The sequence below is a fragment of the Sturnira hondurensis genome, unplaced genomic scaffold (genome assembly GCF_014824575.4).
Source record: "Sturnira hondurensis isolate 20B ecotype Veracruz unplaced genomic scaffold, ASM1482457v3 Scaffold0004257, whole genome shotgun sequence".
Taxonomy (NCBI): Eukaryota; Metazoa; Chordata; class Mammalia; order Chiroptera; family Phyllostomidae; genus Sturnira; species Sturnira hondurensis.
The window spans coordinates 24843-164300 of NW_028076888.1; the positions used below are offsets into that span (position 1 = coordinate 24843).

Consider the following 139458-nt stretch of genomic DNA (forward strand, 5'->3'; position numbering starts at 1 on the left):
ATCTGTGAGCCAGAAATACTAAGTGTAATAAATATATGAGTTAACACACAGGTGGGAATCTCCTTGTGATACTTTGTATTTGCCTTTTTATTTTATTTTTTCTCTTCCAGCTGCAGCTGATGGAGAGGGAAGGAAGGAAGCATGAACACTTAATCTTTTATTATTTCCTGAAACCCCTCCCAGAGAATCTGGGCAGATTAATTTTGTACTTTGGGTAAAAATAAAATTGGTATCCCAAGAGCCACTATAAAATGCTTGGTATCCAAACTTCTCCTTAGGGCTTTGGTTTGGTATCTTGAAAGAATGTAATATATACTGTATTATGGAAAGTTTTTACCTTGCATTTCATTTTTCACATTCTTATGTTTAAGATTCTTAAAACACTAAAGGAAAATCCCTGTTATCATTGAACCCATGGTTTCCTCCAAGCTGGCCTTGACTGAACTTATTTCTAATATGAAATAGGTCTTTTCACCCCAGCAGGTGTGGCTCAGCTGGCTGGGCTTCGTCCTGCAAACCCACAAAGTTGCCAGTCCCTTTGCGGGATCCATTCCCAAGCAGGCTTGTGTGTTCCGGGTTTGGTCCAACCGATGGATGTTTCTGCCCCTCTGTTTCTCCCTCCCTTTCCCTCTCTAAAATTAAAAAAAAGAAATACGTTACATTTTTTCCTTACTAAAAGTGCAGATTGGTCACCAGGTATCAATTTAGTCATAGCGTTACACCGGTAACAAAGGCTCTTCCAAAACTTAGGAAATTTCATGGCTTCAGGATTTTCAAACCGTCTCCACGGTTCTTGGGAAGATTTATTTAGGCGGACAGTCGTCCGCAGGGCCTCACGCTTGACGTCCTCCCCGAAGCCCAAGAATGTTCTCAATGCACGGAGACCTTCCCTTGAGTCAAACGCTTTTCTCTCTTAGATCTGGTACCCACATCGGGTTTTTTTCTCGATAAAATCTAGACATTGTGCCTTGTGAATAAAAGGTTACATTCGTTCTTGGCTAGTAGAAAAACGGGGGAAAGGGAGCCTAACGTGGCAATCTGGAAAGAACGATGCAGTACGGGCTGGTGGCAATTACTAACAAGGGTGATCAAAACATAAACGGACGTGGGCGCGAAGAAAGGACCAGTGATTACAATAGTAGCGGGAGGCGCTGTGGGCAGGAGAAAGCTCCGTACTGGGAAGGAGGCCGTAGCATTACTGTTACGGGGAGCCCCCGGCGGGGAGGCGGGGAAGGCACCAGCGGGTGAGGGAGCCTCGGCCTCCTCTTCGCCTCGGCCGCTAGGGGCGGAGCCGTCACCGTCTCCAGGCAGAGTCCACTCCGCAGCCCTGGTTTTTGCCACCTGAAACAAAGCGGCGGACTCACCTTTCGCGGGGATCCCGAAGCCTCGGAGCGCCCACCTTCCCGAACAACGCCCAGCGCGCAGGCGCGGAGGGCCAGGCGCCCCGCCCTCACCCGCTGCGCCGCGGCCCGCGCAGGCGCAGCGCCCCAGCCCGGTCCCCGGCCGCGCCGCGCTCCCCCCGCGGGAGCCGAGCGGGGCCTTCCCCCGCCGCCCCGCGTATTTTGGTCCGCGACCGCGGCGCGTAGTCTGACGCGGACGATTACGTCACTTCCGCCCCCTCCCGGGAGGTGGTGCTGGGCCGGTGGCAATCCCCGGGAGGGAGCCGCAGGAGTACGACGGAAGATGGCGACGAGCGGCGGCGAAGAGGCGGCGGCAGCAGCGCCCGCGCCCGGGGACCCGGCAACGGGGTTGGACACGACCCCGGGCTGGGAGGTGGCTGTGCGACCCCTGCTGTCCGCGTCCTATTCCGCCTTCGAGATGAAAGAGTTGCCGCAGCTGGTGGCCTCAGTCATCGAGAGGTACCGGGCGGCGGCCCCGGCGGGGCGGGCGTAGGGGCGGGGGGAGGGGAGGTCGTGCGGGGCGGTCTGGACCCGCTTCCCGGGCCGCCTCCTGCCGCTCGGGGACCCCCGGCCCGGCCGCGGCTTCGGGGCTCCCGGGCGCCGGCAGACGAGGGCTTGTCTGGGGTTCTTAATGTCAGCCCATGTAAATCATCCGTGCCTCAGTTTCTCTCCCGAGCAAAACTTTTGAGGTCCCCCTCCAGGAGGGCGTGGTCGGACCTGTTTGCGAGCGACTTCGCGATGCACCGCGCTCTTAGGGCACTGTCCCCGGGGCTCCCCCCTGTGTTAAGGTCAAAGCGCTGATGAGTTTGCATTTCTCGCAGGCACTCGTGCCCCTAGCCTGGGCCGGCGCGGAGCCCGGGCTTTAAATGGGAGACCTACCACATAATTTAATAACGGTCTTCCCGTGGGGCTGTAATCACTGGGGCACGTGCTGTTTCTGTGACTGCGGCCACTAGTGACCACTGAGGACTCTCTCTTCGGGTTGCACCGACTGTATATTTCCACCGGGACGGCCTTGGATTAAAAACATTTAGGTGTGTTAGTCCAAAAGGTCATTTCCCCCCCACAAAAGGCGCTTTATTTCTCTCTGCATAACATATCTTCGGACTCTTTGACAGATGGGACTGTTTATTGGCTCGCTGTTACATGGTTCTTTTTGTACAGAGATTCTCAGGTTGTGAGAGTTGTGTTAATGAGGCGGGGCTTGCCTCTTCCTGATTTAGGTTCTCAGAACAGTCTTTCATTAGTTTCATGGTAAGTATGTCTTTAAAGCTGGTCTCACTTTCATTTTTTCGGGCCAACCCGTCAGCAACTCCCTGCAGTCGCTAACTGGGTCATTTAACCTTCATGCCAACAAGAGTATGTCTCATTGTTATCCAGAAGGTGAGAAATTGCTATTTGTTACTAAAGGAAGGCCCATGGTTTGACATATTGTTTATTATAGTGCTTACTGTTAGGTTTGTGTTGCTTTGGATGCAGTTTTTAGAAATACTGTAGTGAAATAATGGTTGGGTTTGGTAATAGTTTGGTCACAGTTAACTTTACAGCTGGATTGTTCTGTCTAAGTGTTAAGCCAAGAATGTTCCCAAGATGTAAACAAATATCAAAGGTATTGCTCTTAAATGATGTAGCCACTTATTAGCTGTTTTAAACATTTGGATTGGTGGTGTTTTTCCCGAGTTACAGTCGCCATGCTGTTTAGAGTGGACAGTGCTCCACGCTTTAGAACGTCTGCTTCTATGTCTTTGTGGACATGAGCCGAGCAGGTTGTGAGTCGTTTGAGGACACCCTCCTGTACATCTGGGATTCTGGGCCCGAGCCGTTCAAAACTGTGATAGTTGAGCGACTCCCTCCAATCTGTAGAAGGAGCCAAAACCAAACACATTAAAGTAGGTTTGAATTTTGCCACATAAGTAATAGTGGCGCCTCTCCCACACCCTCCGTTAGGTAGGGTAATCAGCTGCCTGTGTGTACGGCCTCGAAAGACCTTCAGGGTTTAGAGAAAATGTCCAAAGTTATGGCTGTCTAGCAGCCAACTTTTATTGGAAGGCAAGATCTTTGAAGTCTCTGTCCTGGTTTTTGGGGCTCAGTTACCTTTGCAAGCCTGTTACGTATCCTTGTCAGGGTCTGTGAGAAGAATATGATCTTAAGAAAAATTTCCAAAAGAAACATCTGGCTTAAAAGTTCTTTGCCGTTGAAACAACTAAACGTATTAAATGTGCTGTTTGGTGTAGAGCGGAGGCTGGCACACGTTTTCTGTAAGGGGCCAGACGAGTACGTGTTTCCGAGCCATGTAGGCTGTGTCTGCGCGAGGCAGCTCGGCCGTCGTGTTGGGAAAGCAGCCTCGCAGGACAGATACGTGGTAGACAGGTGGGCGTGCCTGGGCTCCAGGACCCTACTGTGGACACCTCAGGATTTCATAGGATATTTACGTTAAAAAGATTCCGCTTTTCATTTTTGCAACCATTAAAAATACAAAATCCATTTACAAAATTTTATTGAATTTATTGGCATGACATTGATTAAGTTATATGGGTTTCAAGTGTACACTTCTCTAATATGTCATCTGTATTGTGTGTTCACCACCCCAGGTCAAGTCTCCTTCCATCACCATTGATTCCCCTTCACCCTCTTCTCCTTCCCCACCCCCTTGCACACTGGTGATCCCTAGACTGTTGTTTGTTCTGAGGGTTTGGTTTTCTTTTTGCCTCATCCCTTCACCTTTTCCACCCATCCTCCCAGCCCCCTCCCCCTCTGACAGCTGTCAGTCTGTTCTCAGTATCTGTGTGTCTGTTTCTGCTTTGTTTGTTAGTTTATTTTGTTCACTAGATTCCACAAAGCCATTCCTCAATGTGGACGGCACCAACAGGTGGTTGGCTGGATTTAACTTGCAGGCCATAGCTTGACAGCTCCTGATTTGTAACACAAAAATTAGTACTGTGCTATCAGTACTGTGTTTCTCAAGTTTTTTTTTTTTTTGCTTTTCAAAATATAAAGGGAATTGAGGGTGTCAGGATTATGGAAGTATTTCTTAAATGTGCAGCTGTGGTCACTGAGCACAGGGCCAGGTGAGAGCCAGCACTGTGCCTGCGCCCAGGCTGCCACTTTCCTTCCGTGGTTGCTGCTGCCATCTGCTGTGGTTCCTGCGCTTCTTTCTGTTGTTGTGTCTGCTGTGCTTTTCTTTCTTGCTTCCGGGGGTCTTCTGTTTCTCTGCAGCGATCTACTGCTCTCTGCTTCCCTTTTTGATGTCCTACTTCTGTCCCAGCTCTTATTTTTCTCTCTGGCAGCCATTGGAATTAACCCATTGAATTCCTTCTTTTTTTTTTTTTACTCTGGGGGTCAATAACAAATGTCTTAAGAGACTGCTTAGTACTCTACCATTGTGCTTTTTGTCCCTGTTCTTTCATACTTTCATAGTTGGAATTGACCTTTCGGTTAGAAGAAATGGTTGATTTAAAAAAAATTCCTCAGTTCAGACCCTGTTCAGCTTGGCTTGGTAATCAACTGTGAAACGAAGGAGGAGTAGATTGGCATGGGTAAATTGGGAAGGTTCTCTCAAAAGTGTCACTCGGTTTTTAAAAGAAAAAGATTCCTGAGTTTACTTACAGGGGAGTTTATTTCTACTGCCTGTTGCCGGTATGTTTTTAGGAGTAAGGATCGAAAGTCTTTTGAGCACCATTGCTTTTCCAGACCAGAGATGGAGCTGGAACTGGCTTAATGGAGCACACACTTTATGTGGAGTTGGTTAGTGTAATTGCTGAAGGTAGCCTGATGTGTTAACGAACTATCAAACCCAGAGTTCCTTTCTTAACTCCGTGCAAAATAGTGGCGAGTGCGACTGTCGGGGGACAATTTGATTGGCTCTCGGTAGATTACAAAAAGATTTCTCTTTCCCCTGAGCCAGTCAGTCCTTCCTAGGCTGTCCTGGCCTCCTTAGTGACAAGCCTGAGTCCCTGCCTCCCCAGTTATTAGGTAAAATTTAGGCCAGAGGGACCTACTTGGGAAGGCAGAAGCTGTTACAACAGCTTCATCAGATAACACTCAAAAAACCTTGGAAGGGAGAAAGGGATGCACTGGTGCCGTGATTTTTGGATTTCTATGCTGTAGGACGTAAGTTTGTGATTGCTCTGCAGGGGAGACAACCCACCACCAGGTGATGGAGTGTCATCGTGCGGTTGGTTCTGGGCATGGGCGCTGTTGCCCCGTCTCAGTGTCACATCCACCAGGGGCGGTGTCTTAGCTCAGAGTGAGACGTGAGGTGAATCCTTCCTCTTTTATTTTGCTCTTTTGGATTTCTGCCTCTTCCTAAACAAACTATGTGTTTCCAGACCCTTCCAGTTCTTTTTTACACACTTGTAGATTGGATCCCTCTGATCTGGCTGCCGGGCTGCTGCTCCCTGGGGTCCTCGGCGTCCCCTTCGCTCTGTACGGAGTGGGAACGCCTGTCTTCCCACAGTGTTTCAGACTCGGGTGCTGCTGTTGCCAAGTTAGAAAAGGCAGGTGTTAGCCCTGGCTGGTGTACCTCAGTGGATTGAGCTCGGGCCTGTGAACCAGAGGATCACTGTTTGATTCCCAGTCAGGGCACATGCCGCAGGCCAGGTCTCCAGTAGGGGACACATGAGAGGCAACTGCACATTGATGTTTCTCTCCCACACTTTCTCCTTCCCTTCCCCTCTCTCTAAAATAAATAAAATAAAATATTTAAAAAAAGAAAAAAAAAGAAAAGGCAGGTGTTTGAAGGAGAACACCCAACACTCGGAGGAGAGAGATATTTTTGAAGTATTTTAAATTTTTCTTTCTCTGTGTTATATTTGCCTTCAATTTCTTTATTCTTTTCCTTCCAACCTCACTTCTTGCTCTTTGTTCCTTGTTTCGAGTCTTTGCATCCTCTGGTGCCTTCATCAGAGTCTCAGTGCATGAGGGTGGGGCCAGGAAGTGTGGCAGCGCATCTTTAGTAGGTGACTCATAGGCACTTGTGTCTTCAAAAGCAAGTGATGAGACCTTGTCCTTGGCCACATGTCCTCTCCCTCCTTCCAGGGCTTATGAAGTTAATTTCCTTGGGTTTATCCTTAGTTTGCCCTTAGCAAATTGTACGTGGAGCTCGAGACTTCTCCGTGCCTCCCGCCCCACCCTAGTGTCCATTGCCCCAGTGCATCCTGGTTCTTTATTGGAGTAAGGCGGTTGTGCTGTGGCTGTTGTTTCCGGGTAGGGTGTCCGGTTCGTTAAATCAGAGTGGGGCAGCATCGGACCAAGCAGTTAAGTGGGTTTGTTACTTTTGTTGGAGCTGCGTCACTGTTTGGGAATGAAAGCAACAGAGTAAGTTCATCCTTCGGGTGGCAGTTTTTCTCTTAGTTTTGGTAAAGCCTATTCAGCAGAAAAACACGGAGGTAAGCGGCTCTGAAGTTTTGCAATAAAGCAAAGAAGGTATGCAGCTCGGTAAAATACATTTAACTGTGGGGAGGAAAAACTTTAGAACAATGAGTAAGAAAGTATAAGGATGGAAGTGAAGGAGCAACTAAGTAAGTGTCCTCGCCAGGGGGTTTAATGGGAGTTTTTTGCTGAATATGGTATGATCCTTGTCAGTGTGATGGTCACTAGAAACTTCGAGTGGTACTTGGTTTAAAGTTTCTTGTTTCCTCCTTTTTATTCATCTGACAAATAGGGAGAAATGACCATTTAGTGGGCAGAAAGATCCCTGTACATCCGAAGTGCTCCATAAATATATGTTCTTAGTTGGTCCAAGATAAGGAACTGACCTTTGATAAATCCTCATTTATTCAGGGTAAATCCCCAAATAACAAAGCGTTTGCGATGCCAGCCTTTTAAGTGCTGTCTAGGGTGATTCATCAGTCGTGTTGGCACCTGCTCAGTGTTCAGCTTGTCTTTTTGGCTCCTGTGTTGATTTGGCAGGTGGACGCGTCCTCACTGTTTCCCTCTCCCTTTCTGGCTGATACTTCTGATTAGAGAATCAGCTCGTTGAGGAAACTATGTGGCCACACTGCTGGCCTTTTCCATTTAACGGGATACATTTTAGTCTTTTTGTTGCCTTCTTGTTTCACAGACTGCAGATTAGCATCTGACTGGGTAGAGAGAGTGATGAAAATGTATCCAGCTTTTAGACCTAGTTGAGCTCCAGGCTTTCACAGAAGAGGGAATTTTTCCGATTGGGATGTGGTTAAAAATCACTGAATTTGTTGTGATCTAGCTGTATCCCACCAGGAAGGTGGGGTGGGGTGGAAGAGAACTCTGGTACCTAGTGAATTTTGGATTTTGTCACCAGTTAGAGGATTTCTTCCCTGGAGAAACTGTTTTTAAGTTATTACATTATGGGCTAGCCTTGTTTGGTCTTCACAAGGGGTCACAGTAACCCGTATTCCTACCAACAGTATTTTAAGTGCTCTTGTCTACCCTTTCTGGCCAGCACATGGTATTGCTAGGTTTTAGTCTTCGCCGATCAGTAATATAGGACCAAATGGTGTCCCGTTCATGATTTCCTCCAGCCTTTGCCATTCACTAAGCCAGATACTTTGGACAAGTTACTCAATTTTAATTCTCTAAGCTCCACCTTCTCAGTCTTCAGTATAGGGATGATAACAGTGCCTTCCAAGCAGAGTTGCTGCAAGGATTGAGTGAGATGCTGCCTATAAATGAGGGGTAAGGTCTCTGGCATACGGTAAGCCCTGAATAAATCTTGGCCGAATTGCTCTCTTCGCAGTGAGTCCGAAATCCTCCAGCACGAGAAGCAGTATGAGCCGTTCTACTCGTCCTTCGTCGCACTTTCCACGCACTACATCACCACGGTTTGCGGCCTCAGTGAGTGTTCCACTCTCGTCGCTCTCTTTCGAGGGCATGTGAGTGGGGGGTTGTGTGTCTCCCTGGGGGGGGCGTCCGAACAAGCTGGTAATGCAGTCTGTGCTTCCCCGCTTCTGACTGTTCGTCCCAGAGTGGGGACAGTGGGGACAGTGGTCAGTGTGGTAAGGCTCCGGGAGCTTTCCACCTGGGCCAGCCAGGAGGGATTTAAAAACGACTTCGTTTGGACACCTGCTTCATAACCCACTCGGTTACCCTTCTTTACCTTCTTAATCAGCAGTGTCTTACTGATTTCATAACTGTGATTGCTAGTGTGCTCATTTCTGGGGTGGGTGGGGGGATAGGTGGATAGCAGCCTGGGTTAAGCAGCCACAAACCAAGGGTCTATTTTTTACTTGGTGTTGGTGAGTGAACTCTCTTTTTGTGTTCTCTGGTATGTGAAAATATTTCACTTTCAATTCCCCATCTTTAAACTTTTTCTAATCAAAGAGTCACCAAGCCCCTATTTTCCATTATCTGGATTTTTGCGTTTTCACATTTTTTAAAATCCTAACTCATATAGTTCTGAAAAACTGTAATGATTTGTTTAGTTAGTTTCTAAGCAACTGAACTGAAAGGAAGCTACAGGATTGCTGAGCAATTTTGTGTCCAGTGCTGTTTATTATAGGCACTGGGCACTGGTGAAAGAATCACTTTTAGCTTGAAGAAACTTTGTGTAGGAAGCTGCTTGCAAAAGGCATTAGAATCTATGGGGAAAAGAAGTCATACATGCTAGTGGTTAAGGGCGTGAACTCTGGAGCCAGACATCCTGAATCTGACTCTGGCCATGCCATGTGGGCAAACCATTTAGCCTCCTGTGGCTGTCGATGTTTTTAAAAAGGAGGAAGAGCAGATAACAAAAATACCAACATCATAGGGTTGGTTTAAGGATTGAGTTAATGTATTTGAAGTTCTTGGTACTTAGGGTGATGCATATCTCATTAGAATTATCTTAGTTTGTAGCAAATATAAGATAAGTTGATTTGTAGGCATTTAATGAGTATCAATGACCAGAAGCCTTGGGTTGTTGGTTCTGAATAATTCTTATCATAGAAATATTGGAACTGTTGGATATATGGAGTAGGTATCCAGAGCATCGGTCCATGTCTTGTCTGATATGCTAACGGTGAGGGTTAAGTGCGTTTACAGATGTTTGAGGTGAAGTACAACTTGTTGCTTTCTCAGTCCCGCGGAACCAGCTTCAGTCGGTGGCAGCAGCCTGTAAAGTCCTGATTGAGTTTTCGCTCCTGCGTCTGGAGAATCCCGATGAGGCTTGTGCTGTGTCCCAGGTGAGAGGGGCGGCCCGTTTCTGAGTCTCCTTTTGAGGTAGGATTGTGGAGTGATGGAGAAGGGCTGTCGCAGGGCAGGGGCTGGTGGACTTGTTCTGTCATAGGCCAGATAGGAAACACTTGGCTGACCATCCAGTCCCTGCCGCAGCTAGTCTCTGCCTCTCGGCTCTGCCTTTGTACTGTGCAAGCAGCCACAGACGGCACGTGAATGAACGAGCATAGCTGTGGTTTGGTAAATGTCATTCACAAAAACAGGCAGTGGGCTGAGCGGGGCTGCGGTGTTCCGGTCTCTGGTATAGAGAGGGCTGCAGAGGCTGTTACAGGGGTTCCAGTTACGTGCCCACAGGGCCAGGCGTGTGACACTGAGTAAAGCGTGCTCGCTGAGATGGGTGCATGCCCTGCTCTGAAGGCCAGGCACTCTTTGGCTCCAGCTCACTCCTGTGCAGCAGTCAGCTCAAAGGCTCATTACTGTAACCCGCGATGATTGAGAGATAAGAAGTCCAGATTTGTATGTTAAGCTTCCCGTGTTTGAAAAAGTTAGCATTAACTTCAAATTAAAAACCAGCAGCGTGTGAGAAGAGGAAGACAAATGTGCAGACCAGTGTGGTCAGGGGCCCATCAGCTTCTGATTCCTGCTTCAGTGTTTTCTCCTAAGACTGCAGTCCTGGGTAGGAATCTGCATTTGGCCTGGTGCCAGTTAGAAGTCTCCAAAGAGTCAAATCTTCTAAAAGATGTATTTGAATTTTTTTTTTTTTTTTCCAGAAACACTTGATCCTCCTCATCAAGGGCCTGTGCACTGGCTGTAGCCGACTAGACAGAACCGAAATTATCACGTTTACAGCGATGATGAAATCAGCCAAATTGCCACAAACAGTGAAGACGCTCTCAGATGGTGGGCGCTCCTTTGCCACTTCCCTGGCCCACTTTTCCTGCTTTGCTTTCTGGCGGTGCTCTCCTCATCCCCCTGTTTGCTTTCATGTTTCATAGTGGAAGATCAGAAAGAGCTGGCCTCCCCGGTGAGCCCAGAGCTGCGGCAGAAGGAGGTCCAGATGAATTTTCTGAACCAGCTGACGTCAGTTTTCAACCCTAGAACTATAGCGTCACCATCCATAGGCCCTCAGACTCCGGTGAGTTACTTCAGCCAACGTCCTTGTTAAGGAGCTGAGTCTAGAAAATATAACAAATGTACTTTATATTTGTGATTTAAAATGATGTACATGCCTGGGGTAGGAAAAAAATTGAAGAATACAGACCAAAAAAAAAAAGTAAAACTCACTTTGGCTCCTCCTGTCTAATTATTACTATTTTGGTGACTGTTTTGTAACATTTCTCAATGTAAATAAACATACAAAGAGCATGCTTGCTGTAACATGCATCACCCTCTAGTAGCTGTGGGATATATCCATATTTGAAGCTATGTGCTTCTCCCCTCCTTGGGGAAAATTATCGCGTGCTTTCCAGCGTCAGAGAGGAGTCTGTCCCCATCACCTGGGGGTTCTGAAGAGGGTCCATGGAGCTGCTGCCTGGTGCGGACAGTCGGTTCGGTTCCGGGCCCCAGGGCGGCGTCAGCAGGCGAGGGTGTCTTGATAGGCCTTTCGTATGCTTTGTTTTTCTTCAGGTGGAAGGAGAAAGCGATGAGCAGTCATCCACAGACCAAACCTCTGCTGTCAAAACCAAGAATGTGTTCATAGCTCAGAATGTGGCTAGTCTTCAAGAGCTTGGTAAGATGCCTAATTGTTGGCAGAAAGATGGTTCCTCTGCTTTCAAAAATTCCTTAAGTGGAAAAGAATCAGACACAGGCTCATTTGTAAGGTCAAGCTTTTTCATTAATTCAGGTGGCTCAGAGAAGCTACTGCGTGTATGTTTGAACCTGCCATATTTCCTACGCTACATCAATCGGTTTCAGGACGCTGTGTTGGCCAATTCCTTCTTCATCATGCCCGCGACAGTGGCAGATGCCACTGCTGTTCGTAATGGGTAAGGTGCTCCAGGGGACTTGCACTTTCCATTCCAACGCTGTCCTCAAAGAGATGAGCTGGCTATTTCTGTGTTGTGCCTACTTTCAGATTATGGAAGCAAGTGATTCACAGAGACCCTTATGTCGTCTTCTCTCTTCCAGTTTTCATTCACTGGTGATTGATGTGACCATGGCATTGGATACCCTCTCTCTACCCGTGCTGGAACCTCTCAATCCTTCTCGTCTGCAGGACGTGACAGTCCTCAGCCTGAGTTGTCTCTATGCAGGTGAGAAGTTGCGATGTCTGATCTCACTCTCTCAGTTGGCACAGGTGTACTTTCCAGAGACCGTCAGGTTCTTCTGGGGCGTCTGCCTTTGCTTACTCCCTCCCCCCAGGACCCTCTAATATTGTTTCCAGGTGGAAAGAGGTCCAGATAGGGTAATCCTGTAAGTTGCCTATTGTTCAGCAGCTGGCGTTGTGTTGTGAGCATATGTAACTCCATGGTGTGTGCAGATAGTGTCTGCTGTGTGAAAAGCAGAATGCAAGTACTGTTGGGGTATCGAGGTGAATGGTATGTGGTCGCTGCCCTCAAGGAGCCTGCGCCTGAGCAGATGGACCACGTAGTGTAGACCCATCTGTCTGAGTAGATGGGCCCGTCTGCTGTGGAACAGGAGATGCCAAAGGCAGCACGACGAGTATAGCGCCCTGGGGCACACAAAGAAGGGAGCGATGGAGCGATGGAGCCTTGCTGTGGGGCGGCGTGAGGAGGGCTTTGTAGAACATGTGGTGTCTGTTTATACCGAGACACACGACACATGTTCTTCATGCCTCCACAGGATCCCCTTTCTCTCTGTTGAACATGCTTCCGTGGCAGTGGGGCCTGACAGCTGATGTTTACTCTTTTTTTTTTTTTTTTAAATTTTAAATTATTTATTTATTTATCTTTCAAGGGGAAGGAGAGAGGGAGAGAAACATCAATGTATGGTTGCTTCTCATGCATCCCCTGCTGGGAACTGGCCCCTGCCGGGAATTGGCCTGCAACCCAGGCATGTGCCCTGACCGGGAATCGAACCGCGATCGTCTGGTTTGCAGGCCCAAGCTCAAGCCACTGAGCTACACCAGCCAGGGTGTCACTATGACTTTTTAACCCCTGGTTTTAAGTAATCCTAGTTCGGGATGTCTTGGAAGGTATAACAATTTCTGCTGTTTACTTGGTTCTGTAAGTGAGGATTGAACAGCCTCGGAAACCTGACCTTGGGTGCACCAAGAAATTGCTGAAGTTAATCATCTTCCTACATTCTTTGAACAGCTCATTCTGAATATCTCTGTTCAAATAGGAATCTAAAGATAAAGGCACTCTCCACCAGGGAAGTCAGTATTCCCAAGGAACTGAGTTCTCTGATGTGTCGTGCAGGGCAGGAGGAATTTGGCGTGGCTAACTCTAGGCCAAGGCAAAAGCAGGGCCACAGGTATTCTAGGGTTTGGGGAACATACTGGGATATATGTGTATTAGTGAGTGTTACAACCGCAAAGAAAGTAGGCCGGGTCACCGAAGGCCTAGAAATGCACTGAGTCGCTGGGACCACACCCTGTAGACGGCAGAGATGGCGAAGATGCCAAAGGGCGGCGTGATCTGAGCTGTGCTTTAGGAAGAACGTCTTCGCAGTCACATGCAGGGTGTTGGGTGTGGGGAGGTGCCGGCAGCACAGACTCTCTAACACGGAAGGACGCACGCATGGCCTGAGCTGGAGCAGCAGCGGTGAGAGTGGAGAGCTCAGGGCACGTGTGGCCACATGCTCTCTCCACACCCAGCATTTCCGGCGTTTGCTTCTTAGTCCTCTGCCTTTTTTCTTGGCATTTTAAAATTGGGGATTCAAGGCCCTGGCTGGTGTATGCTCAGTGGATTGAGCTTGGGCCTGCGAACCAGACGATCGCGGTTCGATTCCCAGTCAGGGCACATGCTTGGGTTGCAGGCCAGTTTCCGGCAGGAGCCAGTTCCCTGCAGGGGATGCACGAGAAGCAACCATACATTGATGTTTCCTTCCTCTCTCCTTCCCTTCCTCTCTAAAGATAAATAAATAAAATATTTAAAAAAAAATTGGGGATTCAATCATTTCAATTTTCTGGGAATTTTTCTTTTTTTAAGTAACATCTTTATTCTTTAAGGTTTTATTCATTTATTTTTAGAGAGAGGGGAAGGGAGGGAGAAAGAGAAGAAGAGAAACATCGATAGGTCGCCTCCTATATGCGCCCCAACCAGAGACTGACCCGCAGCCCAGGCGTGTGCCCTGACTGACCGGGAATGGAACTGGTGACCTCTTGTTTTGTGGGATGACGCCCAACTGACTGAGCCCCATCAGTCAGGGCATCAGTTTTCAGAGACTTTCTTAAATATCACATGGATCTCAGTGTATTCAGTCAGTAAGGATTAAAGATTCTTTAAAAATTCTTAGTTGGGTTTAAGATTCCCAGATTTGATTTGTTGTTGAAATTTAATCACTTGGGGTCATATTTAAATGTGATGTTTTCAAGAAAAACTAAATATGGGATTTTCCCCATAATCTTAAGAAGTTCTTTTAAAAAGTGTTTAAAAATTAATGGATTTTACTTTTAAAGCAGTTTTAGGTTTAAAAAAAAATTGAGCAGATTTTACAGAGTTCCCATACAGTTCCTTTCCCCACACACAGTGTCCATTGTTAACACAGTGCATTAATATGAGGCACTTGTTATAATGGAAGTAATATTGATATGTCATTATTATTTTTTTCTGTTTATTTTTAATCACTACTTTTTTATAACTCCTTTATTTTATTTTATTGATTATGCCATTACAGTTGTTCTAATTCCCCCCTTCATTCCCCTCCACCCTGCACACCCCCCCCCACTATTTTCCCCCCTTTAGTATATGTCCATGTGTCTCAAGTTCTTTAGATTCTATATTTCCCCTACTATTCTTGCCTTCTCCCTATTTTCTACCTCCTGTCTATGCTACTTATTTTTTGTACCTTCTCCCCCCTTCTCCTCCCCCTATTCCCATGTTGCTAACCCTCCATGTGATCTTCATTTCTATGGTTCCGCTCCTGTTCTTAGTTTGCTTTTGTTTTAGGTGTGGTTGTCAATAACTGTGAGTTTGCTGTTCTTTCACTGTTCATATTTTTTATCTTCTTTTTCTTACATCTAAGTTCCTTTAACATTTCATATAATAAGGGCTTGGTGATGATGAACTCCTTGAATTTGATCTTATCTGAGAAGCACTTTATCTGCCCTTCCATTCTAAATGAAAGCTTTGCTGGATAGAGCAATCTTGGCTGTAGGTCTTTGGATTTCATGACTTGGAATACTTCTTTCCAGCCCCTTCTTGCCTGTAAGGTCTCTTTTGAGAAATCCGCTGACAGTCTGATGGGTACTCCTTTATAGGTGACTGTCCCCTTATCTCTTGCTGCTTCTAGGATTCTCTCCTTTATTTTAATCTTGGCTAATGTAATTATGATGTGCCTTGGTGTGTTCCTTCTTTGGTCCACTTTCTTTGGGACTCTCTGAGCTTCCTGGACTTCCTGGAAATCTATTTCCTTTGCCAGACTGGGAAGTTCTCCTTCATTATGTCTTCAAATAAGTTTTCCACTTGTTGCTCTTCCCCTTCTGGTACCCCTATAATCTGGATGTTGGAACGTTTAAAGATGTCCTGGAGGTTCCTAAGCCTCTCCTCATTTTTTTGAATTCTTGTTTCTTCTTTTCTGTTTGGCCATTTTTTTCTTCCTTTTGGTTCACTCACTTGATTTGAGTCCCAATTTTCTTCCCATCACTATTGGTTTCCTGTGCATTTCCCTTCATTTCAGTTAGTTTAGCTTTCATTTATTTGTTCCTCTAATTTGTGACTAAAATCGACCAGTTTTGTGAGCATCCTGATCACCAGTGTTTTGAACTGTGCATCTGAAAGGCTGGCTATTTCTTGGTCGCTTAGAATTATAGGCTCTGGGGATTTGAGTTCTTCTTGAGCCATGTTTTGGTCTCTTCACACCTGTTACTTATGAGGAGCGGGGCCCTAGGTGTTCTAGGGCGGGGCAACTCCTTCACTGGGTTGTGATGCTGTGCATGGGGGCAGGGTCAGAGAGGGGCAATGGCGGTCCTCTCTGCTGCTTCCCGCTGCTGTGGCCTGCGTGGTCTGTCTCACTGCTTGCTTCTTTGCTGGTTTATCTGTGCACGAATGTGTGACTGCAGTCAGCCTTCTTGCGCCCTCACTGGGTCCGCCTGTTGCTACCCCACACCTGGGATCTGGCCATGGCTGCCTGCGCACCTGGGTCAGGAGAGCTTTCCTGTGCGACCCTGCTCTGCTGCTGGCTCCGCCCCTCTTACCAGTCTGGTGGAATGGTTTGTTGTTCCGGGACTTCCGTATAGTTCAATTTTCTGTGTTTTGGCTGCATTTTTGTTACTGAAACTTTGTTGACTTTAAACTTGGTTGTGAGAGGATGCACAGTGTTTCCACCTATGCCTCCATCTTGGCCTGATATGTCATTATTAACTGAAGTTTAGATTAGGGTTCCCTCTTTATGTAGTAGTTATGTGTATTTTGACAGGTGCATAATGTTATGTATTCATTTTCATTGTCTCTTACAGAATAGTTTCACTGCCCTAAAACCCCTTCATGCTCCTCCTAGTAATGCCTCTCCCCTCTCCCATCCCCAGTCTCTAGTAACCACTGATGTTCCTGCTGTCTCCGTAGTTACCTTTTCCAAAACGCCCTGCAGTTAGAATCAACTGTATAGTATGTAGTCTTTTGAGACTGGCTTTTTCCCCCCTTAGAATATGCATTTGTTTCCTCTGTGTTTTTATAGCTCATCTCTTTTTATTGCTTTTTATTTGTATATGAACCACAGTTTGTTATCCTTTCAACTTTTGAAGGATATTTTGATTGCTTCTGTTTCTTGGCAGTTATGGGTATAGCTATAGTAAGTATTTGTGGGCAGGTTTTTACGTGGACAGAAGTTCTCAGCTCATTTAGGTAAACACCTAGGAGTGTGATTGCTGGATCATATGGTAGGACTATGTTTAGTGTTGTCCATATGGAATTTACTTTTGGCAACAATAAAATCACTGAATAGATTGTGATCAAGTTGTGTTTTTGTTTCAGTTTTGGTGGGTTCTCGGAACCATACCAGGATTAGAATTTGTGTGTCTTTTTTTCAGGCGTGAGTGTGGCAACCTGTATGGCCATCCTTCACGTGGGCAGCGCTCAGCAAGCGCGGACAGGGTCCACGAGCTCCAAAGAAGACGACTATGAGAGTGATGCAGCTACGATCGTCCAGAAATGCGTAAGCCAAGCCTCCGGGCCTGCGGGTGCCCTGGTGGTTCAAACGAGGGAACGTGGGCAGTCATGCTTTCCTCTGTGACAGAGGAAAGGACATGGAGTGCTCTCCACACCCCTCCCCCCGGTAGTGGGTCTCAGAGGTAGGCATTTGGTTTGTGTATCTGGCAGGTTGCACTGCAGAAAGCATGCAGTGTTGTGGTGGCAGTGACCTTGTGAAAGATGAGCCACTCAGTCAGCATGTATATTTGAGGGCTTCCTACGTGTCAGTATACATAGAGTAGAGACGTACGGTAGTTTCAGATGGTGATATCAGATAGCGATAAGTGTGCAGGATGAATAACCGTGATAGAAAGCAATCTGGGTGTGTCACCTTGGGTTGGGTGGAGGGAACACCTCTGGGGTGCCATGTGAGCTGAGCTAGAAGAGGGAGCCAGTGCCACGTGAAGAGGAGGGGAAGTGTGACAACTGTGTCACTGGTCTTGAAGCTAAATTAATTTAGGTAGGATTTAGCTTTTATAATATGTCTGCTTGCTCAGATTTCTCTGTATGTTTGATATTGGACAGCTTGAAATCTATGATATGATTGGACAAGCAATCTGCAGTTCCCGCCGGGCTGGTGGAGAGGTAAGAGGCACGTCTCTGCTACGTGCAAGTCTTGTGGCCTCTAAGATGTGTTCTTCGCTTGTAACCTGTAAGAGGTGTATGTTCATATTTTCCCATGTGCCTTTTTTCAAAGACGGTTGACATTCAACATTATATTAATTTTAGGTCTCTTACACCTTTTCCAACAGCGCTATCAGAACTTCCAGTTGCTGGGTGCCTGGTGCTTGTTAAACAGCCTGTTCCTCATATTGAACCTCAGTCCTACTGCCTTGGCTGATAAGGGGAAAGAGAAAGACCCACTGGCCGCACTCCGAGTCAGAGACATCCTTTCTCGTACAAAAGAGGGTGTGGGCTCTCCTAAACTGGGGCCTGGCAAAGGGTACGTGTGTCTCTGCTCACTGCTCTTGCTTTGTTCTCTTTCCACCATTTTCTGTCCATGGGGACCAGCCTCCCTCCTCGTCTCCGCATCAGTAGGAAAACGTCCCTCCACGCCCAGTTGAATTTCACGGCCCGATGATGATCACGGGCTGCTGTCTCCACATCAGAGCTGTGTGACTTTGGATGAATCACTCATTTTTTTCAGTCTTGTTCCTCATATGTAAGAAAGAGAAAATTCCTGTGTAATACATATTTTAGGATTTATATGAGGTTCACATCAGGAAGCAAAAGCTTTTGTATAATGGGCTCAGTTGATTTGGAGGTGATTGCTCCTCTTGCGTGTTTACCTGTAAAGAAAGGGTTCTGGGTCCTGGCTGGTAGAGCTCAGTGGATTGAGCGTGGGCCTGTGAGACGAAGGGTTACCAGTTCGATTCCCAGTCAAGGCACATGCCTGGGTTGTGGGCCAGGTCCCCAGTGGGGGGTGCGTAAGGCACAACCACACTTTGATGTTTCTTTCCCTCTCTTTCTCCTTCCCCTCTGTCTAAAAATAAATAAATAAAATCTGATTTAAAAATTAGAGGGTCAGATCTGTCAGATCCTCCTGGCTTCCTGAAACATTTGCTGCTGTTTTGATGAAATCTGGGCCTCAGACGCCACCGCTAGGGAGTAGGTAGAGGTGTGACTTGTGTGCTGCTCGGAGTGTGTTCTCCAGGGCAGGCGTTTCTGGGTTTTACCTTTTCACTCCGTCCCAGCCGCGCGGTAGGCCCTTGCTCAGGAGCTGGGGATCTGGCACAATCAAAGCAGTGTCCTTGCCTTTGTGAGGTTTGTTTTCCAACTGGAGCAGTATGTCTGCGTGCTCAGATTTCTCTATGTTTTTTATTGGACAGCTTGAAATCTATGACATGATTGGAGCAAATATACTAAGTTCACAATAGATTACATGTGAGTGTTCTAAAGAAAAATAAGCCAGAGCAAGGGGCTGTTATTTTAGAGTGGTCAGGAGAGGCCTCTGAAGACCAGATGTGGAGAACACGTGTGAAGTGACAGAGTGAGCTAAGCAAATATTTGGGATAGAATGTGCAGGTTTTGAGGTAGAAGTGTAACTAGGCATTTTTGAGGCTCAACTGGTTCAGTATGGCTAGGATGGGGAAATTGAGGGGGGAGAGTGGTAGAAAATTAGGTCAGAGAGTTAGCCAGGGGCCAGATCACTTAGAGCCAAGTGTAATCCGTAGGGGTGCCAGGGTGTCAGCATCGGGTGGTGTGAGCCGATTGATGAGTGATTCGGGAATGCAGCTTCTGTGTGGAGAAGAGACTGCAGGGTCAGTAGGAAAAGGGGGGCAGAACAGTTAGGAAGCTAACGCATCACTCCAGACGAGAGAGGAAGGGGCTCGGGATAGGGTGGTGGTGGTGAGGGCAGAGAGGAGGTCAGCTCAGGGTATGTTTTGAAGGTATAGTGGATGGGATTTACTGATGGCTGGGATGTTGAGTGAAAAATATGACATCAGCATTTCTGGTGTGAGAAAACCTGGGTTGTGTAATTTCTGAGCTAGGGAACACTAGCTCAGGAGTAGATAGGGAGGCAGCGAGGGGCAGAACCAGAGTTTATTCTTGGCCATGCTGAGTTCGAGATGAATGTCAGACCTTGATGTGAGGTGTTGAGTAGGCAGTAGGGTATGTGAGTCTAGAATTCAAGGAAGAAGTCAATTCTGGATCTCATTCAACAAGTTATTCACTGGGTGTCTTCTCTGCCCCAGGCTCTGTGTTGGTCTGGAATGCTTTGATGAACAAAACAGTAGACATCCCCAAGAGACAAAGTTGATAGATATCTGCATGAATATCACCTTGTGTCAAATTGTATCTAGAGTGCATTGTAATAGTGCCATTTGACCTTGGTCAGAAAAATCAGGGCAGGCTTCCCTGAGAAAGCGTTCTGAACTGGGCATTGGGACGGTTGGCAGTACACTCATGCGTAACGTTTTGGACGACAGCAGACTGCACGTGCAGTGGTGGTGCGTAGACTGTATACCTAGGTGTGCTGTGGTGCACGTCGTCTACGTTTGTGCCAGTGCGCTCGGTGATGCCCACACAATGACGAAACTGCGTTTCTCAGAAGGCGTCCCTTCGTTAAATAGTGCATGACAGCCAACTTCAGGCAGAGGGAGCCGTGGCTCGTGATATTGGGAGTTTATCCTTGGTCTTGGCCTTGTGAAGAGAAATGGGAGAATTCCAAAAAGTTCTTCTATTCTTAGCAGTAGCAGTTACATATTAAAAAATGGTCATTGTTTCTTGAGATTTAAAATGAGTACATGTACAAATTTATAAGCTACAAACCATGAGAAAGGGAAAAAAAGGTCACCTAAATTAGTAAACATTCTGTCAGACATTTTTCTGTGCACATATATAAAATATATTTACAAAAATAGGATCACTTATAAAATATTGTTAATACCTTTTCAATGAACAAACTATGTAAGTTTTAAATGGCTGACTGTATTTCACTATATAAATATTGTGATAGTGAAATATACCATAGTTAACTAATTACCTTCTTAAACACTTATTTAGGTTGTTCCAAGTTTATTATTTTGATAAACTGTGTTTTTTAAATCTTCTAAAACACAAATCTTTTTTTTAATATATATTTTTAAAGATTTTATTTATTTATTTTTAGAGGGGAAAGGAGGGAGAGAGAGAGAAATATCAGTGTATGGTTGCCTCTGGTGTGTCCCCTGCCGGGAACCGGCCTGCACCCCAGGCATGTGCCCTGACTGGGAATCAAACCGCGATCGTGTGGTTCGCAGGCCCGCACTCAATACACTGAGCTACACCAGCCGGGGCTAAAACACAAATCTTTGTGAACTCATTTAACTATCCCCTTGGGGTAAAATCCTAGAAGTATAATTGTTAGGACAGAAGGTGCACTTATTTAAAAATTTGAGCCCTGGCTGGTGTGGCTCCGTGGATTAAGTGCCAGCCTGCAAACCAAAGGGTCACCAGTTCAATTCCTAGTCAGGGCGCATGCCTGGGTTGTGGGCCAGCTCCCCAGTAGAGGGTGCACGAGAGGCAACCGTGCATTGATGTTTCCCTCTGACTTCCTTTCCCCTCTTTCTAAAAATAAATAAATGAAATCTTTGAAAAAATAAATGAAAAGTTGAAATGTGTACCACGCTGCTCTAGTTTGCCTTCCTGCCGCTGTGTGCACACGTGCCCCCTTTCCCCAGGTTCTCTTCGATGGTGGATATCATTAGTGTTCATGTTTGCTGACATTGGAAGTGAAAGACATCATTGTATTGCTCTAATTTGTGTATATCTTTGGTTACTGGTGTGATTGTGGTCCTCTTCACGTAGTTATTGCTCATCTTCATTTCTTTTGTAAACTGCCTATGTCCTTTGCCCCGCTTTTCTCTTTAGTGTTTGTCCTTTTTTCGTACTGATTTACATGAGCTCATTGTATGTTAGATACACCAAGTCTTTGTCATGTGATCACTTGGACAGAAAGAAAAAGTTTTATAGAAGTTGGTCATTTTTAACGTTTCCTTCTCAAAAGAATGACTTTTAAGAAGTTCAGATACCATTTGAATGTCAGGGTCTTCACATGACCCATTGCTTCACAGTTCCCATTTAAAATGGACTTTAAAGTTTCCATGGATTTTGAAGTTTCTAAAGTCTTGAAGTTCTTAACTTAAAGCCAGTGGATCCTTAGGCAGCCTGTGGTTGGGTTTCAGGGAAATTGTGTGCTTCTGAGATTAAAAGCAGATTCCGTGGGTTTTTTTTCCCCTGGGAGCAGTTCCACAGATTCTGAATGGGGTCTGGGGCCCCCAAAATGGCAAGATGCTCTTTGTTTAAGGTGGTACTTCATTGTGAGTTATCTAAAGGCTTGTTCCTTCCTTGTCTTTGTGTAGGCATCAGGGCTTCGGGGTGCTCTCAGTCATACTGGCAAACCACGCTGTCAAGCTGTTAACATCCCTCTTCCAAGACCTGCAGGTGGAGGCCCTGCACAAGGTGAGGGGCTGCGTTCGGGGGTCGGCAGAGTGCCGGCTGGCCCGCTCTGGGTAAGCTGGCTTCAGCAGTCAGATCAGTTGGTTGTTTCCTGGTGACTCACAACGTTGATTCTCTTTTGATGTTTGCCTTCAGGGTTGGGAGACGGATGGTCCCCCTGCGGCCCTGAGCATTATGGCCCAGAGCACCTCCACACAGAGGGTTCAGCGGCTGGTCGACTCTGTCCCGCTGACGAACTTGTTGCTGACATTGCTCTCAACTTCCTACAGGAAGGTGGGTGGGGTCATGCCATGGGTAATTGGGAATCTCTTGTATAAGAGAAACTTCCCAAAACGAGTAAGACTGGCTGAAAGCTGTGACCTTTATAATGCCAGATGGGTGGTGATCATTTTACAGATGACAGGGATTCTTAACCGATTCCAGATGATTCTTAAATGATTTGGCTCTGCTGTTGGTCATTAGCAGCGTGATACATACTGCCTATGTAGGTGATTTGTGAGGATTGGCTGGAGTGAAATCACACAGGACACCACGGAGATACTCCCTTTTCAATTCTTGTCTGCATCTCTGGTCCTGGAGTGCTTTTGTAGGAGAAGGCCATGCGAGTCCTGAAGGGAGCTAGTAGGAGAGCTACTGCTTCTTGGATGTAGAAAAATAGAATGAGATGGAGAGAGCGTTTTGGGTGGGGGGCGGGGTGAGGTAGGAGGGTCCCTGTGCGGTTGTCGCCGGCCCCACCGCCCTCACTGCCCGCCCAGGCCTGCGTCCTGCAGCGGCAGAGGAAGGGCTCCGTGAGCAGCGACGCCAGCGCCTCCACCGACTCCAACACCTACTACGAGGATGATTTCAGCAGCACGGAGGAGGACAGCAGCCAAGGTAGAGCCCCTCCTTTCTGTCCCCCAGCAGGTGGGCCGCGGGGTGCGGCAGGGAGCGCCCGAGGTTCCCCTGGTTCCCGTTTGTCCTTTTCTCTTGGCTGCCTAGCCTGGATCTTGACTTTGTGTGTGCTCAAGGTGACCTATTATTTAAGAGTAAGCCACGCTGTTGAAGGCTGAATAAAAGAAACTACTGTCAGCAGAGTCCAGGTTGCTTTTCATTTCTTGTCCTCCAAAATCAAATACAGCTCAGTTCGTATTTCTTTTTCTAAAGATTTTATTTATATTTACTTTTATTAGAGAGAAGGAGAAAGAGAGGGAGATAAACATCAATGTGTGGTTGCCTCTCGTGCGTCCCTTACTGGGGACCTGGCCCACAACCCAGGCATGTGCCCTGACTGGGAATCAAACCGGCGACCCGTTGCTTTGCAGTCCGGTGCACAATCCCCTGAGCCACACCAGCAGGGCTCTTTTTGTGTTAACCCGTTTTGTGAACTCGGCTCTGAGCTTTCCCACTGAAACTGACAGGGTGTGCAAGGCGTCAGGTCTGGCTGTTGTGCATGTGTGGCCTGGGGAAGCTGAGGGAGAGGAGCTCCACACTGTTGTCGTGAACAACGGGGCGGGTCTGCCATTCCCTCCTGCCTTAGTTTGGCGAGAAACCGAAAAAGATAAACATCTCAGGTTCTTTATAATCAGGTTTTTGGGACCAATGTACAGTATTGTAAAAGGTACGATTCTTATGTTGGGGTTTACAATTGATAGGCAAGTAAAAAATTTGCTCTTGAAAATATTTGGTTTGTTGCCAGTAAAATAAAGTGAGACTTTCTCTTCCTTTGTTGAACTCCTTTAAAAAAAAATCAGTTTGTAACAAAAAAATATCAAGTTTTTTTGAGGTCTAATTTACATAAAATGCTCCCATTTTATGTATACATTTCAGTATTTTAAATTTTTCAGTTACGGTACAATATTACATTAATTTCAAGTGTAAGAGTATAGATGCACTTTGACAAATTTATGCAGTTGTGTAACTGCCACCATAATCAAGATGTCCTTGTGTTCCTTTGACTTTTTTAAAGCGAATGTACTAACATTTTTTAAAAACGCGCTATGTCTGTTACTCTTCTCTTTCCCTGTTCAGATGATGACAGTGAGCCCATTTTGGGGCAGTGGTTTGAAGAGACCATCTCCCCCAGTAAAGAGAAAGTGGCCCCTCCGCCTCCTCCCCCGCCCCCTCCACTGGAGAGCTCCCCTAGAGTTAAAAGCCCCAGCAAGCAGGCCCCTGGAGAAAAGGGCAACATTTTGGCCAGCCGCAAAGATCCTGAGTTGGTAAGAGGGGATTTCTGAGGCTTAGGGGGAGGAGAAATGGGGAGATAGCGTGGGAAAAGCAGATCATATGAACTAAAACATTTTCTAGGATGGATAACTAACATTTAAAGGTATTTTTACTTAGGACTTCAATGTGTTGGTTATGCTTGATTAAGGAATATGTACTCTTGGTGTTTCTCTGATTGAGGGTTAGTAGTAACATAGCCTTTGGAGTTAGAGGTGAGTTTCGGTCCCGCTTCTCTTACGTTCTGGCTTTGTGACGGTGGGCAAGAATCTGAACTCCACCGCAGTTATGTCCCTTACTGGATAGAGGGTTGTACCTGCCTCGAAGTGTTGTGAGGAGTTGAAGAGCCCTTTGCATGGGTTTGGTACATGCTAAGTTCTCGCTCACGATTTTTCTGACTGGCGTTTATTGATGACACGCGCTGTGGAAGCCCCCGTTCTGAAGCCATGTCAGCAAATAGGTCAGATGCAGTCCTTGCTATCATACAGCTTAGCCTGGTCAAGGGTCTGGACATTCAACATTGATACAACAATTCAGTTTAATTTTAATAAAGACATAAAGAGCCCGGAATTCTATCATGATAATACAGGCTTCAGAATTGAATGTATCAACAATGTCCAAGAGCTGGACAAATACAGTAGAGGAGAAAGATGTGAGTCAGTCTGTGTGGAACTCCCCCGTCGCCGTGAAGTATTTTGTGAACTCCCGTACTAAACCGGCATACCGTTTTGTGTAACTGGTAGAAGTACAAGGGAAGGGCTATCATAATCAAACTTAGTCCTGCAGTAGGTGACTTAAAGTCTGGTTTTTAAGTTCATTGTATTTACTGCATGAGGCCTATGGGACTGTTTCACCTCCTGTTTGCATTTGGGATTTGTGAGGGCTCTGGACTTCTGGACCGGGTATCAGCGTTGTTTGTGTGTTTGTTTAGTTCTTAGGTCTGGCTTCCAACATTCTGAACTTCATCACCTCTTCCATGCTGAACTCTCGGAACAATTTTATCCGAAACTACCTGAGTGTATCTCTCTCAGAACACCATATGGCTACCCTGGCCAGCATCATTAAGGAGGTGGACAAAGATGGACTCAAGGGTCAGTCAACAGGGTGTTTTTTCTCGTGGAGCTGGGCTGTAAGCAGGGTGGTGCGATGCACTCAGTAGCTGCTGGAATGATTGGTTTTCCTGTGTCTCCCAGGTTCATCAGATGAAGAGTTCGCTGCTGCGCTCTATCATTTCAACCACTCTCTGGTCACTTCCGACCTTCAGTCACCTAACCTGCAGGTTCGTATGTGCAATGTCCAGGGAGGCCGAGAGCTCTCTCCGTCAGCTCTCAGCAGGCTGCAGTTGTTCTTGTTGCTAAGCAACACCATTTGTCATGGGATCCCCACAGTGGAGAGAGGGTTGAGAGAATATTCTAGTATGACTTCTGCCTTAATTAAGGTCATTTAAGAGAAGGAAAATGTCACTCGGTGAATTTAAAGAAATGGAAAAACGGATAAACAAGTGGGCAGTTTTTAAAGAGATACGTATTTGTATATATCTAGATGTGTGTGTGTGTGTGTGTGTGTGTATCTTTAGTATATCCAGGGTATGTATATATGGATGTGTGTGTGTGTGTATAAATGCCCAACAAACATAGGAAGTGTTTGTCATTTGAAATCTAAGAAATGCAGATTAGAAGGCGTGTTTTAAAGGAATCAAATTACAGGAGATAGGTGCTGTCATATGCATCCCTGCTTGCAAACCCGCCACAAAAAGGAAGTCCAGGGTCTTGTTTGTGGGCTTGTAAATCTTGCGATTTTCTCTCCCCACTGAAGTAGCTGATGCTTTGAATTCTAAATCTGAAATTTCTCATTTCATTATTTTACATTTATTTATTTTTTGTGTTTATAGTTCTTAAATTTTAAAAATTATTTTGTTGTTTCTAGTTTTTTGTTTGTTTGTTTTAAAGATTTTATTTATTTATCTTTAGAGGGAAAGGGAAGGAGAGAGGGAGAGAAATATCAATGTATGGTTGCCTCTCATGTGTCCCCTGCTGGGAACTGGCCTGCAACCCAGGCATGTGCCCTGACTGGGAATCGAACCTCGATCATGTGGTTCGCAGGCCCATGCTCAATCCACTGAGCTACACCAGCCAGGGCTTGTTTCTAGTTTTTATAGCAAATGACACCATGCTCTACGCAGCCCTTTCAGGCCTTTTCCACTCAGGCCTTTTCTTTTCTTTTTTTTTTTTTTTTAAAGATTTTATTTATTTAGAGGGGAAAGGAAGGGGAGACAGAGAGAAATATCAATGTATAGTTGCCTCTCGTGAGTCCCCTGCTGGGAACTGGCCCGCAACCCAGGCATGTGCCCTGACCGGGAATCGAACCGCGATCGTGCTCAATCCACTGAGCTACACCAGCCAGGGCTCACTCAGGCCTTTTCTCAATATTGTTGAGACTATGTTGCTAAGATCCATCCATATTTTTGCATATTTTTGTAGTTCTTGTTTGGACTGCTACGTGATATCCCCTGTCTTCATGACTGTCCCAGTTTCTTCATTCCCCATTGCTCCACCCACAGGCCTTTGGGTTGTGTCGGGTCGAATCGAAGTTCCAGGTGTTGCTGCGATCTTTCTTGCAGATCTCCCCGTTCTCTTCGGACTGTGACCAGGGGTAGAGTTGACAGGCTGTGGAGTCTGTGACCTTAGGCAGATAATGCCTAGTGGCTCTTTGTGAGCAGCTGCGCCAAGTTTTACTCCCACCAGCACTGGGTCAGAGCCCCCAGGTTCACTGCCAGCGTTGGCCAGTGTCGGGTTTTCCTGGTAACTTTCTTATGTTCCAAGTCGGGGCTTCTTGATCTTTAACGTACATAAGCATCTCTGGGGAATTTGTTAAAAATGCTGATTTTTAGTTACTGTGACACTCCCCTCCCCCAGAAGAATTTGGTAATCTCCAGTAATTTGCTTTACTGTTTTGAACATTTTTTTTGTTACTCTTAAGATTCTTTCGGTGGATTCTCAGAATCAAGATACAATCGAAAGGCTTGCACTTGCCCTCAAAGGGACAAATTCCAGGGCCCTCTTCCAGGAGGTTAAAATTGATTCTCCTAACTCCAACCTATTCAAGAAATTCTTAAAATTTTTCTTTTGTTGAAAAAATAAAAGCTATTTACACTTACCTACTGTTACATGAAGACATTTGGGTGGGGCAAGAAGGGGAACATAAATTGAGAAGAAAAGTTGCTCGCGTGTGTGAGGTGAGAAGGAAATGCTTCAGTTACCATAGGGCCGGCTGGCCTGCCGGTCACCAGCTCCTTGCCCAGATCTGAGTTTATTTAGGGAAGTTTCAAAGTTCAAAGACTAGATCTTTTCCTGCTTAAACTTGTTCAATTGGGAAGAAAAGTTTCTTTCTGGAAAATATTTAAGATTCCTTGAATTGTGTTGTCCTCTTAGCATCGTAAAGATAATTACAGACCTTGTGTGGACATGCAACCTGGTTGCCCGTAGCTACTGACTTCACGCAGAGGGAATCCTCACACCCCCCTTTTCGTTCTATCTCCAAACATGGGACTTTGGGATTCTTCCTCCAAATTCTTCCTGCGCCTTCCCCCGGCTGCGATGGGGGAAGGCGCAGGACAGTGGTGTAATCTAGCCGTCTGCTGCTGGATGCCCTGCTGTGGACACTGTTTTGGGGGGGATGCACAGAGCCGGTTACCCAGGTTCATGACTGATGTTGCAAGATGCACACAGTGCGCCCTCAGGGAGGGGAGTGAAATGTGCCTCAGTCTGTGTGATCGGACAGAGGTCAGCTGTCTGGGAAATAAAGAACCGCGGTTCTGAGTGAGATTAGTAGACCTGTTCCCTACTTAGAGAAGACATTGAAATCTACTTCTTGACAACTTGGAACATATTGGGAAGAAGACATTTTGCTGAGAGGCTGTGGGAGAGCACGTACTTGGTTGGCGTGGCGCTCTGGTTTCTCACGTGTGTCTAGTAAAGCATCTGCTAAGGTGATTTGTGTCTCTGAAGCCCAACGAGAAGGCAGGCTTTGTCTGGTTTTCCATTGGTGTTCTGCTGCATTGGCCTTCGGTGATTGATTAGCTCGGTCTCTAGCCCTGCTTTTCAGAGAGGAGGTTGGGGGTGGGGCCGGAAGTTCCAGTCCTCTAGTCACATGGTCTTTTGGCAGCCAACCCCCATCCTGAAGCTGTCTGGGACTCGCCTATCTAGGGCCTCACCTCATTAGCATAAACTCAGGTATTGCTGAAAGGAGCTTATTATGATTAACAGAAGAAGCTTCTTTCTTCACTACCACTAAGGAAATTACCAGAATTTTAGGCCCTCTGCACTAAGAATGGCATTAAGACCAAATGCATCTTTTATATGTCTCCATATCAACACGGGGGGGGGGGGGCAGGACAGGATGACTATTTAAAGATGAAGTGCTGGGCTGAGGTGGGTGGCGGTGACCACAGCTGCACAGTGCACTTGGACTCATCAGTGCCTCAGAACTGTGTGCGTAGAAACAGTTAAAATGGCAGTTTTAAAAGATTTTATTTATTCATTTATTTTAGAGGGGAAGAAGGGAGGAAGAAAGAGAGGGAGAGAAATATCAATATGTGGTGGCCTCTTGTGCACCCCCTACTGGTGGATGTGGCCTGCAACCCAGGCATATGCCCTGACAGAATCGAACTGGCCATTTAGTTTGCAGGCCAGCACTCAATCCACTGAGCCACACCAGCCAGGGTTAAAATGGTAAATTTTATGTTGTTATTTTATCACAAAAGAATTACCTTGCACTTTTAGTACTAGTTTGTTGCTAGGACTACTAATTGTTAGCCTCTGTATTTATTATTTTCTTACTATTGGTATATTTTTTATTATATTTACTGTTACTGATAGAATTTTGATAATTTAATAATATTTAGTGGTGGTCTAGGTTCATTTATTCAATAAGTATTCATTGAGTATTTTCTGTGTGGACACTGAAGGAATAGCTGGCTTGAATTACTGTGGGGTCAGGAGAGAAAGGAGGTTTGGTGTGGGTAGTGGACCTGATGGAGAGATCATGGGAAATTATTTGCATGGGATGAAGGACATAGGGAGGAGGAACTCAAGGTATTGCTGGGGTTTGCATCTCAGATGGGAGCTGGCAGGATGCTGTGGGCTTTACTAGGAACAGGGAGTCAGGAAGGAGGGTTGGCTTGGGGGTAGCAGGAGTGGGACGCAGTGCTCAGTTTGCACACTGCTAGGTGTAGGTCAGCTCAGAGGTTGTATTTACTCGTGGATTACTCACTTATTCCACATTTACTCAGAATAGTCCTTTGGGTTTTACGTGAGGCACTATTTGCCATTTTCTCTCTGTTATTAAACACAAATGAGTTGATATCAGCTTACTGACACAACTTTCTTTCAGTCGCTATGGGAGGTCAGTCTTGAAGCCATTGTGTAGCCTGGGAAATTGCATAGTTGAGTGTGAGGCTCTCTAACGAAGGAGCCGACTGAAGGCCATCAGCAGAGGTGTTTTCTGTGCGACTGTATTGCTTCCTCTGTCAGTGTGTTGCCTTTCATTCAAATGAGAAAACAATTGGTGTGTACAGGAGTTGTACATTGTAGGTTATCAATGTTTTCAGTTTAAATAGTCACCATTACAATTAGAAAAAATAATCTTAAATATGGTGATATCTTGAGGTGCCAGTGAGATGAAAACATCTAGCAAGTAGTTGGAAATGTGAGTCTGAAATTGAGTTAAAAAATCAAGGTTGCTAATAGCTTCGGGACTTACTGAGACAGTTGTTGGAGGGTTGAGAAACAGATGGAGTGGAAAGATAGGGAGTGAAGGCTGAGGCTGAGGCCTCAGGAATGCCCGCATGGAAGAGGGGCGGATAAAGGGTGCTTGGAAGGCATGGTCAGGCCAGGGCTGGCTCGGTTTTACTTCTTAGAAAGTCGGTTTCTCTTACTTAGAGATAAGAGGGGTTGAAGTGGTAAGGAAAAAAAACAGGTTCCTGAGGAATGGTAGCTCACTTCTCACAGCTCTGAGACCTGAAAACTGACGCAAAGTAAAAGCGTCACTGAAAACATGTCGTATAAAGAACATTGTAAGGAACACATGTACATTAACTATAATCCTTTCACCAAACCTGTGGTTTTATTTTTATCTGTTTTCTTCTAGTCCCTATCCATATAGTTTGTATCATTTTATAGTTATAATCAGAACATTGATACATTTTTTTGTGGTCTGCTTTTTCTTTTTTTTTTTTAAAGATTTTATTTATTTATTTATCTTTAGAGGGGAAGGAGAGAGGGAGAGAAACATCAATGTATGGTTGCCTTTTGTACGTCCCCTGCTGGGAGTTGGCCTGCAGGGAACTGGACCACAACCCAGGCATGTGCCCTGACTGGGAATCGAACCGCGATTGTCTTGTTGTCTGCTTTTTCAAATTTTATATATGTATTATGTTTTTTACATTTACCTTCATCTTTATAATGGCCACCATTATGGCTGCATGTCACTTGTACATTTAGATTTTTTTTCTAATTATTTTTTATTACAGTAGTGCTACAGTATTTATTTTTTACATAGCCAAGGCATATTTATTTTTTGAAAGGTTTCCTTGAGTCAGAGACAGAAAAGTCATTTACGGCTGTGTTGAGCATAGCAATTAAGAGTGTAGGTTTTAGAGGTAAACCTGGCTTTGTTACTTGGTAATCTTGTGGCTTTAGTCATGGTCTTAAACCGCTCGGAGCCATTTCCCTCATTGGTAGAGGGCAGCCTGCGCCCACCCCGCATTACTGCTCCGAGCGTCTGCGCGACTGTGTGCGCACAGCACTTAGCCTGCCGTGACTGTCCACACGTGCAAACCACTCGTGACGTGAGTAATTATTCCCAGGGAATGAGGTCCTCTAGGATATTTTATAAGAATATAATTTAACTGGCAGACAGAAATTTATCCTGTGTCCTGAGGTGCCCACAGTTTGTGTTTTCTGAAGCCAAGTGAGAGAGCAGGCTTTTGTCTGGCTTTCCGCTGGCGTCCTGCGCAGCTGGCACGTGTCGGAGAACACAGGTTGCAGCCCAGACCCCTGGGCTGAGAGCAGGGCCCGCCCGAAGGGCAGGCCGCAGCCGGGGCAGACGGCCGGCCGCCTCTGTACGCCTCGGCAGCGTGCGGGCCAGATTGCTCTGCCGGTCCTGCAGTGTGAGTTGTCAGACCTGCCTGTGCTGAGTGTCGTTTGTAGTGTGTACCTGATGATGGAGAAGACGTTCACTGTCGCGGGTCACGTGTTTTTGGAAAGCAGACTTCTCACGTTCTGCCCGTTTAGCACATTGCCCTGCTTCTGCTGTCTCAGTGCATTTCTTCTGTTTCAGGACTTCCCTTGTGATGCTGATTAGTGACAGTTGTTTATTTATTTATGAAATAAACCTGATCTCCTTTATGTAAATACCCCTGCCAGCATTAAAAGGTGACACTAGAGAGCATCACTAAGCCTTTGGCCTCATTCGCTCTCTTTTCCCTAACGGTCTCGTGTGTGTCTTCCACGTCAGAACACACTGCTGCAGCAGCTGGGCGTCGCTCCCTTCTCCGAAGGCCCGTGGCCCTTGTACATCCACCCGCAAAGCCTCTCTGTGCTTTCACGCCTCCTGCTCATCTGGCAACACAAAGCTTGTGCCCAAGGGGACCCTGATGTCCCCGAATGTCTGAAAGTTTGGGACAGGTAAGAAACTGCCAAGAGAAGCCTCGTGGAGAAGGTTCCTTCCTTTCTTGTGTGTTTGACTCTGTGTAGTTAATCTGTGGCTCTGAAGTGGTGCTCTGATGACTGTATTTAAAGTGATGAGGGTGGGGAGGTGAGTTTCTGGTGGCGGGGGCAGGGGGAAATGTGCTGTTTGAAAGACAGAAGCACGTGGTGTGGAGGCATCAGCACAGGAGGGAGTTGGTTGCAGTTATGAGACAGAACCTGAGTCGTGAACGTAACCAATTTTATCCTGACCTCGTTTTTCGGGGGGGAGGGAACAGAGAAGCCAACGCTGTCTTTGGTTATATTGCTTTGAACATGAAACCGCTTAGAGTGACTTGCAGTCCTTTTTGGACAACTTTTAAAGATTTTTTTTTACTTGGGGGAAGCTCAGGTTAATCATCTAAATCCTCTTTAGACGAAGACCTGTATTTGCCATTTTTGTTTACATGGTTCGAGTCTTCAAAGCAATTCGATTTTCTCTTTTCCATTCTACGATCAAATGACTCTAATGCTGGATTTGAGAAATTATAAACTCTCTCATATGCAAAAGACCCTTCCTTTTTCCTGGTGGAATCTTGCAAAAAGGCCAGGAGGTGGAGGGCGGGGGTGTGTTGAGGGAGCCCTCATAAAAGCACAAACCTCCTTTCTAACAGCCAAAGGCAGTGAGAGCAGTTGGCCACATTTACTTCTTGATTTTTAATTATTTATTTTGCATAAAGCTCTTCCGACAAGTTCTCTGAATAGCAGAGAATTAAGTTATAACGTATTTGACTATTATCATGCACTGATTTAACCTGTACTATAAACTCTCAAAACAAAAATTGAACTCTAGAATCAAAGTATTGGGAACAATAATATTTGTTCCTACCCGACCAGGTTTGTTAATTTAGAAAAGGGCACCATTTGGGGGAGCTTGCCATTCTGCCCATCGTCAGGCATGGCTGGTGGGTGTTCACACTCCTGTGTCTGCCCTGGCAGTGCTGAGGCGTGGGCGAACCTGGCTTTTCTGTAGCCCAAATTTAGTTTTCCTCTTTTGTTTACGTGTAGCTCTTTGTCTTCCTCAGTTGGCTGTCTTAATTCCTGCGTTCAACACTGGACATTGTAACACCTGGGGGGATGTTCTGACTTTTCCTCATCAGACACTCTCTCCTTTTCTCCGGGGCAGGTTTTTGTTGACCATGAAGCAGAATGCCCTGCAGGGCGTGGTGCCCGGTGAGACCGAGGACTTGAACGTGGAGCACCTGCAGCTGCTGCTCCTCGTTTTCCACAACCTCACCGAGCAGGGCCGGCAGACCATCCTGACGCTGGTCGTGCAGATCATCCAGGAGCTGAGCACCAGCATGGACGTGCAGATGCGCTCCGTGCCACTCGTCCTGGCTCGCCTCCTGTTGATCTTGGATTACCTGCTTCACCAGTACTCCAGAGCCCCCATGTATCTGTTCGAGCAGGTTGGACGGGCGTACTCTTCTTGCTTTACTGGCTGTTGTGGGGAGTGTTTTCGTGCTAGGTTTCTGAGTAGCCTTAGGGATGCCACTCGGCCTGTGTCTGTGCGCTCACTTTGTTTAGCCAGAAGCCATAAATGCAGATTACTTGATTTGATGAGTTTGTTAAAACCCAGGTGTTGTCCTTTGGGGACGTCCTTTGGTGTTGTCCTTTGGGGACGTCCTTGTGTTGCCCAGCACAGTGCCCTGAGCATCGGCCCTCTGTGAGCCTCTGTTAGTGGTTGAGAGATGGTGAGAGCGGAGTTGATGGATTAGTGAATTGCTTTGTAGAGATCCAAAATGAGGGTGGGAGGGCCAGTTGAGGATTATTCTACTCAGCATTCCTTAAAATGTTTCACCGAGTACTATTCCCTTTATACTCCAGCAAAAAAGATACTTTCCAGAAGTCACAGGAAAAATCCAAGATTTTCTTCTATTTTGAGAGTTCCCCGAACTTTGATGTTTTAGTCTACGTTGCGCCTGGCCTGAGAAGCAGCCCGGTGACTGTGTAGCTCTCTCACTCTGAGCATCTCTTTTCAAAGGTACAGCACAACCTGCTCAGTCCTCCTTTCGGGTGGGCAAGCGGATCCCACGATAGCAGCCGCCGCCGGACGACCAGCCCCCTCTATCACGGTTTCAAAGAAGTGGAGGAGAACTGGTCCAAGCATTTTTCTTCAGGTCAGGAAGGCTGCCAACAAGAAACTGACTCGTGGGTTCTCCTGGGCAGGGCGGGATTTGGAACTTGGAAACTCCTTGAGCATCACTGGTCATTGGTTTAGTCTACTCCCTGTGGGTGGCGAATACCTACGGACCCAAAACCTTTTCAGAAATAAATGCTCATATATCCAACATTTATTTCAAAAGAAAAAACATTGAGATACAAGAATTAGGAAACCTTCTGTCTGGCAGGATGTGGCTCTAACTCGCAGGGTAAATTTCTTTTCGGGGGGCACTCAGAAAGTAACGGGAGCCGTGACTTTCTCTCTAGTGTTTCTTGTTGTCCGTTCTTTTGATGAGGTGCCTCTGTGTCCACTTTTAGTATGGGTTTGCTGCTGTCCAGGACTGCTGGGTGTTAGTGTATTTTGTGGAAACTTGCACCCAGCGTCCGTATGAAGTTGCCATCATTGGGACCTCTCACTAGTCCCTTTGATACGAGGAGGACAGTGTTTAAGTTTTGGGCAGTCAGTCTAATGGTAGAATTGTGTTGGTTGACTTGATCCTAGAGCGTGTTAACTCCTAGGGTAACGGTTCTCAGCTGCGGGTGGTTGTGGCCCCCACCCCCAGAGGGGACGTTGGGCAGTGTCTGTGGACATATTTAGTTGTCTCAACTGGGAGGACGCTCCCGGGACTCAGTGGGTAGAAGGCAGGAGGGTGCCAGGCGCCCTGCAGTCCACAGGGCGGCCTCCCACGGCCAAGTTACTGAGCCCAGCATGTCAGTGGTGCCAAGGAAACCCTGTTCCAAAGTGTTTCCATGGTTTTTACACTTTACAGTTATTAGAGTTGAGAATAAAATAACTCTTTTAATCGGTGCATTGTTTTTCAGACACTGTGCCACAGCCCAGATTCTACTGCGTCCTGTCCCCAGAAGCCTCAGAGGACGATCTGAACCGACTGGATTCTGCGGTACCAGGAATTTTAAAACCCCATTTTACATGCGGGTCAGGTGGTTTCCACCCAGATCAGTCAGGGGAAAGGGAATGCCTTTTTGTAATGAGGGGATTTGGTCTGTGTTACAGTTTGAGCTTATTCTAAAAGGAACCTGTTATTTTGAGGTGTATTTGATGGGCTCCCCTTTTGCTGTAGGGGGTGCCCTTCCTGGTGGTTCCCACCTCTGACACATTATTCGAGAAGACTCAGCATTTTCACATGCCTTATTTTAATGGACAGAGTTGTTTTATCCTAAAGCCTGCACTTGCGTGCTGACAATGGCCCAGAAACTGACCGAGGGCCCTGAGTGGGAGTCTTGCTGCAGCGAGAAATTACTCATCAGAATTTAAGTGAACTAGTTTGTCCGTCATGAAGTTAAGTGACAGTGGATACAGAGTAGGAGAAACATGTTTTCAAAAATAAGAAAAAGTGATTGTCTTTCTCTCTTGCAATTAGGCGTGTGACGTTCTCTTCTCCAAGCTTGTCAAGTATGACGATCTTTATACTGCCCTGACATCCCTGCTCGCAGCGGGGTCCCAGCTGGATACAGTCAGGAGGAAGGAGAACAAGAGCGTGACAGCTTTGGTGAGACCGGGGCGGCCTGGGCTAGTGGCGAAGTTTGGCATTTGTTGGCTAACTGGGTAGCAGCAGTCCCACCAGAAATTTCCTTCTAGGACCTACTCAGTTTACTGCAGATCTGTTTGCAAAATTGACTGATACTTCAGTATTTTTGTGTAGTTAAAGTGGTCATGTTCATCTTAGAGAGAGTTTTATCTTTTTTGGTTAGCATTGGAGAAAATGTGACTTTGAGAGTTAATGGCCACCTAAGTACTCCATCTTCTGTGAGTGCCTGATGGGTGGTGCCGTGAGCCTCATACTTGAGCTTTTTCTGTGTTTGCAGGGATGTGTCTCTGCCTCTAGACGCCACAAAAGCAGTTCAGGCCACAGAAGGGGCCCGCCAAGGGGGGCCCATTGGAGAATGTCCTGCCTTCTTCTGGTGTTCGTTTAATTATGTGGGGAGTCAGAGTTGTCTCAGAGGAGCTTTTTTGGCCTGTGAAGTGTTCAGGCCACGGAGCGAATTGTACGTGTGTTTTCACACACAATTCTGCTTTATCCTCAGCTGTGTTCTCTAGAAAGACCCGAGAGCAGCCTCTAGAGCCACATCTCAGTTGGAAAGCGATACTCCACGCTGTGATACTCCTTCTGCTTCTTCCAGGAGGCCTGTGCCCTTCAATATTACTTCCTGATACTATGGAGGATCCTGGGAGTTTTGCCACCATCAAAGACTTACATGAACCAGCTGGCCGTGAACTCGCCCGAGATGAGTGAATGTGACATCCTGCACACTCTGCGGTGGTCTTCTCGCCTCCGGATCAGCTCCTATGTCAACTGGATAAAGGTACCACGGTGTAACGCAGCACTCGCTGCTCGGGGGCATTCGAGGCCAGTGTACTCTGTGCTGCTGGGAATTTTAAATGTAGGAGTAATGAACACTTCACACTCTGTCTATATTGATCTCTTGGCCACTTGTTTCTTGCTGTCCGGATAGGATCACCTTATCAAACAGGGAATGAAGGCTGAACATGCTGGCTCTCTCCTGGAGCTGGCTTCCACCAAGTGCAGCTCAGTGAAGTATGACGTTGAAATTGTGGAGGAATACTTTGCCCGACAGGTGTGTTAGTTCTGGATCCGTGGTATGGAGTTTGGCTCGTGTCACAGCCTTCTGCCGCGTCTAATCAACATTCTGGTGTTTTTAAAGATCTCATCATTCTGTAGCATCGACTGCAGCACCATCCTGCAGCTCCACGAAATCCCTAGTCTGCAGTCCATCTACACCCTCGACGCCGCCATCTCGAAGGTCCAGGTCTCTCTGGATGAGCACTTTTCTAAGATGGCTGCTGAGACGGAGCCGCATAAGTCGTCCGAGATCACCAAGAACCTGCTTCCAGCCGCTCTGCAGCTCATTGACACCTACGCGTCGTTCACCAGGTGTGGCGGGCCGCCTGCCCGGAGAGGGGAGGGGGTTTGCTTTCTTTAGGGGCCTGTAAATTCCTAAAAATGAATTTTGTAGTTCTAAGTACTATTCACTCTTCAAATCCCCACCGATTTGGAGTTTTGTTTTATTTATTTATTTATTTTTATTAGCTTAGGTTGTTTCTTTTTCTCTTTTCCTTCTCTGTAATCAAGAGGAGTCTGATGAGGGAATTTTCAAATAGTTCATTGAGCGCCAAGAGAGTTTAATTTTTATAAATCTTTGAATACTTTCTAGCATTTTACTTGTAAGATACAAAGAAAGGATGGAATTTTTCCAAACACTGTCGTTTCTGTTATTCGCCAAGATGAAGCTCTTTAACACTCTTTAAATTTTATGGTATTTAGCTAGAGTAAAAAAAATTCCTGATGAGTTAGAGTATACTGAAATCCAGCTCTTTCTGTAATAAACATGGCACGTCATATGCCATGTAGAGTCCTTTGTTCTTCATGATGTCTGAATATTTTAGAATTCATTTTCCATATATAAAAGTGGGAGTTTATTTATGAATCAAAAATTCTGGCCTTTTTCCTGTCGGCAAAACGGACAGAACTGGGCCTGACTCCCCTCACGCTGGTCGGGAGTGGCCACCCTGGGAGCTGTGCGTAGGGGCCCTTTCAGCTCAGTCACCATTCGGCTCCTGCTCCGTGGGGCTTCCACGCTGCCAGGGTCTTGGATCCTTGTAAAACTTACCTGGTGTCTTCTAGTGTGGATGGTTGCCTTACGCTAGAGAGAGGACTTGCTTGAGGCAGAGTTTGTGAACAGATGAAGGTGAATAATAAAGGGAGGGCTTGCTGCGGGCCAGGTGGGGTTCGCAGGTGCAGGGGTACGGCCCTGCCCCAGGAGCTTGTCGTGTCTGTTCTGCCCCGTGGGGCCAGTGCTTTCCGAATGGAGCTGTTGACACGTGTTCCTGGGCAAGTAGGTGTGGGGAGTGCTGGGTAAATAAGAGTGAATAGTTTTAAAAACATACATGTATATGAATAATACTTCTCAGGGCCTTTGTACACATTGTCAGTCTTCCAAGGCCAGGGGGAGAGGTATTGATACAGTTTCCGCTGTTTCCCACACATTGATGCTGGAGTTGGGCTTTGGGAGCAGGTCAGGACACGGGGTGTTCTTTGGGGAACAGTTACCCGTTGAAATTCTTGTGAGACCAGAAAGGCAGGAACTGTCACCTAGATCTAATAGGTTAGGAAAGTGAGGTACAGTTTTCTCAGTTTGTACAGGGTTAGTTTCTGTTGGCTGTCATGGGGGTCCTTTGGCTCTCACACTTTGTCCTTTTTTCCCCCCAGAGCCTATTTGCTCCAGAATTTCAATGAAGAGGGGTCCACGGAAAAACCTTCCCAGGAGAAATTGCAGGGCTTCGCTGCCGTTCTGGCGATTGGCTCTAGTAGGTGCAAAGCGAACACGCTGGGTAAGTGAATGTGCTTCTGCATTTTACTGTTAATGCCAGTACGACCCGCGCTACCACTTCTCTGCCTGTTGACCTGTCTGCTGGCATTTACCATTTACTGGACACTTTCTGGGCATCGAACATTGTTGACAGGTTTATGTATTTAGATCTTGACAATAACCTTACAGGGTAAGTATTGGTGTTACCCCTTTTTACTCATTAGGAAACTGAGGCTTAGAGAAGTTATTTGCCCCTAATTCGATATCTTTTTAAAAAAATATATTTTTTATTTATTTTGAGAGAGGGGAAGGGAGAGAACCATCGATGTGCAAGGGAGACATCGATCCATTGCCTCTCACAGGCCTCCAGCCAGGGTCCTGGGCCACAACCCAGGCTTGTGGCAATCACGCTGACTGGGAGTCAAATCAGCGGCCCTTCGGTTTGCAGGCCGGCGCGCAATCCACGGAGCCACACTATCCAGGGCTCTAGTACTGCATCTCGCAAGTGGTAGAGCTGGGGTCTAAGTCAAGATCAGTTGGTTCTAAAACATTAGGCTCTTTTGTTGTGAGCACAAATCTTTGTTCTTTTTTTTTATTTATAGAGATTAGCAAGATTGGCAGGCTAACTCTTCGTGCTTGGGGAAAACCTTCTCTCAGACAGGAGTGATCTGGTAGAAATTTAGGATGGAGAATTAAAATAACTGGAGTTAGGTGGAACGGTTACCCTTTAAAATTTCTAGCCATTTGCATTTTCCTGAGTTTCAAGCTCTAAATAATCTTTTGATACTCAAATATTTTCACTTTTAGAAATTAAATTTCACTGCTTTCTTGAATGCTCTTCTTAATGATCCCTGCCCTTAAGATTTATCTTAAGAAGAAAAAGGATCAAAGCAATGCTTCCTCATGGATGGTGTAACTGAGGTTTAATCGTGATTTTAGCCTCACTTGTATTGACTCGCCCTCACTTTGAATCTTGTTTTCATTTGTCTGCTTTACTTGCCAGATTAGAAAGTGAATGTGGTGGGAAATGAATACCTTATAATTAGGTTGCTGGCTGTGGAGCAGTTAGCTAATTCTTGGACATAGTACTGCTATTGAAATATCCATTCACACCATCTTAGTAATTATTTTGACGGCCTGGGCTGTGGCGCTTCTTTAACTGCATTTGAGCTTGACTTTTAAAATGCTGTGACCTGTTCTTTCTCTTTGGGTGATGATCCCTGGTCGTTTTGTTGCCGCTAGGTCCAACACTGGTTCCGAATTTACCGTCATCGGTGCAGGGTGTGTGCGAGTCCTGGAACAACGTCAACACCAACGAGTTCCCCAACATCGGGTCCTGGGTGAGTGTCTGTCTTTCCCAGGAGTCGGGCTGCGGAGCGCAGCCCTCCTGTGTTCTGCTGCAATTCCTGTGTTCTGCTGGGATTCCTTGGGCTGAAAGGAGCTGCTGAGAGATACTTGCACACTGCAGTGTTATGTGCTGTGGCTGAGTCAGCAATCAAAGCGTTGAACTACCCTGCTGGTACCCATACGATCTTTTTGCGAAGAAGTGTGTGTTACTGTGTTGCAGGATAGCTGCTCAGCCTCAGTTTCATCTGTTAAATACTGGGACATGTAGATTAGGTCTGTTAAGTGTAAGGTGCCTGGCATGTTATCTGGCACATGAATTCTCAGTAAATGCTAACTCTATTTCCTTTCCTTTCTGGGTTGTGTCAAGAACATGTTCCTCTTGTTGTAATTTTATGGAGCAGCTTTTAGGTTTTCTATGCTTTTAGAAGACTTAATCTTCTGTCAGTGTATTTGAACTTTGTACGTGCTCTGTTGTGATTTCCTCTGTTAACAGATTATTCTGATATTACAGTTCTTTGCAGAAGCCAACTATTATAATTTTGTTATATCTTCTTTATAATTGTCACCTCAGCTTACATCACCTGGAGCTATAGTACAAGGATAATTAAGATATTTGTAGTGGAGATCCAGCTGCATTGCAAATCCAGATCCTTCTCAATCAATAAAGACAATAGATTCCATGTTGAATATACAGTTGACCCTTGAATAATACATGTTTGAAATGTGTGGGTCTGCTTACAGGTGGACTTTTCACTTGGCCCATGCGGTTTGTCCAGCGGTATTCAAATGTCAGTTGTGGGGTTGGGGGCTTGTATTTGTGGAGCGCTGACTGCAGTTACCAACAGATTTCGACTGCATAGGAAGTCATGCCCCTGACCTCCAAGTTGATCAAGGGTCAACTACAGTATATTCTAATTCTTTTTTTAAAGATTTTATTTATTTATTTTTAGAGGGAGGGAAAGAGAAGGAGAGAGGGAGAGAAACACCAATGTGTGGCTGCCTCTCACATGCACCCTCTACTGGGGACTGTGCTTGCAACCCAGGCATGTGCCCTGACTGGGAATCGAACTGGCGACCCTTCAGTTCCTAGGTCTGTGCTCAGTCCACTGAGCTACACCAGCCAGGGCTATCTTCTAAATCTTTAGGAAGTGATATTGGTTACCTTAACTTTGTACTAACTCCATTTTGACTTTAACTTTTGAAATTTTAAGTTCACTTTGTACCACATGAAATGTGTTAGCTGCTTCCTACACCCACCGCATTCCTTCCCAGGGTGAGCAGCGGCGTGTACCATAGAAAGCCGTTGTCTTTACCCCTTAGTAGAGCCTTCATTTCTCTGGGCTTGGCGTCTTTTCTTCCCACCTGAGAATTTTATCCTGGGCAAGTAGATGGCCTGTGCATTCATGTCTTTTTTTGTCTCCATTCAGCGAAATGCCTTTGCCAATGACACCATCCCTTCGGAGAGTTACATCAGTGCCGTGCAGGCCGCTCACCTGGGCACTCTGTGTGGCCAAAGCCTGCCCCTGGCTGCCTCCCTGAAGCACACCCTCCTCTCACTGGTCAGACTGACCGGAGACCTCATTGTGTGAGTGCCGACTGCGTAGCCTGGGTGCGCCCCGCACCTGTGTTCTGTCAATGCTCAAGGAGGTCCTGGGCTTTTTTCTTACCTAAGTGCGTAACAGTGCTCTCGTGCAGGCCGCAGCAGCAGAGAGCCGATTGCTGTAGATGAGAGTGTGAGCATGCGCCTAGGAGGATGTCTAACTTAGTTCTGAGACCCACCAGAGCACTGCCTCCCCCTTTTCTGTAGTATTTTTCATCCAGGCCTGTTGGCCTTAGGTCATACTGCGGTTTGGAGGGGCTCGGGTTTAAATTTTAAAGTGACAGTGATGTATTTGAAGTCACGTCCCCAGAAGCATTGTGGGAGTTAGACCTTGCCACTTGGGGATTAGGGCAGGCCACGGAGGGACTTTTTGTCTTCCTGTAGATAGATCATGGGCAGAGTCCTGTATCACATTGCCTTAAAGGTGGTCCACGTTCCTGGGAGTTCTAGAAAAGTTGTCTGGGACGATTATACTAGCTTAGGTTTTAGTAAACTTTCTTTTCTGAATATTATAAAACATATCTTATTGTTTTAATAAATGAATTTTTCTTATGGAAATGAGTTGTACTTGTTATAGACATAGCAATGAAAAAGAATATGAAATTGTGTGATTGCACCTATGTGTAAAGCAACTACCGAGGGAAAAAGACCGGAATAAAACTCCTTCCCTAATAATGATCGAATTGTCCTATTTCCTTTCCGCCCCACTCCCCCCTGCCCACCGCGCAGCCTTTTGGAGGAGCGCATTCACTGACGTGGTTCTGTTTTCTGTGTTGAAGCTGGTCCGATGAGATGAACCCACCTCAGGTCATTCGGACCCTGCTCCCCCTTCTGCTGGAGTCGAGCACTGAGAGCGTGGCCGAGATCAGCAGCAACTCCCTGGAGCGCATCCTGGGCCCGGCAGAGTCCGATGAGTTCCTGGCTCGTGTGTACGAGAAGCTGATCACCGGCTGTTACAACATCCTGGCCAATCACGCGGATCCCAATAGGTGAGCCTGCCCGAGAGAGCAGGTGCCCGTGACCTGGTGCGGTCCGCGAGACGTCCTGACACTGGCTTCTTCACATCACCCGTCACTAGCTTCTTGGTGCACCCGTGTGCGTTTTGTGTTCTTATGGGTGTACAGGAAAGGTGGTTTGGAATCTTCTGTGGTTAATTCTTAGGAATAAAAACTAAGAAAAGGGAAGGCTTACATGTTCAGGTGTGGAACCTTGACGTATTTCAACAGATGCTTCTCATGCCCTCTGCTAAATGTGACAATGTGTACAAAGAGACTAGTGACGTTTCTGATATTTTTGTGATCATGCCACTGAGAGGGGTGGTTGGTGGGGTGGGGTGGTCTCAGCGTCCTTCGGCCTTGAGAGCTTGCCTGGGCCGTGCTGGTGCGGGCGAGCCCTGGGGACCAGTTGAGTGGGTTGCAGCTTCACCCCGCTGAGCACTGTATAAATATGGCGTGTGTGTATTGGGGTTTCTCTACTCTATGTTGGTGGGGAGACCAGGTTTTTTTTTAATGTATTGGGGTGACATTGGTTAATAAGACTGTATAGGTTTCAACAGTACATCTCTTTTTCTTTTTTTTTTTATTTATCTTAGAGGGGAAGGGAAGGAGAGAGAGAGAGAAATATCAATGTATGGTTGCCTCTCATGAGTCCCCTGCTGGGAACTGGCCTGCAACCCAGGCATGCGCCCTGACCGGGAATCGAAACGCGATCGTGTGGTTCGCAGGCCCGTGCTCAATCCACTGAGCTACACCAGCCAGGGCGAGACCAGGGTTTTTTGTTTATTTTTTCATTATGGGCCTTTTTTCCCCTTCCTTCTCTCCTCCTTCCATAACAGCGATGACCCCCTAGCCATTGACTGCACCAATTATGTCAGATTTTAGGGCTTATTTTTGTTTTATTACAGTTTAACTTATCAAATATTTAGCATTCGTGTACCAGACTTTGTGCTAACTTTTGACAAGGCAAAATTGTATATTACCTTCAAGGTTCAGGTATAAACCAATTTTAGGATTTTAAAACTCAGTGTCAGGAGGGCAGTGAAATGGGCCTTCTATTGGGTAGTTAAGTTTTCCTTTCGACCCTCAGCGGACTGGACGAATCCATCTTGGAGGAGTGTCTCCAGTATCTGGAGAAGCAGCTGGAAAGCAGCCAGGCTCGTAAAGCCATGGAGGAGTTTTTCTCTGACAGGTGAGCCTTGTTTCTCGTTCGGGGAGCCGTGCTTGAATGTCTTCTGAAAGCAGGTGCCGTGTGTGCTGGCTTAGGCATGCTTTCTCGAGGGACACTGCAGGGCAGCCTAAGTACACGCACAGTGTTTCGGGAGGGCTCGGGTGGGCAGAGGACGCCGCGAGGGCACTGATGAGGAGCTGGTGTCCTGAACACCTGTGGTGGTGACGCCCTGATGACCAGCCCCTCAGAGGACACAAGATTGTGGGGAAACGGAAACAGTGGCGTAATGCGGCTCTTCCCCCTTTTTCCCCTTCTGCCTCCCAGTGGAGAACTCGTGCAGATCATGATGGCAACAGCCAATGAGAACCTCTCTGCTAAGTTCTGTAACCGGGTTTTGAAATTCTTCACCAAACTCTTCCAGCTCAGTGAGTGACAGCTTTTCGTAATCTCCTTACGGGAACTTTGATGTCTGGCTAATACTGTGCATATCTGTGGCCCGAGTGTGGCTACCTCGGGAAAATGCTAACAAGTGAGGAGAATCCCTCAGAGAAAGTGTGGAAGGAAGTTGAAAACTTGCCTGGAGCCTTTCCCCTTTCCCTGCTCACAGTTCGCACCTTCCTTCTTTCCTCCTGCCCCCTTTCACTGACCTTGGCCTCTTGGTCTGTCCCCAGCCGAGAAGAGCCCTAACCCGAGCCTCCTGCATCTCTGTGGCTCTCTGGCACAGCTGGCCTGCGTGGAGCCTGTGCGTCTCCAAGCCTGGCTCACCCGCATGACCACGGCGCCCCCCAAAGATTCTGATCAGCTGGATATAATTCAGGAGAACCGGCAGCTGCTGCAGTTACTGACCACTTACATCGTCCGGGAAAACAGGTAGAGCGACTGCGTTTGTGTCATGTGGCCCTAATGACTCCAGAAACATGTTGAGAATTTTGAACCTCTTTCCTTCAGGCATCAGTCGATGGTATTTTCGGTGACTTCATAGCTCTTCCACTAGAGTCAGGGGTCTAGCAGGGCTCTTTGATCTCTCCTATGGAAAACTTTTGTGGTGACTCGACCTGTCTGTTGTAACTTAGTTGCGAGTTTTGTGCCCTAGTGGTCCAAGTCCAAAGTATGTGTACTCACGTATTCAGTGTTTAATTTGAAACTTTCTTTAATTACGCTTACAAATTTAGAGGTACGTGGAGTCAGAGTCATGTTGATTACTCACCAATTTGCTTTTTCTTTTTACCAGCCAAGTTGGGGAAGGTGTGTGTGCTGTGCTTCTGGGTACCCTAATCCCCATGGCAACAGAGATGCTGGCCAATGGTGATGGAACTGGTTTTCCCGAACTCATGGTTGTGATGGCCACTCTGGCCAGTGCAGGTCAAGGTGCTGGCCATCTTCAGCTTCATAATGCTGCCGTGGACTGGCTAAGTAGATGGTAAGATGATGAAATTGCAAGAACCCATTTGTAGGTTACAACATTGCCCTTGGAGAGTAGGGGGGTGAGTAAGTGCAGGTTGTTTTCTTTGTTGCTCAGAGTGAGTGTAAAAGAAATTTGAATCTCTACCTTTTTATCAGGGATCGAGGAGTAGCCAGTAACTCTGATCACTTTGTAATTAATCTTCTGTGTTTTCTTAGTAGAGTTTCCTGTTCATTATTCCTAGGAGAAGCCTTGGGGAACTGTCTTAAGTGTCACTGCTAAGGCCGTAGCGCCCCAGTCCTCTGATTGGTGTTCTAAGAATGCCTTTGCATCATAGCATCCACAAATTGATGCAAGGTCCGTGAAGATGCTCTCTTTCTTTGATTCATCTGATTTTATGTCCCTCCCTTCTTTTTTCCTTCGGGTTAGCAAGAAATACCTGTCACAGAAGAATGTGGTTGAGAAACTGAATGCCAACGTAATGCATGGAAAGGTAAGAAAGGGAGAAGCGGCCCCAGTCGGGGAGTGGTGATCCCGTGTTTGTGGTCAGGTGAAGTCCCTCCTTTCTGCTGGCCTCTGTCCCTGGCCAGTCTACAGAGGATAAAGCTGTAATCTCAGAGACCTGGAGATGTGCACTTGCTAACTATGCCCTTTGGTGCCTTCTGGGTGGCAAGAAGTGGGTGGAAGGAAATATTCTGGTAAACATCCACCAGAATCCTTCTTAAAACATAGTGAACTCCGGCTACGTTGAGATGCTGATGTGCCCTGGAAAACTGTCCCCTGCCCCTGCATCGGATCCGTGCGTCCTGAGCAGGCATTACGTGGGGTTGCAGGTTACCTCCCCAACTGCAGTCTCGGTTCCAGAACTGGGGCCCTCGCCCGAGGGCTCAGGTCACTGTGTCGAGAAGGAGGGTTCGATCTGACAGGAGCCCCACGTCCCGGCATCTCCCCCCCCCCCCTTCATGAACGTGACTGAGGTGGCCAAGGACAGATAACTGGCCCTCGAGACCCACCACCACACCATTCGTTTCTCCCTCCTTCAGCTCTGAACTGTCGTGGTGCAGAGCGAGGAACTGAGCGATCTGAGGCTCTGGTGCCAGACTGGGGGGGTCAGGCAGGCATGGACTCCCTGCAGGGGGGTGTGGAACCCTGTCGCTTGGTCTCTGAAGCTGTTTCTCTACCCTTGCACTGCTTGAGAACCCAGAAATTTAAATGTGTTTCACTGATGGTTAAAAAAATGCCAGTGGTAGAAAAAATGCTGACTACAGCCTATTCAGACTTAATCTAGTCTTTTTTTGAATTATTTTTCTTCCTTTTTTCCCCTTTTCTAATTTCAGTTTTACTTTGTTTTGCAAGATTTTATAAAGATTTATGTGTGTGTTTAAGAATAAAGGAATACCTAGTAATTCAGTACAATTTGTTGGTCAGCTCCATGTGGTCATAGTGCTAAGAGTCGGGGAAATGGGTAACTAAAACTTGTCGTCTTTTTGTGTTTCGCTTTTATACCATTCCTCTGCAATTGAACTTCACTGGGAAAAACTTGAGAAAAGATAGGTTACGTGATAACCTGCGGAGAAGCAGGGTGTTCACGGCATGGTGCTGTTCTCTTGCAGCACGTGGTGGTCCTGGAGTGCACGTGCCACATTATGTCCTACTTGGCCGACGTCACCAATGCACTGAGCCAGAGTAATGGCCAAGGCCCAAGTCACCTCTCGGTGGATGGGGAAGAGCGGGCCATCGAGGTGGACTCTGACTGGGTGGAGGAGTTGGCAGTGGAAGAGGAAGACTCCCAGGCGGAGGATTCAGTGAGTACCGCGTAACCCCAGGGGACCGCAGGGTGACCCCTGACCAGCACTTGCAGAGCCCATGCTAACGAGCTCTTGGGTCTCCCCCACAGGCCTTGTGAGCTTCAGAACTCACAGTCCTTATTGCCATCTCCCACATTAATGTGATTAATGCCAAGTGTGTCTCCAGGCCTGTGGAGCAGGCTATAGGGAGCTAGCCTCTTGGGTGAAAGGCCTGTTGAATTAGGCATGTGCCTTCTTCCATCCAGGGGCAATTATCCTGCTGTTCCTTAGTTTGCACATCTAAAGGGGAGTTTCGGGGATGAATTCTTCATGGGACTGGTGTGAGCTCCTTTGTAGAGAAAGCATAAGATTTCTCTCTTTCTTACCCACAAGACGCTAAGGTCTCACCTGAAATTGTAGCACATTTATAGCCGTAAGCCACTTCAAGGTTTCTGTGTGCCATTTATAAGTCAACCATTTTATTTATATAGCTTGTGTTTTTGTGGGTGTCTGGAGGGGTGTAATTCCAGTTAAAAAGACTTATTATCTTTGAAGGATGAAGATTCTCTTTGCAATAAACTTTGCACTTTCACCATCACTCAGAAGGAATTCATGAACCAGCATTGGTAAGAAGAGTTCTCTCTTTTAGGTGAGGGCGTGCCAGGCTTTGATTGTTGGGACTTCTGGGCTCATTTGCCGGCTCTCGTTCCTCATAGGTACCACTGCCACACCTGCAAGATGGTCGATGGGGTGGGTGTGTGCACAGTGTGCGCCAAGGTGTGCCACAAGGATCACGAGATTTCCTATGCCAAGTACGGATCCTTCTTTTGTGACTGTGGAGCCAAGGAAGATGGCAGCTGTTTGGTGAGAGACTGGCACACTTGCTGGGCTGACAGGGTGACTTGTTAGTGACATGAGAAGGCTTAACCAGCCTGGAACTCTGCATGTCCCCTGGGTCTAGGAGTACATTCTGTTTCTGTCACTAATCATGCCGTAAGAATGTTAGAACTTGCAGGGTCATTTGAGATCTTGGAGTTTTTATGAGACCCCCCCATAATTTCCGACATTGTAACCAAGACCCATTGCTCTGTGTAAGTTTTAGATGTTAGGCAATCACCACGAAGAGCAGAATTCGGGCCTTTGGCTGTTGTTTCAGTGGCTAGCCAGTTTCTCCTGTGGGTCAGATTTGTCTCCAAGACCTCGGGGCCTCATTTCATCTGTGCCTGTGGCAAGAGCTTAGGGCCCCAACATTTTCTGTCCCAGGCGCTGGTGAAGCGAACGCCTAGCAGCGGCATGAGCGCCACCATGAAGGAGTCAGCGTTTCAGAGTGAGCCCAGGGTGTCGGAGAGTCTGGTGCGCCACACCAGCACGTCCCCCGCTGACAAGGCCAAAGTCACCATCAGTGATGGCAAGGGTGCTGACGAGGAGAAGCCCAAGAAGAGCAGCCTGTGCCGCACGGTGGAGGGCTGCCGGGAGGAGCTGCAGAACCAGGTGGGTGCCCGGGGCGCCCGGCACCGTGGGCGGAGGGCAGAGCCCGCAGGTGGTCCTCGTGCAGACAGTGCCCAAGGCTGTCCATGCAGCTCCACTGGCAGGCCTGGGGGCTGTTTCCCCTTTCTCTGGGTTTTCCCGTTTCCGCAGTGTGAACGTGAAGCAGGCGTGTGGTCAGCTGTGCCTGACAGGGAGGGTGTATCACTGAGGAGTGTGGGTGGGGTTTGTGGGAGGGCGGGTCTGAGTTCTGTGGTGCAGTGGAGCTCCCTTCCGGGGCCAGGGCTCTTCATCTGAAGCACAGACGACAGGGCAGGATTTGAGTTTTGTCGAATTTCCTGAGGATGGCACACAGCTAGCACCATTCTAGTTTCACAGGAGAGAAGCGAACTGGTTGTGCGTGATGGGCATGCCTGAGCATTAGGGTGTCTGCGAGGCTCCTCATTTAGAAAGGTGGCTCTGGAGTTAGCAGCCCAGCGGCATGTTGATTGGGATCAAGTCCAGTATTGGGAGAAAGGGATGATTCTCCGTAATGGATTCCGAAGGTAGATTCTGGCAGGATTATGATGAGTATGGCCCGTAATTCTTTGTCTTTTTTTTTCCATTCGTGCATTTGGATTTTTCTCAGGCCAATTTCTCCTTCGCGCCTCTCGTGTTAGACATGCTCAGTTTCCTCATGGACGCCGTTCAGGCCAACTTCCAGCAGGCGTCCGCCGTGGGCAGCAGCAGCCGGGCGCAGCAAGCCCTGCGCGAGCTGCACACTGTGGACAAGGCGGTCGAGATGACAGACCAGCTCATGGTGAGTGTGTCGGGTTTGGGGACCGAGACTCTGCAGCGTGGTAGGTGCTCTAAGAAACATCCTTAAAGCGGTCAGTCCCTGGCCATTTAGAACTTGGAACCTGAGGCACTGTGACATGCAGAGTGCAAATCAGCACGTGAGGTGTGTCTTGTAAAGAAGCCGTTTTGAGTGCGTCCCCTTTTCATTCCGCCAAGGTGTGAGGATCTTCATTTGGAGGCAGTTAGAACAGAAATTTCTTCTGTAGATGAAAGAGAAAACCTCTGTGTTGTATCTTCTTCGCTAAGAGTTATCTGACTTGCAAAAGTGTTTGTCCTCTTTTGCTTTAGGTGACTTTCCTTTAGTTCTTTGTATGACATGGGTTACAAGTTGTAAGTCATTATCCACGGTAAAACCTGTGCTCGGCACTGAGAATGGATTTCCGGCGGGTCTGCCGGGCCTCTTTAGTGGACAGTGCAAAAATGAATGAGGTACATGGCTAGGTCTCACAGGGTGACTGCTTTTAAGGGGAAAATAGTTATATGGAAATCCACATGCATACAGACACACATATACTAAGGTATTTTATTAAAAACTGGTTAGAGTTTTACACAGCAGTTGCACATAAAAGATGGTTCTGAATCCATTTAAGTCCAAGATACCTGAATATAAGGGTATAAGACACCTATGTAGTTCAGTGTGTTTTCTTTACTCTCAAAACAAAGAAACAAAAAAGTCACAGTTTTAGAGCATGGTTTTTAGACTTGTAGCTATTAAAGATGAAGATAAAAAGTACTGGGATGGTGTTGGTAACCCACAGAGCTGCTGGCTTTCAGTTTTCCTAGGTTGGTTCAATGAGAAAACATTCCATAGCACTATCATTTTATTTTTCAAAAAGATCATATGTTTTTTGAGAGCCAGTAGTTTTAATTAATTAAGTTTGGGTTTATGAAACACTCACTACGTTGTTCTTACCAGATGATAATAACTTCACAAGTGTACCAGTGTCCGTGGGTCAGAGATCACATCCATTACTTCTGAATGACCAAGCTGCAGCATCTTTATCACCTGAACAGTGTGCGAGTCCACTTGACCTTGCTTGTCTTATTACTGCCTCCTCCCTCGGCTTCCCTCTGTTCCAGGTTCCCACCTTAGGCTCCCAGGAGGGTGCTTTTGAGAATGTCCGGATGAACTACAGCGGGGACCAGGGCCAGACGATCCGACAGCTCATCAGCGCCCACGTGCTCAGGCGCGTGGCTATGTGTGTGCTTTCCTCCCCCCACGGGCGCCGCCAGCATCTGGCTGTCAGCCATGAGAAAGGCAAGGTGGGTCCTCCACTCCTTCCCACTCATTTCAGGTCCTGTTTGTTTTAAGTGCTAAGTAGAACAGGTAGATGACTGTGCCCAGATTGGCCCTCGGAAAAGGTTTATCAGTTTTGAGGACTGTGTCAGGGACAGTGCTGAATGGGCATTTCTACGTGAGCCCTCAGTTCCTAGATTAGCCTGAGATGACTGGAATGTTCCAGTGTGACTGGGACAGAGGTTCTGTTTCTAATTAGTAAATTCCCACTGAACACGCCCTTCCAGCCCCTGGGAAAGGTGGTAGCCAGCAGTTACCTGTGGCATTGTAGCTCCCATCCTTGCCCAGTTGGGTCGCTGTGGGAAGGCATAAGCCAAGAGACAAACAGCTTCATAAGAAGGCTCGGCGTTCCTTGTTTAGTTCTTTCCTGCCCTCCTAACCCTCTAAGGACACAGGGAAGGTGATATGGTGTGAGGGAGGCGAGGGAATGGTGCTTATCTTAACTCTCGTTTTTCTGTATTCTGGCTTCTGTATCACCAGTAAAGTTAACATTTTAGAAGTGAGAAACAAATTAGAGATATGTATGTTCTTAAAATAGCTCAAAAATACTTTTTTCTTTTTAAAAAAATATTTATTTATTTTTAGAGAAGGGAAGGGAGGGAGAAAGAGAGGGAAAGAAACATCAATGTGTGGTTGCCTCTTGTGCGTCCATACTGGGGACCTGGCCCGCAACCCAGGCGTGTGCCCTAGACTGGGAATCAAACCGGCAGCCCTTTGGTTCAGTAGGTTGGCATTTAATCCACTGAGCCACACCAGCCGGGGCTCAGAAGTACTTGCAGAAACATTTTGTAGTAGACTATAAAGGATATAGTACCTAGAAATTTTTTATTTATGAACTGATTATACAAAGAGAAATCGGTCTTACTACTCATTTGTTTGGTCCTCACTGGAAGGAAGAAATGAAAGAACATTCCATATCTTTCAGCAAGGAGAAGTAGGGGCTGATATTATTGTTCTAGGGTTTTCCAAAGAGGCTCGTCTACAATAAACAACTATTGACGGGCCTGGTGTCATTGCTGTTCTCTGAGAAGCCCGGGGTGAGAAGAGATTGCTTGTTCTTTTGCAGATCACTGTTCTGCAGCTCTCCGCACTCTTGAAGCAAGCAGATTCCAGCAAAAGGAAGTTGACTCTGACGCGCCTGGCGTCTGCTCCAGTCCCCTTCACTGTGTTGAGCCTCACTGGGAATCCATGCAAGGAAGACTACCTGGCTGTATGCGGACTGAAGGTAACAGTCCAGATCCAGGATCCTAATCACCTTCTCTCTCCTGTTCTCAGCACCACTTACTCTTAGTGGCTGTTGAGGGTAAACTTAAAACCATTAGAGTGCCAAAGAAATCTCTCTGAATTCCTTCTAGATTGTTTTCATTTGGGATAGTCTTCATGTGTTCTTGAACCTGAACATGTCCTAGACTGTCTGAATACTGTCTGAGGACAGGGAATGTCAGGGAAGAAAAGGGAACGTTTGAACTCTGGAATGAACTAGCCTATTTCCAAATCATCTCTCAACCAGTCTGTCCCTTAACCCGTGTCCAGGACTGCCATGTGCTGACCTTCAGTAGCTCAGGCTCCGTTTCGGATCACTTGGTGCTGCACCCCCAGCTGGCAACGGGGAACTTCATCATCAAAGCCGTGTGGTTGCCTGGTTCACAGACCGAGTTAGCGATCGTCACCGCAGACTTCGTCAAGGTACCGTGTCAGCTCTGTTGGTGTGGTCCCAGAATAGTTTTGCTTTTAAATCTGGAATGTCTGATCTCCCTTGTGTGCTAGCTTTTCCCAGAAATTAAAAATAAAGAGTCCTAATGTTTTGTTGCCTTTTGTTACATTGGCGAGCGGCAGCTTTCTGTGTATAGGTGACATGAAGTTGATTCTGGTTCTGCCCGCATCGTACCACAGCTGTTACTGTACCTGATACCGAACTTGCCGATGTGTACCTTTCCCCTACTCGTTCCTCGAGGGAGAGGAAAGATAGTTACCGTTGCAGCTCTTTGCATCGATCAGGGTCGTTTGGGGATGGAGCTGCAGTAGAGCTCCCTTACTTCCTTTCTCTTCCTTCCGCTCTGCAGATCTACGACCTGTCTGTTGATGCCTTGAGTCCAACTTTCTACTTTCTCCTGCCGAGCTCAAAGATACGAGATGTTACCTTCCTCTTCAATGAGGAGGGAAAAAACATCATTGTTATAATGTCTTCAGCCGGGTACATCTATACTCAGCTCATGGAGGAGGCCAGCAGCGCCCAGCAGGGACCCTTCTATGTCACTAATGTTCTGGAAGTCAACCACGAGGACCTGAAGGTTAGAGCAAATGTTGCCATTTCCTTCTATTCCAGGTATAATTAGCAATTCTGCTCTGTTCTTTTTCTTTGCTTTATGCTTCTAACTTTTTATCTCATAGCTAAAACTCTTGTTCTTTAGGACTAAACCGATTCAACTTGACGTTTCTTTATTCCCACGTGTGTTTAAGACTTAGCCACCGGGGTCTTGTGCTTAGACTGTGAGGGCCCAGCATCTCGACTGAAAATCAATCACCAGCAAAACAGGAAGCTGGTAGCCAAGGCAACATGTGAAGTTAATGCAGGTGTTGTGTCCTGTCCCGACAGGACACCAACAGCCAGGTGGCAGGTGGCGGCGTGTCTGTCTACTACTCCCACGTGTTGCAGATGCTGTTCTTCAGCTACTGTCAAGGCAGATCGTTCGCAGCCACCGTCAGCAGGACGACCCTGGAGGTGCTGCAGCTCTTCTCCATCAGCGTCAAGAGGTGGGAGGGGCCGCAGTGCTCAGCTTCGTGGCGGCCACATCCAGTAGGGTGGCTGCACCTCCCTCCCAAGTCCTGGTGTCTGTTCCGGGTTTGGTGGAATGCACTTTTGTCCAGTAAACGTCTTCCGTCCTTGCTTGGTGTTTCTGAAATCATGCAACTTCCAGTATTGGTAGTTTTGGCTGTGTGCTCATTCTGTCCCCCACCATGGAGACCCCAGGCTGTAAGAGGTGGTTTGCGGTGAGGCCACTGTCCCTCAGAAGGAAAAGCTATAGTCGTGGCAGCAAACAGGATTTGTTTTATCCTCTCCCGAGGACGTGCTTATTGATTTTAGAGAGAGGGAAGGGAGGGGGGTAGAGAAAGGGACAGAAACATCAGTGCGAGAGAGACATCGATGGGCTGCCTCCCACGTGCGTCCTGAGTGGGGATCCGACCCACAGCCTGTGTGTGTGCCCTGACTGTGAATCAAACCTGCAGTCTTTTGATTTACAAGGTGACACTCCAGCCAGCGGAGCCACACTGGTCAGGGCATCAAATCTGATTTTAATGTGGTCACTGAGTTTGGAGAAGGGAAAGTAAGTCCCTCCTTGACACGCATGCTGTCACAGGCCCCTTAGGTTGCCCCCTGGGGGACTGACTGGTCGTGGAACGTGGCGTCATCAGTAGTGGGGACATGGTTGGGGTTGGGGAGGTCGAGGCTTCCGCCAGGTTTCCAGGTAATAGCGGTGTGCGTGCAGTAGTGAGTGTTCGTTCAGGGAGGAGGAAGAAGGGGTTTAGGACTTCCTGCTGTCTCTCTTAGCTGCTGTCGAGGGCCGTTCTAGCACTTTGTCTCTGGTCTCTGTTTTGTGAACTACCTGTTTGGGATGGAATAAAAGAGATGGCATTCACACATAACTTGAAGTACCTGGAGGTCCTCACTAGGACAGTGGGCCGTGAGCCTTAGGCCGCTCCACGGCCCTGTGTAGTTGACAGCCTCTGGGCACATGAGCTCACCTGTGCCCTCAGACAGTGGAACCTAGCATTGGAGGTGCTAACCAGGACTCCCACTGAGGACACACGTCGGGGCACGTGAAAGTAAATACGTGGCTCGACTCGTGGGGAATTGAGTTCCTGCCCAGGGGTCTTGCTCTGGGAGTCCAGTGTGTAGTGAGGACGGCCGTTAGGTCCAGGGAAGCACTAGCAGATGGTGACTGGTACCTAACTGTGGCCACCTTTGTTGTCCGCAGTTCCAATGGTGGCAGTAAGACGTCTCCTGCCCTCTGCCAGTGGTCTGAGGTGATGAACCACCCTGGCTTGGTGTGTTGTGTCCAGCAAACAACAGGTGTGCCGCTGGTAGTTATGGTGAAACCAGACACTTTTCTCATTCAAGAGATAAAGACCCTTCCTGCCAAAGCAAAGGTCAGTGCACATTCTCCTGTTGCTTGAACAGGCTGAGCCTGGTCTGGTTCTGTGTTGGTCTGTCACGTGCCTTTCCCAGCTTTGTCAGCGGAGGTCCAGAAAAGTGTTTGGATCTGGTTTTTTCTGCACGTCTATGTCACCCTTAGGCAGCCCTGCAGCTGGCTGTGAGAGTAGGTGCTTCTCTGCCTCATTCTCTCCGTAGGTTCTGATCTGTAGGCGCAGAAACTAATGCCCTCCTCTGTCCCCTTCTCCTAGATCCAAGACATGGTCGCCATCAGGCACACGGCCTGCAACGAGCAGCAGCGGACGACGATGATCTTGCTGTGCGAGGACGGCAGCCTGCGCATTTACATGGCCAACGTGGAGAACACCTCCTACTGGCTTCAGCCGTCCCTGCAGCCCAGCAGCGTCATCAGCATCATGAAGCCTGTCCGGAAGCGCAAAGCAGCCACCATCAGTAAGGCCGCCTCACGGCTGCGGGGGCGGGGGGGTGGTCTTCTAGATTGCCACTCGGTGTGGGCTGGGTAAACATCTGTGAGGAGTCAGCGACTCTCCGCTTGTGCATTTAAAAAATATTTTTATTTAAAAGATTTTATTTATTTATTTTTGAGAGAGGAGAAGGGAGGAAGAAAGAAAGGGAGAGAAACATTGACTGGTTGCCTTTGCCCACCCCCACCTGGCATCCTGGCCCACAACTCAGGCACGTGTCCTGACTGGGAATCGAACCAGTGGCCTTTAGGTTCATTTACTAACGCTCAGTCCACTGAGCCTCACCAGCCAGGCCTCGCTTGCACATTTTGTAAAGGTAGGGATGTGGGCCGGCTGATTTCCAAAAGCAGAGTGGGGTTTCCTGAGGCCGCCGGTGTTCCGTGAGGATCTGGAGGGACGTCGCACAGGTGGGACATGCCCGCTGGCGTCTACCTCGGGCCAGCTGTGCTCCGGTGCCCAGGAAAGAATCATCCCTCAGCCCGTGTTTGAATGTTTTCTCTGGGTTTAGGGGAAATATCTTGCCTGCTGTGAAGTGCAGGACAGGGCTGATGGGGGAGTAGGCTCTTTGGTTGGTCCGCTTCCCCGAGCAGTGAGGAGCCGCTCGCAGGTCTCTGAGCTGGGAGCCTTGCTCCTGACCGATAGAGGACTCTTCAGGGAGTGAAGGCCTTAACGTAGGAGCGAGGGAATCTGGCTCGGCAAAGACAGCTGCAGGGGTCCTCCCACCACCTGCGTGGGAGATGGTGATGCCACTCACCCTCCCGTGAAGAAGTATTTCCCGTTGGTTTTACATAAAGCAGCTGTGAAAGGACCTACTGCTGTGTAACAGACAGCACCCAAACCAGCTCCGGTGTCTTTGTCCTGCTAGGCAGTGCTGTGGTTTATAGGGACGAGGACTGTTGGCCAGCTCCCTGCGTGCAGGCATCGTACTGATGCCGACACTGTAGCCCAGGGTCTGTCTAGAAAGCTCGGAGCACATGAGTGTGGGCTCCACTGGGAGTGGGCAGGCAGCGGCAGAGACCCCACTACCAGTGCTCTCTGGTCATCTGGTGCTACTCTCCACAGCGACGCGCACGTCCAGCCAGGTGACCTTCCCCATCGACTTCTTTGAGCACAACCAGCAGCTAACGGATGTGGAGTTTGGCGGCAATGACCTCCTGCAGGTCTACAATGCACAACAGATCAAGCACCGGCTGAATTCCACTGGCATGTATGTGGCCAACACCAAGGTGAGGACTGCGTCTGGCTGGGTTCCGTCCCTCAGAAACGGTATTGTTCGGAACACATTTCTTTTTAGAATGCAGGTATGAGGTCTTTTCCCCTGGTCCTAGTTGAGTGGTCCCTGGCTGGTGCAGCAGGGCTACCGTGCAGAGGACCGGGGGTGGTTCGTGCTGGTGAGAAGGGGGAAAGGGAGCCTGAAGTTGAAGAGCTCTGCCCCCTGCCTCAGTGTGCCCATCTTTGGCAGCAGGAAGTGATTAGTGGAGGGCGGAGAGGGTACGGGTCTCCTCTGGGGTCACACACCGAGAGACTGTCAGAGGAAGGAGTGTGCAGGTTTGCCCTTAAGAACTCGTATTCATTCTCTGGTGTGCGCCTTTCCGCCCTGCAGCCCGGTGGCTTCACCATTGAGATTAGTAACAACAACAGCACGATGGTGATGACAGGCATGCGGATCCAGATTGGGACCCAGGCGATCGAACGGGCTCCGTCGTATATCGAGATCTTCGGCAGAACTATGCAGCTTAACCTGAGTCGCTCACGCTGGTTCGACTTCCCCTTCACCAGAGAAGAAGCCTTGCAGGCTGATAAGAAACTGAACCTCTTCAGTGAGTCACCAGCCCCTGGCACAGACTGTGTTCTTCTCATTGTGACTGCTGACCCAGGCCGCTTCCCTGTTGGCTCCCCATGTTCTGGGAGCCCTGTATTCCAGCGATATCTCTGTAGCCTCTACTGGCAGGAATCTCTGAGCTTTGTCTGAGATATAAAGAGGCAGGGTGACAGGAAAAGGATGTACTTGAGAATGGGAGGGGCCCCAGGGGGACAGACACCCATTGGGTTGCACCCTGCCTTGGTGCCCACTTCTGTAGGCCGGGGTCGTCCTTGCTGCGGGGCTGCCTGTGTGTTTCTGCGGAGCAAGATTAGCATCTGGAATCACAGGGCTGCCTTAAAGCACAGATGAGAGCCTAAGGCCCCATGTCTCTGGGAGGGGTTTGGTGGTCCCTGCCTTGCCATGCCATTGAAGACTTGAAACCCTCAGAGTACAAGCCCCTGAGTCTCTCTCTCCAGCACTCACTGGCCAGCCCTCTGATGCTGCGGTGTGGATGGTGGTGGTCCGTGCTCTGAGCAGAGGGAGTGCTCTGCGCTCCCTGGGGTGGGGGTGGGCGGCGTGGCCCCCGACAGACCAGTGGGTCTGATCCTCACAGCGGTGGTGAGCAGCTGTTCTTCCCCCTCGTAGACTGGTCAGTGCAAGTGTGTTTGGGGTGTGCAACATCTGTACAAGACTGAGGTGCTGCGGCTCCTCGGGAGACAGGCCCCTCCATGACTGTGACGTGCACGTGATGTGTGTTCTGCCCAGACTTAGTCTGGTCTCTGCTTCGGAGGCAGTGGCCTTAGCCCTTCAGAGAATGGGCTCCTTAAGGCCTCCTCTGGCTTGTTGTAGTTGGGGCCTCTGTGGATCCGGCCGGAGTCACCATGATCGACGCCGTGAAAATCTACGGCAAGACGAAGGAGCAGTTTGGCTGGCCCGATGAGCCCCCGGAAGAGTTCCCGCCTGCCGCCGTCAGCAGCATCTGCCCTTCAAACCTGAACCAGACCAATGGCACCGGGGAGAGTGACCCGGCCGCCCCCACTACGACCAGCGGCACTGTCCTGGAGAGGTACCGGCACTGGCGGGGGCTGGCTGCAGTCCTCACCGGTTTTCACCTTCCCTGCAGGGCTTGTGTCTTCAGAGAGCCAGTCTCTGTGAACTGCCCCAAGTCTAGCCTGTGATTTTCAAGCTTGCACACAGCTCCCTGGCACTCGCTGTCTCCTGAGTGTGCAGGCAGAGAGCCTGGAAGTGTGCTGAGAGCCGTCGGACTCCAGTCTCTGCCCGGGGCTCCTGTGTCTTCTCTTAGTGCTCAGGTGTCCTTTGGAGTCGCCAGAGGATGCTGACTAAGAAGCTTAAGCCAGGATTATGGATTAGGATCCAGTCTTGCTGAAATTATAGGGGAAAATCTCCCCTTTCATTCTGATTCCATCATTTTCTCATCTTTCTCTGCAGCAGCAACTTATGTCGTGGTAACACTGCTGCCAGAGGTTGGCTACTGCGTCTATAGCAGAGCTGAGAGCCTCCTGGCTCCCTCCAGTGGCCTTCTTAAGCACTGCGCTTGGCTTCTTTGCACTAGGTAGCTGCTGGTTTGCCACGGCAGATGGAGTAACTCATGATGTGAGATGTTGAGTTTCTTACATTGTAAGTCAGAATAGCCTGGCTTGGGATCACTGCCTCCCACCAGCAGCCTCCCTCTCTCCCTTTTCTCTCTTTTTTCTCTCTCCTTTGTCCCCTTACCCTATTCTTATATTGTTTGCTTAGGATGTGTTTCCAAGTTTCTCTGAGCTTCACATTTTTTTCCTTTTTTTCCTTTGCTTCCCCCCAAAGTTCTGAAACTGAGTCCCTAACCAAGCTGGACCGGTTAGTATGCCTTCTTCCTTTCTCTGCACGAGTGAGTGTGTGTCAGAGAGCCGTGCGACCCGAAGTGGCTTGGCGTCGGTCCTGCTTCTGTGGAGAGCCCCCCCGCTTCTTTCTGTCTGGTCATTGCATGGCTGCAGAGCTGTCCGCGGAGCAGCGGGGAATGGGGAGGGCGGTGCGTGCGCACTTGGTGTTGGCCGCTTCAGACCTCGTTGGCTCTGTCCCCCTCACCCCGTTCCTCTCCGTGCCCTCTCTGCAGTGGGCGGGAAGGGCGGCCAGGGGCGGTGGGGCAGTGGAGGAGTCCTTCCATCTGAAAAGCCACTGGGGAGCTTATTTCGTCCCACTTCCTTTTACGCCTCTGGTCCCTCTTCCCGAGCTCTTTACTGCCTTCCTCTCCCCCTTGACCTCTCCCTCCAGCTGCCCCTTCAGTCCTTCCCCTTTCTGTTTGAGCGTGGGCCATCAGAGTGTTGGTCTTCACACTGTGCACACGAACCCCGCAGGGCCGGCCCTGGGGAGCGTGCTCCGAGGTGCCCTCCTGCAGTTGGGTTTCCTGTCTTAGCTTGGGTTTCTAAAGGTGCTCTGAAGTATCATTTAAATGTTGGCGTTGGCACACTCCTGAAAACACGGTTTGCCCTCTCCCCATACTTAGGGACTCATAGGAAGTGCCTCTGTGCCTTTTCTAAGAGGCGTAAGTGAGTGTAAGCTGTTTTTACCAGTGTGAGAAGATGGCTTCACCTTTTCCCTGGTGTGAGTGTCCCTTTGCCTGTGATCTGTGGGCGCCTGAGCTCCGGGCCTCATCACATCCAGACTTCTAAGCCCATTTCAGTGATCCCAGCCATAGGCAGCCGAAGGAGCACGTTTATCCTCTTTGCGGAAGAAGAGCCCCGTCTCCGAGTTACAGAGAATGAACGTGGCCTCAGGCTGATCTCTGAGCGGGCACCAGGTTTCTTCTGGCCCACACCACTGGGAGCGATGTGCATGGTGCTCATGGCCATGGTGCTCATGGCCGGTCCCTGTGCTCCGGTTTTGCGTTTGGCATTCATTAGCTGTCCCCAGGGTCCTCAGGACTCGAGTTTGCACTGGCCAAAGCACAAGGCAGAGAGAAGGGCTGTTGGGCTGAAGCCAGCTTTTCTGTCTCCCTAGGCTGGTTGTGAGTTCTTTAGAAGCCCTGGAAAGCTGCTTTGCTGTTGGCCCAATCATCGAAAAGGCAAGTTCCTTTTTCAAAGTACACGGGAGGCTTTCTGGAGAAGCAGGAAGGCAGTGGAGTCGTCGGAGGCCCCGGGGACTCGAAGCTGAAGAACATTTACAGCTTAATCTTGATTTGCAGAGAGGCTCCAGGGAAGTCTTCAGCTTCAGGCCTTCTGTTCTACTTTTAGGAGGCCCGTAGTGTTTCCTAGAGTAGGGTGGTGCTGGTAAAAGAACGCTGTTCCGGGGGTCGTGAACTTGGACTCAGTTTCTGCACCTATGTTGTGAGATTATAATTTTTGAAATTCTTTGTTTGGCTTTTTGCAGTCCCTGGAGTGTGTAACCTTGCTCTACTGGTCTAGAAGGGAAGAGGGGGAGGGCAGGGTTCAGACAGTGCATTTGGCACGGACTGGATAGGGTCAGTGGTAGGTAACCCTGCTGTCTGTTGCGTCAGGAGAGAAACAAGAATGCAGCTCAGGAGCTGGCCACCTTGCTGCTGTCCCTGCCGGCCCCTCCCAGTGTCCAGCAGCAGTCCAAGAGCCTCCTGGCCAGCCTGCATACCAGCCGCTCAGCCTATCACAGCCACAAGGTAAGCGTTCCCTCTCAGGGGTGTTTTCTGAGTACTGACAGGGCATGGAACTAAGTTGGCTTTTCATGTGTAAAGCAGGAGTATGGTTAAGTAAGGTGGACGGCATAGCGTTGCAATTAGACCCCTGCAGTCCGAAATGTCTCCTGAGAAATTAGTGGATATCGCTGCAACCGAGGACAAGCCAACAGTGGGCTGCGCGTTTGCGCTTGTTTCTCAGCACCAGCAAGATTCACAGAAGAGAAGGGAGGGCCATCAGTGTGTGAATGCTCCCTCCTACTGGAAGGGAGGGAGGAGGGGGCTCCCTCAGGAGAGCAGGATGGCTGGTGTTTGCCTTTCCACCCGCTGTGGCCCGACTGGGCGAGCCTGCGGTGGACGGGGGGTCTCACCTGTGGAAGTCGGCAGGGCTGAAGGTGGCCAGTCAGGCCGGTTTCTGGTTTCTGTAGATGGGAAAGACGACAGTTCAGACCCAGGCTTGTGGGTTAGCTTTGTGCCTCCGGCCCAGAGATCTGGCACATTGTCTCAAGGAGAGACAGTTTTGGGGACAGTTTGTGTGAGGCGCACTTACAGGAGATTGGCTCCTTCACTGTAGGAAAGTGATCTGGGGTGTTACATTCCTGGAGAATTGAGTGGTTTCTAATTTTCCCAGTATACTTTGTACTGACTTTGTGACTTTTAAATTTTGTGTAGTGCCTTTACTATTTTATGTGTTAAGAAGTTTAACTTTGAAGATTTGTTCCAGTTAGCCAGGTGGTAATCAACCTGTTCTCCGGAGGGAGGTAGCCAGCCTGCCAGCCTGCCAGCTGTCCTCTCCGCTCTAGTGCCGTGACCCCTCTGTTGTAGGATCAGGCCTTGCTGAGCAAAGCTGTGCAGTGTCTCAACACCTCCAGCAAAGAAGGCAAGGATTTGGACCCCGAGGTCTTCCAGAGGCTGGTGATCACAGCTCGCTCCATTGCCATCATGCGCCCTAACAACCTCGTCCACTTTACGGAGTCAAAGCTGCCCCAGATGGAAACAGGTGAACTTGGCCTATGTGGCCGTGGTCCTGAAATCTGCAAATACATTTTCTATGGCCTTTCATCTCCTTGCTGTTCTCACTGGCCTCTGGCTGACTGCATGCTCTGGCCAGGGATCTTACCCTGGTGTCTTTCTACCTGTGGAGGGTTCGTGACATTAGGCTTGTACCATTTTAAGTAAATACTCCTTCCACTGCTTACTCCCTGGGTTGTTGTTGGGTTTATTTAGTGCTCTAGACATCAGTCTAGTCTGTCACTGTGTCTTATGATTTTCAGGGTAAAGTTAAAAGTTAGAGCACCTTCAGGCCCCAGGTGCTTTAAACCGCTAGGGTCATGTCTTCGGCTTTCGTGCTGCTTTCGTTGGTTCGTGTGGTGGTCCGTCTCGGTGCCCGAGTCTGTTTCCTCCTCCTTCCCACTTTGTCTGGGCACCACCCTTGTTTTGCTTTTATCAAATATAGTTCATTGATGCTTTTACAATTCTTTGTCACATGTACCCATGTACTGTCCTCATCCTGTGCCTCCGTCTAATACTGTGACCCAGGAATCATTCTAGAAAATCTCAGAGGTTCTCCCAGCTGTTACAGTGGGGAGTTGAACAGTGGGACCTGGACCTCTGAATCTGCGGTGAAGACCCTGAACACTCCCCCTTCTGCTGAACTCTAACACGCGATGTCTTCTGTGATGTTCCTTTCCCAGACTGCTTTTCTCCTAGGTGTGCCTGCTGGAGTCTAGGGATAGTTGGCATGTTGATTGGGGCCCCACTTGAAACTCCCTCCCCAGGCAAGCGTCCTTGACCTGAGTTAAACTTGACACAAATTAAATTCCATCTCCGATTTACCCTCGTTACTAACTTTCTTTCTGTGTAGAAGGAGTGGAGGAGGGGCGAGAGCCTCAGAAGCAGGTGGACGGGGATTGCTGCGGTTTCATCACCCAGCTGGTGAACCACTTCTGGAGACTCCATGCTTCCAAACCCAAGAACGCCTTCTTGGCGCCTGCCTGCCTGCCAGGTACCACGTGGGAGAGGGCACTAGTGTGGAGGCAGCTAGCGAAGCCCGCCACGAGTCCTGTCTTTGAGCAGGCCCAACCCCCAGCCGTTACCTTCATCGCCCGCCTCTTCCAGAATGCGTAGTCAGGGAACAGAAAGCTGGGGGTCAGGCACTGCTCCTGACACAGGAAGGCAGAGAGTGGTGGGGAGGGAGCTGTCGTGTAGCCTCTGTGTCAGGTTGGCCGTTTCCCATGGGCATGTGTGCGCCCTCGGTTGCATTTGGAACTATTTCAGAAATCCTTGCGAGACTGACTGACAGCCAGTTCGCCAGGTAGGAGTTAGGTGTCAGCCTGGAGAACCGTGTTGTTCCTAGGCTGCCACTGCCTTCGGTGTCTGAGTTCTCACACCACCCTGAGTTCCGGTGCGAGGGCCGGATCCGAACGGCAGCCAGAGAAGCAGAACCGCCCCGGTGCTCACTCGTGTTGGGAGTTTGCGTGGGCAGCACACCTGAGGGCATGGCAAGGTCGTGCTTGTTGTTACCACAGGTTTGGGGTTAGTGGGGACATTCAGAATCTGCCCAGCTCTTCCCACTTCTCTGCCCTGGTTTGATGTCCAGGAGGGCAGGCAGCCACTTCCTGCTGAGACTCGGGGGGTCTGGAAAGGCTTCCGAGGGCAGTTTGGGAGATCGGGCAGTTTGGGAGATCGGAAGACTAGGAGTGAGACAAACCGGATACTGCTGGCAACCTGCCTCTCGTGTGTGTTTTCTTGGTTTTGCTGTGTGTGCTTGTTGTTGTTCGCTTGACTTTTGTGTGGAGATAAGGATTTATACTTTCGTCTTAGACTCTTAAGTAGGTGGAATTTTCTCTGTTGTCCTTTTCTCCCCTTCAGGCCTGACTCACATCGAAGCCACTGTCAACGCGCTGGTGGACATCGTCCACGGCTACTGCACGTGTGAGCTGGACTGCGTCAGCACGGCCTCCAGGGTGTACATGCAGATGCTGCTGTGTCCCGTACGTACCCCACGCTGCCTGGGCGCGTGCGGGACAATTTTAGTACATTTGCTAGTGAGCCAGAACACTCTTCAGGGAGGTAATGGGAGTTGAGAGTTTTGAGTATCAGTAAAAGGTTTAAGATTTCATTCATTCCATGGGGGAGAAAAGGTTTGAAGAGGTGATGGGCTTTGTCTTGTTTAGGGCTGAATGCCCAGGGGATATCCTGGTGGTTACTACTTAGTGCTAAGTATTAACCAAAAGGGGTACACGAATGACCACCACTAAGCTCTGGTTCCCGTGACTCTGTCACAGAAGCTCAGTGTTTGAAGTGCCAGTTGTAGCACAGAGCTAAGGCGAGCCCGATTGTCTGATGAGAAGCCCCCCCCCCCGCCACCCCATAGAGAGCCAGGTGGCCTGCCGGTCTACCAGCTGGGACTGCGCTGCGAGAGTGGGGGGAATGGGTCTTACTTGGCCAGGTCAGGAGATGGGGTTAACTGCGGAGCTCGGTCAGCAGGGTCGCGGGCGAGAGTAGGTAGGTCTTCTCCGCGCATGGCAACGAGTGATGGAGAGAGGGAGGTGTTTGCAGACAGTGCCCTGAATACTGTGAAACCTAAGCATGACAGTGTCCTTCAACCTCAGGACCCTGCGGTGAGCTTCTCCTGTAAACAAGCTCTGATTCGAGTCCTGAGGCCCAGGAACAAGCGGAGACATGTGACACTGCCGTCCTCCCCCCGCAGCAACACTCCGATGGGTAACGTGGGGTCTCCACATGGGCTCATGTGGCTGGGGGGGGGGTGCTGCCCACGTTGGGCCAAGGATCGGAGCCTGCGGTGTGTGCATCCGTCATTGTCGTCCTGCCTCGTTCTGCAAGGGCTGTCAGGTGGCAGATAAAAATGCGTACACTGAGTGGGATAAAAATAAAGAAAATCAAAGCCATAGAAAAATAAAGGGACAGTAGTAAAATCAAGCCCAAGATACCAAAAGAACAATCTACATCGCGAGGCCCTGCATAGTTGTTAAGTGACAATCTTACATCTGGACGAACGCTTCCTCAGAGCCACAGCCGAATAATCTAAGAACAGTTATGCAAGTCCCACGACTAGGGAGAAGTATAGCCATTTTCCAGTGGAAACAGACTTCCTAGCATGGAAGCTGTGCAGTAAGGGTCCAGGTCGTTGCCTTCGGTGGTAGGGTCCTCAGAGGTCACACCTACCCTGTTTGACAGCAGATGTCATGAGAGGTTTCCCTTGTCATACACTGGGACACAAGTCATGGGTAACATGTAACATTGTAGTAAAAGCAGTTCTCAAAGCATCTAAGTATCAACACTACGTTGTGTAAGTCTCTGGGTACTGGGTTTGCCTCAGAAGAACATTTCCAGTGAAAGTCACGTACATAATTTTAAGTTTTCTATTAGTCAGGTTTTAAAAGAGTGAAAGGAAGTATGTTGAAATTAACCTACTAATCAATCTAGTGCATACAAATATTTCAACACGTAGTCAATGTAACTTATTAGCACAGTGCTTTGCATCTCTAAAACGTGTCTTTGTGGGGTCTTCATCTCGTGTGAAGTGTGTGCTAATGTCACATTTCCACGCGGACTGGTCCCACTGCGAGTGCTCCGGAGCCACACGTACTGTGCAGGGCTGCAGGGGAGCGTGTGACTTTGTGACCTTCCGTCTGCCTTGAGTACCATTCGAGGTATTGAATGGTATTGATCTTAGCCGAGCTTTTCAGGAGTTCGGCCACAGTTGGTGCATTTTCAGTGAGAAGTGAGAGGGCAGACAGTTCATGTTTCCAATTGAGGCCACGTGCACACGCTTCCACAGCCCGCCTGGCGAGAGGCGAGTTCTCTGTCTTCTCATACCAGGGGTCTGACCCCTCTCACACTAGGAGGCCTCTCCCTTCACACAGGAGCTGGCCGGGCAAGGTGCTTCTCCTAATGCTTCTGCAGTGTGAGCTCTCACTGGCCCAGCTGTTTTGGAAAAACAGAGTACCACTTCAAGCTGCCATGACGTATAACAGATATTATTTATTTTCCCTGTCTTGTCCAAGGTCTCTTGAGAGTTGGTGGGAGCCTGTGGGCTTGCTGGGCTTGAATTTCACTTGAATTTCACTGCCTTGTGGAAATCCCTTTGTAATTCAAGGTTGCCCCCATCATGCTCCCCCCCCCACACACACACACGCACACTTCATCAGCTGGAAAAGGTCTTGTCCTAGGTGGGGGCAAGCTCTCCCTGCCAACCCATCTTCTGAGACCCTGCCAGGCTAGGCGCAGTGCTCGGGGGTCTCCCTCTGAGGCACAGATGGCAGCGGGTAGCCTGTCTGGGTTTTTGTTTGCTCTGTGAGCCCTCGCACTGCATGCGCGGGCGGGGGAGGTTTTTAAGTATTGTCAGGTGACTAGGTTTCTTTGGCTCAGGAGACAAGGATGATGACGACGATGATGATGCAGATGAGAAAATGCAGTCGTCGGGGATCCCGAATGGTGGCCACATCCGTCAGGAAAGCCAGGAGCAGAGTGAGGTGGACCATGGAGATTTTGAGATGGTGGTGAGTCTGGAGCTGGAGAGGGCCGCGGGGGCCTCCGGCTCTCCTCTAGCCCTTGTTCAGTGGACTTCCAAAAGCAGCCATGAGTCACGGGCCACTGACCGCGCATCCTCTCTGCAGTCCGAGTCGATGGTCCTGGAGACCGCCGAGAACGTCAACAACGGCAACCCCTCGCCCCTGGAGGCCCTGCTGGCTGGCGCGGAGGGCTTCCCCCCTATGCTCGACATCCCGCCGGATGCTGACGACGAGACCATGGTTGAACTGGCCATTGCCCTGAGCCTGCAGCAGGACCAACAAGGTAGAAGGCAGATGCCAGGAGTGAGGCAACCTGCTGGCCTTGCCCAGGAGAGAGGGTTGGCAGTTACTGCTGTGCTGCTCACTTAGCTTGTCCCCAGATCTGGGGAGAGGGTATTCTGGATGAGAGCTGTTCAGAGATACAGGTGGAGAGTGAGAGGCACTGTGGGGACATTTTCAGCCGGGAGCCAATCTCCTTGTTTCTGTCTGTTGGGGCATTTGGACTGTTCCCTCCCACATCCATTAGATCCCTCCGCCCTGGGTCCAGCCTGAGCTGAAGGGAGTCTTCTACCACTTGTGTAGCCAAACGTGGTGGCTGGGCAGCAGTAGCTGTTAACTTCCTCCAGGCCAGAGGGGCAGAGGGGGTCACACACTGGTGAGTTTAGGTTCCTGAGGGCAGCAGGTGGCCAAAGCAGCACTGCGGATGGGGTTTGCAGGGGGTGTTGTGCTCACTCTCCACTTGTTCCCCAGGCAGCAGCAGCAGTGCGCTGGGCCTGCAGAGCCTGGGGCTGTCCGGCCAGGCACCCAGCTCGTCCTCACTGGACGCAGGAACCCTCTCTGACACCACAGCATCAGGTAACTGTCCACAGCAAGGAGCAGGGCTCAGGACCCCCGGCCCTGGGCCAAGTTCCCTGTGCCGTGAGGGCGTAATGGGCAGCTGCTTTGACAGGCCGCTCTGGACTTCCCGCTTCTGCCTTCGCTTGGGAAACATGGGTGCGGGAGGCGTACCATGCAGCTTGGCGAGGGCGCTCATGGCTTCGCCTCCCACACTTTGCATGCCACCTGGCTTCCGCTCACTCGCCAAGGAAGGGCCTAGGGAGCGGCCTGCAGGATCAGCTCTAGGCTTAAGTCACAGCTCTCCAGTTCTTCATCGGAGTGCTGACACTTTAGACAGCATTCAAGAAAGGCAAGAAATGGGGGTTATACTTTTTAGCTTTTTTCTCTTCACTTGCAAGTAGAAGTGAAGTTGCAAGAAACCAAGGTAGCTGCAGGTCAGTGTAGCTAACTGTCAGGGACCTGTGAGCTTGGGAGCCAGGGGTTTTGTGTACAGTTCAGATGCAGAGGAAATTTTCAAACCTCTTTTTTGTCTTGCGATCTCTTTCCTAACTTGATAAGAAAAATATTTTCCTAAGTAGAGAGTTGGACCAAGAGAGAAGAGGATGCAACATCTGACCCAGCTGCTGGAAAATCTACCCGAGTAATTTAAGGGTTGACTTGGAGATTTTCAGGCGGATGCTTCCCTATATTTGTTTCTTCCTTCTGTATTTTCCTTTCGGGAGTTTTACCCTGGGTAGGTGGGGGAGTGAGAAATTGGCTGTCCCCTCTCACCTGCTGCCGTGGCTGGTTGCTTCCCTCGGTCCCTTCAGCTGCTGTCATTCCAGGCTTGGAGGTCACTGTCGTGCTGTGCCAGTTGTGCCCCTGCTGTGCTCTGTGGCCTCTTGGCTCCCCCCCCACGAGCCTCGTCCTGTCTCAGCTTAGCCTTGCTCCTGGATGCGGTGGGGTCTCCGGGGACTTTCCTCGCTTCGTTGTTAGCATCCGATGGGATTGATTAGAAGGCGTGCAATTTCCCAGTGAGCGAGCGCCCCTCTGGACACCTGATTGCAAAGAAAACAAACAGGGTTGGTTAGAGAACTCACATTAGTGATTTCCGGACATAAGCACGATTTGACTGATTATGAAACAAATCTCATTAAAATTGAGTTCTGTGCTGCGAATGGTAATGGCTGCTTTCCAACCTCAGCTGGTGTCAATAACACCTCCACGGTGGTGACTACGAAGCACTTACGTTAGAAAATGGAGTGTCCGTGTCACAGACCCTCCTGAACGCTGCACTCTTCCGCTTGTGCCGTAGCGTGACGGTGAAGGAAACGCCCAGGGAACTGGGTCTTCGCTCCTAGTTCGGTTCGCAGCGCTCCGTGTGCAGTGCCTGCTCCTGCTGGTCGTTAACCAGCAAAGCGCATCTTTCCCTTTTCCCTTTGACAGCGGGACAGACACACGTGTGGGTTGCGTCCTCTGCGCCGTGCGGTTTGGTGCTTTCGCCCCACGGAGGGGTTTTTACCTGTAACAGCTCTTGTTACTCTCTCAGCTCCAGCCTCAGACGACGAGGGCAGCACAGCAGCGACGGACGGTTCCACCCTTCGGACCTCCCCCGCTGACCATGGTGGTAGTGTGGGCTCAGAGAGCGGGGGAAGTGCGGTGGACTCAGTGGCTGGCGAGCACAGTGGTAAAGTGCCCTGGGGTCCCGATCTCCTGGGCAGAGGGTGGGGACAAGACTGGAATCTCTGCCTGGCTCCTGGGATTGGTTTCAGCAGAGGGAAGCTCTGGGGACTCATTGGAAGTCTCGGGGAACCCTTTGACCTCACCCCGGGGGCCTCCTGTGTTTGGTGATAATGGCCGAAGCCCAGGGAGTTTGGTCCTGAAGTAGCTCCCAGGCAGCGTTCACTTAGCTGTTGGTGGAGGGGCAGTGACGTGCCTAATCCTAAATCGTGATACGTCTGAAACAGTTGTGGTGTGGCCTTGAAATCCATCACACTGGTTTTTGCTCCTCTTGTTGGGGGAAGACACTTTGGGCAATTACTGTTAATGGTCTGGTGTGTTAGTATAGTAGGTGGTCTTGGCAGTGTACTGGATGATAGGGTGGGGCTCTAGAATGAGGGAGCGTGGCAGAGCCATCCGGGGTCGATCTTACACATCAGTCTGTGGACACGAAGATTTTTTGTATGGAGTAGATTGAGAGTAAAAGATAATGCCTAGATCCCCAAGTTAGTGTGTGTTCTCTGGAGTGTGGAATGGGAATATGTCAGGAGCTGAGACGGAGGTCGGTCCTGTCGGTGGAGATTGTGTTATGTACAGGGACGCGTGGCCACCTGAGAGTCCTTGGGGGTCACAGTGCTGTGGGGCCAGAATTGTGCATTCCATCCTTAGCTTCACACAGAAGAAGAAGTTTGTAAACTTACCAGTCATCTTTTAACTGTTGCTGACTTCAGACTGCATTGGATTCCATTGTGCTTTGGGGGTTGACTTGTGCTTTTTCAACCACTTCCCCCCAGTGTCTGGCCGGAGCAGTGCTTATGGGGACGCCACAGCGGAGGGGCATCCGGCGGGACCAGGGAGTGTCAGCTCGAGCACGGGCGCCATCAGCACCACCACCGGACACCAGGAGGGAGAGGGCTCCGAGGGAGAAGGGGAAGGGGACGGAGAAGGAGACGTGCACACCAGCAACAGGTCAGGGCCTGCGCATTCTCAGTCGAGGGGTTTCCTGTGGGGGACATTCTAGGAACAGGATCCATTGCAGGAGGTGGATCCAGGGGGTATTTAGATGCATGTTGCTAAATTTCCAAACATTGGGTGATTTTGTAGTTATTTTTCTGTTATTGATTTATAGTATAATTTACTGTGGTTGGGGAACATATTGTGTGATTTTAATTCTTTGAAATGTTTTGACATTCAGCATTGCTTCTAAAGTGATTTTATATCTTCTTTGGATTTTTTAGTTTTTAGCAGGGCAATTTGGGAACCTAGCCATATTGGTAATGGAAGTCTCCAAAGTGGTTTTAACGTTTTTTTCAGGAATAAGTTAAATAATCAAGTGACTTGTTTTAAGGAGTATAGTAATGGAATTGTTTTCATTTAAGTCACGAGAAAAGGAACTTTCAGTTTTTGGTAGCGCTGAGTTTTTTGGTATTGTTTCAAGAGTATTGTCTGAGAGTTTGACAAGCCAGTGAGTAACCGGCGTGATCTTGGTCCAGGTCCAGACCCTGCTCATTTGGCCGACTGTTTCCTTTGTGTGTGTCCATTCACACGCACGTTCTCCACGTCTGAAGATTTTACTCCATCTCAAAGCTTAGATTTGTCCTAAAAGTGCTGAACTGCTGCTGTCGTCCCGTCCTGTGCCCCATCTGCTCCCAGCTGTCATCCTGTCCTATGCCCCGTCTGCTCATGGCTGTCGTCCGTCCCGTCTTGTGCCTCGTCCACTCCTGACTGTCATCCCATCCTGTGCTTTGTCTGTTCCTGAGCAGTTCTTATGCTTGTGTGGGCGTTTACGTGTTAGTGCTAAAGGGTATTTAGCTCCTTATTCAGGTTCTTTTTGGAACGATAATTATTATCAAATAAGACACTCTACTTTCATTCAAACTTCTATTATTTTGAGTCGTAATATACAGAAGTCACATTTAAAAATTATAGGCATGTGGTTTCTTATATCAAATAGTCCACAAAGTAAAATGAAGACTCATTCACTATGAAGTGAATCCATTAGTTCACTCAGCAAATGCATTCTGAAATCTGTGTAAGACCGTGTGTGAGGTGGGACTGCCAACAAACTTGTTGTCCAGACCCTAATCAGTGTGTTTTCACATTGGTCCTTTTGCGTCAGTGTGGTCACCAGGGATCAGGGCACACACTTACTGTGGAAGCCCAGCTGTGTAGCTGCAGGTGGAGAAGGTTTGGTGGTGGCCACCCAAGTGTAGGAGGGAGTTCATGGGTCCAGTATGGGAAGGGTGGTGTTGAGATTGAATTTTGCACATGGAAAAATTGTGGACAAGGTGTGGGAGGAGAGGGTAAAGCAGTGACTGGCTTTCCAAAGGACTTGGGAAGCGTGAGAATGAAAGAGCCAGGTCACTGTGCAACTGGACGATACAGGATGTGCAGGTAGGAGAATGCCAGAAAAGAGGGCCGGGAGGCAGGGTAGGGCCACGGCTGGAAAAGAACCATGGCACTCACTGTGGACGGTTTGGCTTGATTCTGATGCTGAGAACGGCCAGGACCTAATTGCTTGAGTAATATTTAACTTTCCTGCATAGGTTGTCAATACCATTCATTGTAGTTTGCAGTGGTTTTGCTCATTTCTATCAGAGTGAGGTTTCTTTTATGTTGCTGGTATAACAGATAGGCATTGATTAATATTTTTTAAATACTAGGCTTGTTCCTGAGCAGTAGGCGCCTTGTTACCTCGGCGGCAGGAGGGAAGGCCTGCAGCCACTCGGTGGGTGGTTGTGCACTGGCTCATGTTCATGTGTTTTTCTTGGCCTTCAGGCTGCACATGGTCCGTCTGATGCTGCTGGAGAGACTGCTGCAGACCTTGCCGCAGTTGCGCAACGTTGGAGGTGTCAGGGCCATCCCGTACATGCAGGTACCCCTCAGTTCACAGGGTCGATCACTTTGTACTTGGGCCGTCCTTAAGTGTGTTGACGTCTCTCTTCAGGGGGCTCTGTAAGGCTTTGGAATTACGTCATAAAACAATGGAATACAGTTTTGAGCTTAAGTCACAGTCCTTCGATTTAGAAGTGAGAAGCCTGGGGTCAGAGAATTTTTTTTAAACGTCCCCAATTACCCAGCTAGTTACTGACAGAGCCAGGAGCAAAGTCTGCCCCAGAGATTCTTCGTCTGCAGTGACTCTTCACCAAGGTTAGTAAGGAGTGTGGTCTGTGACAGCCGTCCTCCCACTTGGGCAAAACTGCCGTGTACTTCTTAGCAAGCACAGTGCCTTGTTTCAGCCCGTTTTGGTTGGATGTAACATAGCTTAGTCATTTAGTTGGGCAAACTCTTTACAAAATGTTTTCTGTGATGCCAAGTGTGGTATATGTCAAAAAGGGACCCATCTGACTCTGGAGACTTCAACTTGGGATACCGTGAGGTTTGGAGCTTCCTCATGGGTGACCGTTGTAGTTGGCAGGGAAGTCAGGAAGGTTGGGGTTTCTTCAGAAACACCTGGTGTTTGAAGGCGTTGTTCTCTGGGGGGTTGGCCTTCACGTTTCCCCTCTCTGTTGATTCCTAGGTCATTCTGATGCTCACTGCGGACCTGGATGGAGAAGATGAGAAAGACAAGGGGGCCCTGGACAACCTGCTCTCCCAGCTTATTGCTGAACTGGGCATGGATAAAAAGGTAAAATCTAAGTCGCACTGTGTGGGAAATAGGGGTTGGCGAAGACCAGTCTCAGTTTTTGTTCCTCTCTCAGAGACTGTCCCCCAGTTTCCGGGGCGGCCCCCCACGAGGGCTCTAGTTCTGTTGAGTCGGCAAAACTGTCGGCAGTGCCCGCTGCAGCCCAGGCGTACTTTCGGATCTAGGCGTAAGTGAGGGATAGGACCAAGTCCCTGCCCTCCTGGATCCGCTGTAGTTCTACACGGTGAAGACAGTGCTTGGTTGTTTGTCTTACTATGGCCTGTTGAGAGCGTCAGGCTCGCAGTAGCCCAGGTATAATCCAGGTACTCGAGCTCGTTTTCTCTCCAGTTCCACCTGAGGAACATTTAGCCTGAGAGGCTTGAGGGAATCTCGCGCAGAGGCTGCCTCAAGCTGAAGAGCCGGTGTGAGCTTCTGGGTTCTGCTTCTGCTCGCAGGACGTCTCCAAGAAGAACGAGCGCAGTGCCCTGAATGAGGTCCATCTGGTGGTGATGAGACTTCTGAGTGTCTTCATGTCCCGGACCAAGTCTGGATCCAAGTCTTCCATATGTGAGGTACCTTCGCCTCGAGCCTCTGGGTGCGGGGAAAGGGGAGGGTTGTCTGCGTGGTGCTAGCGCTGGGGCAGAGGCGACAGTCCTAGGTTAGAGTGAGGCGCTTGTTGCCTGAGGAAGTTAGATTCTGCTGTTACCTCTTCCAGAACAGGGCCTCCACCTTTTTCAGAATCCCTGACAAATCCTGATCTTTGCCAACAATCCCCCCCATCGGTGAGGTTAGAGGGTTTGGACGTTCCATCATTGAAAAGCAGGGGCCTGTTCTGCAAGCGTGGAATAGCTAAGAGGATTCGCACTGTGTGTTGCTCTAAGTACAGTAATAAAGCAGAGAGAAAGCGGTGTGTGCGTGGTGGCAAGGAGATTAGCACAAAGCAGAGAAGGTGGGCATGGAGGCTGAACTGCATCCAATCTTAATGAGCTTAGGAGCTGTGGGGTTTGTTGGGATTTGCAAGGCTCTCCTAATGGTTTTATTTACAGTAGCTTTTCTCCTACTTTTTTATTCATGTGATCGCTCACCCCATCTTCTTTGGAAGCTGGTTCTATGAGAAGAGCCTCTACTGGGGGAGGGGGGTTGCTAAAAACATGCCTCTAGTGGAAAGTTTTCTCTCCTGAAATGGTCTTCTTTTCTGGCTGGCCAAGGAAGAAGGAAATTCGTGCTCTTTGGGTGGAAAGATCTAATCCTTGCCTCCTGGCTGGTGGGGCCTGTGTAGGGAGATTTTTGCTGAGAGCTGTGTTCTTGTTTTTTCTTCAACCATGCCCTTATTCAAAAGAGTTGGGGCAGTGTTTGAGCTGGTTGGGAAACTTTTAGCTCAAGAGACTGACTAACCCCCTTCGAGACAACTAATTCTGTTGTGAGTGTTGCCCCCCGCCCAGCCACCCCCATCCCCCAGCACACAGCTGCACTTACGAGCCGTTCTCACCTTCCCCCTCTAGTCCTCGTCCCTCATCTCCAGTGCCACGGCAGCGGCCCTGCTGAGCTCCGGGGCCGTGGACTACTGCCTGCACGTGCTCAGGTCCCTGCTGGAGTACTGGAAGAGCCAACAGAACGACGAGGAGCCTGCGGCTACCAGCCAGTTGCTGAAACCACATACTACTTCCTCCCCACCCGACATGAGCCCGTTCTTCCTCCGCCAGTATGTGAAGGTGAGGGCTTTCCCAGACTGGAGCCGCCCCTGTCCCTCATCCCGTGAGGGACACTCATTGAGGGGAGCTGAGGGAGCTGCAGTGGGGAGCCTGCATTCCCTGTGGGGTGGGCTCTCAGCGCGATTTAATGAATAACCTGCGGCTGGGTCCTGGGTCCTGCCACTTGGGGAACCTGAGGAATTGAGTGACACCAGACAGTCAAGGTCCTTTCACATTGAGCTCCCGAGAAAAAGATGATGCGGTACAAGGTGGTGTTGTCAGTGTGGGTCACTCCACAGGTGTATGCCACCTATCCCCCCTGTTGTCATCAGAGGCCCTGTAATGCTCTAGGTTAGAAGATAGGCTTTCTGATCAGGTGTGTTTGGGAACAGGTGTCTAGGAACAGTTGTCTCGCTAGTCATGAGGCTTGGAGAAGTTCTGTCCGACCTCAGTAAGCCTCGGTTTGGATACCTGGGAAAGGAGGGTACAACTGCTGCGTGGGGCGGTTGTGAGCGTTGAATGAGGTGCTGTTTGTAAAGCACAGTGCCTAGCACCTACCAGAACTCAGTAAAGGTTCTTTGTTACCGTTGCTCCTCCGCTGAGGCCATGTGTTGGAGCAAAATGGGTTGGACTAGCTCTCCCTGCTCAGAACTACTTTGACTAGTGTGGGAGTATAACAGGCATGCAGTAGGAATCTGCGCATGTCCTTGTCTTTTTAGTAACCCTTTGGTTTTTTTTTTTTATTACTTTTCGACCAAACATTCCTTTGAGGATCCAGCTATCTTCCGTACTCTCTACCTTACTCACCTACACCACCTCTGCATGCAGCCCTCCTAACCTGTGCCTTTCCCCACGTGAGGGTGTTGCCTTTGTGCCTGCCATCCCCCGTGAGATTCTTTCCGTTCCCTCTGCATCCCTTCCTCTCCCCTGTTAGCTGGTGCCTGTTTCTTCAAGACCCAGCTCAAATCCTGGAACCTAGGAAAACCTTTCCTGACACACACTTCCCTGCTGTCACGTGATTGAGGTGACGGTCTCCTGGGTTCCCTGTGCACACATGTGGAGTCTTCCCTTCACACTGTTGCAAAGACCATATTTTCTTCCTATTTACACTCCCAGTGGTTGGCATAGAACCAACAAATACCTGGTGACTGAATAAATGAAACACGTTGTACAGGCTCTTCTTGGGCACCTCGTGGCTTGCAGGATAGCCATTGTCCACTGCCCTCCTGTGGCGGACTCTGGTCAGCAGAGTCCACTTGTAGCTGACGACGAGAATGAATGCACAGGAGTTAGCAATCCTGTGGTGGAAAAGGGAACGGCACAGCTACTCTCTCAAGGGGAGAGTGTCTCCACCCTCACCTAGACAGGCTTTTATTGTTTTCCTCGGGTCTTACATCAGAGAAAGATTTAGTATCTGTTACATAGAATATTATTGTCTACAGTTTAGATACACTCAAGGAAATGGAAATAACATGCAGAGGGGAGGGGCAATGAGCTGATTAGCTCTGTCTTTGGGAAAGTTCACACAGGCTGTGGAAATTACCTTGAAGATAGAGAATACATTTGTTGTTTTAGACCAGGGTGATGGAGTTTTAGCAAGAGCAAGCCATAACAGTCTGTATGCATTTTCTAGGCCTGATTCCCACGGGAAAACTCGGTTTGAAGGTCTGGCTCCTGCCCACCACCTTGCTTCTGTAGGTTTTCCATACAGAGCTGAGTCACATTTGCCAGACTAAAACAGACCGGTCCCCTACACCCTCTGATTTCTCCGAACCCCTGCCTCTCTGAGTGATGTGAACCCAGATCTCAACTGAGTTTAGTGGCCCCGGGCCCCCGGGCTTATTGGAATATGTCTTGTTGTTACGAAAGTTTTACTTCTAGGGCATGGAATACACCTCTCATAGAAAGTAAGAAATCTTTCCCTGCTACTGTTTCTTTAGTGTCTTCCTGTTCTAAGTTTTGCATGAGTAGAACACAGTCAATACAGTGTCCAAAAGTACAGAGTGAAATGCTAGAACTTTTAAGAGCAGTCGGATCATCTCCACTGTAATCTTTGCATGTAATGAAGTTGCCCAGGAGCCTGTAACGTTGCTTGTTTGTACATTAAACTGTCGTCCAGGGCGGCTCCAGCTGCAGAAGGTGCAGTGACCAGCACTCTCATAAGGCATGCCGAGTGAGCAGGAAGCCAGACTCTCTCTGAGTGTGGCCGTGGAGACGGTCGATCACAGGTTCTTCCACACGTTCCCCTCCCAGGGTCATGCTGCTGATGTGTTTGAGGCCTATACACAGCTTCTAACAGAGATGGTGCTGAGGCTCCCCTACCAAATCAAAAAGATCGCCGACACCAGTTCTCGGATCCCGCCTCCTGTCTTTGACCATTCGTGGTTTTACTTCCTCTCAGAGGTGAGTGAGGGGGGCGGTGCCCATTGAGGGGCAGACACCTCGGCTGTGACCACCTTCGAGGCCCCCTTTCATCCTGATGCTCCTGCAGTACCCCCTTGGCCTCGCCCCTGTGCAGCGTGTACTACAGGGTGGGGCAAATGTGGGTTTGTAGCTGCGAGTATGTGAAACACAGAGTTTTTTGTGTGTTATCATGTATTGATCATTGTATTATCTTCTCCACCAAACCATAAACCTCCCCTGCCCCGCCCCCGTATGCGGCGAAGCTGTGGAAGATGTGCCTCAGAGCAAGCCGTCCACCTGACTTCCGGTTTCCCCGTTGAACTTCCCACACACAATGACAGTAGACAGATTTAATGCTTCGCATGCAGAAAACAGTAGACTAGTTAAATTAACAGAGAGATTCTAACAAAGGGAATTGGCTGCGCAGCACTGAAGCAGCTAAAGATTAGAAGGGGACGCTGAGGTGCACAGAGATGGTAATGCAAGCGCTGCCAGCAGCCTTGGGAATGAAGAGGGAGGCCCAGGGATCTGGGGAAGGATGCGGCTGCTGGCCCTCCGGAGCTCTGAAGGAGGGGCTGGGACGTGGACGACTCCGGAAGCACTGAAAGGAGCTCACGGTTAGAGCCAGCTGTAGCTGGTCTGTCCCTGAGTACGGGAGAAGTGGTGGAGTCTGCTGGGGTGAAGGGCTCTTGCTTGGATGGCAGACAGGTGGGAAGCAGCAGCTCCCTCCTTTTCCTGCTGCCTCCCAGTGACCTCCAGTGCTCCCCAGTGTGGGACCCAGGTGGGGTCGGTTGCAAGGATGCAGTGTGGTTGGCAGAATTCTGGGCTGGACACCACACAGCAGGGCGTGTGGTGGGCTGGGTTTGGAGCCAGCAGAGGAACAGTCGCTTAGCAACCCCAGAAAGCACGAGAGTAATTCTGGGACGAATACTCTGCTAGTGAACTCCAAATGACCACTTCAGGGTGCATAGCAGTAGCAGTCTTACCCCTTTCCTACCTCTTTTACCTGAAAGAGAGATTCTGGATTTTTTTAAAAGATTTTATTTATTTATCTTTAGAGGGGAAGGGAAGGAGAGAGGGAGAGAAACATCAATGTATGGTTGCCTTTCGTGCGTCCCCTGCTGGGAATTGGCCTGCAGGGAAGTGGCCTGCAACCCAGGCATGTGCCCTGATGAGAATCGAACCGCGATCATCTGAGTCGCAGGCCCGCACTCAATCCACTGAGCTACACCAGCCAGGGCTGAATTTTTTAAAAAACCTGTTTTAAAAACATATTTTTTAAATATGTGTGGGCCAGAGTGGAGGCCAGTCTTCCCTGAAGATTCCTAAGTATTCCGGGAAGGGGAGCAGGAATATTGCTGTTTTTNCTGCAGGGAACTGGCCTGCAACCCAGGCATGTGCCCTGATGAGAATCGAACCGCGATCGTCTGAGTCGCAGGCCCGCACTCAATCCACTGAGCTACACCAGCCAGGGCTGAATTTTTTAAAAAACCTGTTTTAAAAACATATTTTTTAAATATGTGTGGGCCAGAGTGGAGGCCAGTCTTCCCTGAAGATTCCTAAGTATTCCGGGAAGGGGAGCAGGAATATTGCTGTTTTTCCCTCTTTGACTTCTTTCTTCCTGTGCCTTTCTCCTGGCCCTGTAAGGAAAACTACAGTTCACCAGAGGCTAGCTCGGCTGAGAGGAAATAGTTTGGTTTGTGTTTCTCGCCAGTTGTTTTTTTTTTTAATTTTAATTTTGTATGGGTTTTTTTTTTTTTTTGAGAATTTTTTAGTTTATTTGAACCAGACCAATGACATGATGGGAAACAAGAGCTCAGATGCTTTGGAGAGTGAGGTTTGCTCTCCCCGGTTTTCAGTAACAGTTCACAAAACCCCAGGGTGCCTGGGCTGCTACAGACACAGTTCGGAGTCCTTGACCGTGCTGTTTCTCCCCTCAAGTACCTGATGATCCAGCAGACGCCATTCGTGCGCCGGCAAGTCCGCAAACTCCTGCTCTTCATCTGCGGGTCCAAGGACAAATACCGCCAGCTCCGAGATTTGCACACCTTGGACTCCCACGTGCGCGGAATCAAGAAGCTGCTGGAGGAACAGGGGATATTCCTCCGGGCAAGTGTGGTGACAGCCAGCTCAGGCTCCGCTTTGCAGTATGACACACTCATCAGCCTGGTACGAGGGGGTGGGGATGATAGGGTGGGGAGGGGGCATGGGATGAGGCTCAGCCAAGTAGGTAATCCGGAGGCGCTGCACAGGGCTTGCAGACATGTCGAGGGCATCCTGGCCAGGGTCAAGATCAGGGTAAATCCTAAATCCCTGACTGGATGCCACACAGGGTCTGCAGTTTCCCCCTCATGTTCCCACCCCCACCTGGCTTGGCTCCTCCATTAGGAAGAGGGTGGACTTGGGTTTTTACCAGTATCATTTGTTCACATCATGGACAGGAGCAGCCTAATGTTCATGCACCTCCAGTTTTTGTCCTTGGATGCCGAAGACGTGATGTCTTGTGCCTGAAGATAAATTGTACTTTGGGAAGTAAACCGCATATATTGCACAGGAGCATGCAGAAAGAACCCCTTCAGTATTACAGACTCCTCATCTAATGTCCTTACTATTGTGCTTTTAGTAAGAAAAACATAGACTGGATGGAGGGTTTCCAAGTCATGGCCAGTCTCTCTTACTGCAGCATTGAGTGGGCTGAAGGAAGCCTGAAAACAAAGGGCCTTTGTATGGTGGGGAGTTGGCCACGGGAGGCTCTGTAAGAGCCTTGTGTGAGGGCCTTGTCCCAGGGTCACAGGGCACTGGGTCCACCTTGCAGAGAGCGCTGTGTTCAAGCTGCATCCAAAGCCAGGAGGAAGGCCCCTCAAGGCAGCAGATGTGGTACCGGTGGGGCTGCTGGGCAGAGTTGCTCATTTTGGGTGGTTGGCTGTCATTTCAGATGGAGCACCTGAAAGCTTGTGCAGAGATCGCTGCCCAGCGGACCATCAACTGGCAGAAATTCTGCATCAAAGACGACTGTAAGCAGTGCTGCTCCTTTTGGTTGCTGTGATTACTCATGCCTTCAAGAACTGTTACTGACGCTACTATATGCCACACACTAAGCTGGGTGCTGGAGATACAGACGTGAGCAGGATAGTCACGCGCCGCCTAACGATGGGGGTATCTCCCGAGAAATGTGTCATTGGCCATTTCATTGTTGTGCAAACATCGTAGAACGTGCCGTACAAATCTAGACGGTGTAGCCTGTACACACCTAGGCAGTATGTGTAGCCTGTACACAACGTTGTACGTGTGGTCCGCTGTTGACCGGATTGTCGTTATGTGGCATGTGACTGCATAGACAGCCCTGCCGAGCAGAGAAGGCACGCAAGAGCTCAAAGAGTGATAGGGTCAGTAGACAGACGTGGGGTGCTACAGCGGCACGAAGGAGGGTGTCTGAGCTCTCTTATGTGATAGTGAACCTAAAGAGGAGTGTATGGAGTTTAGAGAACCATCTCACTCAAAGACGTAGGGACAGGGAGCCAGTCTCTTCGCAGCTGTCCCAATGCTCGTCGGGTATTCCCAGAGGGTGCGACCCCTCGGCGGCATTCAGCAGCAAGGACTCGGAGAAGGAGCTGGGGCAAACGGGACAGCCCCGACCACGTGGCAGAGTTACTTCTGCTCTCGCATGTGAGTCGAGTTGTCGTCTTAGACTTGAGCCACTGTCTCCTGTCCCTGCAGCCGTCCTGTACTTCCTCCTCCAAGTCAGCTTCCTGGTGGACGAGGGCGTGTCTCCGGTGCTGCTGCAGCTGCTCTCCTGCGCGCTGTGCGGCAGCAAAGTGCTCGCCGCCCTGGCCGCTTCGGCGGGGTCCTCGGGGGCGGCTTCCTCCTCAGCCCCTGCCACTGCCAGCTCTGGACAAGCCACGACACAGTCCAAGTCGTCCACTAAAAAGAGCAAGAAAGAAGAAAAGGAGAAGGAGAAAGAGGGTAAGAGGCACTCTCTTGTCTTGGTGGCACAGGTGGTGTGTTCTAATCTCTCGGAGCACAAGGTTTATTCTCTCCTGAAGTGGCTTTTATTCTGACCAACAGACGACCTGAAACCCCAATGCCCTCTAGTGTCTCTTTGGCTTCATTTTCAGTTACGTTGAAGATGACACCTTCAACAGTGACTCCCCATTTCAGGTGACAGTGACAGGAAAGGCCACACTACACTGGTCATTTTTTGCTGGGCCAAATTTCTCCTTCTGTGAAACAATGGCACTTGCTCTGTGGCCAGCTTGTCAGTGTTCAGTGAACCGATGTTTTTGAATGGGCCTTGTAGACTATTAAATGCTCCTCAGATGGAAGCCGTTGTACCCGACTTCTACCATCAGAAAGGCAGGGGCCTCTCTGTTTCACTGCGCTGCATGGTCCTTGGAGGCCTGAGACAGGTGATCGGGGTGGAAAAGCGAGGAAGGCAGTTGTCCCAACTAATCATTCCGATCTCTCCGTGCTTATGGTATTGTTGACTGTTTTAGGCAGCAAACATCTAAAAGAAGTTTCTCTGCCAGTGGAACTGTGTTTGTTTAGTGGCAGGCCAATGCGGGCACTTTATTCCATGCTTTTTTGGGGGGGTGGGGAGCATCACCATATGTCTTATTTGGGGTTGACCTTTTTTCCTCCAGGAAGCAACTGAAAGTTGTCTTCAGATGTAACCATTTAGTTCAAACTTTTAGGCACGGACAGCCTTCCCTCCCTCTCTACGTGGTAGCATCGACTCTGGGACTCCAGACCACTTCTTCCTGTTCTTTCTGCCCCGATCTTGCAGGTGAGGGCTCAGGCAGCCAGGAGGACCAGCTGTGCACAGCTCTGGTGAACCAGCTGAACAAATTTGCAGACAAGGAGACCTTGGTCCAGTTTCTGCGTTGCTTCCTGTTAGAGTCCAATTCTTCCTCGGTGCGCTGGCAGGCCCACTGCCTGACACTGCACATCTACAGGTGGGGTCCAGGGCTGTTTGACAGTCTCCTCGGTCAGCGACCAGAGTGGGTGGTACAGTTCAGCCTTGATGTGATGTTACATGTTCATGGTCACCGTGTCAGTATTTACAGCAGCCTGAAAATCCTCTTAACTGTACAGGTTTCTTCATTGAGTTGCTCTGCTTTTTAGCTGTCAAAGTGATGTCATAAGCAAAAGATGGTCTGTTTCCCACTAAGAAGGCTGTGTTTAGAAGTTTGTCAAATGACCAGGCCTGGCTCTTTACACTAACAAAGCTCGTTACTGCCACCGAGGAATGTTGGGTGTTGGGGGTAGGCCCCCCGGAAGCGCACAGAGCCATTCATGAGTCGGGGGGAGATAGACGTGTCCACAAAAACTGCCTGGGCCTCGCCAGTGCCCTCAGGGTTTTCCGGTGCTTGGTGATGGGAGCTGTCATCTCTCTGCAGGAACTCCAGCAAATCCCAGCAGGAGCTCCTGCTGGACCTGATGTGGTCCATATGGCCGGAACTGCCGGCCTACGGTCGGAAGGCTGCACAGTTCGTGGACCTACTCGGCTATTTCTCCTTGAAAACGCCACAGACAGAGAAGAAGGTAAACTGCTTCTTTATGGTCAGAGAAGCCAACTTGCTGTTTTTAACCCTTTTTCCGCTTTAGTTAAGAACCTTATGACCAACCCAAAGGTAGTGCATAAATTTGTATACATGCATGTACATATGTGTATATGTGTGTGTGTGTATGTGTGTATATACACATATGTACACACTCCTAGTGTGTATACTACATAGTTAATACACACCAGCATGTAAGTACAGTCTGAAAGTGGCTTAGCCAATAGAAGTGAATTGAGTGGGGAGAAAATGTAACTCTCTGAAGTTGCTTGGGAATGACAATGCTCCTCTGGTTTTCCCAACAGCCTTGGTTGTGTCTCCCGAGTGTTTTCTGCAGTTAGACAGCCTTTTCGTGGCTTCCCCATAAGAGTGAAATTCATCTTCTTCCACCCACAAGGTCTAAAAAGGTGGACTGTCATAAGGCTGTGGAAGCTTCTAAAGCAGATAGAGTCCTTTAAACAGTTAGGTGTTGGGCCCGGCTTTGCACAGTTCTGATGGGGGCTGAGGGGTCTGGTGCTTCTGCAGACTGAAGTCTTTTCCAGCAGGACTTTCCTTTGCACTTTAACTGTGGTCCTTTGCTGACTTCTCTTTCAGTTGAAGGAATATTCACAGAAGGCAGTGGAGATTCTGCGAACTCAAAACCACATTCTTACCAACCACCCCAACTCCAACATTTACAAGTGAGCTTTGTTCTGCTTTCTCCCTCCTTGAAGCTCAGCCAGCAGCCGAGTCGCGCTCTCCGCACTGCCTGGCTCCTCCGTATGGGTCAACATGCCCCCGTCTGGTTGGTCTTGCAGCCCCTCCGCAGAGCTGGGGCCTGGCCCATGGAAGTTACACAGACTATGCTTGCTGGGTTTGGGCTCAGCAATCAGTGATTTAAGAAGGTCTCTAGTTTCAAGGGTCTGAGTCTAAATCAAATAAGAAGTTCACAGAAAATGGCTGCATTTAAAAAAACTTTTGAAAGAGACTATTGGTTAAATTGACAGTTTATTACTTCCATGGTTTAATAGTGACTGTTCTTTTTTTGTTTCCCTCCAATATACAGTTTAATGATTTTTAGTATATTTAATTGTGACTCTTTGAGTCAAACTTTAACGTAACGTTCTAGGATCCCCCTGACCTCAGGACAGCTCAGACATAGGAAGCATCTAAGGTCAATTAGCTGCTGTTCCTTCCTGTGCCTTCCAAACCCTGTTGGCCTTTCTCACGCGTCCTTGTGTTCTCACGAGGGTGGGGACCGCCCGGGGGTATGAGCCATGGCCTTTGCATGGCGTCTTTACGAAGCTCAGTGCTTTCTGAGATGGAAATGTCTTTATGCTGAGACTGGTTTCTTCTTTAGCACCTTGTCTGGCTTAGTGGAGTTTGATGGCTATTACCTGGAGAGTGACCCCTGCCTGGTGTGTAATAATCCAGAAGTGCCGTTTTGTGTAAGTGACCTCTTCCACGTGGACAGTCCTGAGGCTTGCAGGGCCAGTGGGTTTCTCCTTTCCAGAGCCTGGTTGCTCCCGCATAGGTGTTCCTCTCCTAATGCTCGGTCAGCAGTGGTCTGAGCCCTCACCTGCCATGCTCGTTACCGTAAATAGCAATTTCATCCGTGGATGAAGAGTGGGTTACATTGGTGAATTTTGAAGAAGAAAGGATGAGCCGTTCTCCTTGAACTAACAGTGTTTTGTGTGCTCTCTTGCATTTAGTATATCAAGCTGTCTTCCATTAAAGTGGACACGCGGTACACCACCACCCAGCAGGTCGTGAAGCTCATTGGCAGCCACACCATCAGCAAGGTGACGGTGAAAATCGGAGACCTGAAGCGGACCAAGATGGTGCGAACTATCAACCTCTATTACAACAACCGGACGGTGCAGGCCATTGTGGAGCTAAAAAACAAGTACGGGCCTGTTGTGCTGGGGAGGGGCAGAAGGCTGCAAGGCCGAGCACCTGGCGTCGGCTTTGGTGGCTTGAATCCAGTAAAGCAGCGCCTCCTTAGAGATCCAGTGTGTCCTCTTACCCCTGTAGTCATGGTGGGGGACAGAGTGAAGTGCCAGTTTCTAAGGGTGTTGACAAAGGCTGTTTTAAAATCATGTACAGTGGAGCCTTGGGGGCTGTGGAAGCCCCTCAGCAGCTTGTCTATGCAGAGGCTAGACACACCCATGAAAACTAGAGCAATTCCATTTTCATATAAAAGAACCTCCATATATCAGAAAGCAGTTGTCATTTCTTGGATTTGGATGCGATTCTCTTGCTCACAGGGCAGGCAGTGTTTCTCCAGAAGTCTCTCCTGCGCGTGGTCCTTCCATTTCTGCCTAGTGCCTTCCCCTGGTATCTGCTGTGTTGGATCTTTGTAGCTCACGGGCACCAGTGTTTCAATCAGGGCGTGCCATCTACGGCTATAGAAGGTGCCCACGGGTCACAGTGCTGACTTCTCTGAGACTGACGCGCTGCCTGCTGCGCTCAGAGGGCACCTTGTGGGGCTGACTTTTACAGAGACAGACCCTGTGTGGTTGAGGTTGCAGGCTTTGCTGTCGGGCAGAGAACATGGTGGTACCTGAATATTAAGACTTATCATGCTGTTCTGCACATAGAGTGGAAGTATTGGTATTATTCCAAGAGACGGAGTAAAGCTGGAGTGTAACATGTCAACAGATGGCCACCAGGAGCTCTGTCTGAAGGAGGCTTTCTGGTCTCCTTTGCAAAGCAGAGTTAACCCTGGTGACCCGTGCATAGCAGCCACTTGCTGGGATGGCCCGAGTCCCTCCTGCGGGAAGGGGTTTGACTTTCTCTGTGTGGAGTCAGTGCAGCTGCCGGTAAAGCTCTTAGGCTCTGGAATGAGACTGTGGATTCACATCTCAGCTCTGTTGCCCATGTCTCTGAACTTGGAGGAGCTATGTAGCCCCAGGTTGCTTGACTTGAAAGTAAAGAGAGGTAAGCTCACTTTCAGGGTGTTGTTTTAAGGATTAACTGAGTTAGAGTGTGTGTGTGCATATGTGTGTGTGTGTGTATTATACATGTATGTAGAGTGCTGAGAACAGAGCCTACCTAGCACATGGTAAGTGCTCAGTAAATACTCCTTCTAATTATACTAATATAATTACCCTTAAATTATTACATGCCTTTTCTCTCTCTGACTTTGCTTGGCACTCAGTCCAGATTCTGGTGCACCCCTCTGCCTCGCCAAAGCGACCGAGCTTTACCCTTCCAAGGCAGTTGTCAGGGTGGGAGCTCTGGCGGCCGTCGTCTCCGTAGTCTTGGGATTACAGGCTTCAGTGCGCCAGGATTTTGGAGGGATGTCTTTCCTTGACAAGGACTTCTGTTTTTCTGGAATCTCAAAAATGATCATGTGGAACATATATTTTTAGACATTTTTTGAGTTGTTGTTTTTAAGTACAGTTTTCTATCTCTTACTCCCATCCCAGCCCACCCCTCTCAGCCCTCCCCACCTCCATCCCCTGTGGTTTTTGTCCATGTGTCCTTTATACTTGTTCCTGTGAATCCTTCCCCTCTTCCCCCGAAATCCCCTCTCTCTCCACTCTGGCCACTGTCAGCCTGTTCTCTATTTCAGTGTCTTTGGTTATATTTTGCTTGTTTGTTTTGTTGTTTAGGTTCCTGTCAAAGGTGGGATCATATGGTATTTGTCTTTTACCGCCTGGCTTATTTCGCTTAGTCATATGGAACATCTTAAAGCCCTTGTATGTTCTTCTTTATTAGAGAAAGGGTGGTAGAGAAATATTTTTAAAATTAGGGTGCTGTTATTTGCCAGATTTCCTGCTTTTAGAGAAACCACTTTATTGCCTTAGAAAAATACACATGGACAGCCTTCCTCTCATCAGCGTGTCCTCACTGAAGGAGTGAGGCTCCTTAAATGAGAGGCCCTCGGGCCCTCGGTCCCGCTGTCTGACACTGTCTCTCCTAGGCCGGCTCGCTGGCACAAAGCCAAGAAGGTGCAGCTGACCCCCGGTCAGACGGAAGTGAAGATTGACCTGCCCTTGCCCATCGTTGCCTCCAACCTGATGATTGAGTTTGCCGACTTCTACGAAAACTACCAGGCCTCCACAGAGACCCTGCAGTGCCCACGCTGCAGTGCCTCGGTCCCTGCCAACCCAGGGGTCTGTGGCAACTGTGGGGAGAATGTCTACCAGTGTCACAAATGCAGGTAAGCGAGCAGTTGTCACCCTGGCCAGGACCATGTACATTCTTCTGTGTTTCCGTAAGGGCCTCAGGGTGGGCAGTTTCAGTGTCTGGGCCCTCACAGTAGTTAGGGGGTTACGGGTAGGTAGAGTGTGGAGTCCTAGGGCAGAGGGAGGAGGAGGGAGGGAGGGAGGGAGGGGCAAGAGTGGGGCGTGTGTGTTCGCCCCTCCTGTGTGGGCGGGGTCCGTAAGTTTACTTCTGGATCTTCTGTTGTTGTTACCTGGTTGCTTAAGTCATCCTCACCCACTTGTTCCTGCCCCTCCACTGGTCCTTGCAGTAGTTGACAGAGTGTAGGTGTGGCACAATCTGTTTCCTCACGGGTCACCCCTGATCCGGACACTTTGATTCTTCAGGTCCATCAATTACGATGAGAAGGACCCCTTCCTCTGCAATGCCTGTGGCTTCTGTAAATATGCGCGTTTCGACTTCATGCTCTATGCCAAGCCTTGCTGTGCGGTGGATCCTATCGAGAACGAAGAAGACCGGAAGAAGGTGAGGCCACACCTGTCCTAGATGCAGGACCATGGCTTTGACATGAGCTTTGGCCACAGCTGGGGTAGGGCTGTGTGCTTTTCCTTGTAGCCCTAGTCCTCTTTAACTGAGCAGCATTTTCAGGACCAAGTCTGTGGGTGGGAGCAGATAACGGTTTCAGGTGTATTGGAACACATGGTTTGCGTAGGGTTTTGGAGGGCTGCTGGTAGTGGACTAAAATGCCTCGAGGGGCAAACAACTTTAGATTCGGAAAGGTGGAAGGGAGTTGGGTGGCCAGCCCTGCATTTTCTCCATGGATTGCTTCATATCGCAGCTCTTGGTCTTCCCTCCGTGTTAGCTTATTCAGGGGCCACTTCTCAGCCAGCGTGATGTGGCGGGACTGGATGTGGGGGTGAGGAGGTGCAGACTGTGGGGATAGCTACCAGAGGTGTGAGGGGAAGCGGCAGATCTTTTAGCTTTGGAGTCAGAAGGACCAAGTTTCGGTTGCAGCTGTGCATTTCCATACTGTGGGACCCGCCATAAGTTACTTAACAGTGCTGTACTTTATATGTGTGCCTCCCCCATGGGCTTATTGCAAAGACTAGAAGTAGTGCATGGCAGGCCATACCTGTAGGGAATGTCTCAGTGGATGGGTGACTCATTCAGATCACTCAGGAAGGTCGTCATGCTGAAAAGCCTTCACGCGCACGTGCCCGTCTTTTCCTCCCTAGGCTGTCTCCAACATCAACACACTTCTGGACAAAGCGGATCGGGTGTACCATCAGCTGATGGGACATCGGCCACAGCTGGAGAACCTGCTCTGCAAAGTGAATGAGGCAGCTCCTGAGAAGCCACAGGTAATCCCAGAGTGGACGGGGCATTTGAAGGGTGTCGACCACAACCAGAAGACCACCCCACAGGCGAGGCCACCTCACGGTGCAGGCTGACCGCTTCCCTCTTGGGTTGCAGGACGACTCGGGCTCAGCAGGGGGCGTCAGCTCCACCTCAGCCAGTGTGAATCGCTACATCCTGCAGTTGGCTCAGGAGTACTGCGGAGACTGCAAGAACTCTTTCGATGAACTCTCCAAAATCATTCAGGTAGAGAAGTGGGGGTGACTTGGGAGTGCGTGATCAGTAGCTGTCAGAGCAGCCCTGTTGCGCTCATCCAGCCATCAGCTCCTGGGGCGGCCCTTGCCCAGCGCAGCTGAGAGAGCGGGGTCCGAGCAGCCGCCCCCACTGCTTCTCTCCCATTGCGTCTCCCGGTGCTTGGCAGAGCGCGCGTTTGTTCCAGGAGACTGAAAATGGAGATGACCACAGATTTGTTTTTCTTGACCATTCACAGCCCATCTTCTAGTAGAGGGGTTACTGGTTTTAAAAATGGGGTGCAAAGAATCTGTTTCTTTTTTCTGATGTATGAAATATTGGCAGGCTAGATGGGCAGGGCACACCGACTCCCTTCAACCAGGGTGGGCCTTACAGCGGCTGGAGTATTGCTCTCCATGGGATGGGAGGCTGCCTGCGGACGAGGAGGGCAGCCAGCATCCTTGCCCCAAGTCACTGGTGTGTCGCCTGTGCTACTTGTACCTACAGCTCTGACCGTTGTTTTGTTCATTACAAGACAGTGTCATGGGAAAGTGAAGGGCGTGGGCCTGCGATCAGAGGCTCTTCTGACTCTGCCACTTACCTCAGTCACACCAGCCCCTCAGCCTGTCTCCTTCTCTGTGAAATGGGGATAGAGTGTCTGACTAGTGGGGTTATCAAGAAGGTTAAGTTAGCAATACATGTAAAGCATTTTTTTTAAACCAAAGCTGATTTCTAGTTAACTTCTTCCTCCTTATTTTAATTGCTGATTTCTTTCTTTGCCTTTTTTCCTAGAAAGTCTTTGCTTCACGCAAAGAGTTGTTGGAATATGACCTGCAGCAGAGGGAGGCGGCCACCAAATCGTCCCGGACCTCCGTGCAGCCCACCTTCACTGCCAGCCAGTACCGCGCCTTATCCGTGCTGGGCTGCGGCCACACGTCCTCCACCAAGTGCTATGGCTGCGCCTCAGCTGTCACCGAACATTGCATCACACTCCTCCGGGCACTGGCCTCCAACCCAGCCCTGAGGCACATCCTCGTCTCCCAGGGCCTCATCCGGGAGCTCTTTGATTACAATCTTCGCCGGGGCTCTGCAGCCATGCGGGAGGAGGTCCGCCAGCTCATGTGCCTCCTGACTCGGTCAGAGCCTGCATCATTGTGGGGCTAGTAATGCCTGCGGCTCGGGGGTCGGTGGCAGCAGCGATGCCAGGAGCACTAGAGGGTGCAGAGCGTTGTGCTTCTCGTCGGCAGACAGGCTGGCTAGCTTACCGTAGAGGAGGAAATAGGAACCTGTCCCAGGTGGTGAGATGTGAACTTAGGGAGCATTTGAAGCCCATGGAAGTAGCCTATTTGGATTGTGCTGTGCTTTGTTAGTTCCAGTGAGATTTCCTGAGGAAATGGTCTCGGGCTTCTGGGGAAAGAGGAGAAGGGAATGACTGGGCAGTGGGACTCAAGACTCGCCAACAAGGAGACAGTGGAGCCTAGTGATTAGGGGCTTGGACTCTGGGTCCAAAAGACTCAACCTTTGTATCCGATACTTTGTACTGTGGGCCTTGGGCAAATTCCTTAACTCCTTGAGCCCAGATATTTCTCATCTGAAAAATACTGATAATAGTAAATCCCTTAAAAGGCTCATGGTGAGGATGAAACAAAATAATTCACGTGAGTAGTAACTCATATTTGTTGAGTGTGTAGTGAATGCCCATATAGAGGACCCAGAGCTGGGCGTGGCTGTCTACGGGGCATGTGGCTTAAACTTCGAAACCTGTTGGGTGGCTGAGAAATATTACTTGTTGTATTAGTTACTCTTTCAGCAAATATTTCTTGAGGATCTGCCAAATGCCAGGCATTGTGTCAGACTCAGAGGGCACAGTGGTAAATGAAACAAAGTCCCTGCCTTCCTATAGCCCCCATTCCAGGTGGGAGGACTGCAGAACACAGCTGACTCCACAGCACCGTGTCAGGCAGTTAGACGGTGCAGGGAGGTAAAGCAGGTGGGACCCCGTCTGTGGGAGGGGTTGCTGTACAGGACGGGGCGTCCAGGAAGGCTTTGGGGGTGTGGCACTTGAGCTGAGAGCCGGGGGAAGTAGGAGCAAGCTGCATAGACACGTAAGACGTGAGCTGCCTGCATAGGACGTGCGCGTGGCAGGGCTGCGAGGTGGGCTGGGCCGAGAGTGCTGGGCGCGCAGCAGGGAGGCCCGTGCTGCTGCAGGGGGCGGGGGTGCCTGGGAGAAACGGACGCAGGAACTCAGGAGCGGGATGTGGGGCCGCATCCTGATGGGTCTTGCAGGCCATTGTGAGGACTTTGAGCTTTATTCAAAAAGTGTTGGAAAGCAAGAAAGTGATGTGGTACAATTTACGGTTTTTGTTATTGTAAGTGTGGACACGGTTACAAAGGGGCGTGGGATGCCCTATGGGAAGCGAAGTGGCGGCAGTTGGAGCAGACGAGAGAAGTGTGGCCAGTACCGAGCGTGAACGCCTGAATTGGGGGACTGACGTACCATGCGGCACCTGAGGGCCGTGCAGCCAGGGCCAGGGGCCAGGAGAGAGGCTCCCCTGTTTGATGCTGCCCTCCCCCGTCGGGCTGTGGCCAGTGGTGTCACTGCACACCAGAGTGCCGTGGGCCAGCGCTACAGTCTTGCCCTGGAAAGGCCACGTGGCCCCCGACACAGAGTTCCGTGTCTCTGGGCTCCTCCGAGTAGAAAGGGGGACACAACCAGTGGTGGGTAACGAAACCCTGTTTTTGCTTCTGCAGAGACAATCCAGAAGCCACCCAACAAATGAACGACCTGATTATTGGCAAAGTCTCTACAGCTCTGAAGGGCCACTGGGCCAATCCCGATCTGGTGAGCAGGACAGGTGTCCCCTTTGACTCCTCCCGCCAGCCCCATTGTGATGACCAAGCAACGTTGTTGCTTGCTGAGCTCATGTCCCAGAGTGCTGTTCCTGGTCAGACCCAGCTCCACAGGGGAAAGGAAGTGGGTGGCCGGCTGTGGGGAGTACAAGGGCCTCCATCTGTCCTTCCTCTTACCATGCCACTTGTGACCAAAAGTTTAGTTCTGAGTCCTGGGTCAGAGCTTGGACATAAGCCAGCCCTGGGATTGACCCCCTCAGACCCTTCTCTAACTCATGCCTCTTTGGTGGGCCTTCCAGGCAAGTAGCCTCCAGTACGAAATGCTGCTGCTGACAGACTCCATCTCCAAGGAGGACAGCTGCTGGGAGCTCCGGCTGCGCTGTGGTGAGTTTGGGCAGTGTCTTGTCGGGAGCTTTTCCGAGAAAGAAAGGGAGGCCACGAGGTGCAGTCCCAGCCGCAGGGGGGAGAGGTGGGGAAACTGCTCAGACGGTCCTGTGGGAGGCGGAGGGGGTGCTTTGTGGTCCTGACTACCTGCCTCCCAACCCCAGCTCTCAGCCTCTTCCTCATGGCTGTGAACATCAAGACCCCCGTGGTTGTCGAGAACATCACGCTCATGTGCCTGCGGATCCTACAGAAGCTGATCAAACCCCCTGCTCCAACCAGCAAGAAGAACAAGGTACTCGGTCAAACAGAAAAATACTCTTCTCTTTTCCAGTTATATCCCTGTGTGGGGCTAGAGGTTTTCCATATACTCGACCAAAACAGCATATCGCTACCACTGTTCAGAGGCACAAGCAGCTATGGGAATCCAGCTGTCTTACTAAGGCAGTCATTAATTATTTTCAGAATGTAAAACTGTATCCTTCCTTTCTCTAGATTACTTTTGCTTTGGAAAATATAAGAAATGTCATTTAGTTGATGGGTAATGGACTTAATCTTATTTTTAAATGAGGTGGTAAATATTTTAAGGATGTGTCAGTTTTGACTTTGAGCATGGTAGATATTCATTGATGGAACCACACATCAAAAAGCTCTTCAGAGTGCTCAGTGATTTTTAAGAGTGTGATGGGGTCCTGAGGCCAAAGAGTTTGAGAATCGCTGGCTTTGAGTTCTGATTAGTAATGGCTCTTTAAATTCTGGAGGCTGCTCGGGGACCTCTTGAAGATTTATGCTCGGGAAACTGCACGTCAGCCTGGGGATGGGAATTAGTGTATGTGGCCACGGGACCGTCTGCAGGGAGCCAGCTCCCTCTCATCCTGCACAGTCAAAATCAGCGACCTCGGGCTCAGTGTGGGGGTGCTGCTGCCAAACTGGACCCGAATGCCGTAACAGAACGTGTATTTGGGCACGGAAGATATGACTATCGATCCTTCTCATATTCTGGCCTTTGCACGTGTCCCCATGGAGTGTCAGTGTCCCTGTGTCGGAGCCGTGGCTCAGGTGTGCCCTCACGCCCTCTCCCCTTGTTCCGTGCGCTCCTGCAGGACGTTCCCGTGGAGGCCCTCACTACGGTTAAGCCGTACAGCAATGAGATCCACGCCCAGGCTCAACTGTGGCTCAAGAGAGACCCCAAAGCATCCTATGAGGCCTGGAAGAAGTGTCTTCCTATCAGAGGTCTGTTTGTCTCTTGAAGGCTTGGGAGATCAGTCCTTCCTACCCCTGTCCTGGCAGCTCCAGAATCCACCCTCTGCCCTCACTTTCTGTTCCTTACTCCCCCTGCACCCCTTTGTCTGCCAGGGATAGATGGCAATGGGAAGTCCCCAAGCAAATCAGAGCTCCACCATCTCTATTTGACCGAGAAGTACGTGTGGAGGTGGAAGCAGTTCCTGAGCCGTCGGGGCAAGAGGACGCCCCCCTTGGATCTCAAATTGGGCCATAACAACTGGCTGCGGCAGGTGAGCGACCGCCCCCCCGGGCCCCTGCTCTGCTGCCGCAGCTCCAGAGGGCAAGCACCTCCCGCATGTGCCGCACTTCCTCTCCTTTCTCTTTGCTCTCTTGCTTCCTTTCACGAGGAAGGGAGGGTAGGTCGAGGTTCTTGGTTGCAGCCAGCAGCGTGGTGGACTGGCCAGAGCAGGACTTTGGTGTCCCCTCTAGCAGGCTTGTCTTGCTCCTGCTCTCTTCCCCGACCGCTTAGCGGGACTGAGCCGCAGGGCCTGCGGTCCCCTGCTCCCCTTCCGTCGTGCGCATCGCCTGCTGTCGTCTCCCTCTTCCTTCTAGCTGATGTCTAAGTCATTGTATTTCCAGAGCCCATTTGTCCACTGATATGTAGAATGAGGACTGTTTGGCATGTAGGGGTCCCCAGAACAGGATTATAGAAATCTTTGCTGAGGAAAATACCCACTTGTCTTAGGTGCGTTCTCCAAAGTACTTGACGGAGAGTCAGTGGCAGAACACTCCCTAGCAGCCGCTTTCCCAGTCTGTGGCCGTCCGACGTGGGGCAGCGTGTGATTTTTGCCTTTAACCTTTTCCTGGAGAGTTGCCCAGAGGCCTTGGGGGTAGGTGGTGGTTGATGGCCCTGCAGGGGGCCTACTGAGAGGCCACCATCTGAGCCAATGGCTCCCCTTTTGTGCCCTGCAGGTCCTCTTTACTCCAGCGACACAGGCTGCCCGGCAGGCAGCCTGTACCATTGTGGAAGCTCTAGCCACCATTCCCAGCCGCAAGCAGCAGGTCCTTGACCTCCTCACCAGGTACCATGTGCGGGTGGGATGGGGAGAATGGTCAGACCTCGTCCAGAGCCTTTTCTGCCTTCCCAGGGGAACCCGTAGCTCAGAGTGATGGGAGGCGCGCCCATGCTCTAACCCTCTCGTTCTGTGTGGAGGACCACAGAGACCAGGAAGGATGGAAAGCTGGGTTTCAGTGGTGGCAGTAGCAGTAGTGATGCAGTGTGGGCACCAGCTTACGAGCATGTAAATGCTTGGCATGCGTTATCTCATTTAATCTTCACAGTAACCTGGGCTTAAAGGGGCTGATCAGCTTGTCCACCGGAAGGCAGCATTTGAGCTCAGGCGCTCTGATCCCAAGGCCAGTGTTGTTGGCCACCCTGTGGTGCACTCACCTTCCAAGGGGTTTGCTCAGAGACACAGTCTCACTGCCCAAATAATCACTGTTCGTCCTTTGGTGCTCCTTCTAAATGAGTATGATTATCGTATGCCATTCCCTGTTGTGTGCTCTGGGCTCTTCCCTAGTTTGGGGGGTCCCTGCATGGGAAATTTAGGCTTTCTCAAGGGAGAGGGACCAAAGGACAGCACAGTGGAAGATGGAGCATAAGGAACTAGGAGGCCATAGGAACTACTTGAGTTCTCTCACGGAGCCTGTCTGTCTCGGTGGCAGTTACCTGGATGAACTGAGCACGGCCGGCGAGTGTGCCGCCGAGTACTTGGCTCTCTACCAGAAGCTCATCGCCTCTGCTCACTGGAAAGTCTACCTGGCCGCCCGGGGAGTCCTGCCCTACGTGGGCAACCTCATCACCAAGGTACCCCCCGCGGCCCAGGAGAGCCCTTTCCCTAGTTCTGGCAGTGAGCTCTGTCTCTGATACACACTGTGCAGTATTCTGTCGGGCTGAGAAGAAATGTTTGTTGGGAATATTATTTTTACGACTCCATTATACTTGTCAAAAGGATATAGCAGTCTGCTGGGGCACTTAGGCTCTTCCAGGTTTTAAGCAGCCCCTTACCAGCAGTCCAGCTGTCCTGGGCTCCTTGGAAGGGAGGCGTGCAGGGATTCGGCCTCAGGGTCCATCAGAGTAAACCAAGTGCGAGGACTACACACTGTGTTCGGTTGGTGCCGTGAGCTCCCAGACTGGTGGTGGAGGTGACTGGTGGGCGTCACCGGCAGCGCTGCCACGCTCACCGCGCTTCTTATCCTGCTCAGGAAATAGCCCGCCTGCTCGCCCTGGAGGAGGCCTCCCTGAGCACCGACCTGCAGCAGGGCTATGCCCTCAAGAGTCTCACAGGTAGAGAGAGCCGCTGGGCCGTCCTTTGGGGGCTCTGGGGGTAATTTGGGGACCGACCCTTAGTTCCTGGGGTGTGGAGTTGGCTCTCTTCCCTCACCTGTTGGCCATAGTGCACATTTGAGCTCTGCACCCCTCTCCTCATCTGCGGGTTTATGTGTTCGAGCTCTTGCTCTCTGCTGACTGGTACCCTTCGTGGAGTGCATGCTCTGTGCCAAGCACAGAGATGGCTTTTTCCTGCCTTTGAGTGGCTCATAATCTTTTGAAGACACGGCCCTTGCTTATATTCTTATTCAGAGTTCTTGCAGCAACTTTTCCCTGTCCCCACAGGCCTTCTTTCCTCCTTCGTCGAGGTGGAGTCCATCAAAAGGCACTTTAAAAGCCGCTTGGTGGGCACTGTGCTGAATGGCTACCTGTGCCTGAGAAAGCTGGTGGTGCAGAGGACCAAGCTGATCGACGAGACCCAGGACATGCTGCTGGAGATGCTGGAGGACATGACCACAGGTAGGTAGCACTGTCCGGCGGCCGGAGCCCAAGGCCCCGCGTCCCTTCCGGGTCTGCCTGGGACACCGGTCTGATCTCCTGAGTTCTGCAGAGGTGGTGGAGGGTGGCGGGCATGTCTGTGCCTTCACGTGAGGAAGGGGGAGGAACTTCTCCGAGAGAAGACTGATTTGTGGAGCTGTAGAAGCCCAGAGCAGGGCTCAGTCTGGTGTGGGCTTTCTGTGTTGCACTTGGAGCAGGAAGAGGTTTCTCGGGCTGGGGTCCGTCACTGGTTCTGGGAACCCTAAGCCTCTCCGTGGCGTCCATCTCACCGTGCCTTTGCGCTGATTTCTCTGTTTTGTCATCCAGTTCATCAGTTTTTTCTATTCTCCTTGCGACCTGTTTAATCCACCCATTGTGTCCTTATTGACGTTTCCCACCCCTTTTATAATCTTCCAACATCAAACAGGTTTCTGTGCCTGATCATTCTAGAAGTTGAAATGTTTATTGATTTCATTCTGCTGTTGGTTATTTTGGCTCTTGTTCATTGTGCCTTAATTTGTTTTGTGTGTGTGTGTGTGTGTTGTGATTCTTGATTGTGTTTGGGGGATTTGTCTGTGGAAATTCTTCAGGACCTGAGTCAAAGACGGGCTTTTCTAGAAAGGGGCTGTAGCTGCCTCCACAAGGCCTCTTGGGGCCCCACCCTCCCAGGGCCCCTGCGGCAGAGTTCTGACCTGGGGCTTGCAGGTGTCGTAGGTATTGGGAGTCACAGACCTCTGTGAGCACCTGGGTTCTCAGAGATTTCCATCCCCTCCACTCATTGCCACGTCTTAGGACAGTGTCTTCTTACTTGCTTGGGGGAAGGGAGAGTCACTTCTAGGTGACCTGTATACCAAGGTACGCAGCTCTGTTAGAGTACCAGACTTATGAGTGTGTGTCGTGTTCCTGCTAGACTTCCCACCCGGCAGACTTGGGGCTTTGTGTCTGGCTTGGAAACCTTGGCAGGTTATGGAAACCAAAGCTCAGGGCAGAAGCAGCCTCAATGTTTGTCTTTTTTCCTTTTCTTTTTCTTTCTTACAGATCTTATTTATTTTTAGAAGAGGGGAAGGGAGGGAGAAAGGAAGGGAGAAAAACACTAATGTGCAAGAGATACATTGACCGGTTGCCTCTCTCACACCCCCATCTGGGGACCTGGACCAAAACCCAACCGTGTGCCCTGACTGGGAATCGAACCAGTGACCCTTCTGTTCTCAGACCAGTGCTCATCCACTGAGCCACACCAGCCAGGGTGCCTCCATGTTTCTCTAACTCTCCCGGTTACTCTTAAATCTGGCTTTTCATTCTTGGCTGGTGTGGCAATTCACTGATACCTTTTTATTCCATATTTTAAGTTGTTTCTAAGTGGTGAGCAGTGGGCAGTCAGCCAGGGAACACGGTCTGCTATGTTGCCCGACATGGAGGTCCTTCTGTTGCCGTTTTCATTCCGCCACAGATGGTTTGCGACCTTGTCGGTTGGACCCTTTTCAAGAGGATGTTTCTCCTTCCTCATGCAATTCGAAGTTGTGCCTTTGGCTTGCCGAAGGCAATCTACGTAACCTTTTAGAACGAAGCTTATAACTTCCCTTAGATTTGACTGGAATGCTATTAAGATTGTGGCAAACTGTCAAATACTTGACATTTTGGAGTACCTGTGTTGGTCAAGAGAGTGCGAGGTCGTGGTTCTGGGAGGGAGACGTGTGTCCGGCTCACCACGACGCATGGTGCGCACATGGGCATTGAGGCTTCCGCTGGAATGAGGCCTGAGTATAAAACTCAGCTTCACGTCTCCGGTGGAACTGTTGGTGCTGCCGCGTCAGGCATTTAAAGACTAGCTGGGCAGAAAGAGGCTGTTAGCGACAGGGCTTCACAGAGCTTCACCTTGGTTTCTGGGTGTGAATCACTTCCCTAACTGACTTGGCCACTTTGGTTTCGGGCAGGAACAGAATCGGAAACTAAGGCCTTCATGGCTGTGTGCATCGAGACAGCCAAGCGCTACAGCCTGGACGACTACCGGACTCCTGTCTTCATCTTCGAGAGGCTCTGCAGCATCATCTACCCTGTAAGCGGCGGCACTTCCCACGCCCCCCGTGCCCACATGGGCCTTTCCGCCGTGAACCGCTCAGTGACGTGTTATAGTCATCAGCAGTCTTACCACCTGTGGGCCATTTAGTTACCATTTTATTTTACTTTCTTTCTAAAGATTTTATTTATTTTTAGAGAGAGGGGAAGGGAGGGAAAAAGGGAAAGAAACATCACTGTGAGAAAGAAACATCCATCAGTTGCCTCTTGCAGGCCACCAACCAGGGACCCAGCCTGCAAACCCAGGTTGTGCCCTGACTGGGAATCGAGCCAGCAGCCTTTTGGTCCACAGGCTGGTGCTCATTCCACTGAGCCACACCAGCCAAGGCCAGTCAGCATTTTAGAAAGCACCATTGGCAGGCATGAGACCAGAAGCAGCCTCATAATTTTCCCCTTCTTGATGATGGAAAACTCAAGACCTTCCTTGGTCTTATTTGCTAAATATAAAGTCAAGGTCAGCCTTCTTTTTTTTTTTGGTTAAACTGGGTCTAATCTTCCATTGCCAAAATCCCATTGTTTATCAATCCAGTATGCTATGAAAGAACAACATGGAGCTGCAGTATAAGGAAATGTTCACCACACCGGCCTCCCCATTTTGGGTGCACGTGCGTTCGTGCCTGTTTCCCTAGCCTCACTGTGATCCAAAGACCCTTCCTGTTCCCGAGCAAGGATGAGGAGCGCCAGGGTCCTCAGTTACTGATGAGAAGTCACTGGGGTTGGGCATACCTGATGCTGTTCGTGAGTTGAGAGCCACCAGTGACAGAGTCACCTGGCCCCAGCTTGGCCAGCATCCCATGAGAGGAGCGGGCAGAGGAGAGCAACCCCCCCACCCCCGCGCTTATTTTGGTGTATGGCTTTCACAGGTCACTCCTCATGCGCTCATTTTGTTAGGCTTTCTCTCCTAATCCACCCTGAGGGGATGTACTTGATAAGTAAAGCTGTTTGAATTATATTTGGATTTTTTTAATCACCCAAGCTCCCTATTCTTTATATCTTTCAATGCGTAAGGGGCTGGATGAGTCTGGCGTGTCCCTCGGGGCGGTCGTGGAACACAGTATAAATCTAAAAGGCCTTGGCCGTCCCTCTACATACATCTTTATGCTGTCCATTCTGATGCGTACTTCTCTCTGTCCTTTAGGAGGAGAATGAAGTCACCGAGTTCTTTGTGACCCTGGAGAAGGACCCCCAACAAGAAGACTTCTTACAGGGCAGGATGCCTGGCAACCCTTACAGTAGCAGCGAGCCGGGCATCGGGCCGCTTATGAGGGACATAAAGAACAAGATCTGCCAGGACTGTGACTTGGTGGCTCTCCTGGAGGATGACAGTGGGATGGAGGTAACAAGCAGGGGACAATGCCACCAAGGTTAGGAGGATGGGCTGGGACATGATTCCCACCAGCTCGATGGAAAGGTTAATAACTTGTCAGAGTCCCCGCCCCCGCGTGCCGTGCTTATCGTGGTGCAGACCTACTATTCTCGTTGCTCTGGCAGAGGCCTGCTGATTCCCAGCTGATCTCCGTAACCTCGGGCACTTCAGCTCTCGTGCAGATATCGGCTCTGTGTCTGGTACCTTAGGTTATTATGTACGTAGTGAAAAGCATGTTGGGTAAAACAGAAAATTGCTTTTTCTGGTGCTGAGGCTGAAATGGACTCAGGCTAAGAGGTCCTTGTCAGGGATTTGTAGCCTGGGGTCCATGGTTTGGGTTAAAGTGTGTTTGTAACCCATGAGATTGTGCACAGAACTCTGTGTCATGCACACATGTGCATTTTTTAAGAGAGGGAGACTTGATTGATCCTCGACACATGAAGTCGTGAATTGAGCCTCTACTATAATTGAGCCCCTTTGATCTTGAAGTGTGGCTTGTCTTACAATTACCCGGAGTAACAGCCTCATCTGCTTTTCTGTTCAGCTTCTAGTGAACAACAAAATCATTAGTTTGGACCTTCCTGTGGCTGAGGTTTACAAGAAGGTCTGGTGCACCACGAATGAGGTACGTGCTTGTTTCTTCACGCTTGGAGGTGCGGTTTGACTGCTGATGTGTGCAGGCTTGAGCCGGGGGGAGCTGCCGTCACATCATTGCAGGCCAGGAGCTCAGCACTGCCGCCAGGTAGAAACAAGGTGCCTGGCCTGATAAAACAGGGTGCGGCCCATGGGCCTTGTGTTTGCCACCTGTTTCCTAAGTGAAATGCAGTGCATTTAAATCCCAGGTTCTGTGGTTCACATCTTGCAGAGAGAGAGAGAAGTTGTCCGTGTTGCTGAGGCATTGAACAAGACCAGGTGTTGTTTCTCTGCATTTTCTGGGCCCGATTACAAGTACCTTTCTCCAACTGTCTCTGCTCAGGGAGAGCCCATGAGGATTGTTTATCGAATGCGGGGGCTGCTTGGTGATGCCACCGAGGAGTTTATCGAGTCCCTGGACTCCACCACAGGTACGGCCCTTCCACAGGTAACAGTCGCAGGCTGTTTGGGGGTTGGCCCCAGTCAGTGGTTCACGTCCTGGGATTTGGGGTGTTCTGGGAAGATACACTCTGGTACGTCTGATCAGAATTGAAGGGAGATTACTGCTCCAACTGAGGAAGAAAACGGGTATCTGATTCACAAACGTCTGGGATTTCCCTCTGGGAGGGAAAAAAAAACCAGCCTCGGGAAAAGAATGTGGGTCAGATTTATTTTTAGCTTACTTCTCCACATCCCCCAATGGTGGTTGTGGTACTTAGTGTATTTTCACATATTTGAATAAATAATTTTACTTGGCTGGAATGTTGTAAAGCTACTAGAGTAAGATAGTGTAGTTTAGTATCCAGTATCAGCCCCTTTTATCGGCTGTGTCTTTACTGGAGATGCGAGAAAGGGAAATAGCCATCAGCCTGGAAGAGGGAGGGCTGTCAGTTTTATTCCCGTCCCCACCTTTTCCTCTGTTTCCGCTCGGCGTCCCTCCTCCCGCAGATGAAGAAGAGGATGAAGAAGAAGTGTACAAGATGGCCGGCGTGATGGCCCAGTGTGGGGGCCTGGAGTGCATGCTGAACAGGCTGGCAGGGATCAAAGATTTCAAGCAGGGACGCCACCTTCTAACAGTGAGTTGGAGGTAGTACAGTGGGACCAGCTTTCCGCTGTGGGAGAAGCCCCTGTGGAAAGAAGTTCATGGTCATTGAGCCATTTAACCCTAGAGGGCAGCATGGTGCCGTGGACCAGTGCAAGCTGGTGAAGGACCTGGCATCTTCCCTGAGCCCTCTGGGTCCAGGCTCTCTTTCCCTGCTACCTTCCGCCATGTCCCTGTAGTGACCTGTGAAACCATTTCTAACAGTCTCTACAAAAGACCATACTGAGTCTGTTGTTATTATTTCTTTTTAGTGGATTTTATAAGTAACTGTTTCACTTCTTGCAGGATTCTGTTTGCTTAGTCGTCTCTCAGTACTAAAGAGCAGAGGATTCCAGTGGCAGCACACTGCGATTATTACCTCCAGTGGGTGTGAGCAAGGACACACATCACTGTGCCCACGTTTTAAATGACCTACATGTCTCTGAGACCCCACAGGCCATGAGCTTTGGAGTCTCCCTATTGGCCGTTAGTTCAGAGTTAGTACCAGAATTCCCCCAAGACAACGGAGCATCACCTGCTCCCTTAGGAATCTGGTGTCTGCTGTTGGTTTAGAGGTGGTGAGAGGTCCACCGAGCCCACGAGGGTGACTGCCGGAGAACACTGCTGTTTAAAATACCTAGCTGGCGTGAGGTCCCAGGGCCTTACCATGTCCCCTTAAGGATTACGTCCCTCTGTGTCTTCTGGGTTTTAGGAGGAGGAGGACCTGCTGACCGTGCATAGCCTCTCTCAAACATCCCTTTCCTGCTTGTCCCTACACCTACACTCTCAGATGGTCTCCTGGGTTTTGACTGGCTTTTCTTGTCAGGTGCTCCTGAAATTGTTCAGTTACTGTGTGAAGGTGAAAGTCAACCGGCAGCAGCTGGTCAAGCTGGAAATGAACACTTTGAACGTCATGCTGGGGACGCTAAACTTGGTAAAGAGTGTGGGCTGCAGGAGATAAAGACTGTGTCTCGGAGTCCTGGGTGGGAGAAAGATAGCTCAGTTCTGGACGCGGATGAAGTGGGTCTGTGGCCTCCAAGCCCCTCATTTTCCTGTCTGACTGGTACAGCGGCTCCTTCAGGACGGTTCGGATCCTGTCCCTTCTCCTCCTGCTGGCTGCCCCCCATGTTGCTGCCATGACATTCAAGAGCTTCCTTGTCCCCTTCCTGGGTTCAGATCAGAGGCAGAGGGATTTAGTTCTTAAAACACTCCAGACCACACACCAGTGGAAAGTAGAGCTGCTCACCTCGGGGCAACCAGAGAGCACTCTGGGGCCTGACACTTTGTCCTTCCCAAAGGCCGGTGTGCTGGTCTCCCTCTGAGGACATGCACACACACGTGGGCAGTCTCTGGGAAACGAGGCCATGAAGGGTGTCTGTGAGGAGCAGATGGCATCAGCAGTGAGTGGCTGTGTTGTTGCCCCAGAGTGACTGTGTCTCCTCCCCCAGGCCCTGGTAGCTGAGCAGGAGAGCAAGGACAGTGGTGGGGCGGCTGTGGCCGAGCAGGTGCTCAGCATCATGGAGATCATTCTGGATGAGTCCAACGCCGAGCCCCTGAGTGAGGACAAGGTGAGTGGGCCCGGCTCGTGGATCTGTAGACACTGAGAATCTGCCCTGTCTCATTGCCAGCAGCGGGCTGGGCTCACTTGTGTCTGTGTCAACAAGAATGCTTGAACCTGCTCAGCTCATAGGAATGGCAAGGCTCAGCTAGTTAATGGTGACATCATTGCACTGAAGCCTGAAAGTGGCGGATTCAGAAGAAACAAAGCTGCTAAGGGTGTTCTTTTACTCAGAAGCGCTCATTAATGAAGTCCTGGCATGTTCCGGCTGATAGACATGGCCCTAGTCCAGCCCCCAGTTTTACAGTTGAGGAAACTCGGCCTAGAGAGATGAAGTGACCTGTTCATTGTTACATAGTCAGAGGCCTAGACCCAGGTCTCCAGCTCCCAGTTCAGTTTCTCTCTGCTTACTGCACCATTACCTTTCTCCATTCTTGTGGGTGCTAATGTTTTGGCTAGAAAGATGACCAGATGAGTTTCAGGTAGCGACATTCTCTGGGGGAGGGAGAGACTGCTTTGGTCTATTTTGAGCACTTGAGACTATTAACAGAGCCATCACAGAAATTGAGACGTTAATTTATCAAGTGGAACTCACACTTTTTATTCCCCAGAAAATGCCCAGACACCGTACTTTTAGGGCTGTTTCGATGACCGATGGAGGTGCTGCAGCCGAAGTCCTGACCTGATTACGGGCCCCTCTGTCCTCCCGCCCTCTCTCCTATTGCAGGGCAACCTCCTCCTGACAGGGGACAAAGATCAGCTCGTGATGCTCTTGGACCAGATCAACAGCACCTTCGTTCGCTCCAACCCCAGCGTGCTGCAGGGCCTGCTGCGCATCATCCCGTACCTCTCCTTCGGGGAGGTGGAGAAGATGCAGATCCTGGTGGAGCGGTTCAAACCCTACTGCAGCTTTGATAAGTATGTTGCTCGGATTTCACGCGGCAAAGGGAGAGTCTCCGAGAAAGTGCCAAACTAGTGCTGGGAGGCTGAGGAAGCGCCCCTGGGATTTCTGTTAGGTTTTTTTGTGCCAGTCTGGCTGGTCTTTAAGGGGCTCGATTTAGTTGTAGATTCTGTAATTAAAATACAGGGTCTGGTGGAAGTAAGGCTTGCTTGAGTGTGGTCAGTAGGGTAATAATACAGGTGTAATGATTTACAGTTTTAACTTGAATGTTTCCCCTAAAGTGTCATATGGTGTGCTTGAGTGTGACGTTGCTATGTTACAGAATTACGTGCTTACGGTTTTGTAGTAAGAGATCTAGTAATAAAGAAAGGGGGTGTTACTTGTGCCAGACCCTGTATATTGTGTTAAATTGGTGAGTGGACGGAGGGTGGGAGGAGGGTATGACACAGCTGGGGAGGCATCATGTGTGCAAAAGTGTGAAAACACAGAGAATGTTGGAGTCTGGGCGACGGAGCAGGTGGCAGGCAGAGCGACAGGAACCAGCGCAGCAGGTTCTCCGTGCCCGGCCGAGGAGTTCAGAGTTGATCATGCAGACTGTGGAAGGTGGTTCAGCGGTGCTACTCCTTTCGCACCGTCAGACTCTGCCCTCCTTCCGCCCAGGTATGATGAAGACCACAGCGGCGACGATAAAGTCTTCCTGGACTGCTTCTGTAAAATAGCAGCCGGCATCAAGAACAACAGCAACGGGCACCAGCTGAAGGACCTGATTCTCCAGAAGGGCATCACCCAGAGTGCACTTGACTACATGAAAAAGCACATTCCCAGTGCCAAGAAGTAAGAAGCAGCTCCAGCAAAGTGACTGTTTTCCTTCCCCTCTTCCCGGTTCTTTTTCTTTCTCCATCATCTTGGCATAATCGTTCCCTTGTGCCCTCCTTGGTGGCCCCCTCCTCTTCTGGAAACTACCAGGGTGACCCCTTAGCTGCCGCAGAGTCCCTGGACGGCAGCCTTTGGTTTTTGTGTAGAGGACCCCTCTCTCTTGCTTCCCAGCTGAGCTGCGTGGTCCTTTGTGGTCCTTTGTGGCACTCTTGGAGGGTCACGTTTAAACGAGCCAGAATTAACAACTGGTTTCCAGGGAGCCTTTGCCTCTCCGGCCTGCTGAGGAGTCTTCCTTTGCTTTGCAGTTTGGATGCTGACATCTGGAAGAAGTTTTTGTCTCGCCCAGCCCTGCCGTTCATCTTGAGGCTTCTCCGGGGGTTGGCCATCCAGCACCCTGCCACCCAGGTGAGTAGCCAGCCTGCACGTAGACCTTATTCTGCAGACAGGATGTGCAGAGTGAGGAAACCACACAAACCACACACTGTCTCCCCCTCTCCCAGAACTGAGTGATGGTGATGCTGTGATTAGCCTTGAGACACGACCTGCCCTGGTGCAGCTCTTAGAGGGCAGAGACTCTTAGGGGTCAGCTGGCCCAGCGCTCCGTGGAGAGGATTGAGTGCTGTTTGTGATTTCCTCATTCAGCTCCTTCTCACGTGGGGCTTTATTATCTCACGGGGCAGCGGAGCTGCAGTGGGACTGCGAGGGTGCAGCCAGAAACTGGCCCTGCTGTCACTTTGCTGAGGTTCCTGCGACATGAGGAACTTCATCACCGCCGATTGCTGCTCTGTATCGGGCAGCTGAAGACTTGGCGGTGAGAGAGGCCCTCTGCCCCTCGTCCTCTCAGCCCCCCACAGGGCTGGGGCGTCTGTTAGCCCTCGCAGGTCCTAACTGGTCTGTGAAGGTGGCCAAGCTGGATATTTATTTTTTATTTTTTAAAGATTTTATGTATTTATTTAATTTTTAGAGAGGGGGAAGGGAGAGAGAAAGAGAAGAAGAGAAACATCAATGTATGATTGCCTCTCATGCGCCCCCTACTGGGGACCAGGCCCACAACCCAGGCATGTGCCCTGATGGGGAGTCAAACCAGCGACCCTTTGCTTTGCAGTCCAGAGGTCAATCCACTGAGCCACACCAGCCAAGGCTGGATTTTTAAAAACTTTTTATGTTGAGGTCATTGTAGATTCACATGCAGTTGTTAAGGAATAATACAGAGAAATCATACATACATGTACCCATTGTCCAGTTTGTCTCAGTGGTAACATCTTGGAAAGCTAGCAGATCTCGCAAGCCAGGGTATTGACATCGGTGCAGCCCAGCTCTGGGGCGGCCTCAGCACCGCAAGGGCCCCTCCGTTGCACCGTTAGAGCCGCACCCACGCTCTCCCACCCCGACGTCGGTGACCCCTGGTCTGTTCTCCATTTCTGTAATTTTGCCATTTCAGGAACATTATATAAAGGGAATCATGGAGCATGTAACCTTTGCAGGGCTGGCTTTTTCCACTCAGGATAATTTTCTGGAGCTTGATCCAGGTGGTATGCAGTGTTTGCTCCTTTGCATCGCTGAGTGGTGTCCATGGTGTGGATGCACCACAGCCGGTCTGGCCCTTCACCCATTCGAGGGCTTCTGGGCTGTTTCCAGTGTGGAGCAATTACAAGTAAAGCTGCTCCGAGTGTTCGTGCGCAGGTTTTTCTGTGAACGTAAGCTTTCGTTTCTCTGGGAGGAAGGCCCAGAGGACAACTGCTAGTTGCAAGCTTAGTTTACAAGAAACTGCCAAACTATTTTCTAGAGCCACGGCGGCATGTTGCATTCCCCTCAGCAGCGCACGAGTGACCCGCTTTCTCTGAGTCCTCGCCAGCACTGGGGGTGTCACTGTTCTCTCTTTTAGCCATTCTCATAGCTGGGCAGTGACACCTCATCATGGTTTTAATTTGTATTTCACTAGCAGCTAATGAGCGTGCAGATCTGTCTCTTCAGTTGCTTCATCTGTGTGTCTTCAGTGAAATGTCTGTTCGTGTCTTTTCTTTTGTTCTTTTTTTTTAATGTGCAGTTTTTAAGAGTCCTCAGGGCTGGACTTTTTTCTGTTTATAGTGTTCTACCTTGAATGTAGTTCTACATTCTTACTTGGTATCAGTTTTGATAACTCATCTCAGAAACGTGGTATTTGTAATTTGGTTGCAGACAAGATTCTTTCATCTGTCTTACCCAGATCTCTCTTGTTCTAAACTTTGTTCAGGTCAGTAGAGACAGTTGTAATTTATACATCTTTGTGATGATAATTTTTCTACATAAGAGTCTTACATTATTTTTCTTATCCATGCAACATCTCTTTTGAATGTGGATAAATCAAGGGACTGTGGTGGCAACACAGTACGTTTAGGACAGATCTGCTAATAGCCAGGCTTATTATTAGTTACTAAATTAAATTACTTTCTTTAAAATAAGGCTTATCCAGGTAGGTACTTCATAGATCTGTGGGCTCCAGTTAGTGGTCTGAGCTGCGTGCTGAGCTTTCACATTGCAAGCTGACTTTGTTGTGTTCAGTTTATTGTCAGACATGTGGAGCCTGTCATTGATTCACTTGTGGCATGAGCGGTGCCGGTCTCAGTGGGCGGTGCCGGTCTCAGTGGGCTCAGCCAGAGAGCTTTTTCAGACCACACCTGCCTTCGGTGTCCCGGTGCCCTCCGACGCCGGTGCAGAGCGCGTTTTGGGGCACAGTGGTTTCCTGTTGCTCTGTTTTTAAGTGTTTTTTCACTCCAAGTCCCACTTGCAGTTGTACCTCTAGACCCTGAGGTTGAGAAAGCTCCCGTGCTCCTTAGTTTGGTGAACCCAGAGGGCCCTTGGTGGAGACCGCAGCAGAGGCCCTGTGAATGTCCCAGGCCTGCTCTGCTCCGCACCGCCCTGAGGCCACCGCCCAGGCCTCTCCGTAGCTGCTGCTGCTCCAGGGGGCCTGCCCCGAGCCCTTTCCCCGTGTCTGGACGCTTTACATGGTTCCCAACTTGGATTGCCGCAGGAACCTCGGCGTGACCTCTGTTTTATAGACAAGTGCTGAAGCTAAAGACTGTAGTGATGGGTCAAAGGTCATTGGTGGAGCCAACCTCTCTCCTGTTTGTCCATTCTTTTCAGAGTGTAGAATCAAAAGGTCTGGTTGGAATTTGCAGATGACATGAGATTGTGTACCTTCTATTTCCTTGAACTTTATGCCCCGGGAAGAACACTGGTGGAGTAACTGGGGGCCTGCGTCTCTCTGGTCCTTTCTTGGCAGGTTCTGATTGGAACTGACTCCATCACAAACCTGCATAAACTGGAGCAGGTGTCCAGCGACGAGGGCATTGGGACCCTGGCAGAGAACCTGCTGGAGGCGCTGCGGGAGCACCCTGACGTGAACAAGAAGATTGACGCCGCACGCAGGGAGACCCGGGCGGAGAAGAAGCGCATGGCCATGGCGATGAGGCAGAAAGCTCTGGGCACCCTTGGCATGACAGTAAGCCCGCTCCCTGAGTGCCCTTGTTCTTGCCCTGCTCCTGAGGAGATGGCCATGGCACAGTCGTTTGTGCGTCGGGGAGGAGCTGTGGTTGGGAAGGGTGAGCGCGAAGGGTGGACAGAGGAGGGGCCTGGATGTGCCGGGCTCGTTCCCTAATCTTCCCAACAACCCTCAGGGCTGTGGCTGTTACTGTTCTGCTCTGTTGATGAGACTCAGGGTAGGGACTTCAGTTCACAAAAAAGTAAAAGTGGTGAGGATAACCTTTGAAGATGTACTGTACACCATGTCCTATACTTAGGCACCTTAGCGGTAAGATTTTATTTAAGCCTTTGTGTCAGTCTGTGAGGTATTAATCATACCCACTGTCCCGATGAAGTGACTGAGGTGGAGAGGTGAGGTAAACAGGCCAGGGCATGTAACTAGTAGGTGGGTGATGGGATTTTGAGCCCGGGTCTGCACACAAGGGCTGTGTGCCGCTTTCACTGTCCCGAGGCCCTGCAGGGAGCACAGCCCTCCGAGGGCCCCTCCGGGCAGCACACTTTCCCATGGGAGTTGGGGCTCCCATGGGAACAGTAAATGACTCGTGATGAAGCAGCCTTGGCCGCTGAGAGCTGGTGTTGCTGGCACAAAGGAGGGGCTCTTTTGGTGGCGAGTGGCAGCTTGCCAGGCTTCCAGCTGGACGGTCCCCTCTGCCCCTGTGGTTCCTGTGGGAAGAGGGTAGCAGGAGGGTCTGGTTCTTTACTCTCGTCAGAAGCCGCAGGGGTTTCCTTTTGTGCAACAGTCCTTTTAGTGTACATGGAGGGCCAGCCCTGTCCCCGAGTGTCCCCAAGCTAGGGCAGGAGGGTGTGTGGAAATCCCCTCCCGACGTGTCATCTGGGGTTCCCCCAACAGACAAACGAAAAGGGCCAGGTCGTGACCAAGACGGCGCTCCTGAAGCAGATGGAGGAGCTGATCGAGGAGCCGGGCCTCACGTGCTGCATCTGCAGGGAGGGGTACAAGTTCCAGGTACGGGCCCTGGCCTGGTGGCGCGGCCCTCGCCTCCGGGCCTTTCTGTTCTGAGAGTGGCCGAGGCTTGCTCTTGGCCACTGTTCTTTATAGGCAGGAACGTTCGTCTTCCCCATCACTGTGACTGCAGACAGCAGCCACTCAGTGGATCCCATCTCTGCTGGGCCCTGTGCCCAGAGCTTTATGTCAGCTGCGTGATTTTGTTTTTAAACTTGTGAAACATCCCAGTTTATGGATGAGAGAGCAAAGGTCACGGCATAGAGCCAGAGCCCTGGGCTTTTAGAAATGCTCCATGCTGCTTCCATTCAGGACACCTGGGCAATCAGCTCCCCCAACCAGAGTTACACCTGAAAGGAGCAGAGCACCAAGGGCCTGTTTGTTCCCCTGAAGGCCTAAAAGGGGGGGGTCCCCCTTTCTCTCCAACTTGAATTTACTACCCAGCACCCACGCTGTCGAAGGGCCACAAGCCCTGCGAGCCGTGCTGTGCATAACACGGGCCCTTGGGGCTGCCTGGTCGTTTTTGAAGAGCAAGCGACTTATCAAGAGACACTTCATTCTCTATCTTTAGATAAATAAAGCAAAAAGAAAAGCGCAGTTTCAACTTACATTTCTGCCTTTCCATCTGCATAGCATCTGCTTAGTTTGGTTGCTTCACTGTGCCCAGCCCAGAGCTTGACCAAGAGACTGGGGTGCTGGCCGTCCCCCGCTCTCCTGGGTTATCCCCTCCTAGGAGGGCAGACATCCGAGTGCCTTCTGCTCTGCTTCGCCTGCTTCCAGAGCCTCCTCTCCTCACCTGTCCTCCCCTTCCTATTGTCCTTGTAGCCCACGAAGGTCCTGGGCATTTACACCTTCACCAAGCGGGTGGCCTTGGAGGAGATGGAGAACAAGCCCCGGAAGCAGCAGGGCTACAGCACCGTGTCCCACTTCAACATCGTGCACTACGACTGCCACCTGGCAGCCGTCAGGTGGGCCCGGCTCCAGCAGACTGGCTCCTTCAGTAGGCTGCTCCCTCCCACGGCTCCCGCTGCAGACCTCTGCTTGTCCAAGGCCCTGGACTTGGAGGGGCAGGACCGCCAGCCCTGGAGTTTAATGCTATTTCTTAGTCTCCAGAGGGTAGGGCGTTCGACATTAAACCATGTAGGCTGCAGAGTCATTCTTGCCGTACATGGCTTTAGCCCACGGCTGGGGAAAGCAGTGTTACTTACCTGAAGCAGTGAATCTGTATTTGCTGTATCAGGCTCACAGGTGGTTAGTTCTCTGTAGAGGGTCGGGGCATAGGCTGGCTTCCTTAGCGGTGGCAAACCCTTCTCCACCTCACTTGCCCAGGTGCCCGGTTGCCGAGTGAGCTCCGGCAGCCATGCGTCCCTGCTCTCCTCCCCACCCAGGTTGGCCCGAGGCCGGGAAGAGTGGGAAAGTGCCGCCCTCCAGAATGCCAACACCAAGTGCAATGGGCTCCTTCCGGTCTGGGGGCCTCACGTCCCTGAATCAGCTTTTGCCACCTGCTTGGCAAGGTGAGTGTTGAGCATTTTGCATGGTAGAGGAGGGAATTCCCAGGAGATGGGAATCAGTGGTCAGCCAGCCCGTGGTGAGACCATTTCCTGTTGCCTTCATTGGGAATCCATCTCTCTCTGCTTGCTGGCAAGGGGCCTGTTCAGAATGGAGAGAACTCTGCCGAGAGAAACGGGTGCCCTCGGCGTCTGGTGCACCGTGGAGAATGTCTAGTTGCTCACTGCCTCTCCTCCTTGGTTCACCTGAGGACATACGACACCGGGTGCCGACTTGGTCCTCGAGGCCAACATTTCCCAGCGTTCCCTTCTATAGCATGTGCCTCTGAGTTTTAAATAATGAAAAGTAATAGCCTAGTTGCATGGGGAAGGTCAGGCCATTTGGAGGCCTCCCTTGTCCTAAAGTCCAGAGCAGAGGAGCCGAAGCTTCCGTGAGGTTTTGGCCTCGAGGTGGTGCTGCACCCCAGGCCCTCACCGCAGAACAGCGCCTGGCAGTGGTGGTGACGGGAGGAGCAGTAGGCAACACTGAGCTGCTCACCGTGTCTCACTGCTACACACACTCCACAGACGATGAGACTAGGCACAGAGAGGTTGAGGAACTTACCCAAGGGCACACAGTAAACATAATAGATTGTAATATAAGTTGACAGAGAAAAAACTTCTGTTTGGAGGTTGAGGAAATGATTTTTAGGACTAGATTTCCTTGTTAGGAGTAAGTTCCATTTTTTTCTTCTAAAATGTACTTTTGGGTGTGGCCATAATTTGTCCTGTGACAGTGACCCATCAAGAAATGGGTCCCTCAGAACCACTGGGTTCTTGTTAAAGCTTGGAGAGCATCACTTTCAGTCCCAGCAGAAGTGAATGTCCTCTGCTGTCCCTTCCTGGTAGCCACAGTCCTTGTCCTCGCTGCTCCCTTCTGCCCCACTATGTGTGCGGCTTGTGCAGCCATCGGGGAAGGGGGTGCCAAGGGGGGCTCTCCCAACGGGGCTTTCACCAGGAAGCTTGCTTCCGTGTCAGCGTTTGTCCCGCTCCCCCCCCCCGCCCCCACCAGGCACAACACTTACCTCCAGGAATGCACCGGCCAGCGGGAGCCCACCTACCAGCTGAACATCCACGACATCAAGCTGCTCTTCCTGCGCTTCGCCACGGAGCAGTCGTTCAGCGCGGACACCGGCGGCGGCGGCCGGGAGAGCAACATCCACCTGGTCCCGTACATCGTCCACACTGTGCTTTATGTCCTGAACACGTCAGTACCTGGCACCCCGCCGGGCAGCGCCCAGCTGGCCCAGCGCGACCTCCCAGTTTCCCATGTTTGCCCTAGTTAGTGTCAAAGCGAATATCTGACTGAGGCAGCCTTTGCCAGAGCAGGAATGGTCATCTGTGGCTTTTAGGTGGCTCCTTTCCCAAACTGTCTCATCTCCTACCTGGGCACAGAGGGGACAGAGACTGGGAGAAGCCAGACCATTGAAGTTTCTGCTTTGGTGCAGCCTCCGCTTCCCCTCGCTGGGCTCCCTTCTCTTGGGTGGGGAGAGGCCGTGGGTTGGAGCTGCCCGCAGTCACTTCAGGGCACACGGGTGTTCCAGGTGAGGGTTTCCCATCTAGGGGACGCAGCAGAGCCGAGAACCTGTCTCGTGAGTGGAAACTGGAGTTGCTCCCCCCGTTTCCTCTCCACTGAGCACTGTTTCTGGCAAGTGTGAGTGGAGAGGAGAGCAAGTTAAAGATTATCTGGGAAAGTCAACTGAGAAGGAAGGCAGCCAGGAAAGGTTTATATTTTTTCCACACGTACATTGTGGAGTAGGTAGATACGTGAAGTGTGGCTTTAGAGATGCACGTAGGGGTACAGAATATGTTTTCATCCCACTCCCAGATTTCCGGTGAAGAGATGTAATATGCTTTGTCTCTTAGATTTGATTTATTAGATGGTCTTGCGTTTTAGGCCCCACTCTTCTAGCAAGTCCTACAGACCCAGGGGGCAGAGAGTTGGCAGGCCGTGTGCAGCCCCCAGGGTGGCTGCAGGTCACTCGGGCACAGGGCAGCCTGCCTGTGGCCCCTTCTGGTCTTCTCTCCACAGCAGTGTTGTCTTCGGCTTCCTTCTCACGTCTGTGTGGGTTAAGAGGCTGCTGACCTCCAGAGCACAGGCCTCGTTAAAAAGACGCGCGGGTGGGTCTCCCTCAGCGCATTACATCACCCGCCAAACTGCCCAGACTGTCGGAAGAAACACCGCACTGCTGACAGCGCAGACCTTTGCGCTGTCCAAACCCTGCTGCGGGCCGAGCGGCACTAATTACCTGCTTGCAGCCTCTGACGAGCCCTTGGCTTTTGCAGAGACATGTCTCTTCTTGGAGGCTGGGAGGGAGAGTGGACTGCCCCGTTTTCCAGGGAGGAGAGCAGACCCACAGGGCCGGCACGATTGGCCCAGCAGAACAGAGCTGGTGATTTCAGGCGTCAGAGTTTCTCAAATGCCAGGCATTCTAACTCCTGCTCAAGTTCCCGAGTTGGAGAAAGGTGTGGCTGTGTCACGGTTGTCTTGGTCAGCTTGGGCCGACCCACAACCTTCACGGAGGCCCTGTTTCTCGCCCACGGACTGCTTTCCTGGCTGGTTGTTTCCCGTCGCTGTGAGCTTGGTCCCCGGGGCCCTAGGAGAGGGCCATGGCTGCCTTTGTTGAGGCGAGTATGTGACACCAAGGTCCAGAGCAGAGCTGAGTGGGACTTGCGATGACAGTGAGCCTCTGACCTCCAGCTGTGGGAAATCAGGTTGAGCACATTCCCCGGTTCCACGGGCGCCGTTCCTCAGGGAGCAGGTGTCCTGGCGCCACCGCTCCCGCTTCCCCACAATGCCGTGCCTGGCAGTGCCCTCTGCACATCTGGCGATGGATCCTCGCGGCTCCTGGTGCTGTTTGTTTATTCTCTTCCCCGCTCCTGCCCCCCGCCCCCACCATAGAATTGGGGCAGGGCGTCCAGCACGCTTGTCTTGAGAGCGCCGTCCAGGGTCTCCGAAGAGAGAGTAGCCAGAAATGCCTGGTCAGTGCAGGTCAGGGAGCATGTGCCAAGTCTCCGTCATGTAGGGAAGACGGAGTTCACTTAGCTGGACAGGCTCTGGAGCCTGACAGCCTGGGTTCGCAGCCCAGTTCTTTCCTGTCCCCGTCTGTGACTTCAGGCAGGCTGTTTACTCTCACTGTACTGCATGCAGTTTCCTCTTCTGTAAGATTGGGACAGTGCTGGTGCCTGTTTCAGGGTCATTGTGAGGGTTAAATGAGACAGTTTGCATGGAGTTCTTAAGAGTGATACCTGGCACTCAAGTTCACGATTGTCATTCTCATTGCAGTTTAGGCAAGAGTGAGAACAGGAAGTGGTGCTTCCCTGGAAGTGGTCCTGGTGGAGGAGACAGGGCACAGGCACATAAGAAAACAGACAAAATAGCAAGCCATGGGAAGCCACTGGACCCAGAGTGTGAACCCCATAGTGCTAGTGAGGCTGCGCGGAGGCAGGAGAGTGCAGGCGGTGTTGGCTGGGAGTCACGGACTCTGGATTCGCATCGGCTCCCACCATGTACTGGCTTGTGACTTTGGGAAAACCACTTCATTTCTCTGGGCTTCAGGTTCCATGGTAAAAACATGCTGGCTGTCACTTCCAGATTTATGCGGTCACTGACAGTGGCATGTTTAAGGATGTGCCTGAGACACAGGGCACGCAGGAGCCCCGGGTTTGGACTTGTGTGGGAGCTGAGCCGGGGGTTGTGTGGGAGCTGAGCCGGGGGTTCCTGTCTAGGACAGACCTAGACAGGCAGCAGCCGCACCTGGGAGGGAGAGGAGGGGGGTCCAGGGTGGGTGGGAGTGGTCTACACCCCAAGCGTTCGGGACACTTAAGATGAGAGATTGAGCACAGCCTCCTCGGCCCTTGCGGCTGGTCCCTGGTGTCTACCCGGGTTTCATCACGTCCCTTGTGTTCCAGAACCCGAGCAACTTCCCGAGAGGAGAAGAACCTGCAGGGCTTTCTGGAGCAGCCCAGGGAGAAGTGGGTGGAGAGTGCCTTTGAAGTGGACGGGCCCCACTATTTCTCAGTCCTGGCCCTGCACATCCTGCCCCCCGAGAAGTGGAGAGCCACGCGAGTGGAAATCCTGCGGAGGCTGCTGGTGACCTCTCAGGCCCGGGCAGTGGCTCCGGGAGGAGCCACCAGGTTAGTGCCTGCTCTAAGAAGTGCCGACTTCGGGAAGCCGCCCCCTGTCCCCTCTTTCCTGGACTGTGCGTGCCCAGGGAGGGAAGGTGTGCTCATTGGGCTCAGTCGTCGGTCCTGACCCATCTCAGTTTGCGCCGCCAGGAGTCTAGGCCCGATGGTTGGCAGGTGCCTCGCTGCCTCTGAGTCTGGCACTCAGGCCCTGGAAGGGCTCGTCTCGGGGAAACTTCAGGAGGAAGCCAGCCAGGCACAGGGCGGCAGGGAGGAGCATCTGGGCGCTGGGCTCAGACAGGCGACAGGTCTCCCGGTCACCTGGCCAGGGCGCAGACTGGGAAAGCCTCTGTGTGGCTGAGGTTGTGGCTTTTCTTTTCCGATCGCTAAAAGCTCGCCATCTCCCTTCTTAGTCACATCCTTGTCCTGTCCTTGTCACGTTCCACGGGCTGTTCTCTTCCTCAGCGATGTGGATGCCTCCCAAAGAAGGAACGGCCTTTGTTTTCATGACCTCGTGCTGGGGTTTGGGTCAGACAGGAGGTGCCTGGAGGGAGGCGTCCACGAACAACAGCAGGCGGCCCCTGAAATGCCCACGCGATGGCCACATGCGTGGCAGGCTCTGGGGGCACCACCCTCAGCTCACGGTGGCCCTGTGCAGTCTGTGCCCACCCCAGGCTGCAGAGCCAGGGGCGCGTTTGCCCCTTTGCTTCTGCCACTTGAGGGAAACTTTCCCTCCTAGAAGATCTGCCCTTGGGAGTCTGCTTTCTCCCGGGCCCGAGAGAGCATCCCCACGTTCGTCGGCCAACGAGGGAGCTCAGGGCCTTTCAGGCGCCTGATGGTGACAGGCCAGGCGGCGGCAGCCGTGTGCCTGAATTGGCACCCCGGTCTCTTCACTTCCATCGGCTTGCATTCACCGAAGGGTGCTGGTCGTGGGCGCCTCGCGCCTGCAGGGAGGCCTGGGTGGAGCTCTGCAGTCGCATCAGGCCAGCGTCAGTGCCTGCGTGAGGAGCAGCAGGGGCCAGTCCTGTTGGGTTCCTGACTGCCACCTCCCCCACCCCCACCCCGTTCCAAACATTAATCGGCAACTAACCACTAGAGTCGCGAGTTCCATCTGGTGGGTGCTGCGGCATTGGTGAGCCAGGCTGGCCTGCTTCTGCGGCGCGTGCAGTGGGGACTGCTGGGCGCAGGCTCTCGGTGGCACGTGTGAAGTCTGAGCCCACGGGAGCTGGCTCTTCAGTTAGGAGCCCAGGATCCATCCCTGTCCCAGGAGGTTGTGGAGAAGCCAGTCTGGTCGCAGTTCAGGAAACCCAACGCGAGCTGCGCTCCCGAGCTGCTCTTTTCTCCGCAGCAGTTGGTCACCTGCACTAATTAGCCTTGAATAATTGGGTTGGGCAGGGTCATTCAGGACAGCCGCTCACCAAGGCAAAACAGTCACAGCGGAGGGCCACCCGTGGTGTGGCATGGAGGCCAAGTAGGGGCTCCTGAAACACTGGTGGAGGAGCCTGGGGTTGGCACGGTGTGGAGACACCCCCAAGGAGAGGCCAGGCTGGAAGGACATTGGGAGGGCGCCATCCCGCTGGTTGGGGCTCAGGCTTTGTGCATTACGGGGAGGGAGGCAGTGGCAGACACTTGAGGCGCTCTAGGAATCTGCAGCAGGGAAGTCAGCCTCTTCTGTGTGTTCCACGTTCGCAGAGAAAGGGTCTTCTGCCAGGAACTTGCGTACCAGAGCCTGGGACTTTCTTGTCAGCCTGTTTACACGGAAACAGACCATCGCCCTGACCCCCAGGCCCACCTCACAGTCATTTTCACTTCAGGCAGCAGCTCCCTGTGCGTGGCAGGAAGGGGAGAAAGTGGGTGCCTCGGAGGGCTTCAGGTGGAGGGAGGGTGCAGGAAGTGTGTTGCGGCAGTGGAACGCTCCTGTCTTACTGCTCCTTTACTTTTGGGAGAGAACTTGAGGGCCGACCGGGAGCAGATGGCCGTCCCGCGCAGCAGGAGTGTCTGCGAGGGGACAGTGGACATCGTCACAGACAGCTCCAGGGTTCCCAGGGACTGGCTGGCCTTAATCCTCGGCTGCATCAGGGATTAAGTAGAAGCAATCGATACTGGGTAGAAACCAGTGGGTGTGGTCAGCAGTTTGGGATTATCCCGGGCTGGGAGGCATGGGCGGTCCCGTCCTCCATTCCAGACATGGAGGGTGCCATTGCTCATCGCCACTTTCCCACCAGCACACTGTTCTCAACACAGCACGTGGGGGACCGGTTGCTCTGTCCAGTGGCTTTAGGACTGCTGACCAAAATTGTCGCAGTGGGAATGTGAAGACTGGGAGGGCTGTGTGTCCTGCTCCATTTCTTAGATCCCGTCGAGTCCACGAGCTCGAGTGGGGGCTGAGCTTGGGGGAACACATGAGCCCTCGGCCTCGCCCGGAGGCCCTAGGCTTTTGGCTGCCGAGTCGCAGCTTAGGTCTCCCTTTCTTCCGACTCACCCTGGTTTGGAAGAGTCCGTGTTAAGGTGAGTGTTTCAGGGGACACGTTCATAGTAAATAAACCACCACATCCTGAGGCTTCACAGGCTCACGTGAAGGGGCTGAGAGGCTGCCCTCCGCCCCTTCTTTGAGAGAAGACAGGTGAGTGGGTGGAACGGAGTGACACAGATGACTGCGACGTCCCTCGCCCTGCCCCGTGAGTGCCCTTTCATGTGTGTGTGGACATGCAGGCAGCTGTTCCTTCTTCCAGGCTGACGGATAAGACAGTGAAGGACTACTCTGTGTATCGCTCTTCCCTCCTCTTCTGGGCCCTCGTCGATCTCACTTACAACATGTTTAAGGTAAGGACGCCATCAGAAGCTCGGTGGGCGGCTGCAAGGTGTCCCACGACCTGTGCTGCTGGCTCTGACCCTGCCTCGGCTGGCAGTGGCTGCCCCCTTCTGGCCTCCCCTGGAAACACGCACCCACTGTGGGGGGCTCACACCAGCCCAGACCCGGGCTGTCCCTGCCCGCTCCTGGGCCCTGCTGCAGGCCCGCTGCTGCAGGCCCGCTGCTGCAGGCGAGCCCTCCCTCCTGAGTTGCCCTTGGCTTGCTCCTGTCCTCTCAGTTTTGATAAACTCCATTGCCCTGTCCAGTGTCACTTACACCAGCCCAGCTTACAACAGGACACTCCTCTTCCTGGAAGGAGTCAGAGGGCGTGGGCTGGTTCCTTTTCTGTAATCCGAACGGAACAGCTCGATTAAGGCGTCCTGACGACCCCCGTCTTTGGGGAACGCAGGCATGACGCGTGCGGGGGGGAGAGAATGCAGCCACTTGCTGAAGCTCGTGGGTTCGAGCAGCGCAGTGTGTAATGAAGGGGCCCAGAGAGGGGCGCGGTGCAACTTCTTGTTCCTGGGGCAAGACGCCCTCCAGGGGCCTCTGCTGACCCAGGGGGTGGGAAGCTTTCCGTCCGCTCTGCGGGGCTGATGAGCCTGGCCGGAGGCGGTGCCCTCCGCCCCCGGGCCCGTCTCCTGCTGGTTCTTGCAGAAGGTGCCCACCAGCAACACGGAGGGAGGCTGGTCCTGCTCTCTGGCGGAGTACATCCGCCACAACGACATGCCTATCTGCGAAGCTGCCGACAAAGCCCTGAAGACCTTCCAGGAGGAGTTCATGCCAGTGGAGACCTTCTCGGAGTTCCTCGACGTGGCTGGTCAGTGGCAAGGTTTTGTCTTTCAGAGGTCCGCAGCAAAACCCCTGTCTCCATGGGGTGGCCGTGGCTTTTACCTTCATCTGTCAGAGGAAGCCCGGTGAGAACTAGCCTGTCAGCCACCAAAGGGCCTGGGATAGAGGTAAACACGGAGCCGCTTGCAACGATAGCGGCTGCTCTGACGCACACTGGGCCTCACTGCACTCCAGGACGGTGCTGCCGACGGTCTGCCAGGCAGCCCAGGGTGAGGTAGGAAGTGTGGTCACCCCACTTTGTAGTGGGGCGACTGAGGCTCTGAAGCTTCCAGTGGGCACAGCTGGAAATTTGGCAGAGCCCCCTTCTGGTCCCTAGCTTTCGATGGAAGTTCAGGGAAGGAACATGGAGTTTCTCCGTCTTCCTCCTGCCTCTTCTCTTTTTTTAAGATTTTAGTTACTTATTTTTAGAAGGAAAAAGGGAGAAAGAGAGGGAGGGGGACATCGATCGGGTGCCTCTTTGATCAGTTGGCTGAACCGGCAGCCCAGGCACGTGCCCTGACCAGGAGTCAAACCAGCGACCTCGCGCTTTGCGGGACGACCCCGAGCCACAGTCAGGCACTCCTGCCTCTCCCGTCACAGCTGCCCCAGGGACGTGGGGAAGATTTCAACTCCGATTCTTAAAGTCAACGACAACCATCAGAGCACCTCTAGTCGTATGGCCAGGGCCGCACTTAGAGCTCCTGTCCTGTGAGCGGCCCTCAGATGGCCCCTTGTCCCGCAGCCAGTGAGGTCACCGTTGTCCTCTGCACACAGGCTCCTCACACAACAGATGTGAACTGGTCATTGCAGACGCATTAAAAACTGTTTGGCTTTCATAAGTAAGCATCAGACGGCCACAGGGGGAGGGGACTTGGGCAGCTGCCGGGGAACGCCTGCCTCGGACGCCTGCCTGGGTGCAGTGCCTTCTCAGGCGGCACTGCTGTCTGAGTCGGGCGGGCTCTGGGCAGAGGCGGAGCAGCCACGCCCCTCCGCCTGGCTCTTTAGGGGCTTGTTTCATTCTCCCCTCACGTCATTCACTGTGGGGACATGTGAAGAAGCGGGGAGATGTTTCTCCCGGGTCCCACCAGTACTTTTGAGTCTGTGCTTGTCCTCTGGGGACGGGGCTCTCGCAGGTCTGGGGCAGTGCTCTGTGCGAGGTTCTGTGTCCCCCAGCTCAGCCACCACCGATGGCGTCTCCCCCAAAGCCTTGGGGCTTCCACCTGGTCCTCTGCGGTGCCCTAGGCCTAGGTGGGAACATGCATCGGGATGGGCCTTCGGCAGCCTGGTGCCTCTCCGTTCTCTGGATCACGCTCGCACCACTCCCCACAGTTTCTCTGTTAGCCTCGCTGGACGCCCCACGCGGGTCTTCCCAGCCCTGACTTTCCCCGTAGTGGCTGTGTGTGTGTGTCTCCCCTCAGGGCTGAGCGAGCGTGTCACCCCGGGGTTTGGTGAATGTCTGAACAAAGACTGTCAGTGTGAACACAAGAAGGCAGGTGGGCAGCACAAGGGCGGCGTTCGCCTCAGTGCAGGGCTTTGCGGTGGCCCCGCAGGCGTGACGGCGCCCCCACCTGAAGCAGGGAGAGCGAGGGCCCGTTGCGGAGAGGCTCTGTGACCGGCACTCTGGGGCCAGGTCTTGGCAGTGTGACTTTATGACTTTGTTTACACTAGTAGAAAATTCCAGAACATTAGACACACCCCATTTGAATGCAAGGACAAAAACACCTTCCAAGACCAAGAGGTGGTGATCGGCACCACTCTCTGCGTCGTGCAGAGCTGGGGAGAGGAGGGCAGTTTGCGTGGTGCCGGCCTTGGGCCCGACAGCTCCACGTTTGTTCAGCGTGCGCGCCCTGCTCCGGCTGGTGGGGCTCGGTTGCTTGGAGCATCGTCCGTAGACTGAAGGGTTGTGGGTTCGGCTCCTGGTCAGGGCGCACACCCAGGTTGCAGGACGAGAAGGCAGCCCGTCAGTGTTTCTTTTTCACATTGATGTTTCCCTCCTTCTCCCTCTTCCACTCCCTCTCCCTCCCTCCCTCCCTCCCTCCCTGCCTGCCTTCCCTGCTCTCCGAAAACAGTGAAAAGGTGTCCTTGGACAGGGATTGAAGAAAATAAAATGTGAGCACCCCTGCTTGGTGAGGGGGTGGACAACAGGGGCCCTGTTGCTAACTGAGGCCCTCTGTGCACTAGATGCTGTCACATGCGTGGCCTAATGGAATCTCCACAGTGTCGAAACAAGGACTTGTCACTGTCCCCATGTCATAGTTGAAGAAACAGTTCCTGAGTGTCAGCAGCGAGCTCAAGGCCCCAGGACTTACGGCCAAAGCTCAGAGGAGCCCAGGGTCCTACTACCTTTCTCTGCTCCTCCAGCCCCAGGTCCCTCTGAGAACGTGCCGGAGGCCATGGACACCTTCCTTTCCCGAAGGCTCCCCTGCCCACCCCCCACCGCAGGCCTGGCCGTGGTCCACTTACCCGGGTTAAGGGGAAGGGCGTGAGGTGGGGCCCTGCGACTGTAACACCTCTGACAAGCCGCAGGGCCTGGCTGGGAGCAGGCCGCCTCCCACAGAGTGGGAGTGTCTGCTCAGCGACCATCTGCCCCGTCACGCCGCCGTTGGGGCTTGTCGGAGTACAGTGTGTTCTCCAGGGACTTGGCAGCCGTGACGCAGTGGGGTTGCGAGTTCCTGCTCCTGACCGGCCTCTGTCTCTGCTCCAGGTCTGCTTGCAGAGATCACCGACCCAGAGAGCTTCCTGAAAGACCTGTTGAACTCAGTCCCCTGACCGTCCCACGGGACCGCTGCTGCCGACCGGAGCTGGCCGGCCTCCCACCCCTTGGGCTCTTCCCTCCTGTGCATCAACTCCCCACAGGGTGCTGCGTCATTACTCCTCCCCTCCCTCCCTCACCTCTTCTTGGAGCGGCTTGGGGTTTTTAGCCTTCCTGTTTTATCTCGTGTGTGTGGTGCACTAGCTATGAAGTTGTCTGTAACCCGAGCCGTCGAAGGACCTGTACATACCCAGGAGCCATGAGCTGTCCTGGCCAACTTAATACTTGAGTGTGCACATCTTGAGAAATAAACGAATGACTTAATCCACATTGAAAAAGAAGGTGTCGACTGCTGCTTAAGCTCCTCCTTAGTGATACTGGCCAAGTGCTCCTTCCCAGCCGCCGGCCGCCAGCCCTTCCCGATGTCAGCACCGGAAGACTGACATGTCAGGAGCGCTGTCTCAGGCCTCTTGTTGGCACCAAGTGGAGCCTGTCTGCTTCTGGCCAGTGAGTCGGGGCACTGCGTTCAACGAACATGATCTTTCCTAAACAAATCACTTGGCCTCTCTCAATGTTTTGGCCTTAAGAGCTGGAACCCAAAGACACGTGGAGCCCAATGCTTTTCTGGTCTTCGGCCAAAGGCAGGCTCAGTGCGGTAGGGCTCTGATCTCTCTACAGCCAAGACACTGGACACTCACCTGCCCGCTGTGGATCAGGGACCTCTCGTGGCTTTTCTTGGGGGTTATGCGTTAAGAGAGGGCCCGGGATAGGCTCACGGTCAGCATGGTCAGCGGCCGCTCTGGCTGTGCGCCTCCTCTCTGCCGGGCGCCGGGCATGTGTGATGTTCTTGTCTCTACCGGCCCCATGGGGAGGGCCGCTGACCCAGCCTCACTGGCCGAAGGCCACCAGCCAGTTGTTGCCAGGGCCACAGGTTTGTGCCTCAGAAACCGTGTTCTCAACCACTGTGGCTCCTGTCCCTGGGGGCTATGAGACCTGCTTCCCCCAGGTTCATGGGCAGCGGCCCTCTTGCCAGTGAAGCAGCAAGACCCCTGAGAGCCTCTCCCGGATTAGGGCATGGCCGACCCAGATAGCCTCTTGGGGAGGCAGCCCTCCCCAATGCCTTCCGTATCTCAATGTTCAGTCTGTGGCTCAGTCCTCAGGCCAGACCACTGGGGACAGGAAGTGCCTCTGGGCGCCTTTCAAAGACTTCCACAGCCAGGACTCGGTGGCCCTGCCGCAGAGCCCCTGGTGGGGTGGCCGTGAGCAGGCGTGAATGCCGAGCTCGGGCCAGCCAGGGAGAGGAGCAGCTTGTTGCAGGGGCCTGGCCCGCAGCCCTGGCAGATGAGCGTGCGAGTGGTCACGTGCACAGGTGCACATCAGCGTTGGGCAGGGGGCCTTCCGAGGGCCCGACTCGGCTGAGGAGGGGCGCAGCATCGCCAGAGCTGTGTCAGGTGCTGACTGTTCAACTCTCAGCTCCGCCGGCTCCCCGCCTGTGGACGGGAATGTCACGTCTTCGCGGTAGGGTGGTCGCCAGGCTTCGTGAGATTATTTGCCTGCTATGTAGCAAGGAAACAGCTGCTCTGAACTACTAATGAATTTACTTTCAGTCTACAAGATTTTGACTTTTTCTTTACCGAAGCTCCGTGTCTCAGGTGAGATCAGGCACGTCTAGCGAAAGGGGGTGAGGGACCTTGGTATCTGGGGCTCTAGTTTTGCACACTGAACACAGCAAGTTCGTTCCCTCTCGTGGGTCCCTTGTCCCCCACCTTCTGTGGTCTCCCCGTGAGACCCCTGCAGGTACATGTTAGCATGCAGGATAGCTATTACATAACTTGCTGGCTGCAGGAAACTGGGGCGGCCAGGAAGGCAAGCAGGGAAGGTGCCTGTGTAAACAGGGTTGTACCTGCTCCCAAGGTGTTGGCTTGCTGTTCCGTGTGGCGCCACGGGAGGCTGAGCCATGTTCAAAGCGATACCTCAGGGCACTGAGTGTTGACAAGGCATCTTTGGAAGCCTGACTGTGGACTGGTGCCTTTGGCCTGCAAGGCTGCAGTCACCAAAGCTCATGACGAGGGGTTGGCCTGTTTCTCCCCCGCCTTTCATTTATTTCTCACAAAAGCCTCAGAAATTTGACCCCCAGCCCAAGTACATCAAGCCTCTTATTTTCACGATCACGGCTTTTCCTAGTGTCCACACGATCGCTTCCCAGGGTCTCTGCAGTCCCACACAGGCTGCTGCTGATGGGTGGCGCGCAGGTCTGTGACAGGTCCCCTGGTGGCATCTGAGGCAGGGCTGGGCAGAAGTGGGAGCTAATGGTCTAGGGAGGGAACTCTGCCTCCTGGGCCCAGGACCCGCCATGAAGGATCTCAGGCGAAGCTCGGCGCCTTCTGTCCCGAGCCACGTCTGGGCCCGTTGCCGCTTGGGTCCCTGTCTCAACTGGCAGCTCCAGCTGGGAAACTCGGATGGTGCCAGGCTGAACTATGCCGAACAATGGCCACAGGTTTTAAGCCTCAGAAGTCTGTGTTCAGCTCTAATGCCGGAGCAGAGTGGCCACCGCCTTCTGGGCTTGCTGAGGCCTCTGACAGTCCTCAGTCGGGCTTGCACCGCTCCTGGCACCCCGCTTTCCGAGTTCGGGACTGTTAGGGTCTGAGCAGGGTGTCCCCTTCTCCCCCAGGCACCCTCCCCTTCCTCCAGCCGTGTTCCTCTCACAGGTTAGGGGGTGGTGTTGGCACCTTACTGGTGAGGACTGGCCCCAGAGGAAGGGATTCGCCTTCGGGGAGTCAGGCATCCACCAGCGTGCGGGGCTCAGCAGTCCACTCATTGCCCCTGCCTCCCCGCCCCCGCCCCCCCCACCCCCCGCCCGGCCTTGGTGTCTGCTTGGCGGCAGGCACCAAGCTGGTGCTGAGGGCGCAGCAGCACATCCACCGTCCATCCTGTGGGGCCTAGACACCCACAAGAGGCAACAGGCAGAAACCCAGGAACGTGGTGGGCTGGGAGGTGGGGCGCAGGCCAGAGGGGCCCTGGCAGCCGCATTCTAATCAGGCCCTGCTGTGACAGGTTTCCTGGGGGGTCATTCAGCCAACTCCAGAGGGACAGCCAGTCTGTGTTTGGCCCTGGAGCCATAACTGCCGCTCTGGCCAGGTGGGCCCTTTGGGGAGCTGGGGACCAGCCGGAAAGGAGATTCACTCTGCTTCTGCTTCAGAATCCAGCCAGGCTCTGGCCCCTCGTCCCCACTCTGCTCTCTGGTCCTGGGCGCCTGGGGAGCCTGCTCACTGTCTCCTGTGGCCCCTGCAGTCCCTTCCCCAAGGGCCCTGGGCATTTTTAAATGCCACTCACATGGTGGTTTCCCTACTCAAACTTTCAATTCGTGCACTCAGCCTCAGGATGGAGCCTCACTCCCTCTCACAGTCCCTGCCCACTGTGGGCGCTGCCCTGTGGGTCTCCGCTCTGCTGGTGACTTCCCGTCACTTGCTGCCGCATCTCCAGTGCCCGGTGCAGTGCCTGCTCCTCAAGCGGGGTCAGCCCTGCCCACAATCCTGTGTGGACTTCTGGGATGATGGCGGGTCTGTCAGAGCCCTGTCCTGGTAACTGGAGGAACAAGTGGGTCCCCAAGGCCCTTCTTCACCTTCCCTGTCCTTTGCGAACCAGTCAGAGGCAGAGCCAGGCCCAGACTCAGGCCAGAACGCCCAGGCCCCTGTCCCCACTGGGACTCTGGAACCTGCCACACCCCTTGTCTCCTGTTACAGGCAACCCCAAGGGCAGGGCTGTTTCTCTGCCTGGAGCTACCTCTTAGCTCCTGGGCCTCACAAAGTCTTCTTTTAAAAATATATTTTATTGATTATGCCATTACAGTTGTCCCATTCCCCCCCTCACTCCCCTCCACCCTGCACACCCCTCCCCCACCATTCCCCCCCCTTTCGTTCATGTCCATGTGTCACAAGTTCTTCAGATTCTGTATTTCCCACAGTATTCCTGCCCTCCCCCTGTCTATTTTTCCCCACTGTCTATGCTACTTATTCTCTGTACCTTCTCCCCGCTTCTCCTCCTCCCACTCCCCTGTTGCTAACCCTCCATGTGATCTCCATTTCTATGGTTCCGCTCCTGATCTAGCTGTCCTCTTAGTTTGCTTTTGTTGTAGGTGTGGTTGTTAATAACTGTGACTTTGCTGTCCTTTCACTGTTCATATTTTTATCTTCTTTTTCTTAGATAAGTCCCTTTAACATTTCATATAATAAGGGCTTGGTGATGATGAACTCCTTGAATTTGACCTTATCTGAGAAGCACTTTATCTGCCCTTCCATTCTAAATGAGAGCTTTGCTGGATAGAGCAATATTGGCTGTAGGTCTTTGGATTTCATGACTTGGAATAGTTCTTTCCAGCCCCTTCTTGCCTATGAGTTCTCTTTTGAGAAATCCGCTGACAGTCTGATGGGAACTCCTTTGTAGGTGACTGTCCCCTTATCTCTTGCTGCTTCTAGAATTCTCTCCTTCATTTTAATCTTGGCTAATGTAATTATGATGTGCCTTGGTGTGTTCCTTCTTGGGTCCAACTTCTTTGGGACTCTCTGAGCTTCCTGGATTTCCTGGAAGTCTATTTCCTTTGCCAGACTGGGGAAGTTCTCCTTTATTATTTGTTCAAATAAGTTTTCCACTCGCGGCTGTTCCTCTTCCCCTTCTGGTACCCCTATAATCCGGATGTTGGAACGTTTAAGGATGTCCTGGAGGTTCCTAAGCCTCTCCTCATTTTTTTGAATTCTTGTTTCTTCCTTCTTTTCTGTTTGGTCATTTTTTTCTTCCTTCTTGTCTACTCCCTTGATTTGAGTCCCAGTTTCCTTTCCATCACTATTGGTTTCCTGTGCATTTCCCTTCATTTCAATCAGTTTAGCCTCCATATGTTCCTCTTATTTGTGGGTAAAATCAACTAATTCTGTGAGCATCCTGATCACCAGTGTTTTGAACTGTGCATCTGAAAGGCTGGCTATTTCTTGGTCACTTAGAATTATAGGCTCTGGGGCTTTGAGCTGTTCTTGAGTCTGTTCTTTGGTCTGTTCACACCTGTTATGTATGAGGGGTGGAGCCTTAGGTGTTCACCAGGGCCGGGCGACCTCAGAAAGTCTTTTGAAGCTGGACTGTTCCCAGCAGCACTGAGGGAACCTCCGTCAGGGACAAGATGAGCCCGGGCTGAGGGCTGCTCCCCGGCCTGGGGGCTGCTCCCTCTTCACCCGATGTCGTCTGTGGCCCCATCTCAGAGCCGGGGCCAGGCGTGTGTCCTGCCAGCTCGCCCCCTTGGCCTCCTGGACAGGCCTGGAGTGGCTCCAAGGTGTGCCCAGGTGCAGAGCTGGCTCCCTGCAGCTCCGGGCGTGGGGGACCCCCTGCCCCCCGAGAGCACCGAAGCCCAGCCCAGGAGGGATCTGCACTGAGGGCCCTGGGGCTGCACCAGCCAGGGCCTCATCTGCAGCCCTCTGCCAATTTGAGGGCTTTGGGGTGAGCTCTGCCCCTTTGCTCTAGGGCTGGGACGGTGGGGTGCAGAGAGACGGAGGACTTGCTGGGGTCCCCAACTGGCAGCATGGCTCATATCCTAGGCAAACAGGTCCAGGCACCTAAGCTCGGGAGGCCCTCCAGGACCACCACCCGAGCATGTGAGGAATGATTTCCAGGTAATGGCTGACTTTGATGAGAGGAAAGAACAGGAACAGGGAGGGGCGCGGGGAGGGCCGGGTGCTCTCTTTAAGGAGAGAAAGTGGCAGGTGGTGTTCGGAGCACCCAGTCCAGGTGTCCCAGCTCACCTCGCCCACACGGGCTCTCATACCTGTGCAGGTCTCTGCTGCCATCCATGCACTCATGAGCGTCAGCGGCTCTGGAAACTGGTGGCACTGACTGGGGAAACGGGGAGGCTGGCAGGGCCGAGGGGCTGGGGCAGGACCTGGGTTAGTTTACAGGGATACCAGCGGGTGGGCCCAGAGCTCCTACAAGCCCTCTGGCCATGGGTAGAACTAGGGGGAACAGGGCTCTTGGCTCCTGGCACTTTGGACTCTGTCCCACAGGCCCCTCTGCCATCTTTGTCCAATGGCCTTGTCATCCAGCCTGCTGGGTCCTCACAGAGGCTCCTGCTGGACCGCCGTCGGGCTGTTATGGATGTAGATGGGTGGGGACCCTCACATTCGTGTGCCGAGCGCCTGCTCGGGCCAGGCATGGCGGCTGACCTGTGGTTACTGCGTGCTGGTCTCTGTTTCACCGATGAGGAGCCTGAGGCTCAGAGAGGCAGACTCACCGCCCAGGTCCGCACAGCCCTGAGTGGGATGCTGCCACCGCCTGAGCCCGGCTCTTCGGCCTGGTCCCGATCCCCATGGGACTTGGGTGTGGGTTTGGTCAGCTCTGCCCAGCTCCCAGCAGGAGGGCACAGTCTTGGTAGCTGCTGGGAATCAGGGTAGGGGCCCTAATCAGGGCAATACCCCTGCGGGGCATTTAGAAGGTGGCTCTTGTTTGCTGAGGCCTGAGTGCTTGGAGTGGCTTGGAGCTGCAGCCGAGTCACATGGCCACCGTCAGCCCCAGCCCCTTCACACGGCAGGAATCTGCTCATTCCTGGGGACGGGTCAGCGCCCTTCAGAGCGTGACCGCAGACGGGACACAATGCCCCTCTGTTTGCTTTCCGGCTCTGACAGTGGCGGTCGGTGGGCTGACTCTCATCACAACACAGGACACCTGCTAGCGTTTTCATCCGCCAGACCCGGCCGCCCCGGCTCGGTGGTCATTGAACACACAGATTTAGGCACACTCGACCCCCAATTTTGAGGAAGCCCCCACTTCTGTTGGAGAAGTAAGACCCAGGTGCAAATCCCCATTTGGGGGCCCAGAGAGCAGCAGGTGCTCCTGGAAGTTGGGGAGAGCCTGGTGTATTGGGGGGAACTTCAAGGTTGACAGACCTGGGATATTGGGGAAGGGGGCTGGGGGTGCTGGGGAAGAGGCTCACCCTCGGCTCTGGCCTTTCTGCAGTGGCTGTCCCCTCACAGGACTGTGCTGAGACCCCCATAGGCCGGCCCAGGCCCTTCCGCGGGCCCAGCTCTGGGCGGGGCCCCGAAGACCAGGGCTGGGTGATGAGGTGGTTGGTTCTGATTTGCATTCCTGGGAAGGGAGCTGGCACCGAGCTCCTGACACCTCACCCCTGCTTCCTCTGGAGCCAGGGGCACAGCCTGCCCTTCCTGCCCTCCCTGCCCTGCCACCAGGACTGGCTGTCCCTCAGTGTCAGTGGAGCTGACAGTGAGGGACAGAGTCCTGATGGCCCAGAGTCATGATGCCTTCTCCTGGGTGAGCTCCGTCTGCCAGGGTGGTGTCCCTACCAGGAGAGACTGGCATGTGTCTGGGCACCTGCCCTGAGCAGGCCAGAGGACGTAGGGAGGCCGCCACACAGGCAGGATCCTGAGGTCTCTGTCTTTTGGGATATTCCCAGTGTGCCCTGGGACCATGGTCCTCCCCTGATGGGTTGGGGCCTGGTCTCCATGACGCAGGAACTCTCCTGGTTAGTGAGTCTGTACCCAAAGTTCAGAATGAAGGGCAAATGAGTTTTAGGAGATGGAGGAACAGAAAATGTGCTGTGTGTATGTCCCTAAGTCCCAGGGTAGGCGGGAGGCCTGGCAGGTGTCCACAAAAGACAATGGGACGGCTTGGCCTGTGAGGAGACAGCTGTATCCACGCTGGCCTTTCTGTTTCCCCACAAGGCAAGCTCTTTCCAACCCCAGGGCCTTTGCTCACACCACTCCCTCTGACTGGAAAACTCTTTCCTTGGATTCTCAGACTCCGGGGGACACGCAGATCTCCGTTCACATGTCACCTCCGAGGGTCTTTCCCAGGCATCTGTCCCATGTCCCTCCATCTCAGAGCACGTGTCTTGCTTTAAGTCGCTGTGTTTATCCACCTGGTTATGTGTTACCAGCTGGCCCCTGGCTGGTCCTCTCCTGCTCACAGCCGCCTCTGACTTGGGTGTCATCATTTCTTTAAGAATCCAATCCCTGGTACCCTGAGGTCCCCAAGGGCAGAATGCAGCCCCGTTCTCTGTGGACCCTTGGCACTGAATCGGGGAATCTTGGGGATGTTTCTGCCAGTAGCCTCGTGGTTAGCTTGTCCTTTCAAGGACTGTCACCTTAGTGGGACTGAGGCAGCTCTCAACTTATTTCTGTTCCCAGCCCCATCTGCTGGACCTGGGCTCATCTCTGCCTGTTCACTGGGACCTTCCTGACTGTCCTGGGGGCAGGGACCAGGTGGTTGTGGTGCCCGGCACGCCCTGTTCCCTGGCTTGGGCCTGTGCAGTCCGGGTGCCGAGGGGCTCAGTGCAGAGGAAGCCAGGAGGAAGCCAGAACGGCTGTGTGCAGGGCTCCTGGGCAGCCCTGGCTCAGTGGTCACACATCTTATATTGCACCCAAACCCTGCACAGAAGCCCCTCTCAGCACCCCCACCCCCACATGTGAGGAGAAGCCCAAGGTCCAGTCCTGGGGACATTGTCACCGTGGGAGCTATAGTCCCTCCAGCTTGGCATACACTCAACCCCCAGGTGAGCCATGGAGAGCAGAACACAGACCATTGACCAGAAACCGTAGTCCCATTTTACAGATAGGGGACCTGAGACCTTGACCAGGCGTGAGGAGCCAGGCAGCATTGTGAACCCAGGGCTGGAACTCAGTCCCCGCTCTGTGGAATTTTTGGAACAGAGGCTGTTCCCACCTTGGGGAGTGGTGTCCCTGGCAGCCCAGGTAAGAAGTTCTGTGCTGAGCTCAGCTTGGGGCTGACTCATGAAGGCGCCTCTCCCAGGGCCTGACGGAGTCGCCAGCTACAGAGGCCCAGTCTCCTGGGGCTCCCACGAGGCAGCCTGGGGCTCAGGGCCCGTACACGTGCAGGCTGACATGGGTGCCGCCCGCCTCCTTGGAGCCACAAGTGCCAGACTGGGGGACCGCCCTCAGCATGGGCAGGCCAGGGCCCAGGGCTTGCTGACTTGGGGGATTTGTCCTGTGCTGGGCTGGGCCCGCCTTCCCAGTGGAACCTTCCTCCTGGGTGCCAGGAGGTGCCCTGGGACAAGGAGGCAGATCTGGGCTAACCCCGCACACAGCACAGGCATTTGCCCCCTGGCTGCGGGTGAAGGGAGTGGGTGGCAGGCTTCTGGGAAGACCGGGCATGGGCACAGCCCACCGCCCTCGTTGGTACTGCAGCCACGGTGATGTTTGCCCCAGACTGTGGGCTCCGAAGGGCAGGGACAGAACCACCCTGCTCTGCCAGGTGTGACCAGAGCCACACGCCTCGGGGATCTTCTGGAGGGGCTCAGGGGTGATGTGCGCCCTTCTGAGCCAAGCCATGCCCTGAAGGTGGAAGCAGAGGCGGGGGCGGTGGAGTGGGGCGAGGTGGGGCTGGGGGCGTGTGCACCAAGGGTCGGGTCTCGGCCGGCCAGTCCTGGGGGTGATTCCCGGCTCTGACACCCGCTGGCTGTGTGACATGGACCTCGGTCTAGTGTCCTCCCCCGTGCGAACCTGTTTCATCTGCTGTGAAATAGGTGTGATGATCTGTACCTTGAAGGGCCGTTGTGAAGAACCTGCAATTTGCTAAGGCCTTTGTAAACTGTAAAGTGCTGTAAAAAATGGGAAGCTATGGTATTACCTGCCACAGGCAGACAGACTGCTCCCAGTTCCTAAGCTCAGCCCTGGGGAAGCCAGAGGGCTCTTTTATGCTGGGGCACCATAGCCCTGGGAGGTAAAGGTGGTGTCTGCCTTCCCTCCCCAAGGAGAGCCCCCCCACTGAGACTGAGGACCCCCTGAGCCCAGGCGCTCCTGCTGAGGGAGGTCGCATGGCAGGTGACGTGTGCCCCTTCCCAGGGTGTCTTAGAGAACACGGTGGGCAAGAGCCGGGGGTCTGGTTGAAGTGTGGGCTTTGCCATTTCCTCGCCCTGGTGAGCAGTGGGCCTGGGGGAGACAGTGGCCCAGAGAGCAGTCAGGGCCTGAGCCGGAGAAGAAGGTACCCCCTGCAGGGGCAGCCTGGTGTAGGCGTCAGAGCCCAAAATGGTGAGAATCAGGTGCATGAGGGGGCGTGGCTTTCAGGGCTGTCAGAGCCCTGGGAGGTGTGGCCAGGTGGAGTGGCAGGGCCCAGGTGGGCACCCCTGTGTGTGCGCAGAGTGGGTGGCAGTGGTGGGGGATTGGGTACATAAAAGGGGGCTCATCTAATTGATAAACAGAGGGTCCTGCACAAGTAATGCTCCTTTTTTATTATAAAATCTCACGAAATCAAGTAGCTCAGTGGACTGAGTGTGGGCCTGCGAACCACACGATCTCGGTTCAGTTCCCAGTCAGGGCACATGCCTGGGTTGCAGGCCAGTTCCCAGCAGGGGACCCACAAGAGGCAACCATACATTGATATTTCTCTCCTTCTCTTCTCCTCTAAAGATAAATAAATAAAATCTTTAAAAAAGGGGAAAAAAATCTCACGAAATCATAGGCATGTAATTCTGTAACGTAACAACATCAGACCCAAGCACAGCACGTGCCATTTTAGGTGAAACGTTCAGATTCAAACTGTACATTATTCTATCCATATGATTACCTGCCAACTGCACTCAAGCGGCCCCACTTCTGCCGGACCCTGGAGATTAAGGGCAAAGAAGCCCAGATTTTCACGTCGGAAAGAGGAGTTACAGACAGGGAATGGGAGAGGAGGAAAACGGACCCTGTGGTATTGGAATTGAAATCCGAGATATCAGTGTACACTCATGGTTATCAATAGAAGAGACAAAAATGCAGGTGTGTGTGTGTGTGAGGTATTTCCCAGGTGGGGTGTGTGTGTGTATAGGTAAACACACACAATCCTGCCCCCCCACCCCTGCCCCCCGTTCTGAGTCCGGAGCAGCCCAGTGGTGACGTGCGTGTCTGCACCCGGACCTTGGCGTCTATGTACCATTCTCCAGGACAAGGACAGGGCTCCTCGGAGGCAAGGCTGACTCCAGGGCCAAGCAGGGAAAGTAGGAGAAGAAGCCAGAGTATCGTGTTGTGCCAGAAAGTAAGGAAATGTCCGGGAACGAGGGAGACGGGCCGAATGCCCAGGAACCACTGGATGGGACAACCAGCGGCCGTCATGGGGCAACCTGAGCATTAACATAAACAAGGGCAGTAAAGGGTTACTAGCTGTTGAATGCACTGAGAAACCACAAGTCCATGCTGCTGTAAGTAAGTAAGTGGAGAAATTGAAAGTTTGATGAGGAATGAGGTATGTACATAGTCTCAAAAATACATATTAATTACAGAGGGAGAAAGGGCACCTTGACAGTGGAGAAACCTGCTGGACGCCACTGTAATCAGGTGACCCGATTTGACATCACCAGTCATGGGACAAACTCAGAGGCTGGTAAATGCCCCCGGGGACAGTCCCGCCACAAATGAGCCTTGTCGGGAAGAAACACCAGGCTAACCCAAGTTCTGCGCAATAACTGACCCGAAGTCTTCAAAAGCGTCAAGGCCGCAACAGGAAGTCCAACTCCAGCTGGTGCTTTGGCTGTCACGAGCGTTGCTGGGACAGTTGGCACAGCCAGCTTGAGGCCCGTGGAGCAGAAGGTGGTGATGCATCGGTGCCAAGTTCCTGAGTGGGCGGTTTGGCTGCGGTTGTTCGGGAAATGCCCTGTGTGCAGAAAATAAAACACTGAAGCATTCGGGACGAGGGGCCTCAGGTTAGTCTCCGAAAAGCCCTCGGAGTATTCTATGTGCAAATTTTCTTTACATCTGAAATGGTTTTGAAACTTTAAGACGCGTTAGTATAAAAACCAGTAAGTAGAATACACGACAAGAAAAGAATCGCAGTAATGAGACCAACCGTCTGACTGCAGCGCTTGGGCAAATGCCAACGGTGCCTGTTCAGCACAACGGGGGCCGCTGAGCTCCCCTTGCCTCCTGGTCTTGTCTTCTCTCTGTGTCCATCCCTGTCCCCTTCCTCCCTGCTCCAAAGTTGCCTCCTCCAGGAAGTCCTCCATGAAACTGTCGTGTGTACTGGGGAAGTGGTCACCTGGCCCCCAGCTCTGTTGTAACTCACAGTCGCTTGTGGCACAGGCCATACAGGAGGAGGTTGGACCGGACAAAACCCCTGTCCCAAGCTCTGCTCTCACCCGAAACTTCCAGCACCCTCTGCTCTGGGTATCCGCCCCTTCCCGCCCAGAAAACGCTGCGCCAAGGTGGAGGCCCTTCCTGTCACTCCTTGTCCCAGAAGGACAGCGAATCTGCTTCCTTGAGTCTGCTCCCTGGCCTCTTGGCCGGGCCATTTTGAAACTGGCTTGGCGAAAGTGGGCCTTATCTCTGTCTGCCTTTCTGGGGAGCGAGGTTTCATCAGCACGCAATCCTCGCAGGCTGGGCTGCCCCAGCTGACCCAGCGTCCCCTCGCGCCCCGGCTTGCTCGGCTGGGCGCCCCTGCACAGCCTCGACAGAGCGCGTGCCCCAGGCTCCGCCCAGGCTGGGTGCTCTCCCGGGTACGCTCACTGGTGCTCACAGAACGTGACGGCGCAGCCGCGGTCACAGGCTCATTTCACAGATGAGAAAACGGAGGCGTGGAGAGGCCGAGCCCCTGGCTGGCAGGGCTGTCTCGGTGGGGAGCAGTCAGCAGTGGGCACATTTGCTCACATTTGCTTGTTTTGTTCCCGTGGCTGGGTTGCTCTCTCCGTTTTTTAGGGAGCCTGAAACTTACACAGTTTGGGGTGGTGGGACTCTAAGTGAAAGAACACAAAATAGCCCAACTTTTGCAATTGTACAAAGCACATGAACAAGTGAGTTGATTGCTAGGGTCCCTCCCAGGCCTTAGAGAGGGTCTTGAAGCTTAAGCTTCCTCTGCCCCCCATTAGTGAATCACCCTGCATTCGGAGAGGAGGTGGCTAGGCATGGAGTCCTCAGCTCACTCACAAGGACCATTTGACCAGAGTCCCCAAGAAACCTGCCCTTTCCTTGTCCTCTTCTCTAGGTCGCTTTCTGAATCTTGCCACACTCCCCAGGTGAGCTGGGCCAGGTGAGGGTGGGGCTCTGTCTGGCTTTGGGGTGGGGCGGGCTAGAAGTCCCAGACTGGACCAGCCCTCAGAATCACCTTGGGCACTTGTTAAGAATACATGTTCCTGGGCCCTCAAACCTTCCCCCATTCCATGCAGATTTAGTGGTTCTGGGGCAAGGCCTAGGAATCTGCCTAAGCCTTTCAAGAGGACCCCAGGAGAGGTGGATGGGGTCCCCCATTTCAGACACACTGCTCCTGGGACACCCCCTCCTGCCCGTCACCTCTGTGCTCCCATCAAGCTGGGCCTGGCACTGGGGCTGAGCAGACCTCATTCCTCAGGTATGCAATTAGCAGCCCCGAGAACAATGCCCTTGTTTTAATCATTACAGCTCCCAGCCCGCCTGGTAATTTGTTGCTTTTACCGCAGTAACAAGCTCTGGCTTGGGAAGAGGGGGAGGGGATATTTTCTGTCATCCAGGCATTCCCAAACACCTGCTCAGGGGGCTGTGGGAGAGGCAGAGAGACACCTGGCACTGTCCGGGGCAAGTTGGGGAGGCTTCCTGGGGGAAGTGGCTGCTGGATGTCCACTGGCTTAGTGCTGGGGATATCGTGGTAGACAGAGAGCATGCACAACACCCATGCCTAGGAGGGGGCTCGCAGTCTGTTGGAGACCAGTGAGTAGGGAGGGCCCTGTACCCCCAGAGGGGCAAATGTGGTCAAGAGAGGCCCCAACTCTGCTGGGGTGGGTCAGAGGTCACAACAGGTTTCCTGGGAGACGATGTCTCCATTGAGCCCTGAAAGGTCTGCCAGGTGAAGGGGGTCGGTTGGGATGGGTGAGAGAAATCTGTGGTCAGAAGGGGCAGCATGTGCAAAACCCGGTGAGGCTGAGGGCATCAACAGGGCCTCCTTTGTCGTGCGAAGGGGCCGGACTCGCCCAGAGAGTGCCCGGTGGCGGATTGTACAGGGTGGGGCAAAGGAGGCTGCAGCTGTTGGTGTGGAAAATAGTGCAGTCACGAATCAATAATAACACAGAACAGCCACTGTGCTTCCCATGCCCACTACTGTGAACCTGCTTTTGCCCCGCCCTGTTTTTCCAAAGGTAGCTCCCTCCCATTCCCCCTTGCTCTTCCGTCAATGTGACCTTGACATTCCCTCACCCAGAGCCGGAATCCGTGTCCCTCTCCCGTGAACCTGGGTGGTGTTTTGTGTATGAGGCTCTGGGACCGCCGAGGTTAAGTCATAAAAAATGACTTCCGTCTTGCCGTCCTGGGAGATTCACTCCCTGAACCCGGCTTCCGCGCGGTGAGGGAGCCCGAACCACACTAGTCCACTTGGCGAGACCACGGGTGGGTTTCCCCCACCCGCAGTCCTGTCGAGGCCAAGCTGACAGCTAGACATAAGAGCAAGGCCATCCTGGATGCCCGCAGCCCCACGCCCTGAGCCACCCCGCCGTCCCTGCCGTGCCTGCCTGACCCACAGACTCCGCGCGTGTCAGGTGGTCATTTTAGGCCACTGTGTTCTGGGTTGGGTGGTACTCGGGGCCAGGAAGAAGCATAGCTGGCAAACCGTCAGAAGATGCATGCGGGGGGCGACGGGGAGGGAGGGGGGCTTTGGGAAGCTCAGCCAGTCTGTGGGTGCGGAGTGGGCCGGGAGGGTGAGGCTGGGCACGGGGGCCCGTTGGTGACATAAAGGGAATTTGAAATCCCGGCACTGAGGCCGCGTCTTCCCATCCCTCAGCAGCACAGGGCCCCTGTCACATTGTGCCCAGTGACCCCTGGCCTCTGCCTGCCCACTCCTGGGGACGGAACGCCCACACCTCACCAGACTGCCCCTTCCTCTGTCCCTCGGCCCCAGTGCCACAACTCTGGCGCTCTCCTGGGTCCAACCGAAGTCTGCTTCCCTGAAGCCCCCCCGTGTTAGACACGGTCCCATCCTCACAATTCCCACGCGGCCCCTCTCTCCCAGGCTGCCCTTCCAGGGTGTGATGGTGGCGACCCGCCAGTCCCATCTTCTGCCAAGTTAGCAGGTCCGGTCGAGTCAACAGCGCCTTGGGTGGCTGTGATTGCAGACCAGGGTTCGAGTCCGGACTTGGGGTCTTCTGGCTGAGGGGCTTGGGCTCACTTCTCTGGGCCTCTGTGTCCTCCTCAAGGACAGGGACACAGTGGCGACCCCTCCTGTTGCTGTTGTGAGGGGGACACAGGTGAACGTGTGTGGGGTGGTCAGTACAGGACAGGGGAGCCGGGCCGTTCGTTGTCTTGCTGCCTCTCATGATCGTGGTGAGGAGCCAAGGAGAGAAAAGGCAGGAAAATGCTGCAAACTGGGAGATGCCGGCATTGCCCACGCCCTCAGCGTTATTTTGAAACTGCTCAGCGGTGGCCTAACCTGCTCCTGGGGACCAGGCAGTGGCGAAGGGGCTGAGGGCCATCCATCAGCGACACTGGGAGGCCATTGTCCTCTGGAGTCAAAGGTGGCTCTGTTTGCAGCTGTCATCCTCTCTCCCCCACCTGGCTCCTGGCCAAATCACCTGCAGTGGTGAGACCTGTGGTGGGGCCATCTCCATGTCCGCTGGTCCCTCTCAGTGGGAGGTCATGGTCAGGGGCGGGGCCTTTCTGAAAGGGCCTGGGGCAAAGGTGGGAGTGGGCTTCACAGATCCCCAGTCCCCCCTTTATACCCCGAGACCCCAGGGGGCCCACCTCATGTTGCTGCCTGGGTCCCCTTGGAGTTGCCTGGACGGTTCAACCAGCCTGGGATGTGCTGGGAGCTGCGCTGAGCTCGTGTTGGCTCCGGTTGCCTGGGCTGCCAGAGCTGGAGGGAAAACAGGGGCTCCTGGGGTCCCCTGGGAGGGGAAGGGACTGGAGGGCCAGGGCCAGGCCCCTTTCCCGGCTTCGATCCCGCATCTCTGCTGGGGGCTGATCTCAGAGTCCCACATGAGACTCAGCCCTGGAAACCGGTGGACCGCCTTTCTCACGCGGGCCTTCCCCTGGGCCCGCCTGCCGCCCCCAGAGCCGCAGCCCCGGGGAACTTCAGGTCCTGAGTCACCCACCCTCAGAGGCCTCCCCGTCTGAGCTATGAGGAAGACGCCTTCGCAGCCTCCACGGGGGGCGGCACAAGGAAAGCTCAGAAGGGGCTGCCTCTCAGTGGGTTGTGACCAGCTGCGCCCCAGGCGTGTGGAGGCCACCCAGGGGCTCTGCCCACACCCTCTCTGCCCCAGTGGAGGGCAGCAGCAACAACAGTGTATTCTGTGCCTGCCCTCCACCAGGCATTGCCAGGGCAGTCCTGTGCTTAATCCTCACTGTCTCCCCAGGAGGCCAGTGGTTCAGCCCAGGGACTCAGGAGCCAGGTGGCCTAGGTTCGAATCCCAGCAATGCCATATACTAGCTGTGTGACCTTGGGCAAGTTACTTAACCTCTCTGTTCCTCAACTCGCCCCCTATAAAATCAGGATGCTGCTTCCTAGATTCCCAAAAGAGGAGGTAATACACGCAAAAGGCTTCACACGACAACGCCCGGCCCAAGGTAAGTACTACCCAAGGCTGGCTGTCCTCATCATTCCCATTTCGCAGACGGCATGACCCAGGCACAGAGAGGGCGGATGCCTTGTCCACAGCACGTGGCTGAGTAAGCCAGGTCCGCGTGATTCCAGAATCAGTGACCCGTTTTTGTCTCCCTCCTTGTGTCCCTTGGATGCTTTTCTGCAACCGGAAGCAGTCAGGGCCTTGGGGATCGACAAGAGGCAAATGCACAAGGAGTCCAGCCCGGCCTCCATCCGGTCACGTGGTTTTGGAGGAGACGCTGGAGTTTACCCATATTGTGCACCGTCCAATATGGTAGCCGGTGACCCTGTGGCCACTGAACCCCGGGAAGGCAGCAACTGAGAGGTGCCCCCGGAGGGGGGCGCAATATCTACGCACGTCAAGGACTGGGTACAGAGAATATAAAACCTCGCTAACACTTTTTTTTATATTGGCTCCACGGGGAGCTGATATTCTATTCAATTGGGTTAAATACCATTTCATTGACATTAATTTCACCTGTTATTTTCGGGCGGCTGCCGGAGCATTTCTGACTCGTGTTCTGTTTCTGTTGGACGGCTCTGATCTAGGCCATTAGAGGCAGACCTCGGAGACGCTGCGGGTTCGGGTCCAGACCCCCGCGATCAGGTGACCGTCACCACAAAGGGAGTCCAGAGCTTTTTGCCAGCAGAGGGTCTTGCCTTCCATTTGTAAAACACGCAACACCCGCGAAGCTCAATAAAGCGAAGCGCAGTAAAACCCTCAGGCCTGTGTGCCGCGTCCCAGAGGAGGAACATGAGGCCCCGAGCTGCGGCTCGCTGCGGGCGCAGGGTTTTGTTGGCAGGGTCCACCCTCCAAGGTCTCACTCCGGGGCCCTTCCTGGGGAGGCCCGCTGCCACGGCAAACGGGGAGGGGGGCGCTGAGCCGCACCGCAACAGGAAGAGCTGTTTCCATCACGCCTCGCCTGCAACACACACCTGAATCGGAAGTTTTCGGAAACAAGCCTCCCCTCTACGCTTTTCTAGCTTACTCTATTTTTAAAATGCCGTTCATGGTCCCCCAAAACCGATTTCGCGCCCAGCTAATGGGTAACACTCTTCAGGCTGAAAAACACTGCTGTGGCGGACGGATCTCAGCCCTGGAGACAGACTCTTCCGCACCGGTTGGGGCTGTAAAGGGACTGGTACCGTCCGAGTCTGCGGGGCGTGGTGAGGGCGGGGGCTACAGGGGGGAAAGCCCTGGCCGGGGAGACTCAGGCGCGGGTGGCTGCGGCTGCACAGGTGTGCGCACTGGGAGACTGGGGAAGGCGGGGCTCCCCTCCGAGCTGCACTTTGGGAATGCCGAGGACGCACGTCCGGGGTGGGCGCGTTCCTCCACCCAAAGGACCCCCAGTGTCCCCACCGGTAGCCATTCCTTCAGGTGAGCACTGCCCTGCTCATCTGGGGTCCTTATCCGTGTGAGTGCACCTTGTAGAAGCGGTGACTCGGGCCCCCGATACTTTGGATAAATGAGTTTGTTAGTGTCTCCCAGCTGACAGGCATGAAAGAAGAAAAATGGGGGGTGAGAGAAATATGTCTGGAATGTAGGGGTTAAGAAGCTGGTGGGAGACGTCTGGGGGGTCTTTCTGGGCACTTGGACATAATCTCTGGTCTATGCGCACCGCCCCCCTCACCAGCCCCAACCTGCCAATGAACCGACACTCTGATCCAAGACCACGGACAAGCTGAGTGGTCTTGGCTCCCTCCTTCTCGGAGCCTCAGCTTCCTCATCGGCAATGCTGGCTACATTCGCACTCCCTATCTCAGTCGCTGGACGGAGGTGTCAGGTTTCAAGGAAACAGCGTCTGGCATATCCCACACCATTGCAGCACATGGTGGGACCCAATGCCTCTCAGGTCCCCCTTCCCAGCCTGTCTCCCCTCCCTACATACCATCTAAAAACCAGACTGTCGAAAACGATCTGCCCTGTGAGGCAGTGAGTTACCCATCACTGAAAGAATCCCCCCCCCCCCGCCCGAAAAAAGAAGGTTGGAGAAGCAACAGAGTTACAGAAGAGATTGAGACAATCGTGGTCTCAGGCATAAATCTCGGGTGTGGTCTGTGCAAAGTCTCTCCCCTGTCCCCACGTGCCCTACCCAACCCCCTCGGAGTTAGCTTCATTTCTTGAGATTGGCCGGAACTTACTCCAGGCAAGCTGCCCATGGCTGCCTGGCTCCCTGATTGGTCTGAGCTCTTCTGGGCTGGGGGCATCCGTTCTTCCCCTGGTTGCCTGCGTGAGGTCCATACCAGGAACTGGCCCCAAAGAGCCACAGGGATTTTCCAATAAACATCCCATTCTGACTGTTGCTCCCCAGGGGGCTGTGTCCATGACAATTGGCTGAGATTCTGGTGAAAGGAAGAGGGCAAGTCCCCTGCCTGCTCTCTGCCCTTGCAACTTGCAAACTCTCTCAACGCCACCAGACAGGTTTGGGCTTCTGTCTCCACTGGGCCCCGAGATCTTCCTCGACTTCATCAATCTTTCTATTCCTTTTACTTGGGCACCAATGCAATGCCTGCCCGTGCTCTTGAGATGGAGGGTGACCGCCTAGTGTGACCACTTCTAGCTCTTACTGGCCCTCCTCCCTGGTTTCCCAGTGTCCCTGCTCACCTCCTCACACTGTGCTGTCCCAGGAAGGTTCAATGCCCACCTCCTCCTCCGTGGCCGGCCCCCTGTGAGGCCCAGGGGCCAGTCCTGATGTCAAGGAGGCTCTGGCTGGAAGGAATGCCTCATCTGGCCAGGAAGAAAGGTGGACGCCTGGATAATCCAGCCAAAATGTGTTCAGTGAAAGAATGCATCAGGAAAGCGGATGGGGCGGGGGTGGGCAAAGGCAATGCCTGGGGGGGCAGGCTGGGGGTGGGGAGGGAAGAAAGTCTGGGCCAGGGGACCTTGGGGCGGGTGGGCTCATTCTCAGGCCACCTCCAGCCCAGTCATCCTCATCATCACCACCCCTTCCCCTCCTTCTGGCCCCTCACTTCCTCCCAGAGCTGCCACCCCAGGACCCTGGTGCAGGCAAGGTGAGGAGGGGAATTCTTGGCAGCCCACCTGGGTGAAAAGTTGCCAGACCACACCACCGGGAGCTTGAGTCAGATCTGGGGATTATCTGTGGCCCTCAGTGATCCGGGCTGTATTTTATCTCTCTGTCTCTCCTGGCTCCCTTTCCGGGAGTTAATGCGATTATCTCGGATACAGCT

At 51.6% G+C, this 139458-nt stretch overlaps 1 protein-coding gene across 5 annotated transcripts; it reads left to right on the top strand.

Moving 5' to 3' along the window:
* Nucleotides 1-1621: 1621 nt before the first annotated feature.
* On the top strand, nucleotides 1622-120771 carry UBR4 (ubiquitin protein ligase E3 component n-recognin 4). 5 transcript variants are annotated; one of them, XM_037045059.1, is made up of 107 exons: nucleotides 1623-1859; nucleotides 8116-8213; nucleotides 9435-9538; nucleotides 10301-10430; nucleotides 10526-10665; nucleotides 11157-11259; nucleotides 11374-11515; nucleotides 11658-11782; nucleotides 16681-16805; nucleotides 17366-17425; nucleotides 17593-17783; nucleotides 21685-21784; nucleotides 21917-22054; nucleotides 22537-22654; nucleotides 23789-23976; nucleotides 24912-25071; nucleotides 25174-25259; nucleotides 31496-31665; nucleotides 32852-33134; nucleotides 33710-33845; nucleotides 34711-34790; nucleotides 35271-35399; nucleotides 36031-36213; nucleotides 36364-36486; nucleotides 36574-36803; nucleotides 38139-38260; nucleotides 39481-39578; nucleotides 41013-41170; nucleotides 41965-42174; nucleotides 43271-43372; nucleotides 43676-43776; nucleotides 44023-44221; nucleotides 44583-44771; nucleotides 45183-45246; nucleotides 46367-46558; nucleotides 47096-47166; nucleotides 47257-47404; nucleotides 47804-48031; nucleotides 48654-48824; nucleotides 49943-50125; nucleotides 51226-51384; nucleotides 51693-51845; nucleotides 52223-52450; nucleotides 52756-52913; nucleotides 54137-54308; nucleotides 54564-54765; nucleotides 55860-56023; nucleotides 56401-56617; nucleotides 57451-57667; nucleotides 58426-58458; nucleotides 59599-59662; nucleotides 60095-60229; nucleotides 61070-61244; nucleotides 62109-62249; nucleotides 63116-63237; nucleotides 63859-63970; nucleotides 65639-65769; nucleotides 65887-66064; nucleotides 66532-66636; nucleotides 68147-68284; nucleotides 69111-69285; nucleotides 71095-71191; nucleotides 71837-71944; nucleotides 72397-72513; nucleotides 73444-73653; nucleotides 75886-76035; nucleotides 77977-78204; nucleotides 78971-79049; nucleotides 79753-79998; nucleotides 80819-80987; nucleotides 81432-81576; nucleotides 82188-82273; nucleotides 82933-83020; nucleotides 83285-83478; nucleotides 85501-85740; nucleotides 86129-86267; nucleotides 86978-87103; nucleotides 87216-87344; nucleotides 88122-88465; nucleotides 90081-90171; nucleotides 90479-90563; nucleotides 90728-90855; nucleotides 91664-91793; nucleotides 91917-92074; nucleotides 92757-92866; nucleotides 93510-93651; nucleotides 94050-94131; nucleotides 94459-94632; nucleotides 96585-96706; nucleotides 97865-98062; nucleotides 98637-98717; nucleotides 99069-99156; nucleotides 99674-99801; nucleotides 100633-100740; nucleotides 101255-101374; nucleotides 102092-102282; nucleotides 102926-103099; nucleotides 103447-103546; nucleotides 106404-106622; nucleotides 107514-107627; nucleotides 108450-108592; nucleotides 109013-109138; nucleotides 110184-110378; nucleotides 113084-113308; nucleotides 116029-116119; nucleotides 116805-116967; nucleotides 119683-120771. In XM_037045059.1, the coding sequence occupies exons 1-107, from the start codon at nucleotides 1684-1686 to the stop codon at nucleotides 119745-119747; spliced, it is 15579 nt and encodes a 5192-aa protein (XP_036900954.1). In that variant the 5' UTR covers nucleotides 1623-1683; the 3' UTR covers nucleotides 119748-120771. The 5 variants fall into 5 exon arrangements, with proteins under 5 accessions (XP_036900951.1, XP_036900954.1, XP_036900950.1 ...); XM_037045056.1 differs by having other exon boundaries at nucleotides 1622-1859; nucleotides 65639-66064; nucleotides 116808-116967; XM_037045055.1 differs by having other exon boundaries at nucleotides 65639-66064.
* Nucleotides 120772-139458: the final 18687 nt, after the last annotated feature.

What these genes read in the sequence shown, in the direction of transcription:
- UBR4 (XM_037045055.1), top strand. Translation starts at nt 1,684, where the DNA reads ATGGCGACGAGCGGCGGCGAAGAGGCGGCGGCAGCAGCGCCCGCGCCC. An exon ending in AAAGGAGAAGGAGAAAGAGG is followed by an intron (nt 79,999 to 80,818) that starts GTAAGAGGCACT and finishes CCGATCTTGCAG; the next exon opens with GTGAGGGCTCAGGCAGCCAG. An exon ending in ATAACAACTGGCTGCGGCAG is followed by an intron (nt 92,075 to 92,756) that starts GTGAGCGACCGC and finishes TGTGCCCTGCAG; the next exon opens with GTCCTCTTTACTCCAGCGAC.